The sequence below is a fragment of the Pristiophorus japonicus genome, chromosome 23 (assembly GCF_044704955.1).
Source record: "Pristiophorus japonicus isolate sPriJap1 chromosome 23, sPriJap1.hap1, whole genome shotgun sequence".
Classification (NCBI taxonomy): domain Eukaryota; kingdom Metazoa; phylum Chordata; class Chondrichthyes; family Pristiophoridae; genus Pristiophorus; species Pristiophorus japonicus.
In genome coordinates this window covers 44,059,496-44,185,759 of record NC_091999.1, presented here as the reverse complement: position 1 = coordinate 44,185,759, position 126,264 = coordinate 44,059,496, and the positions used below count along the sequence as shown (strand labels likewise).

The 126,264-nt window shown below is 45.0% G+C and overlaps 1 protein-coding gene and 12 non-coding genes across 15 annotated transcripts; all 13 read left to right on the top strand.

The window, feature by feature from the left end:
• Positions 1 to 21,134: 21,134 nt before the first annotated feature.
• LOC139235360 (zinc finger protein 239-like) lies at positions 21,135 to 29,869 on the top strand. Of its 3 annotated transcripts, none has more exons than XM_070866504.1 (2): positions 21,135 to 21,211; positions 29,212 to 29,869. In XM_070866504.1, exon 2 carries the CDS (start codon positions 29,270 to 29,272, stop codon positions 29,756 to 29,758), a length of 489 nt encoding a protein of 162 aa, XP_070722605.1. In that variant the 5' UTR covers positions 21,135 to 21,211; positions 29,212 to 29,269; the 3' UTR covers positions 29,759 to 29,869. The 3 variants fall into 3 exon arrangements, 2 of the variants coding, with proteins under 2 accessions (XP_070722605.1, XP_070722607.1); XR_011588467.1 differs by lacking the exon at positions 29,212 to 29,869 and adding an exon at positions 22,997 to 23,060 and having other exon boundaries at positions 21,164 to 21,211; XM_070866506.1 differs by lacking the exon at positions 21,135 to 21,211 and adding an exon at positions 21,327 to 21,391.
• Positions 29,870 to 35,115: 5,246 nt separating this feature from the next.
• Positions 35,116 to 35,187, top strand: trnad-guc (transfer RNA aspartic acid (anticodon GUC)). The gene has a single exon. It is a non-coding gene; the product is annotated as a tRNA-Asp (tRNA).
• Positions 35,188 to 37,047: 1,860 nt separating this feature from the next.
• On the top strand, positions 37,048 to 37,119 carry trnan-guu (transfer RNA asparagine (anticodon GUU)). The gene has a single exon. It is a non-coding gene; the product is annotated as a tRNA-Asn (tRNA).
• Positions 37,120 to 39,280: 2,161 nt separating this feature from the next.
• On the top strand, positions 39,281 to 39,361 carry trnas-aga (transfer RNA serine (anticodon AGA)). The gene has a single exon. It is a non-coding gene; the product is annotated as a tRNA-Ser (tRNA).
• A 1,557-nt stretch (positions 39,362 to 40,918) lies between these two features.
• trnad-guc (transfer RNA aspartic acid (anticodon GUC)) lies at positions 40,919 to 40,990 on the top strand. The gene has a single exon. It is a non-coding gene; the product is annotated as a tRNA-Asp (tRNA).
• Positions 40,991 to 41,209: 219 nt separating this feature from the next.
• On the top strand, positions 41,210 to 41,290 carry trnas-aga (transfer RNA serine (anticodon AGA)). The gene has a single exon. It is a non-coding gene; the product is annotated as a tRNA-Ser (tRNA).
• A 1,850-nt stretch (positions 41,291 to 43,140) lies between these two features.
• trnas-aga (transfer RNA serine (anticodon AGA)) lies at positions 43,141 to 43,221 on the top strand. The gene has a single exon. It is a non-coding gene; the product is annotated as a tRNA-Ser (tRNA).
• A 1,563-nt stretch (positions 43,222 to 44,784) lies between these two features.
• On the top strand, positions 44,785 to 44,856 carry trnan-guu (transfer RNA asparagine (anticodon GUU)). The gene has a single exon. It is a non-coding gene; the product is annotated as a tRNA-Asn (tRNA).
• A 1,870-nt stretch (positions 44,857 to 46,726) lies between these two features.
• On the top strand, positions 46,727 to 46,798 carry trnad-guc (transfer RNA aspartic acid (anticodon GUC)). Its single transcript has one exon. It is a non-coding gene; the product is annotated as a tRNA-Asp (tRNA).
• A 219-nt stretch (positions 46,799 to 47,017) lies between these two features.
• On the top strand, positions 47,018 to 47,098 carry trnas-aga (transfer RNA serine (anticodon AGA)). Its single transcript has one exon. It is a non-coding gene; the product is annotated as a tRNA-Ser (tRNA).
• A 1,863-nt stretch (positions 47,099 to 48,961) lies between these two features.
• Positions 48,962 to 49,042, top strand: trnas-gga (transfer RNA serine (anticodon GGA)). Its single transcript has one exon. It is a non-coding gene; the product is annotated as a tRNA-Ser (tRNA).
• Positions 49,043 to 64,383: 15,341 nt separating this feature from the next.
• trnal-uaa (transfer RNA leucine (anticodon UAA)) lies at positions 64,384 to 64,466 on the top strand. Its single transcript has one exon. It is a non-coding gene; the product is annotated as a tRNA-Leu (tRNA).
• Positions 64,467 to 73,264: 8,798 nt separating this feature from the next.
• Positions 73,265 to 73,348, top strand: trnal-uaa (transfer RNA leucine (anticodon UAA)). The gene has a single exon. It is a non-coding gene; the product is annotated as a tRNA-Leu (tRNA).
• The last annotated feature ends 52,916 nt before the right edge of the window (positions 73,349 to 126,264 follow it).

The window sequence follows — 126,264 nt, the reverse complement described above, 5'->3', positions numbered from 1 at the left end:
CACTGACTCTGGCTTTGTTCAGTTCTGCACTCACTGGTTCCCCTCCCCTGAAAGCACTGACTCTGGCTTTGTTTAGTTCTGCACTCACTGGTTCCCCTCCCCTGAAAGCACTGACTCTAGCTTTGTTCAGTTCTATAATCACTGGTTCCCCTCTCGCTCCTGAAAAATTGACTCTGTCTGGTTTCAGTTCTGCACTCACTGGTTAACATACGATATAGGAGCAGCAGTAGGCCATGCGGCCCCTCGAACTTGCTCCGCCATTTAATACGATCGTGGCTGATCCGATCATGGACTCAAATCCCATTCCCTGCCCGCTCCCCATTACCCCTTATCGTTTGAGAAAGTGTCTATTTCTGTCTTAAATTTATACAATGTCTCAGCTTCCACTGCTCTCTGAGGCAGTGAATTCCACACATCCACAACCCTCAGAAGAAATTTCTCCTCATCTCAGTTTTAAACGGGGGCCCCTTATTCTAAGATTATGCCCTCAAGTTCTAGTCTCCGCAATCAGTGAAACATCCTCTCTGCATCCACCTTGTCACGCCCCCTCATAATCTTATATATTTCAATATGATCACTTTTCTATCTTCTGAATTCCAATGAGTAGAGGCCCAACATATTCAACCTTTCCTCATAAGTCAACCCCCTCATCTCCAGAATCAACTTTGTGAACCTTCTCTGAACTGCCTCCAAAGCAAGTACATCCTTTCGTAAATACAAAAACCAAAATTGTACACAGTATTCCAAGTGTGGCCTCACCAATACCCTGTACAACTGTAGCAAGACTTCCATCCACTTTGTAATAAAGGCCAAGATTCCATTGGCCTTCCTGATCACTTGCTGTACCTGCATACTGATCTTTTGTGTTTCATGCACAAGTCCCCCCAGGTCCCGCTGTACAGTAGCACTTGGTAATCTTTCTCCATTTAAATAATAACTTCTGTGATTTTTTTTCTGCCAAAGTGCATGACCTCACACTTTCCAACATTATACTCCATCTGCCAAATTTTTGCCAACTCACGTAGCCTGTCAATGTCGTTTTGCAGATTTTGTGTGTCCTCCTCACACATTGCATTTCCTCCCATCTTTGTATCATCAGCAAACTTGGCTACACTACACTCGGTCCCTTCTTCCAAGTTGTTAATATAGATTGTAAATAGTCGGGGTCCCAGCACTGAACCCTGCAGCAACCCACTAGTTACTGATTGCCAAACTGAGAATGAACCATTTATCCCAACTCAATATTTCCTTACAAGTCAACCCTCTCATCTCCGGAATCAACCTCATGAACCTTCTTCTCAACTGCCTCTCCTTTCCTCCCCTGAAGATGCTGAATCTGACTGGTTTCAGTTCTGCACTCACTGGTTCCCCTCCCTCCCCTCTGTCCCCGCCCCTGAAGGTGCTGTCTCGGGCTGGAATCAGTTCTACACTCACTGATTCCCCTCTCATTCCTTGAAGATGCCGACACTGGCTGGGTCCAGTTCTACACTCACTGGTTCCCCTCCCCTGAAGGTATTGACTCTGCCTGGGTTCAGTTCTGCACTCACTGGTTCCCCTCCCCTGAAGGTACTGACTCTGCCTGGGTTCAGTTCTGCACTCACTGGTTCCCCTCCCCTGATGGTGCTGACTCTGCCTGGGATCAGTTGTCTACTCAATGGTTCCCCTCCCTCCCATCTGCCCCGTCCCTTAAGGCGCTAACTCTGGCTGTGTTCAATTCCACACTCACTGTTTCCGCTCCCTCCCCTCTCCAGCAGGCAGAGTTCAGGGAGTGAGGAGAGAGATTAAAAAGCAGGACCTCAAAGGTAGTAATCTCCGGATTCCTCCCAATGTCACGAGCTAGTGACTACAGAAACAGGAGGATAGAGCAGATGAATGCCTGGCAGGAGAGATGGTGCAGGCGGGAGGGAGTTAGTTTCCTGAGGCACTGGGACCTCTTCTGGGGGAGGTGGGACATGGACAAACCAGACGGGTTGCACCTTAAAAGAGCCGGGACCAATATCCTCGTGGCGGGGGGGTTTGCTAGTGCTGTTGTGGAGAGTTTAAAACTAGCTTGGCAGGGGGATGGGTACCTGAAAATAGAGTCAGTAGGGAGGGGAGTAAAGCTGGAATTAGGAAGCAAAAAGAAAGAAAGTGAGTTTGGAGGAGAGAGGAAACAAGCAGGAAAAAAGTGTAAAAAAACAAGGCACTTTGTCTAAATGCACGTAGCATTTGTAACAAAATAGATGAGTTGACGGCACAAAGATACAAATGGGTATGATCTGATAGGCATTAGAGAGACATGGTTGCAAGGTGACCAGGACTGGGAATTAAATATTCAGCAGTACTGGACAATCCGGAAGGACAGACAGAAAGGAAAAGGAGGTGGAGTAGCTCTATTGATGAAGGATGGAATCACTGCAATAGTAAGAAACGATATTGGCTCAAATGATAAGGATGTTGAAACAGTTTGGGTGGAGATAAGGAACAATAAGCGGAAAAAGTCACTGGTGGGCGTAGTCTATAGGCCCCCTAACAATAGCTACTCTGTTGGTCAGCGCATAAACCAGGAAATAGTGGGGGCTTGTAAAAAGGGAACAGCAATAATCATGGGTGATTTTAACCTCCATATTGATTGGACAAACCAAATTGGTCAGGGTAGCCTTGAGGAGGAGTTCATAGAGTGCATAAGTGATGGGTTCCTTCAGCAGTATGTAACGGAACCAACCAGGGGGCAGGCTATCTTAGATCTGGTCCTGTGTAATGAGACAGGATTAATAAACAATCTCCTAGTAAAGGATTCCCTTGGAATGAGTGATCACAGCATGATCTGAATTTGAAATTCAGATGGTGGGTGAGAAAGTTGGATCTCTAACCAGCGTACTAATCTTAAATAAAGGAGACTATGTAGGTATAAGGGCAGAGTTGGGTAAAGTGGACTGGGAAAATAGATTAAAGTGTAGGACGGTTGATGAACAGTGGTGTACATTTAAGGAGATATTGCACAACTCTCAAGAAAAATATTTTCCACTGAGGAGGAAAGGATGTAAAAGAAAAGATAGCCAGCCATGGCTAACTAAAGAAATAAAGGACGGTATCCAATTAAAAACAAGGGCATACAAAGTGGTCAAAACTAGTGGGAGGACAGAAGACTGTGAAGCTTTTAAAAGCCAGCAAAGAATGACTAAAAAAAATGATTAAGAAAGGGAAGATAGACTATGAAAGTAAACTAGCACAAAATATAAAAACAGATAGCAAGAGTTTCTATAGGTATATAAAAAGGAAAAGAGTGGCTAAAGTAAATGTTGGTCCCTGAGAGGACGAGATCAGGGAATTAGTAATGGGGAACATGGAGATGGCAGAAACACTGAACAGATATATTCTATCGGTCTTTACGGCCGAGGACACTAACAATATCCCAACAGTGGACAGTCAAGGGGCTACAGGGGGGAGGAACTTAACACAATCACTAAGAAGGTGGTACTCAGTAAGATAATGGGACTAAAGATGGATAAATCCCCTGGACCTGATGGCTTGCATCCTCGGGTCTTAATAGAAGTCGCAGCAGGGACAGTGGATGCATTGGTTGTAATTTACCAACATTCCCTGGATTCTGGGGAGGTCCCAGCGATTGGAAAACTGCAAATGTAATGCACTTATTTAAAAAAAGAGGCAGAAAAAAAGCAGGAAACTATAGACCAGTTAGCCTAACTTCTGTGGTTGGGAAAATGTTGGAGTCCATTATTAAAGAAGCAGTAGCAGGATATTTGGAAAAGCAAAATTCGGTCAGGCAGAGTCAGCATGGGTTTATGAAGGGGAAGGCATGTTTGACAAATTTGCTGGAATTCTTTGAGGATGCAACAAACAGGGTGGATAAAGGGGAACCAGTGAGTGTGGTGTATTTGGATTTCCAGAAGACATTTGACAAGGTGCCACGTAAAAGGTTACTGCACAAGATAAAAGTTCACAGGGTTGGGGGTAATATATCAGCAAGGATAGAGGATTGGCTAACTAACAGAAAACAGAGAGTTGGATAAATGGTTCATTCTCTGGTTGGCAACCAGTAACTAGTGGGTTACTGCAGGGATCAGTGCTGGGACCCCAACTATTCACATTCTATATTAAAGGACTTGGAAGAAGGGACTGAATGTAATGTTGCCGAGTTTGCTGACGATACAAAGGATGGGAGGAAAAGCAATATGTGAGTACACATAAAATCTGCAAAAGGACATAGACAGGCTGAGTGAATGGGAAAAAATTTGGCAGATGGAGTATAATATTAGAAAGTGTGAGGTCATGCACTTTGGCAGAAAAAAAATCAAAGAGCAAGTTATTATTTAAATGGAGAAAGATTGCAAAGTGCTGCAGTACAGCGGGACCTGGGGGTACTTGTGCATGAAACACAAAAGGACAGTATACAGGTACAGCAAGTGATCAGGAAGGCGAACGGAATCTTGGCCTTCCTGATCCATGTTCATGAAAGGATATACTTGCTTCGGAAGCAGTTCAGAGAAGGTTTCGGGGATGAGGGGGATGACTTATGAGGAAAGGTTGAGTAGTTTGGGCCTCTACCCATTGGAATTCAGAAGAATGAGAGATGATCTTATCAAAATGTATACGATTATGAGGAGGTGTGACAAGGTGGATGCAGAGAGGATGTTTCCACTGATGGGGGAAGACTCGAACTAGAGGGCAGAATCTTAGAATAAGGGGCCACCCATTTAAAACTGAGATGAGGAGGAATGTCTTCTCTCAAAGGGTTGTAAATCTGTGGAATTTGCTGCCTCAGAGAGCTGTGGAAGTTGGGTCATAGAAACATAGAAAATAGTTGCAGGAGTGGGCCATTCAATGTTTTTGTGACTGGAAGGCTGTTTCCAGTGGGGTTCTGCAGGGCTCAGTGCTGGGTCCCTTGTTTTTTGTGGTATATATCAATGACTTGGACTTCACTGTTGGGGTATGATTAAGAAGCTTGAAGGTGACACTAAAATAGGCTATGTCGTTGAGAATTGAGAAGAAAACTGCACACTGCAGGAAGATATCAATGTACTGGTCAGGTGGGCAGTAAAGTGGCAAATGGAATTTAATCCGGATAAGTGTGAGGTAATACATTTGGGGAGGTCTAACAAGGCAAGGGAATACACATTAAATGGTACGACACTGAAAATTGTAGAGGAACAAAGGGACCTTGGAGTGTAGGTCCACAGATCCCTGAAAGTGGCAGGCCAGGTAGATAAGGTGGTTAAGAAGGCATATGGAATACTCGCCTTTATTAGTCGAGGCATGGAATACAAGAGCTAGGAGGTTATGCTTGAACTGGTTAGGCCGCAGTTGGAATACTGTGTGCAGTTCTGGTCACCACATTACAGGAAAGATGTGATTGTACTGGAAAGGGTACAGAGGAGATTTACAAGAAAGTTGCCTGGACTGGAGAATTTTGGCTATGAGGAAAGATTGGAGATGCAGAGTCCATTTTCTTTGGATCAGAGGACACTGAGGGGATACCTGATGAAAGTGTATTAAATTATGAGGGGCCTGGGTAGAGTGGATAGGAAGGACCTGTTTCCCTTGGCAGAGTGGTCAACAACTGGGGGCATAGATTTAAAGTAATTGGTTTAGAGGAGATACAAAGGGAATTTTCTTCACCTAGAGGTTTGTGGGGGTCTGGAACTCACTGCCTGAAAGGGTGATAGAGGCAGAAACACTCAGCACATTTGAAAAATACTTGGATGTGCACTTCAAGTGTCATCACCTACAGGGCTACGGACCGAGAGCTGGAGTGGGATTAGGCTGGATAGCTGTTTGTCAGCCGGCACGGACACGGTGGGCTGAAATGGTCTCCTGCCATGATGTAAATTTCGATGATTTTATGATTAATGATCTAGATGAAGGGACCGAGTGTAATGTATCCAAATTTGCTTAGGATACAAAACTAGGTGGGACAGTAAGCTGTGAGAACACAAGAGTCTGCAAGATATATATATATATATATATATATATAGACTATGTGAATGGGCAGTAAGGTGGCAGATGGAGTATAATGTAGGGAAATGTGAGGTTATTCACTTTGGTAGGGACAACAGAAGAATAGAGTATCTTTTAAATTATGAGAAACTTTTAAACATTGGTGTTTAGAGAGATTTGGGGTGTCCTTGTGCAAGATACACAGAAAGTGAGCATGCAGGTACGCAAGCAATAAGGAAGGGAAATGGTTTGTCCTTTATTGCAAGGGTTTGGAGTATAAGAGTAAGGAGGTCTTGCTACAATTGTACAGGGCCTTGGTGAGACCACACCTGGAGTACTGGGCACAGTTTTGTTCTCCTTATCTAAGGACGGAAACACTTGCCTTGGAGACGGTGCAACAAAGGTTCACAAGATTGATTCCTGGGATGAGTGGGCTGTCTGATGATGAGATAGTGTGTAGAATGGGCCTATACACTCTCGAGTTTAGAATAATGAGAGGTGATCTCATTGAAGCATACAAGGTTCTGAAAGGGATTGACAGGTTAGATGCTGAGAGGTTGATTCCCCTGGCTGGACTGTCTAGAACTAGGGGGCACAGTCTCAGGATAAGGGGTAGGCCATTTAAGACAGAGATGAGGAGGAATTTCTTCACTCAGAGGGTTGTGAATCTTTGACATTCTCTCCCCCAGAGGGCTGTGGATGCTCAGTCTATTCAAGGTTGAGATAGATAGACTTTTGTATATTAAAGGAATCAAGGGATCTGGAGATCAGGCGGGAAAGTGGAGTTGAGGGCGATGATCAGCCATGATCTTATTCAATGGCCGTGCAGGCTCGAGGGACATTATGGCCTCCTCCTGCCGCTATTTCTTATGTTGATATCCAGGGGACTGTAGATTTATTAGTCCCAACCTTTTTCTTTAAGGTAACATACTTCCTCTAAACCCTCATTATCTCCTCCTTGAATGCCTCCCACTGCTCTGAGACTGATTTAACTTCAACATAAGAACATAAGATTTCAGAGCAGGAGTATGCCATTCGGCCCCTCGAGCCCGCTCTGCCATTCAATGGGATCATGGCTGATCTTCTACCTCAACTCCACTTTCCTGCACTATTCCATATCCCTTGATTCCCTTAATTTACAAAAATCTATCGATCTCTGTCTTAAATATGCTCAAAGACAGAGCCTGCGGAAACCTCTGGGGTAGAGAATTACAAAGATTAATGAGTGAATAAGTTTCTGCTCATCTCAGTCCTAAATGGCCAACCCCTTATTTTGAGACTGTGACCCCTGGTTCTAGACTCCTCAGCCAGAGGAAACATCCTCCCTTCATCCATCCTGTCACGCCTTGTAAGAATTTTGTCTGTTTCAATGGGATCATCTCTCATTCTTCTAAACTCTAGAGAATACATGCCTAGTCTACTCAATCTTTCCTCATAGGACAATCCTCCCACCCCAGTAATTCAGTTTGGTGAACCTTCGTTGCCATCCTCAACGGCAAGTACATCCTTCCTTAGGTAAGCAGCCAAAACTGTACACAATACTCCAGCTGCAGTCTCACCAGGGCCCTATATAATTGCAGTAAGACGTCTTTACTCCTGTACTCAAATCCTCTTGTAATAAAGGCCAACATACCATTTGCTTTCTTCGTTGCTTGCTGTACCTGCATATTAACTTTCAGTGATTCGTGTACAAGGACACCAAGGTCCCTCTGAACACCAACGTTTCCCAATCTCTCACCATTTCAAATAGCTGTTTCCAGTCCACTTTGGCTAAATCACATCTCAGCTTAGTAAAATTGGCTTTTCCCCAATTGAGAACTTTTATTCCTGGTCTGTCTTTGTCCTTTTCCATAACTACCCTAAATCTAACTGAATTATGATCACTCGCACCAAAATGCTGTCCCATCGATAACCCTTCAACCTGCTCAGCTTCAGTCCCGAATACTAAGTCCAGAACTTCCTCCTCTCTTGTTGGGCTTGCTACGTACTGGCTAAAAAGTTGTGCTGGTTGCTGACCCCTCTGCGAAGGGAAATAGGTCCTTCCTATCCACTCTATCTAGGCCCCTCATAATTTTATACGCCTCATTAAGATCTCCCCTCAGCCTCCTTTGTTCCAAAGAAATCAAACTGTTAAGAGGGTTGATGTCTGGAGGAGATTACAGAGATAGGGAAGGGTGAGACCCTGGAGAGAGTTGAACAAGAGAATGCGTATGTTAAAGGCTGATGCCACCAGCCATCTCGCCCAGCACAGAATGCAACTCACTACCAACAGGAAGTATGTTACTTTAACTACTACGAATGCATAATGCGGGGAAATCAATCTCTGTCCCTTTAACTAACAGCGTCATGGAAAGAGGGAAATGAATGACCTTTAAACACCTGATTAACTTGGCACTGAAGTGTCTGAAACTCAAAATAGCAGCTCCAGGAAAACAGAATACTGACTAATGTTACATTGTTTTGTCAACAAAAGAAATCTCGATTTAACTTTTAAAAGATAAAAGACAGGCTGACTCAGGATCCACCCCTCAAGCACCACGATTGGTTGCAGAACACGCTGCTCTCTGGGCCCTCCGGCCTCTCTTCCTGTTGGTTCCCAGGGCAATCAATCACTACTCGCCAACATTACACTGCCAGATTAAGTTGAGGGGCTTGGAGGAAGAAATAAAACAAGACCGTGAACCTGAGTGAAGAAATAAAATTAGAGAAGCATGATGATATAAACAAGGATAGACAATATAAACTGAAGGGTACAATCCGAAAGGGGATGCATGAACAGTGAGACCTGCGGGTATATGTGGACAAATCACTGAAGGTGGCAGGACATGTTGGGAAAGCAGTTAAAAAAGCTTACAGGTAGCTGGGCATCACAGGAGTACAAAAGCAAGGAGGTTATGATGAACCCTTGTAAAACACTGGTTCGGCCTCAACTGGAGCATTGTGTCCAATTCTGGGCACCGCACATTAGGATGTGAAGGCCTTAGAGAGGGTGCACAAAAGATTGACAAGAATGATTCACGAGATGAGGGACTTCAGTTCCGTGGATTGACTGGAGAAGCTGGGGTTGTTCCTCTTGGAGCAGAGAAGGTTGAGAGGAGAATTGATAGAAGTGTTCAAAATCATGAGGGGTGTGGACAGAGTAGATAGAGAGATACTGTTCCCACTGGCAGAAGGGTAGAGAATCAGAGGAGATGGATTTAAGGTGAATGGCAAAAGAACAAAAGGTGACATCAGAAAATCTATTTTACGCAGCGAGTGGTTAGGATCCGGAAAGCACGGCCTGAAAGGGTGGTGGAGGAAGACTCAATCACAGCATTCAAAAAAAAAAGTTGGACAAGTATCTGAAAGAAAACATTTGCAGGACTGGGGGAAAGGGCGGGCAGTGGGACGAGCTGGGAGTAGGAAAGGGTTTGACGGGCCGAATGGCCTTCCGTGCTGTAACCATTCTCTGATTGTGTGAGCAGAACCACTCTGTTCCCTGACTCAATCTAAAGCCTTCCTGATTGTGAGCATCTCTGTTAAACCTGCCCTGCACCTTCACTGCTCCAAGGAGAACCACCCCAGATGCTGCAGCCATCATCTTATTGAATGGCAGCAGGCTCGAGGAGCCAAAGGGCCGACTCATCTCCTATTTCTGATGTTCTCATATGTTCATGTCACTGGTCCCCATCCTGCACCTGCTCCCTGCAGTAAGATGGCCGCCGCGCATGCTCCCTGCCCTGCAGCGGGACAATGGAAAGTATTGTGACATCGAGGAAGCCCCGCCCCCCCGTGGCGGGTGGCCCCGTGCTGCCCAAAGATGGCGGCCAAACTCCCGGCAAACCCCGACAGTAACCAAGGTCCGTCCCCGCCCGAAGGTGCCCCACAGCCGCCACCCGCCGACTCGGCGGCAAATCTCACCGCCCGCACGTGTCCGTGAGAAGGTGAGTCCTCAGGGAGGCTGAGCGCGCTGCCCGGGCTGCTCATCCATCCTCCGCGTGGGGCAAAACATCGTCCGTCCGCAGCTAATCTCCCACAATAGGCTGGCCCCGCGCCTGCGCACAACTCCGCCTCACCTGGGCCCCGAGCTCAAAGGCTGCGAGCGGAGCCCACCAACAAACCCCCCAACCGCCCGCCCGCAACACTCAGCCCGCAGCCAATGGCGAGGCGGCGCGGGGCACCAGCCCACCCAGCGTGCTGCTCCGCACCAATCAGTGGCGGGGGGGCGGGGCCGCGGCACCAATCAATCACTGGTCCCTGAAGGTGCTGACTCTGGCTGGGTTCAGTTCTACACTCACTGGTTCCCCTCCCCTGAAGGTACTGACTCTGGCTGGATTCAGTTCTACACTCACTGGTTCCCCTCCCCTGAAGGTACTGACTCTGGCTGGGTTCAGTTCTACACTCACTGGTTCCCCTCCCCTGAAGGTACTGACTCTGGCTGGGTTCAGTTCTACACTCACTGGTTCCCCTCCCCTGAAGGTACTGACTCTGGCTGGATTCAGTTCTACACTCACTGGTTCCCCTCCCCTGAAGGTACTGACTCTGGCTGGGTTCAGTTCTACACTCACTGGTTCCCCTCCGCTGACGGCACTGACTCTGGCTGGGTTCAGTTCTACACTCACTGGTTCCCCTCCCCTGAAGGTACTGACTCTGGCTGGGTTCAGTTCTACACTCACTGGTTCCCCTCCCTTGAAGGTGCTGACTCTGGCTGGGTTCAGTTCTGCACTCACTGGTTCTCCTCCCCTGAAGGTACTGACTCTGGCTGGGTTCAGTTCTACACTCACTGGTTCTCCTCCCCTGAAGGTACTGACTCTGGCTGAGTTCAGTTCTGCACTCACTGGTTCTCCTCCCCTGAAGGTACTGACTCTGGCTGGGTTCAGTTCTACACTCACTGGTTCCCCTCCCCTGAAGGTACTGACTCTGGCTGGGTTCAGTTCTACACTCACTGGTTCCCCTCCCCTGAAGGTACTGACTCTGGCTGGGTTCAGTTGCAGACACTGACATCACTTTGTGCCTGCACCAAGATGGCCGCGCATGCGCGGTGCTACTCACTGAATCAAAATGGAGGAACGCGGAACCTGCCTTCCTCTACGAAGATGGCCGCCGTTATCCTGGGCCTGTGACGGGAGAAAGCCCCGAAGCTGCAACCGCCGATATTCCGGTTATTATTCCGGGCTTGCGGCGGACACCGGTTGTTTGTGAAGACTCCCCACCTCCCCGCTGGTCCCTTACTCCGCTCTGTCCCGCTGAAAAGTACACTTCTGAGGAGCCTTCTCAAAACATGTCTTCTCCGCCATTACAAGCCTCGCGCATGCTCCAAACACAGCCAGGGCCCGCGCCTGCGCACTGAGCTCCTGTAGTCTGGGTGCGGCACTTTCTTCTCCGCGGGGCACGCTGGGTACATAAGACCATGTCAAATCGGTGCAGGAGTGGGCCAGATACTGCACGGTTATATACAGAGTAAAGCTCCCTCTGTACTGTCCTAAACAATCCCAGGGCAGGTACAGCACGGGTTAGTTACAATTTAAAGCTTGCTGTACGCTGACTCATCAAACACTCCCAGGGCAGGTACAGTACATATTAAATACACAGTAAGGATCCAGCTACACTGTCCCACCAGGTATTCCCAGGGCATTTACAGCACGGGTTAGATACAGAATAAAGCTCACTCTGCACTGTCCCAAGAAACAATCCTAGGGCAGGTACAGCACAAGTATTTTGTTGTTAATCTGTAAATAAAAAGCCCCCTGATTAAAGGGGGGAGGAGACACAAATAAACCAATTAAACTTTGGACGGTAAACTTAAATCAAATTAACAGTTGGTTGCTGGAGGCGATGATGCACTCCAGTCCGTCTGGTGCTGATCTCTTGCAGAAGGCCGCAAGCGTACTGGTGGCAGGTACAGCACATGTTAGATAGAGAGTAAAGCTCCCTCTACAGTGACCTATCAAACACTCCCAGGGCAGGTACAGCAGGGGTTAGATACAGAGTGAAGCTCCCTCTGCACTGTCCCATCAAACACTCCCAGTGCAAGCACAGCATGGGTTAGATACAGAGTGAATCTCCCTCTACACTGTCCCATCAAACACTCACAGGGCAAGTACAGCATAATTTAGATGCAGGGTAAATGTCTTTCTAAACAGGCAATCCAAAATTGCACAGGACAGGCACAACACAGGTTAGGTACACATCATCATCATTATAGGCAGTCCTTCGAAATCGAGGAAGAGTTGCTTACACTCGAAAGGTGAGTTCTTAGGTGACTAAATAGTCGAATACGGGAATTACAGTCTCGGTCACAGGTAGGACAGCCAGTCGTTGAAAGAAAGGGTGGGTGGGACTGGTTTGCCGCATGCTCCTCTGCTTGGTTTCTGCATGCGCTCAGCGATGAGACTTCAGGTGCTCAGCACCCTCCCCGGATGCATTTCCTCTACTTCGAGTGGACTTTGGCCAGGGACTCCCAGGTATCAGTGGGGATGTTGCATTTTATCAAGGAAGCTTTGACGGTGCACTTGAAATGGTTCGTCTGCCCACCTTGAGCTCGCTTGCCATGTAGAAGTTCTGAGATGAGCGCTTGCTTTGGGAGTCTTGTGTGAACCATGTGAACAATGTGGCAAGCCAGATTAGGAAAAGGGGAGGTGTAACGAGACCTGGGTGTCATGGTACATCAGTCATTGAAGGTTGGCATGCAGGTACAGCAGGCGGTTCAGAAAGCAAATGGCATGTTTGCCTTCATAGTGAGGGGATTTGAGTACAGGGACAGGGAGGTGTTGCTACAGTTGTACAGGGCCTTGGTGAGGCCAAACCTGGAGTATTGTGTACAGTTTTGGCCTCCTAACTTGAGGAAGGACATTATTGCTATTGAGGGAGTGCAGCGAAGGTTCACCAGACTGATTCCCGGGATGGCGGGACTGACATATCAAGAAAGACTGGATCAACTGGGCTTGTATTCACTGGAGTTCAGAAGAATGAGAGGGGATCTCATAGAAACGTTTAAAATTCTGATGGGTTTAGACAGGTTAGATGCAGGAAGAATGTTCCAATGTTGGGGAAGTCCAGAACCAGGGGTCACAGTCGAAGGATAAGGGGTAAGCTATTTAGGACCGAGATGAGGAGAAACTTCTTCACCCAGAGAGTGCTGAACCTGGGGAATTCTCTACACAGAAAGTTGTTGAGGCCAATTCACTAAATATATTCAAAAAGGAATTAGATGAAGTCCTTACTACTAGGAGGATCAAAGGGTATGGCGCGAAAGCAGGAATGGGGTACTGAAGTTGCATGTTCTGCCATTAACTCATTGAATGGCGGTGCAGGCTAGAAGGGTCGAATGCGCTACTTCTGCACCTATTTTCTATGTTTCTATGTTTCTATGTGTGTCCCTGGAGATGGAGCATGCGGTATCCACGAGAGATGGGCACCGCAGAGACTGGAGTGCATCATTTCAAGAGGGAACTGAATTTTAATTTTAATAAATTTGATTTGATTTGACAAAGCTTCCCTTAATGTTGAATTGTTAAGTTTTGTTTTTGGTGCCCTCAAAAATAATAAAGAGGCACTTTAATGAAAGTTTCTGGAGTGTGAAGCCCCTCCCCACTTTAATCAGGGGACACTTGATTATTGTTTTACTTAAAATAGTTGTGAACAATGTGGCCCACCCAATGGAACTGGTCGAGTGTGGTCAGTGCTTTGATGCTGGTGATGTTGGTCTGATCGAGGAAACACCAGGACTGGTTTAATGAGAATGACGAGGAGATCCAAGAGCTAATTGTTAGCAAGCACAGGGCATTTCTGAACCTAAAACAACAACCCAACTCGGGAGCAGCAAAGCAGCATTACAGACGGCTTAAGGCCGAGGTCCAAGAAAAAACCTGTGACCTAAAGCATAGATGGTGGGTCGAGAAATCACAGGAGGTTCAGCAGCTGGCCGACAGCCATGATGTGTGACGAGTCTTCATCGCAGTCAAGGCCACCTATGGCCCAAGCACCCAAGGCCCCACCCCACTGCTGGCCATGAATGGGGAAACACTCATCAAGGACACTGAGGCAGTCAGGACCCGCTGGAAGGAGCACTTCGAAGATCTCTTTAACTGAGACTCTGCCTTTGACTCGAGTGTCCTCGATTCCAACCCACAGCATGCTACCCGCCAACATCTCCGCAAAACCCCAGCCCTGCACGAGATAGAAAAGGCCATCCACCAGCTCAAGAACAACAAGGCAATGGGAGCGGATGAAATCCCCACTGAGGCACGAAAGTATACCAGAGAGGCAATATTGGCAAAAATGCATGACCTCATCTCTCTCATCTGGAAGGAGGAGAGCATGCCTGGAGATCTCAGAGATGCAGTAATCTTTAACAAAGGGGACAAGTCCGATTGCGGCAATTACAGATGGATCGCCCTGTTATCAGCCACTGGGAAAGCCATCACTAGAATCCTCCCAAACCGTCTTCTCCCTGTGGCTGAGGAACTCCTCCCGGAGTCACAGTGTGGTTTTCGTCCACTACGGTGTATGACGGACATGAGTAGGTATACAGTAAGGATCTCAATACGCTGTCCCATCAGACACTTGCAGGGAAGGTACAGCATGGGTTAGATACAGAGTAAAGCCCCCTCCACAGTGTCTCATCAAACATTCCCAGAGCAAGTACAACATGGGTTAAAGAAAGATGATACAGCTCCCTCTATACTGTTCCATCAGTCATTCCCAGGGCAAGTACAGCACAAGTTGGATACAGACTACATCTCCATCTAACTTGTCCAGTCATTCCAGGGCAGATATAGCATCGGATAGATATAGAGAAAATCTCCCTCTGCACTGTTCTGCCAGACATTGCAAGGGTAGGTACATCATAGGTTAAATACAGAGTAAAGCTCCGTCTACACTGTCCCATCAACCGTTCGCAGGGCAGGTACCACCAAGCTCATGGTCTACAGGATTGTAGTAATACCCGCCCTCCTGTATGGCTCAGAGGCATGGACCATGTACAGTAGACGCTCAAGTCACTGGAGATATATCACCACCAATGTCTCTGCAAGAACCTGCAAATCCCCTGGGAGGACTGGCACACCAACATCAGCGTCCTTGTCCAGGCTAACGTTCCCAGCATTGAAGCACTGACCACACTCGATTAACTCCACTGGGCAGGCCACATAGTTCACATGCCAGACACAAGACTCCCAAACCAAGTGCTCTATGTGGAGCTCCTTCATGGCAAATGAGCTAAAGGTGGGCAGCGGAAACGTTACAAGGACACCCTCAAAGCCTCCCTGATAAAGTGCGACATCCCCACTGACAACTGGGATTCCCTGGCCAAAGACCACCTTAATTCGAGAAAGTGCATCCGGGAAGTTGCTGAGCCCTTCGAGTCTCAATGCCGAGAGCATGCAGAAATCAAGCGCAGGCAGCGGAAAGAGCATGTGGCGAACCAATCACACCCACCCCTTCCCTCAATGATTATCTGTCCCACCTGTGACAGAGTCTGTGGCTCTCATATTGGACTGTTTAGACATCAAATAACTCACTTCAGGAGTGGAAGCAAGTCTTCCTCGATTCCGAGGGACTGCCTTTGATGATGATGATGATGAGGAGGAGGACAAGTCAGGTTAGATGCAGAGTAAAGCTCCCTCTACACAGTCTCACCAGACATTCCCAGGTAGGCACAGCATGGGTTATTAAAGGTTAAGTCTCCTTCTAGCCTGTCCCAAACACTCACAGGGTAGGTACAGCATAGGTTAGATACAGAGTTAATCTCCCTCTACGCTGTCCCATCAAACACTCACACAACAGGCACAGCACGGGTCAGTCAGTGAGTAAAGCTCCCCATAGATTGCTCCATCAAACACTCTCATTGCAGGTACAGCACGGGTTAGATACAGAGTAAAACTCCCGCTAGTCTCATTAAACATTCCCAGGGCAGGAACAACACGGGTTAGATACTGAGTAAAGCTCACTCTACACTGTCCCATCAAGCACTCAGAGGGAAGATACAGCACAGGTTAGATAAGAGAGAAAAGCTTGCTCTGCACTATCCCATCAAGAACTGCCAGGGCAGGTACTGCACAGGTTAGACAGCAAGGTTTAGGCTGGGTTTTCCAGAACTTGGGGCCTGGGCAACAGAAGGCACAGCCACCAATTATAATCAGGGATGCTCAGGAAGACATATATCTCATGGGTGAGCGGGTGTCAGTGGTGGTTGTGGGGCTGGAGGAATTTACAGAGCTAGGGAGGGGCAAGGTCACGGAGGCATTTGAAAATAAGTATAAGAATTTTGAAATCAAGGCGTTGCTCAACTAGAAGCCAATGTAGGTCAGTGAGCACTGGGGTAATGGGTGAGCTGGACTTGGTGCGAGTTAGGGCATGGGCAGCCGAATTTTGGATTAACACTAGTTTATGTAGAGTAGAATGTGGGAAAAGTGCATTGGAATAGTCAAGTCCAGAAGTCACACAGGCATGGATGAGGGCTTCAGAAGTGGATGAGCTGAGGCAAGAGCGGGGACGGATGATGTTACAGAGGTGGAAATAGGCAGTCTTAATTATGCTGTTGTTATCTGATCAAATAACCTATTTCAGGGTTAAGTATGAAACCAAGGTTGCGAACAGTCTGGTTCAGGCTCACACAGAAGTTGGGGAGAGGGATGGAGTTTGTCACTCGGGAACGGAGTGTGTGGCAATGACAATTACAAATATCAGAATATTTCACAGGCTATCACGTGCAAAATGCATGGATGAGTTTTTAAAATCCAATCGGTTCCAAAAATGGGTTACAGAAAGTAACAGATTTCAAACATTATGCAAGATGGTTCAATAAAGGGGTGGTTCAAAGGATTTCAGCTGAGTTTAAGGTGAGACACTGCAGTTAAGTCTACAACAACCACAACCCATGTACTCAAATGGAACAAGTTTGGGGTTTGATAGAAGGCGAACTATGTGAGAAGTGATATAAGTTAGATTAATAAAAAGCACTAAAATGGAAGAGTCAGTAACAGAACATCAATTAGTCTCCTCTGATCATGGAGGAATCAAATATTCGACACAATGTGTCTGAAACAAAGATAATGTATTCAACATTTATAAACAATATTAATCTCCAGCTCAGGTATAGGGGTTATTAAGATCATCAGAAACAAACATGAGGTGCCAGAATGAACATGGTTCAGTGCCCAAAGCAATCACAGTAAATCCTGTTCGAGTCACAAATGCAGCCTTTTTGCTCAGCTCATTTAAAACTGAGATGAGGAGGAATTTCTTCTCTCAGAGTGTTGTAAATCTGTGGAATTCTCTGCCTCAGAGAGCGGTGGAGGCTGGGTCATTGAATATATTTAAGGAAGAAATAGCCAGATTTTTGAGCGATAAGGGAGTAAAGTGTTCCAGGGAGTGGGCAGGGAATCATAGAAACATAGAAACATAGAAAATAGGTGCAGGAGTAGGCCATTCGGCGCTTAGAGCCTGCACCACCATTCAAGAAGATCATGGCTGATCATTCCCTCAGTACCCCTTTCCTGCTTTCTCTCCATACCCCTTGATCACCTTACCGTAACGGACACATCCAACTCCCTCTTGAATATATCCAATGAACTGGCATCAACAACTCTCTGCGGCAGGGAATTCCACAGGTTAACAACTCTCTGAGTGAAGAAGTTTCTCCTCATCTCAGTCCTAAATGATCTACCCCTTATCCTAAGACTGTGTCCCCTTGTTCTGGACTCCCCCAACATCGGGAACATTCTTCCCGCATCTAACTTGTCCAGTCCCGTCAGAATCTTATATGTTTCTATGAGATCCCCTCTCATCTTTCTAAACTCCAATGTATAAATTCCCAGTTGATCCAGTCTCTCCTCACATGTCAGTCCAGCCATCCCGGGAATCAGTCTGGTGCAGATTCAATAGTAACTTTCAAAAGGGAATTGGATATATACTTGAAATGGAAAAAATTGCAAGGCTATGGGGGGAAAGGGCAGGGTCGTGGGACTAATTTGGACAGCTCTTTCAAAGAGCCGGCACGTGATTGGCTGAATGGCCTCCTTCTGTGCTGTAAAATTTAATGAAATTTAAGTTGATGACCTAATGGTAGCATGTTAAAGTCCTTGGCTTTCCCTACAGATCAGTAACACTATCCTTGCAATAAAATGCAATGAGACACTGAAATGATCTTTTAAACAGAAGCAGCTTGGCACCTGTACCAACACTTCGGTACCTGTAACTCGACACAAACACAGATCACAAACATTCTACTGGGATAGTATGAGCTTGCTTATTTTGCATGTTACTTCTTCAGCCTTGCATCCCTACACATTTCAGGGCAATTAGGTCCTCTTGCTGAGAGCTGAAACCTATCTGAAAAAATTAATACATTATTTCGATGAGATCTGCAGCATCAAATGGTCAAAGAGTGTTGATGAACCTTTGGCCACTGGAGACAAGAATAAGACTTTTTTTTTCAACACAGGGTTAAGTTGGACAATTCCTTTCCAGGACACTGCTCAGCTGTCTACCTGCATCGAGGTGCCATTGAGTGGTTGGTTGTACATCAGTAGACTAGTATCGTCATAATCAGAGCTCGATTTTTTTTGATAGATTTCCTTTTCGTTATTGACTCTTTGAACTAGTCGACATATCCACGTGGGAACATTTGGCTAACAACTCATTTGGGGAAAACATAATAAATTAATCCAAGTGCCCCCCAATCTGGGGGACACTCCAAACACTTTTCACGTGCCCTTTTTTTTTGTGATTTTTGTGGGGGTTTTTTGTTGGTTTTTTTTGGGTAGTAAAACGATAATTTACAAGTGCCCCCTATAAAAGGGGAGGGGGACACTAAAACCCAGCAATTAAAACAAAGTAAACTTTAAAAAATATAAAATCAAATTAAAATTTGGTTGCCGGGGGTGACAATGCACTCCAGTCCCTCCGGTGCCCACCTCTCGCGGAAGGCCATGAGCGTACCAGTGGACACCATGTGCTCCATCTCCAGGGACACCGTGGCCCAGATGTAAGCACGGAAGAGAGGCAGGCAGTCAGGCTGATCGACCCCCTCGAACGCCCGCTGCCTGGACCGGCTGATGGCACCCTTGGCAGTGCCCAGGAGCAGTCCTACAAGTAGGCCTTCGGACCTACCCGCTCCCCTCCGCACAGGGTGCCCACAGATCAGGAGTGTGGGACTGAAGTGCAGCCACAAATTGAGGAACAGCTCATTTAAATAATGGAACAGGGGCTGCAACCTCGTATATTCACTTAAAACGTGGAACACAGTCTCTTCCAGACCGCAGAAATTGTAGGCGGTCTGGGAGCCCATGAACCGACTTAAAAATTTATTGCACGGGCCTGCTCCGTGCACCACCCTCCAGGCCAAGTTCCCGATAAATAGCGGGAGGACTCCTGCGTAGAGTGCACTCCATCGGGGACCCCCGCCTCCTCCGGATGGCAAGATGGTACGCCATGGCGTGTCCGGATGGCAGACAAGGATGGCAAGGTTGAGAGTGTGCAGGAGCAGCCCGTACAGGAAACCCCACCGCGCGGAACTGAAAGGCACGGAGGGGATTTCCTTGAGGTGGCTCAAGTTGTGAGGCACCGGCTCCCGAGGGAGGTTCCGGGGTTTGGCGCCGATGAGGAATTCCGTCCAGATGGGGGTCAGTTTGGACGGGATCACCCCACGTGCTTGAGCCTCCTCGACACACCTAACAGAGTCAGGGCCCAGAGCTGCTTTTAGCGACTTGATGGCATCAGCCACGCAGTGGACGTCGGCCGAATTTAGGCGCCATGCCAGCATGTCTGGCGCCATCCAGCCTGCTCCTCCACCATCCAGCAGGTCCCTGACCATGGTCACCTCGCCAGCCACAGCCCTCTCGTCCAACTGCCACCTAAAACCTTGATCGTGGAAGTCCGGATTCCTGAGCAGCGGCTCCTGCAGGACAGCCGCCACTCCAGCTGGTGGAGAGCTGCACTTGGTGGAGACTTTGTTCCAACATTTGGCTAACAAGTCTGAAAAAAAAATGCCATCTGACTCAATCCTGACATTGGATCCTATTTTCCTTAAATTTACAAGGCAATTTCTTCACTGTCCTGCCCTGTCCCCTCAAGGTGCTAACTCGTGCTGGGGACAGTTTGACAGCACATGGATGCCGTATGCGACTTTCCCAAGTGGCAATCCTTCAGTAAATGTCCGAAAGGAACTTGACCAGGGGTATCACAACCGAGTCCAAATTTGACAAGTTTTCTTGCAAGTAGGGATCAGTGGATCTGGCCGAAATTCTAGTTTCCTGAGTCCAGGGGCACCGAAACCAACTGTATCTCCAAACTGCTGTCTGAGACCAGCTAGCTCTGCAGAAAGCAATGATTGAACCTGGGACTATCTCGCCTCTTGGGCTCAGCTGCACACTAGCTATACCAACTACACCATCAGTGGAAACAAATAAGATAACTGTTAGAAGTAGTGAGGTACTGATGTCTGATTCTGTAATCTGTACAGCGAGCCACCAGGTCTATTCTTGAGCACCCTTCTGCGCTCAAAGAAATGTCAACATTTTGCTTGAGTAACTCATTGATTGTTCTGTCTCACGCTTCAGAATAGCAGCTTAGAAGTCTGGTGTGGCTTTATGGTTTACATGGGTCCAGGCTTTGGCCTGGAGAAGGTTCTGTCTGTTAAATGTCGACCCATACAATTGGACTGAAATTGCTGTCCAATCATGGTTGAACAACTCTCAAATTGCTTTGCTCTTAGACCTAAATCGACAATCAGCATGTGACTGAATGATACCTGCCAGCAGCAATTCCACACCCATAGATTGGAGCGTTGCATTATTCTGCCCAGTGGTCAGAACATCTGTGCGAGTTCAGAAGCCCATAATAGTCAGAATACTGCAGGATGTATTTCCACAAGGAACAGAACGGAGAGAAACGACAGTTCCTTCACAACTAACAGATGATACTTCTAGTCTTCAAACCTGAGCTTCCTAAAAAGTAGAGCTGAGTCTATGATCAGATCAGCCATGACCTTATTGAATGGGGAGCAGGCTCGGGGTTCTGGGTGGCCCACTCCTGGTCCTATTTCTCATGGTCATATGTACCCAGCATGCCCCGCGGGGGAGAATGTGCTGCACCCAGACTACAGGAGCTCAGTGCGCAGGCGCGGGCCTGGCTGTGTCTGGAGCATGCGCGGTGTGTGTAATGGCGGAGGAGACATGTTTTGGACAGGCTCCACAGAAGTGTCCTTTTCAGCGGGACGGAGCGGAGTAATGGACCAGCAGGGAGCCGGGGAGGCTTCATAAACAACCGGTGTCCGCTGCAAGCCCGGAAGTGGGTGAGTTCAGGCAAGCAGGGGTGGCAGATGCTGCTTTGTCTTGTTTTTGCTATCTGTGCTGACACTAGAGCAGCTGATAAGGAGTGCGAGAGTAGGAGACAGAGGCCCAGAGACCAGCCCAACCAGTTGCAGACAAAGATAGAGGGTTTGAAATCGAGAGGTGACGTCGCAGCCAAGCTGGTAAGTGGTTGGCTGTTCGACTGGTAAGTATAACTCTTTTAGACTGACTTTTAGATTGGTTTAATTGGCAGCCAACCAATAAGTAGCTGTTTGGTGTTTAAGTAAATTTTAGTAAGTAAATTAATTTAAGGGTTAAGTCATGGCAGCAGAGCTCGGACATGTGTCATGCTCCTCCTGTGTTACGTGGGAAGTCAGGGACGCTTCCAGTGTCCCTGACTACTATGTGTGTGGGAAGTGTGTCCAACTGCAGCTCCTGACCGACCGCATGACGGCACTGGGAAAAAGAGTGGGAGAGCTATAGTGATAGGGGACTCTACTGTAAAGGGAATAGATAGGAGTTTCTGCGGACGCAACCGAGACTCCAGGATGGTATGTTGCCTCCCTGGTGCAAGGGTCAAGGATGTCTCGGAGCGGCTGCTGAGCATTCTGGAGAGGGAGGGTGAACAGCCAGTTGTCGTGGTACATGTAGGTACCAACGATATAGGTAAGAAGCGGGAAGAGGTCCTACAAGCTGAATTTAGGGAGCTAGGAGTTAAATTAAAATGTAGAACCTCAAAGGTAGTAATCTCTGGATTGCTACCAGTGCCACGTGCTAATCAGAGTAGAGGGAGCAGGGTAGTTAGAATAAATACGTGGCTTGAGCAGTGGTGCAAGAGGGAGGGATTCAAATTCCTGGGACATTGGAAACAGTTCTGGGGGAAGTGGGACCTGAGCTGCAAGGAGGATGCTATCAGGCTGCAGATTGACTTGGATAGGTTAGGTGAGTGGGCAAATGCATGACAGATGAAATATAATGTGGATTAATGTGAGGTTATCCACTTTGGTGGTAAAAACAGAGAGACAGACTATTATCTGAATGGTGACAGATTAGGAAACGGGGAGGTGCAACGAGACCTGGGTGTCATGGTACATCAGTCATTGACGGTTGGCATGCAGATACAGGAGGCGGTTAAGAAATCAAACGGCATGTTGGCCTTCATAGCGTGGGGATTTGAGTACAAGGGCAGGGAGGTATCAGTACAGTTGTACAGAGCTTTGTTGAGGCCACACCTGGGGTATTGTGTACAGTTTTGGTCTCCTAACTTGAGGAACGACATTCTTGCTATAGAGGGAGTGCAGCGAAGGTTCACCAGACTGATTCCTGGGATGGTGAGACTGACATATCAAGAAAGACAGGATCAACTGGGCTTGCATTCACTGGAGTTCAGAAGAATGAGAGGGGTTCTGATGGTTTTCGACAGGTTAGATGCAGGAAGAATGTTCCCAGAACCAGGGATCAGAGTTTAAGGATAAGGTGTAAGCCATTTAGGATCGAGATGAGGAGAAACCTCTTCACCCAGAGAGTGGTGAACCTGTGGAATTCGCTACCACAGAAAGTTGTTGAGGTCAATTCACTAAATATATTCAAAAAGGAGTTAGATGTAGTCCTTACTACTAGGGGGATCAAGGGGTATGGCGAGAAAGCAGGAATGGGTTACTGAAGTTGCATGTTCAGCCATGAACTCATTGAATGGCGGTGCAGGCTCGAAGGGCCGAATGACCTACTCCTGCCCTATTTTCTATGTTTCTATGTTTCTATAATAACCGGAATATCGGCGGTTACAGCTTCGAGGCTTTCTCCCGGTCACAGGCCCAAGGTAACAGCGGCCATCTTGGTACAGGAAGCATGTTCAGCGTTCCACCATCTTGATGCAGTTAGTAGCAGAGTGCATGCGCGACCATCTTGGTGCTGGAATGTCCGTGTCTGGAACTGAACCCAGCCAGAGTCAGCACCTTCAGGGCAGGGGCACCAGTGAGTGCAGAACTGAACCCAACCAGAATCAGGACCTTCAGGGCAGGGGCACCAGTGAGTGCAGAACTGAACCCAACCAGAATCAGGACCTTCAGGGCAGGGGCACCAGTGAGTGCAGAACTGAACCCAACCAGAGTCAGGACCTTCAGGGGAGGGGAACAAGTGAGTGTAGAACTGAACCCAGCCAGAGTCAGGACCTTCAGGGGAGGGGAACCAGTGAGTGTAGAACTGAACCCAGCCACAGTCAGCACCTTCAGGGGAGAGGAACCAGTGAGTGTAGAACTGAGCCCAGCCAGAGTCATTGCCTTCAGGGGAGGGGAACCAGTGAGTGTAGAACTGAGCCCAGCCAGAGTCAGTGCCTTCAGGGGAGGGGAACCAGTGAGTGTAGAACTAGACCCAGCCACAGTTAGCACCATTATTGGAGGAGAGGGAGAGGAAACCAGTGATTGTAGAACTGGACTCGGCCAGAGTCAGCACCATCAAGGGGGGAGGGGAGCCAGTGAGTGTCGAACTGTACGCAGCTAGAATTGGTGGGGAAAATTGGGAGTGGAGGTGAAGCAGTCTATAACATAAGAATATAAGAAATAGGAGCAGGAGTAGGCCATTTGGCCCCTCGAGCCTGCTCCCCATTCAATAAGATCATGGCTGATCTGATCATGGACTCGACTCCACATCCGTGCCCGCTCCCCATAACCCTTTACTCCCTTATCGCTGAAAATGTGTCTCTCTCCACCTTAAATATATTCAAAGACCCAGCTAGCACAGCTCTTTGGGGCAGCTAATTCCATGGATTTACAACCCTCAGAGAAGAAATCTCAGTTTTAAATGGGCGGCTCTTTATTCTGAGACTATTTCCGCTAATTTTAGTTTCCCCTATGAATGGAAATATCCCCTCTGCATCCAGCTTGGCGAGCCACATCATTATCATTAAGTTTCAATAAGATCACCTCTCATTCTTCTGAACTCCAATGTGTAGAAGCTAAACCTACTCAACCTATGCTCAGAAATCAAACCCCTCATCTCTGGAATCAACCTAGTGAACTTTCTCTGAACAGCCTCCAATGTAAGTATATCCTTCCTTACATACGGAGACCAAAACTGTACGCAGTACTCCAGGTGTGGCCTCGCCATTACTCTGTACAGTTGTAGCAGGACTTCTCTGCTTTTATACTCTATCCCCCTTGCAATAAAGGCCAACATTCCATTTGCCTTCCTGATTATTTGCTGTACCTGCATGCTAACTTTTTGTGTTTCATGCACAAGACACCCAAGTCTCTCTGTAATGCAGCTCTTTGCAATTTTTCTCCATTTAAATTATAATTTGCGTTTCTATTATTTACTAAAGTGGATGACCTCACATTTTCCCACATTATACTTCATCTGCCAAATGTTTGCCCTCTGACTAAACTTGTCTGTATCCCTTTGCAGATTTTTTGTGTCTTCCACACAATTCTTGTAACAACTGCAAACTCGGTCCCTTCATCCAAATCATTAATATGGATTGTAAATAGTTGAGGACCGAGCGCCAATCCCTGCGGCACCCCACTAGTCATGTTTGCCAACTGGAAAATGACCCATTTATCCCGACCCTCTGTTTTCTGTTAGTTAGCCAATCCCCTCTCCACGTTAATATATTACCCCCAACCCAGTGAGCTTTTATATTGTGCAGTAACCTCTTAGGTGGCACCTTATCGAATGCCTTCTGGAAATCCAAATACATCACATCCACTGCTTACCCCTTATCCACCCTGCTCGTTACATCCTCAAAGAACTCCAGCGAATTTGTAAACTTGATTTCCCTTTCATAAAACCATGTTGAATCTGCTTGAATGAATGTTGCTTTTCCAAATGTCCTGCTACTGCTTCCTTAATAATGGACTCCAGCATTTTCCCAACGACAGAAGTTAGGCTACCTGGTATATGGTTTCCTGCTTTTTGTCTGCCTCCTTTTTCAAAGCGGCAAATTACATTTGCGCTTTCCAATCTGTTGGGACCGCACTAGAATCCAGGGAATTTTGGTAGATTGCAACCAATGCTTCCACTATCTCTGCAGCCACTTCTCTTAAGACCCTAGGATGCAAGCCATCAGGTTCAGGGGACTGTTCTGCCTTTAGTCCCATTATTTTACCTAATACTACATGATTAGTGATTGTATTACGTAACTCCCTACCTATAGCCCCTCGCTTATCCACTGCTGGGATGTTTTTAGTGTCTTCTACCATGAAGGACTCTTACTGTATTCTGTATTCTGTGCTAGCTTACTTTCATAATCTATCTTCCCTCTCAATCATTTTTTTAGTCGTTTTCTGCTGGCTTTTAAAAATGTCATAAACCTCTGGCCTCCCACTAGTCTTGGCCACACCGTATGCCTTTGTTTTCAATTTGATTCCTCCCTTATTTCCTTAGTTAGCCACGGATGATTATCCCTTCTCTTAGTCTCTCCTTCTCATTGGGATATATTTTTGTTGCAGGTAATGAAATATCTCCTTAAATGTCTGCCACTGCTCATCAACCGTCCCATTCTTTAATCTATTTTCCCAGTCCACTTTAGCCAACTCTGCCCTCATACCTCTGCAGTCTCCTTTATTTAAACTTAGGACCCTTGTTTGAGAACCAACTTTCTCACCCTCCAGCTGAATTTGAAATTCAACCATATTATGGTCACTTATTCCAAGAGGATCTTTAAGTACGAGATCATTTATTAATCCTGCCTCATTACACAGTACTAGATCTAAGATAGCCTGCTCCCTGGTTGGTTCCACAACGTACTGTTCAAGGAATCTATCCCGGATACACTCTATGGACTCCTCCTCAAGGCTACCCTGGCCAATTTGCTTTGTCCAATCAATATGAAGTTTAAAATCACCCATAAATATTGCCGTTCCTTTATTACAAGCCTCCATTATTTCTTGATTTATACTCCGTCCAACAGTGTAGCTACTTTTCGGGGGCCTATAGACTCTGCCCACCAGTGACTTTCCCTTTATTATTCCTCATCTCCAGCCAAACTGATTCAATATCTTGATCCTCTGAGCAAATATCGTTTCTCACTAACGCACTGATCTAATTCTTTATTAACAGAACTATCCCACCTCCTTTTTTTTCTGTCTGTCCTTCCGAATTGTCAAATATCCTTGAATATTTAGTTCCCAGTCCTGGTCACCTTGCAACCACGTCTCTGTAATGGGTATCAGATCATACCCATTTGTATCTATTTGTGCCGTCAACTCATCTATTTTGTTACGAGTGTTATGTGCATTTAGACAAAGAACTTTTAAATTTGTTTTTTTACCTGTTTTTCCTGCTTTTTTCTTCTGTCCTTCAAACTCACTTTCTACATTTTTGCTTTCTAATTCCAGATTCACTTCCCTACCGACTGAATCTATTCTCAGGTTCCCATTCCCCTGCCAAGCTAGTTTAAACTCTCCCCAACAGCACTGGCAAACCCCCCCCCCCCGGACGAGGATATTGGTCCCGGCTCTGTTGAGGTGCAACCCGTCTGGCTTGTACAGGTCCCACCTCCCTCCAGAAGCGGTCCCAATGCATCAGGAATCTAAAGCCCTCACTCCTGCACCATCTCTCTAGCCAGGCATTCATCTGCTCTATCCTCCTATTTCTGTACTCACTAGTTCATGGCACCAGGAGTAATTTTAAATATTACCTTAGACCATGTCACTGTTTATAATTACACATGACCCTGTCTCGGTTTATATTACATTCGACCCTGCCTCTGTTTATATTACACTAGACCCTGTCCCTGTTTATATTACACTAGACAGTGTCACTGCTTATAAATAGAAGTATAGAGTACAAATGCATGGATATTATGATGAACCTGTACAAAACACTGGTTCGGCCTCAACTGGAGTATTATGCCCAATTGTGTGCAACACACTTTGGGAATAATGTGAAGGCCTTGGAGAGGGTGCAGAAAAGATTTACGAGAATGATTCCAAGGATGAGGGACTTCAGTTACCTGGACAACTGGAGCAGCTGAGGTTGCAAGGGGGATAGAGTATAAAAGCAGAGAAGTCCTGCTACAACGGTACAGGGTTTTGATGAGGCCACACCTGGAGTACTGCGTACAGTTTTGGTCTCTGTGTATTTAAGGAAGGATATACTTTCATTGGAGGCAGCTCAGAGAAGGTTCACTAGGTTGATTCCTGACATGAGGGGGTTGACTTATGAAGAAAGACTGAGTAGCTTGCGCCTATACTCATTCGAGTTCAGAAGACTGAGAGGTGATATAATTGAAACATATAAGATATTGAGGGGGCTTGACAAGGTGCATTCAGAGAGGATATTTCCACTCATAGGGGAATCTAGAGCTAGGGGGCATAGTTTCAGAATAAGGGGTTGCCCATTTAAAACTGAGATGAGGGGGAATTTCTTCTCTCAGGGTTCTAATTCTGTGGCATTCTTTGCCCCAGAGAGCTGTGGAGACCGGATCATTGAATATATTTAAGGCGAAGATAGATAGATTTTTTAGCGATTATGGGAGTAAATGTTTATGGGGAGCGGGCGGGGAAGTGGAGCTGAGTCCATGATTAGATCAGCCATGATTTTATTGAATGACGGAGCAGGCTTGAGGGGCAAATGGCCGACTCCCATTCTTATTTCTTATGTTCCCCTTAGAGCAGGGAAGATTGAGCGGAGATTTGATAGAGATGTTCAAAATCATGAGTGGTCTTGCCAGAATAGATCGTGAGATACTGTTCCCATTGGCAGAAGGGTCGAGAACCAGAGGACACAAATTTGAGGTGATTGGCAAAAGAAACAAAGGCGACACAAGAAAAAACCTTTTTGCGTAGCGAGTGTTTAATATCTGGATTGCACGGCCTGAAAGGGTGGTGGAGGCAGACTCAATCACGGCTTTCAAAAGGGAGTTGGATAAGTACCTGAAAGAAAAACATTTGCAGGGCTGTGGGGTAAGGGTGGGGGAGTGGGACTAGCTGAGGTGCTCTTGCAGAGAGCTGGCACGGGCTCGACGGGCCGAATGGTCTTGTTCCGTGCTGTAACCATTCTCTGATTCTATGGTTCTAACTCTCTCAGCATAAGCCTCCATTCCCTTCTCCCTCATATTCTGATCTTCAGTGCATCGATACTGGAAACACAGAGAGACCAATCCAGAGCCGCTCTGTATCAGGGTGGGTGCTGGATACGGAAGTCGCTCCCTGGCCTCCTGTGTGGGTCGGTTTGTTGCATCAGTTTGAGCTGGATTGGAGAGGGGGAGAAGCTGCTGGGTTTAACCCCCAGTACCTCTGGGCCCAGTCGGGACCAACAATTTCCGATGAGAGACTGTCAACGGCGGTGGGTTCTAGGGGAGATTAGGTTGTGAAACAGACACTGCCCGCACAAGGTAGAAGCGTATTGTTTTAGGAACAAGTATTTCTACAGAGGCTTTCAATATACAGATTTGTTTGAATCCATTCTTAGGATGTTGGTGTCGCTCGTAGGGCCAGAATATATTTCCAATTTCCATTTGCCCCTTGACAAGGTGATGGTGGGCCTTCTCGAACCGCTGCAGTCCGTGTAGTGAAGGCCCTCCCACAATGCTGTTAGGTGAGGAGTTCCAGGATTTTTACCCAGTGACGATGTAGGAACGGCGATATATGCCCAAGTCAGGATGGTGTGAGACTTGGAGGGGAACTTGGAGGTGATGGATTTCCATGCACCTGCAGCCCTGGTCCATCTGGGTGGGAGAGGTTGTGGGTTTGGGAGGTTCTGCCAAAGTTCTGGTCGAGTTACAGATGTTTATATTCCCTCCCCTTCGCCCTGCCCACCTCTCCCTCCTCCCATAGAGGCCAGAGTCTTGTGTAGGCCCAGACCGGGTGGTGGGTTCCCTTCCCTGAAGGACATTGGTGATCAGTTGGGTTATTATGACAATCCGGCAGCTTTCATGGTCACTTTTTCTGTTGGCGGCCGCACAAATAGCCAGGTTCATTCAGCTCAATTTCAGAACCTGCCTTTGTGTTTTTATGTGTTCTCTCTCACCCACCCTTTTTTCTGTTTGAAACTCACTTTACAGGTTATTAAAAGGAGAAGATTTGTCGACCAGAGGCTCAAACCAAACATCACATTAAGATATGACGGAGTCACTCGATTCATCGGGAATGGAATATCATCGGCCTTTGACCATGGAAGCAAAAAGCACTGTTCACAGTGGGGAGAAATGGTACACGTGCTCTGCATGTGGACAAGGCTTCAGCCGATCAGCCAACCTGGAGAGACACAAGTGCAGTCATACTGGGGAGAAACTGTGTAAATATGGGGACTGTGGGAAATGTTTCAAGCTGGAAACACATTGGCGAGTTCACACTGGGGAGAGGCCATTCAGCTGGTCCGATTGTGGGAAGGGATTCACTTGGTCAGCCGACCTGCTGATACACCAGCGAGTTCACACTGGAGAGAGGCCGTTCACCAGCTCCGAGTGTGGGGAGGGATTCACTCAGCCATCCAACCTGCTGATACACCAGCGAGTTCACTCTGGGGAGCGGCCATTCACCTGCTCTGAGTGTGGGAGGGGATTCACTCAGTCATCCACCGTGATGAAACACCAGAGAGTTCACAAGTGACTGCAGGGTTGGGATTCTGCTGTTATTGCTGCTGTTAATCACATCCCGACTGAACCATGTTCATTCTGACAGTTGAGGTTTGTTTCTGCTGAAGCTAATAACTCCTGTAACTTGACTGGAGATTAATATTTGCGATATAGACAAATAAATTAGTGTTGTTTTCAACATATTGCTGTGGATTTTTGTCTTTACCACCCGAGTGTTTAGCATCACCTGGCTGGAGCTCAGTGAGGACAATCTGGGGAGGATTGTATGGGGGGAGAACTTCAGCATGGGCACAGTCCTTCAGGGTCACACTGAGAGGGGCAAACGGCACTTTGGTCTTTCTCATCACACTTCACTGTCAGCAAAGTCACCGCGTGGGGTAATCTTGATGGTGTAAGGTGCGGATGATATCCACCAAGTGTGTTTAAAGAGATGGGATGGGTGCTCTGTTAGCCCCTTGCCCATATCTCCAACAGCTCAGTAGAATCATGGGTTGTTCCCTGAGATTGGAAGGTAGCACATGTCGTTCCCATTTTTCAAATTGGTCACAAGTCAGAGCTCGGGAACTGAAGGCCCATCAACGTGACCTCGATCACCGGGAAGGTGCTTGAAGGGATCCTGAGAGATGCTGTTTTCCATCATGGGGAAAGTGAAGGGGCCATTACAGATACTGAACACGGATTCTGGTAAACATGGTCACGTCTTACACACTATCTTCAGTTTGTAAAGAAGTTGTTAGGTTGGTGGATGGGGGAATCTGGTTGACATTGTCTACCTCAAGGTGTCAAACTCATTTTCTATGGTGGGCCTGATCCAATATCCTGGCACTTGGCATAGGCCACATTCAGAAAAGCTATTAAAATAGGAATAAATGAAATAAACTACATCGGAATTTACATTTAGATTTGATTTACTGCCTCTGCTCCCGATCTCTGGCACCTCTTAGCTTGAGCATTCATGAACTGACCCTGCTCAAACCATAACCACAAGGATATCGGTGCATGGTTCTGCCTGTAACCACAAGGCTGTGTCACTGCCACACACACATACCGTTTCCTTGTTTCACATCTCCATACAAACACCATCACCCCACACATCCCCTTTCTACACAATTGCAGCAGACATGAGCAAGGACATGAGGCTTATTAAAAGACACATTTCATTACAGCAAAGGTTACACTGGGAGACATGTTCAGTTATCTTCCATTACAGGCAAAATGCCGGGCAAACCAGCAGCACACTGGCACCTGAGCAGTGTCTCATCGGCCTACAGGCTTTTCTTAAATATATTTTCTGCCTGGATATAAACTTAAACCAGCTTTGCAGACGTGATGCTCTATTCACACATAGAAGGTGAGAGAGGTGCAGTGGGGAACATACTAAGTCCAGTAGCTGAAAGTGATTCACAGACTGGATTTTGTGTTTAGTGATCCCGGGCGTGTTACCAATACCAGCAAAGATGAAGCCCATGGAATAAAACGGACAGTGGATACTGTCTCACTGTAAGCGATTCAGAATGAGAAGCTTTAACAACAGCTGATGTTTCACAAAGGGAGACCTCACCAGACCAAAGGACATTGGAGGCGTTTAATGGGCTGTTTGTGTCACTGGGCTCCAGGAGGCTATTTGTGACAGAAGGAAAGCTGCTCACAGCAAACAAAGTTTACCTGCCAGTCCAGGCCCACTCTGACCCCCACCTTCTCTCTATCACTATTGATGGACACTGCTGCAGTAATTGCTCCTTTGACTTTTCCTCTCTTCTCCCTCCTTCACCCTTAATACACGACCCAACACAATCTCCCTCCCCCGACATCCTCACTGTGCTGGAGTCCACGCCAGTCTCCCCATCTGCTCCTTGTTCTCTCCCTGGATTCTGAAACTACAGTCTGCATCCCAAGGTACTTAAGGAAGTGGCCCGAGAAATAGTGGATGCATTGCTCATCATTTTCCAACAGTCTATCGACTCGGTATCAGTTCCAATGAACTGGAGGGTAGCTAATGTAACACCACTTTTTAAAAAAGTGGGGAGAGGAAAACGGGTAATTATAGACTGGTTAGCCTGACATCGGTCGTGGGGAAAATGTTGGAATCAATTATTAAAGATGAAATCGCAGCGCATTTGGAAAGCAGTAACGGGATCGGTCCAAGTCAGCATGGATTTATGAAAGGGAAATCATGCTTGACAAATCTTCGAGAATTGTTTGAGGATGTAAGTAGTCGAGTGGACAAGGGTGAACCAGTGGATGTGGTGTATTTGGACTTTCAAAAGTTTTTTGACAAGGTCCCACACAAGAGATTGGTGTGCAAAATTAAAGCACATGGTATTAGGGTTAAAGTATGGATGTGGATAGAGAACTGGCTGGCAGACAGGAAGCATAAAGTCTGGATAAACGGGTACTTTTCAGAATGGCAGGCAGTTACTCGTGAGGTGCCGCATGGCTCAGTGCTGGGAACCCAGCTATTTACAATATACATCAATGATTTAGATGAAGGAATGGAGTGTAATATCTCCAACTTTGCAGATGATACTAAGCTGGATCGCGGTGTGAGCTGTGAGGAGGATGCTAAGAGGCTGCAGGGTGACTTGGACAGGCAAATGCATGGCAGATGAAGTATAATGTGGATAAATGTGAGGTTATCCACTTGATGGCTAAAACATGAAGACAGAATATTATCTGAGTGGCGACAGATTAAGAAAAGGGGAGTTGCAATCGGACAAGGGTGTCATGGTACATCAGTCATTGCAAGTTGGCTTGCAGGTACAGCAGGTGGTGAAAAAGGCAAATGGTATGTTGGCCTTCATTGCAAGCGGATTTGAGTATAGAAGCAGGGAGGTCTTACTGCAGTTGTGCAGGGCCTTCGTGAGGCCTCACCTGGAATATTGTGCTCAGTTTTGGTCTCTTAATCTGAAGAAGGACATTCTTGCTATTGAGGGAGTGCAGCAAAGTTTCACGTGACTGATTACCGGGACGGCAGGACTGACCTATGATGAGAGACTCGATCGACTGGGCCTGTATTCACTGGAGTTTAGAAGAATGAGAGGGGATCTCATAGAAATATATAAGATTCTGACGGCACTGGACAGGTTCGATGCAGGAAGAATGTTCCCGATGTTGAGAAAGTCCAGAACCAGGGGACATAGTCTAAGGATAAGAGGTAAGCCATTTAGGACCGAGATGAGGAGAGACTTCTTCACTCAAAGTTGTTAACCTGTGGAATTCTCTGCCGCAGAGAGTTGTTGATGCCAGTTCGTTACATATATTCAAGAGTGAGTTAGATATGGCCCTTACCTCTAAAGGGATCAAGTGGTATGGAGAGAAAGCAGGAAAGAGGTACTGAGGTGAATGATCAGCCATGATCTTATTGAATGGTGGTGCAGGCTCGAAGGGCCGAATGGCCTACTCCTGCACCTAGTTTCTATGTTTCTATATTTCTAACTAACTCTTCCCCCTCCTGAAGTCTACAGGCTCTAAAACTGAAGCTTGGTGGCCCTCAGTCCCTACTCCTTGATTTACATCCCCTTCTCTCCTCCTCTTTCCCCCTTGGTTGTGTTCCACACTCTGGGCCTTGGGCCTTCCCTGGGGATTCTCAGTATGAACAGGGTGTGTGTGTTGAGACAGGATGTCCCAGCTCTCCACCTTTAAAGGGACAAGGAGAGGACCAGCTTGGCTGAATGGCCCTGCTTAGTGACATCACTGCAGCGCCGAGCAACCACCCTCCCTGAGCCCTGCTCATTATGGGCTGGGTTGAGCTCAGTGCTATCACAGGAAGGGCAACAGGAGCAGGATTCGAGCCGTGTGGAGCCCAGTATTAATGGGGAGAGGTACAGGATCAATTTATACCTTATTGAGTGAGAAATGTCAGTGTCCCAGACACTCCCTGTCCCTCAGTATCTGTGTCGAGGAGCGACCAGTGGGTTCAATCTGTATCTAACCCATGCTGTGCCCGACTGGAGAGTGTTTGAAGCTGGCATGAGGTGCTCAGCTCAATGAACACAACATTTTACCCAAAGATGATCAGATAAACCCATCAGCTTCTCCCCTGGACACAGGCCCTGAAGGACCGGGAGTGCCTCTAATAATTTAGCTGGTGCCCTTGATTAAATTTAAGCACCTCACATCTCTTTTTAAAAATTTGTTCAGGGGATGTGTGTCTCGTCTCTCATCTCTCATTCTTCTAAACGCTGGAGAATATAGGCCTAGTCTACTCAATCTCACATAGGACAATCCCCCCATCCCAGCAATCAGTCTGGTGAATCTTCATTGCACTCCCTCTATAGCAAGTTTATCTTTCCTTCGCTAAGGAGACCAAAACTGCACACAGTACTCCAGGGCCCTGTATAATTGCAGTAAGACGTAAATACTCAAATCCTCTTTTAATAAAGGCCAATAATCCTATTGATTTCTTAATTGCTTGCTGCACCTGCATATTAATTTTCAGCGATTTGTGTACAAGAACACCCACGTCCCTCTGAACAGAATGTTTCCCAAACTCTCACCATTTAAAAAAAATACTCTGCCTTTCTATTTTTACTAAAAGTGTCTAACTTAATATTTCTTCACATTATATTTTATTTGCCATGTTCTTGCCCACTCACTGAGCCTGTACATATCCGTTTGAAACCTCTTTTCATCCTCCTCACACTTACATCCCCAATTAGCTTTGTAGCCTCAGCAGACTTCGATATATGACATTTGGTCCCCTCATCCAAATTATTGATATAGATTGTGAATAGCTGGGGCCCAAGCACCGATCCTTGCAGCACCCCACCAATTACAGCCTGCCAACCCGAAAATCACCCGTTTATTCCTACTCTCTGTTTTCTGTCAATTAACCAATCCTTAATCCTTGCTCGTATAATAATCTCTTGTGAGGCACCTCATCGAATGCCTTCTGTAAATCTAAATACATGTCTGTTCCAATGGGATTCTCACAGCCTCTTTGTCTGTCAGGCTCTCTCTTTCCCATCATTTCGGTCTGTCCATGTCTTTGCCTGTCTCTGTTAGTCCCTGCCTGTAAGCTGAAAAGTATTTCCATCATTTTCTGTTTTAGTCTCTATCGCTCTCTCTCTATCTGTCTCTCTCCTTATCACTCTGTTTATCATTGTCTTTCTCTCACTCTTTCCCTCTCTCTCTTAATAGATCACACACACACATCTCTGTATATGTATATATTTGAGTCTTTTTCTCACTCAGTCTGCCTCTCCTTCTCAGTCTCACACTTTCTGTCTCTCGTTGTCTCTATCTCGCTGTCTGTCTCTCCCTGTTTGTCGCTTTGTCTCTGTCTCTCAATGTGTCTGTTGACTTCTCCTGGTGTCCAGTTCTGTTCACAGTGACTCGATTCCTGCTCTGACAGAACTGGAACCCGTCAGTTCCTCGTTAGTATAGTGGTGAGTATCCCCGCCTGTCACGCGGGAGACCGGGGTTCAATTCCCCGACGGGGAGGCAGTTGTTTCAAGATTTCAAATTTTACTTCTGTTTCTTGGAAGAGATGCATATTAAAAAGTTCCAGAGCAATATGGAACTGTAATAATACAGGTAGATGAGATTGCCTCGTCCACATTTTTCGCAAACGGATAATTTTTCAGAAGTCTTTGGCCGTCTGCTGCACAGACATGGATGACTGAGTTTTTTCTGAGTGATGTTTAAAAAGGCAGCGACGCAGTAGTCGTGGCCGAGTGGTTAAGGCGATGGACTAAAATCCATTGGGTTATCCCGCATAGGTTCGAATCCTGCCGACTACCATTCTCAGCATTTTTCATTCCATTTCACAATTTAACCGGTTCTCTGCCAAACTGATCCTGAGATCGATGGAATAACGTCCCACACCTTTCAACTTTGACATTTTCTTATCATTTTTATTAATCTGCAATATTCACGATACATCCGTTTCAAAAATCGCAAACATCAGTCAAAGTTGCGACAGTGATTCAGCCTATCTATCCCTCGAGATGTCTGAGGCATCTGTGCATGCCTGTTGGGCGTGCAAATTTTTGGTTATGTGTGTGTGTGTCTCTGTGTCTGTCTATCTCTTTGTATGTCTCTGTGTATGTGCAACTGTCTGTGGAAATCATCACTATGAATTTGGTATGTCCTGGAAATTATAAAAATGACTTGGGGAAAATAATACGGTTGTGAACTTTTGTATCGGCTTTGGTTCAGTGGCCGCATTCTCGACTGAATCGGGAGTTTGTCTGTTCAAGTCGCACTCCTGAGACTTGAGCATATCATCTTGGCTAACACTCAAGTGCAGCACTTGGGGAATTTTGCAATGTTGAAGCTGTTGACTTTCGGATGAAATGTTAAATTGAAGCTCCGCCTGCACCCTCGGGTGGATATGAAAGTTCCCAGAGCATTACTCGAAAAAGAATAGGAGAGTTGCCCCCGTGTCAATATTACTAAAAATGTTCGTAAATGCTCACTGAAAGCCGATGTGCATGTGTTTGTATGTGGGGTTGGGGTTGAAGCCCAGATTCTCACAGATACAGAATCCAGGTTCTCACAGGACCAGAATAGCCGAGTGGTTGAGGCGTTGGCCTTAAAACTCAATGGGTTTGTCCCGCGTGGGTTCGTCCCCCACTCCTGGTATCTCTTTAATTTAACACGGATTTCCTCCCATTCTGATCAGTGAGACCGGATTTTCATCGGTTGAATCAGCAATTTTGTGTAACAATGTGACACTCTGAACCGATAATGAAATTGTGAAATGTATCTGTGTCGCTCGGTTTGTGCCTCTCTCTCTCTCTTCAGAGAGTTTTGTATGTTTGAATCTTTGTCTCACTCTGTCTGTCCCTGTTTCTCTGTTTGTCTTTGTCTCTCAATCCGTCTCTTTCTCACGGTGCCATGTCTGGTCCAATGGGATTCTGTCAGACTCTTTGTCTGACTGGCTCTCTCTTTCCATCATTTCGGTCTGTCCATGTCTTTGCCTGTCTCTGTTAGTCCCTGCCTGTAAGCTGAGAAGTATTTCCATCATTTTCTGTTTTAGTCTCTATCGCTCTCTCTCTATCTGTCTCTCTCCTTGTCACTGTCTTTATCATGGTCTTTCTCTCACTCTTTCCCTCTCTCTCTTAATAGATCACATACACACATCTCTGTATATGTATATATTTGAGTCTTTTTCTCACTCAGTCTGCCTCTCCTTCTCAGTCTCACACTTTCTGTCTCTCGTTGTCTCTATCTCGCTGTCTGTCTCTCCCTGTTTGTCGGTTTGTCTCTGTTTCTCAATGTGTCTGTCGACTTCTCCTGGTGTCCAGTTCTGTTCACAGTGACTCGATTCCTGCTCTGACAGAACTGGTACCCGTCAGTTCCTCGTTAGTATAGTGGTGAGTATCCCCGCCTGTTACGCGGGAGACCGGGGTTCAATTCCCCGACGGGGAGGCAGTTGTTTCAAAATGTCGAATTTTACTTCTGTTTCTTGGAAGAGATGCATATTAAAAAGTTCCAGAGCAATATGGAACTGTAAAAATACAGGTGGATGAGATTGCCTCGTCCAGATTTATAGCAAACGGAGAATTTTTCAGGAGTCTTTGACCGTCTGCTACACAGAGATGGATGACTGAGTTTTTTCTGTGTAAAGTTTAAAAAGGCAGCGACACAGTAGTCGTGGCTGAGTGGTTAAGACGATGGACTAGAAATCCCTTGGGTTATCCCGTGCAGTTTCGAATCCTGCCGACTACGATTCTCAGCATTTTTCATTCCATTTCACAATTTAACCGGTTCTCTGCCAAACTGATCCTGAGATAGATGGAATAACGTCCCACACCTTTCAACTTTGACATTTTTTTCTCATTTTTATTAATCTGCAATATTCACGATACATCCGTTTCAAAAATCGCAAACATCAGTCAAAGTTGCGACAGTGATTCAGCCTGTCTATCCCTCGAGATGTCTGAGGCATCTGTGCATGCCCGTTGGTGCGTGCAAATTTTTGGTTATGTGTGTGTGGGTCTCTGTGTCTGTCTATCTATTTATATGTCTCTGTGTATGTGCAACTGTCACTGGAAATCATCACCATGAATTTGATATCTCCTGGAACTTATAAAAACGACTTGGGGAAAATAATAAGGTTGTGAACTTTTGTATCAGCTTTGGTTCAGTGGCCGCATTCTCGGCTGAATCGGGAGTTTGTCTGTTCAAGTCGCACTCCTGATACTTGAGCATATCATCTTGGCTAACACTCAATTGCAGCACTTGGGGAATTTTGTAATGTTGAAGCTGTTGACTTTCGGATGAAATGTTAAATTGAAGCTCCGTCTGCACCCTCGGGTGGATATGAAAGTTCCCAGTGCATCACTCGAAAAAGAATAGGAGAGTTGCCCCCGTGTCAATATTACTAAAAATGTTCGTAAATGCTCACTGAAAGCCGATGTGCATGTGTTTGTATGTGGGGTTGGGGTTGAAGCCCAGATTCTCACAGAGACAGAATCCAGGTTCTCACAGGACCAGAATAGCCGAGTGGTTGAGGCGTTGGCCTTAAAACTCAATGAGTTTGTCCCGCGTGGGTTCGTCCCCCACTCCTGGTGTCTCTTTAATTTAACACGGATTTCCTCCCATTCTGATCAGTGAGACCGGATTTTCATCGGTTGAATCAGCAATTTTCTGTAACAATGTGGCACTCTGAACCGATAATGAAATGTATCTGTGTCGCTCGGTTTCTGCCTCTCTCTCTCTCTCTTCAGAGAGTTTTGTATGTTTGAGTCTTTGTCTCTCTCAGTCTGATTCACTCTGTCTGTCCCTGTTTCTCTGTTTGTCTTTGTCTCTCAATCTGTCTCTTTCTCACGGTGCCACGTCTGGTCCAATGGGATTCTGTCAGACTCTTTTCTGACTGGCTCTCTCTTTCCCATCATTTCGGTTTGTCCATGTCTTTGCTTGTCTCTGTTAGTCCCTGCCTGTAAGCTGAGAAGTATGTCCATCATTTTCTGTTTTAGTCTCTATCGCTCTCTCTCTATCTGTCTCTCTCCTTGTCACTGTCTTTATCATTGTCTTTCTCTCACTCTTTCCCTCTCTCTCTTAATAGATCACACACACACATCTCTGTATATGTATATATTTGAGTATTTTTCTCACTCAGTCTGCCTCTCCTTCTCAGTCTCACACTTTCTGTCTCTCGTTGTCTCTATCTCGCTGTCTGTCTCTCCCTGTTTGTCGGTTTGTCTCTGTCTCTCAATGTGTCTGTCGACTTCTCCTGGTGTCCAGTTCTGTTCACAGTGACTCGATTCCTGCTCTGACAGAACTGGTACCCGTCAGTTGCTCGTTAGTATAGTGGTGAGTATCCCCGCCTGTCACGCAGGAGACCAGGGTTCAATTCCCCGACGGGGAGGCAGTTGTTTCAAGATTTCAAATTTTACTTCTGTTTCTTGGAAGAGATGCATATTAAAAAGTTCCAGAGCAATATGGAACTGTAATAATACAGGTAGATGAGATTGCCTCGTCCAGATTTTTAGGAAACGGAGAATTTTTCAGGAGTCTTTGGCCGTCTGCTACACAGAGATGGATGACTGAGTTTTTTCTGAGTAAAGTTTAAAAAGGCAGCGACACAGTAGTCGTGGCCGAGTGGTTAAGGCGATGGAATAGAAATCCATTGGGTTATCCCGCGCAGGTTCGAATCCTGCCGACTACGATTCTCAGCATTTTTCATTCCATTTCACAATTTAACCGGTTCTCTGCCAAACTGATCCTGAGATAGATGGAATAACGTCCCACACCTTTCAACTTTGACATTTTTTTCTCATTTTTATTAATCTGCAATATTCACGATACATCCGTTTCAAAAATCGCAAACATCAGTCAAAGTTGCGACAGTGATTCAGCCTGTCTATCCCTCGAGATGTCTGAGGCATCTGTGCATGCCCGTTGGTGCGTGCAAATTTTTGGTTATGTGTGTGTGGGTCTCTGTGTCTGTCTATCTATTTATATGTCTCTGTGTATGAGCAACTGTCACTGGAAATCATCACTATGAATTTGGTATGTCCTGGAACTTATAAAAACGACTTGGGGAAAATAATAAAGTTGTGAACTTTTGTATCGGCTTTGGTTCTCGACTGAATCGGGAGTTTGTCTGTTCAAGTCGCACTCCTGAGACTTGAGCATATCATCTTGGCTAACATTCAAGTGCAGCACTTGGGGAATTTTGCAATGTTGAAGCTGTTGACTTTCGGATGAAATGTTAAATTGAAGCTCCGTCTGCACCCTCGGGTGGATATGAAAGTTCCCAGTGCATCACTCGAAAAAGAATAGGAGAGTTGCCCCCGTGTCAATATTACTAAAAATGTTCGTAAATGCTCACTGAAAGCCGATGTGCATGTGTTTGGATGTGGGGTTGGGGTTGAAGCCCAGATTCGCACAGAGACAGAATCCAGGTTCTCACAGGACCAGAATTGCCGAGTGGTTGAGGCGTTGGACTTAAAACTCAATGGGTTTGTCCCGCGTGGGTTCGTCCCCCACTCCTGGTGTCTCTTTAATTTAAAACGGATTTCCTCTCATTCTGATCAGTGAGACCGGATTTTCATCGGTTGAATCAGCAATTTTCTGTAACAATGTGGCACTCTGAACCGATAATGAAATGTATCTGTGTCGCTCGGTTTCTGCCTCTCTCTCTCTCTCTTCAGAGAGTTTTGTATGTTTGAGTCTTTGTCTCTCTCAGTCTGATTCACTCTGTCTGTCCCTGTTCCTCTGTTTGTCTTTGTCTCTCAATCTGTTTCTTTCTCACGGTGCCACGTCTGGTCCAATGGGATTCTGTCAGTCTCTTTTCTGACTGGCTCTCTCTTTCCCATCATTTCGGTTTGTCCATGTCTTTGCTTGTCTCTGTTAGTCCCTGCCTGTAAGCTGAGAAGTATTTCCATCATTTTCTGTTTTAGTCTCTATCGCTCTCTCTCTATCTGTCTCTCTCCTTGTCACTGTCTTTATCATTGTCTTTCTCTCACTCTTTCCCTCTCTCTCTTAATAGATCACACACATACATCTCTGTATATGTATATATTTGAGTCTTTTTCTCACTCAGTCTGCCTCTCCTTCTCAGTCTCACACTTTCTGTCTCTCGTTGTCTCTATCTCGCTGTCTGTCTGTCCCTGTTTGTCGGTTTGTCTCTGTTTCTCAATGTGTCTGTCGACTTCTCCTGGTGTCCAGTTAAGTTCACAGTGACTCGATTCCTGCTCTGACAGAGCTGGTACCCGTCAGTTCCTCGTTAGTATAGTGGTGAGTATCCCCGCCTGTCACGTGGGAGACCGGGGTTCAATTCCCCGACGGGGAGGCAGTTGTTTCAAGATGTCGTATTTTACTTCTGTTTCTTGGAAGAGATGCATATTAAAAAGTTCCAGAGCAATATGGAACTGTAAAAATACAGGTAGATGAGATTGCCTCGTCCAGATTTTTAGCAAACGGAGAATTTTTCAGGAGTCTTTGGCCGTCTGCTACACAGAGATGGATGACTGAGTTTTTTCTGAGTAAAGTTTAAAAAGGCAGCGACACAGTAGTCATGGCCGAGTGGTTAAGGCGATGGACTAGAAATCCATTGGGTTATCCCGCGCAGGTTCGAATCCTGCCGACTACGATTCTCAGCATTTTTCATTCCATTTCACAATTTAACCGGTTCTCTGCCAAACTGATCCTGAGATAGATGGAATAACGTCCCACACCTTTCAACTTTGACATTTTTTTCTCATTTTTATTAATCTGCAATATTCACGATACATCCGTTTCAAAAATCGCAAACATCAGTCAAAGTTGCGACAGTGATTCAGCCTGTCTATCCCTCGAGATGTCTGAGGCATCTGTGCATGCCCGTTGGTGCGTGCAAATTTTTGGTTATGTGTGTGTGGGTCTCTGTGTCTGTCTATCTATTTATATGTCTCTGTGTATGAGCAACTGTCACTGGAAATCATCACTATGAATTTGGTATGTCCTGGAACTTATAAAAACGACTTGGGGAAAATAATAAAGTTGTGAACTTTTGTATCGGCTTTGGTTCTCGACTGAATCGGGAGTTTGTCTGTTCAAGTCGCACTCCTGAGACTTGAGCATATCATCTTGGCTAACATTCAAGTGCAGCACTTGGGGAATTTTGCAATGTTGAAGCTGTTGACTTTCGGATGAAATGTTAAATTGAAGCTCCGTCTGCACCCTCGGGTGGATATGAAAGTTCCCAGAGCATTACTCGAAAAAGAACAGGAGAGTTGCCCCCGTGTCAATATTACTAAAAATGTTCGTAAATGCTCACTAAAAGCCGATGTGCATGTGTTTGTATGTGGGGTTGGGGTTGAAGCCCAGATTCTCACAGAGACAGAATCCAGGTTCTCACAGGACCTGAATAGCCGAGTGGTTGAGGCGTTGGACTTAAAACTCAATGAGTTTGTCCCGCGTGGGTTCGTCCCCCACTCCTGGTGTCTCTTTAATTTAACACGGATTTCCTCCCATTCTGATCAGTGAGACCGGATTTTCATCGGTTGAATCAGCAATTCTCTGTAACAATGTGGCACTCTGAACCGATAATGAAATGTATCTGTGTCGCTCGGTTTCTGCCTCTCTCTCTCTCTCTTCAGAGAGTTTTGTGTGTTTGAGTCTTTGACTCTCTCAGTCTGACTCACTCTGTCTGTCCCTGTTTCTCTGTTTGTCTTTGTCTCTCAATCTGTCTCTTTCTCACGGTGCCACGTCTGGTCCAATGGGATTCTGTCAGACTCTTTGTCTGACTGGCTCTCTCTTTCCCATCATTTCGGTCTGTCAATGTCTTTGCTTGTCTCTGTTAGTCCCTGCCTGTAAGCTGAGAAGTATTTCCATCATTTACTGTTTTAGTCTCTATCGCTCTCTCTCTATCTGTCTCTCTCCTTGTCACTGACTTTATCATTGTCTTTCTCTCACTCTTTCCCTCTCTCTCTTAATAGATCACACACACACATCTCTGTATATGTATATATTTGAGTATTTTTCTCACTCAGTCTGCCTCTCCTTCTCAGTCTCACACTTTGTGTCTCTGGTTGTCTCTATCTCGCTGTCTGTCTCTCCCTGTTTGTCGGTTTGTCTCTGTCTCTCAATGTGTCTGTCGACTTCTCCTGGTGTCCAGTTCTGTTCACAGTGACTCGATTCCTGCTCTGACAGAGCTGGTACCCGTCAGTTCCTCGTTAGTATAGTGGTGAGTATCCCCGCCTGTCACGCTGGAGACCGGGGTTCAATTTCCCCGACGGGGAGGTAGTTGTTTCAAGATGTCGAATTTTACTTCTGTTTCTTGGAAGAGATGCAGATTAAAAAGTTCCAGAGCAATATGGAATTGTAAAAATACAGGTAGATGAGATTGCCTCGTCCAGATTTTTAGCAAACGGAGAATTTTTCAGGAGTCTTTGGCCGTCTGCTGCACAGAGATGGATGACTGAGTTTTTTCTGAGTAAAGTTTAAAAAGGCAGCGACACAGTAGTCGTGGCCGAGTGGTTAAGGCGATGGACTAGAAATCCATTGGGTTATCCCGCGCAGGTTCGAATCCTGCCGACTACGATTCTCAGCATTTTTCATTCCATTTCACAATTTAACCGGTTCTCTGCCAAACTGATCCTGAGATAGATGGAATAACGTCCCACACCTTTCAGCTTTGACATTTTTTTCTCATTTTTATTAATCTGCAATATTCACGATACATCCGTTTCAAAAATCGCAAACATCAGTCAAAGTTGCGAAAGTGATTCAGCCTGTCTATCCCTCGAGATGTCTGAGGCATCTGTGCATGCCTGTTGGTGCGTGCAAATTTTTGGTTATGTGTGTGTGGGTCTCTGTGTCTGTCTATCTATTTATATGTCTCTGTGTATGTGCAACTGTCTGTGGAAATCATCACTATGAATTTGGTATGTCCTGGAAATTATAAAAATGACTTGGGGAAAATAATACGGTTGTGAACTTTTGTATCGGCTTTGGTTCAGTGGCCGCATTCTCGACTGAATCGGGAAGTTGTCTGTTCAAGTCGCACTCCTGAGACTTGAGCATATCATCTTGGCTAACACTCAAGTGCAGCACTTGGGGAATTTTGCAATGTTGAAGCTGTTGACTTTCGGATGAAATGTTAAATTGAAGCTCCGCCTGCACCCTCGGGTGGATATGAAAGTTCCCAGAGCATTACTCGAAAAAGAATAGGAGAGTTGCCCCCGTGTCAATATTACTAAAAATGTTCGTAAATGCTCACTGAAAGCCGATGTGCATGTGTTTGTATGTGGGGTTGGGGTTGAAGCCCAGATTCTCACAGATACAGAATCCAGGTTCTCACAGGACCAGAATAGCCGAGTGGTTGAGGCGTTGGCCTTAAAACTCAATGGGTTTGTCCCGCGTGGGTTCGTCCCCCACTCCTGGTGTCTCTTTAATTTAACACGGATTTCCTCCCATTCTGATCAGTGAGACCGGATTTCCATCGGTTGAATCAGCAATTTTGTGTAACAATGTGACACTCTGAACCGATAATGAAATTGTGAAATGTATCTGTGTCGCTCGGTTTGTGCCTCTCTCTCTCTCTTCAGAGAGTTTTGTATGTTTGAATCTTTGTCTCACTCTGTCTGTCCCTGTTTCTCTGTTTGTCTTTGTCTCTCAATCCGTCTCTTTCTCACGGTGCCATGTCTGGTCCAATGGGATTCTGTCAGACTCTTTGTCTGACTGGCTCTCTCTTTCCCATCATTTCGGTCTGTCCATGTCTTTGCTTGTCTCTGTTAGTCCCTGCCTGTAAGCTGAGAAGTATTTCCATCATTTTCTGTTTTAGTCTCTATCGCTCTCTCTCTATCTGTCTCTCTCCTTGTCACTGTCTTTATCATTGTCTTTCTCTCACTCTTTCCCTCTCTCTCTTAATAGATCACATACACACATCTCTGTATATGTATATATTTGAGTCTTTTTCTCACTCAGTCTGCCTCTCCTTCTCAGTCTCACACTTTCTGTCTCTCGTTGTCTCGATCTCGCTGTCTGTCTCCCCCTGTTTGTCGGTTTGTCTCTGTTTCTCAATGTGTCTGTCGACTTCTCCTGGTGTCCAGTTCTGTTCACAGTGACTCGATTCCTGCTCTGACAAAACTGGTACCCGTCAGTTCCTCGTTAGTATAGTGGTGAGTATCCCCGCCTGTTACGCGGGAGACTGGGGTTCAATTCCCCGACGGGGAGGCAGTTGTTTCAAGATGTCGAATTTTACTTCTGTTTCTTGGAAGAGATGCATATTAAAAAGTTCCAGAGCAATATGGAACTGTAAAAATACAGGTGGATGAGATTGCCTCGTCCAGATTTATAGCAAACGGAGAATTTTTCAGGAGTCTTTGACCGTCTGCTACACAGAGATGGATGACTGAGTTTTTTCTGTGTAAAGTTTAAAAAGGCAGCGACACAGTAGTCGTGGCTGAGTGGTTAAGACGATGGACTAGAAATCCCTTGGGTTATCCCGTGCAGTTTCGAATCCTGCCGACTACGATTCTCAGCATTTTTCATTCCATTTCACAATTTAACCGGTTCTCTGCCAAACTGATCCTGAGATAGATGGAATAACGTCCCACACCTTTCAACTTTGACATTTTTTTCTCATTTTTATTAATCTGCAATATTCACGATACATCCGTTTCAAAAATCGCAAACATCAGTCAAAGTTGCGACAGTGATTCAGCCTGTCTATCCCTCGAGATGTCTGAGGGATCTGTGCATGCCCGTTGGTGCGTGCAAATTTTTGGTTATGTGTGTGTGGGTCTCTGTGTCTGTCTATCTATTTATATGTCTCTGTGTATGTGCAACTGTCACTGGAAATCATCACCATGAATTTGATATCTCCTGGAACTTATAAAAACGACTTGGGGAAAATAATAAGGTTGTGAACTTTTGTATCAGCTTTGGTTCAGTGGCCGCATTCTCGGCTGAATCGGGAGTTTGTCTGTTCAAGTCGCACTCCTGATACTTGAGCATATCATCTTGGCTAACACTCAAGTGCAGCACTTGGGGAATTTTGTAATGTTGAAGCTGTTGACTTTCGGATGAAATGTTAAATTGAAGCTCCGTCTGCACCCTCGGGTGGATATGAAAGTTCCCAGTGCATCACTCGAAAAAGAATAGGAGAGTTGCCCCCGTGTCAATATTACTAAAAATGTTCGTAAATGCTCACTGAAAGCCGATGTGCATGTGTTTGGATGTGGGGTTGGGGTTGAAGCCCAGATTCGCACAGAGACAGAATCCAGGTTCTCACAGGACCAGAATTGCCGAGTGGTTGAGGCGTTGGACTTAAAACTCAATGGGTTTGTCCCGCGTGGGTTCGTCCCCCACTCCTGGTGTCTCTTTAATTTAAAACGGATTTCCTCTCATTCTGATCAGTGAGACCGGATTTTCATCGGTTGAATCAGCAATTTTCTGTAACAATGTGGCACTCTGAACCGATAATGAAATGTATCTGTGTCGCTCGGTTTCTGCCTCTCTCTCTCTCTCTTCAGAGAGTTTTGTATGTTTGAGTCTTTGTCTCTCTCAGTCTGATTCACTCTGTCTGTCCCTGTTTCTCTGTTTGTCTTTGTCTCTCAATCTGTTTCTTTCTCACGGTGCCACGTCTGGTCCAATGGGATTCTGTCAGACTCTTTTCTGACTGGCTCTCTCTTTCCCATCATTTCGGTTTGTCCATGTCTTTGCTTGTCTCTGTTAGTCCCTGCCTGTAAGCTGAGAAGTATTTCCATCATTTTCTGTTTTAGTCTCTATCGCTCTCTCTCTATCTGTCTCTCTCCTTGTCACTGTCTTTATCATTGTCTTTCTCTCACTCTTTCCCTCTCTCTCTTAATAGATCACACACATACATCTCTGTATATGTATATATTTGAGTCTTTTTCTCACTCAGTCTGCCTCTCCTTCTCAGTCTCACACTTTCTGTCTCTCGTTGTCTCTATCTCGCTGTCTGTCTGTCCCTGTTTGTCGGTTTGTCTCTGTTTCTCAATGTGTCTGTCGACTTCTCCTGGTGTCCAGTTAAGTTCACAGTGACTCGATTCCTGCTCTGACAGAGCTGGTACCCGTCAGTTCCTCGTTAGTATAGTGGTGCGTATCCCCGCCTGTCACGCGGGAGACCGGGGTTCAATTCCCCGACGGGGAGGCAGTTGTTTCAAGATGTCGTATTTTACTTCTGTTTCTTGGAAGAGATGCATATTAAAAAGTTCCAGAGCAATATGGAACTGTAAAAATACAGGTAGATGAGATTGCCTCGTCCAGATTTTTAGCAAACGGAGAATTTTTCAGGAGTCTTTGGCCGTCTGCTACACAGAGATGGATGACTGAGTTTTTTCTGAGTAAAGTTTAAAAAAGCAGCGACACAGTAGTCGTGGCCGAGTGGTTAAGGCGATGGACTAGAAATCCATTGGGTTATCCCGCGCAGGTTCGAATCCTGCCGACTACGATTCTCAGCATTTTTCATTCCATTTCACAATTTAACCGGTTCTCTGCCAAACTGATCCTGAGATAGATGGAATAACGTCCCACACCTTTCAGCTTTGACATTTTTTTCTCATTTTTATTAATCTGCAATATTCACGATACATCCGTTTCAAAAATCGCAAACATCAGTCAAAGTTGCGAAAGTGATTCAGCCTGTCTATCCCTCGAGATGTCTGAGGCATCTGTGCATGCCGGTTGGTGCGTGCAAATTTTTGGTTATGTGTGTGTGGGTCTCTGTGTCTGTCTATCTATTTATATGTCTCTGTGTATGTGCAACTGTCTGTGGAAATCATCACCATGAATTTGGTATGTCCTGGAACTTATAAAAACGACTTGGGGAAAATAATACGGTTGTGAACTTTTGTATCGGCTTTGGTTCAGTGGCCGCATTCTCGACTGAATCGGGAGTTTGTCTGTTCAAGTCGCACTCCTGAGACTTGAGCATATCATCTTGGCTAACATTCAAGTGCAGCACTTGGGGAATTTTGCAATGTTGAAGCTGTTGACTTTCGGATGAAATGTTAAATTGAAGCTCCGTCTGCACCCTCGGGTGGATATGAAAGTTCCCAGAGGATTACTCGAAAAAGAATAGGAGAGTTGCCCCCGTGTCAATATAACTAAAAATGTTCGTAAATGCTCACTGAAAGCCGATGTGCATGTGTTTGGATGTGGGGTTGGGGTTGAAGCCCAGATTCTCACAGAGACAGAATCCAGGTTCTCACAGGACCAGAATAGCCGAGTGGTTGAGGCGTTGGCCTTAAAACTCAATGGGTTTGTCCCGCGTGGGTTCGTCCCCCACTCCTGGTGTCTCTTTAATTTAACACGGATTTCCTCCCATTCTGAAAAGTGAGACCGGATTTTCATCGGTTGAATCAGCAATTTTCTGTAACAATGTGGCACTCTGAACCGATAATGAAATGTATCTGTGTCGCTCGGTTTCTGCCTCTCTCTCTCTCTCTTCAGAGAGTTTTGTATGTTTGAGTCTTTGAATCTCTCAGTCTGACTCACTCAGTCTGTCCCTGTTTCTCTGTTTGTCTTTGTCTCTCAATCTGTCTCTTTCTCACGGTGCCACGTCTGGTCCAATGGGATTCTGTCAGACTCTTTGTCTGACTGGCTCTCTCTTTCCCATCATTTCGGTCTGTCCATGTCTTTGCTTGTCTCTGTTAGTCCCTGCCTGTAAGCTGAGAAGTATTTCCATCATTTTCTGTTTTAGTCTCTATCGCTCTCTCTCTATCTGTCTCTCTCCTTGTCACTGACTTTATCATTGTCTTTCTCTCACTCTTTCCCTCTCTCTCTTAATAGATCACACACACACATCTCTGTATATGTATATATTTGAGTCTTTTTCTCACTCAGTCTGCCTCTCCTTCTCAGTCTCACACTTTGTGTCTCTCGTTGTCTCTATCTCGCTGTCTGTCTCTCCCTGTTTGTCGGTTTGTCTCTGTCTCTCAATGTGTCTGTCGACTTCTCCTGGTGTCCAGTTCTGTTCATAGTGACTCGATTCCTGCTCTGACAGAGCTGGTACCCGTCAGTTCCTCGTTAGTATAGTGGTGAGTATCCCCGCCTGTCACGCTGGAGACCGGGGTTCAATTTCCCCGATGGGGAGGTAGTTGTTTCAAGATGTCGAATTTTACTTCTGTTTCTTGGAAGAGATGCATATTAAAATGTTCCAGAGTAATATGGAACTGTAAAAATACAGGTAGATGAGATTGCCTCGTCCAGATTTTTTGTAAACGGAGAATTTTTCAGGAGTCTTTGGCCGTCTGCTACACAGAGATGGATGACTGAGTTTTTTCTGAGTAAAGTTTAAAAAGGCAGCGACGCAGTAGTCGTGGCCGAGTGGTTAAGGTGATGGACTGGAAATCCATTGTGTTATCCCGCGCAGGTTCGAATCCTGCCGACTACGATTCTCAGCATTTTTCATTCCATTTCACAATTTAACCGTTTCTCTGCCAAACTGATCCTGAGATAGATGGAATAACGTCCCACACCTTTCAACTTTGACATTTTTTTCTCATTTTTATAAATCTGCAATATTCACGATACATCCGTTTCAAAAATCGCAAACATCAGTCAAAGTTGCGACAGTGATTCAGCCTATCTATCCCTCGAGATGTCTGAGGCATCTGTGCATGCCCGTTGGTGCGTGCAAATTTTTGGTTATGTATGTGTGGGTCTCTGTGTCTGTCTATCTATTTATATGTCTCTGTGTATGTGCAACTGTCTGTGGAAATCATCACTATGAATTTGGTATGTCCTGGAACTTATAAAAACGACTTGGGGAAAATAATACGGTTGTGAACCTTTGTATCGGCTTTGGTTCAGTAGCCGCATTCTCGACTGAATCGGGAGTTTGTCTGTTCAAGTCGCACTCCTGAGACTTGAGCATATCATCTTGGCTAACATTCAAGTGCAGCACTTGGGGAATTTTGCAATGTTGAAGCTGTTGACTTTCGGATGAAATGTTAAATTGAAGCTCCGTCTGCACCCTCGGGTGGATATGAAAGTTCCCAGGTTATTACTCGAAAAGGAATCGGATAGTTGCCCCTGTGTCAATATTGCGAAAAATTTTCGTAAATGCTCACTGAAAGCCGATGTGTCTGTGTTTTTATGTGGCGTTGGGGTTGAAGCCCAGATGCTCACAGAGACAGAATGTAGGGTCCCACCGGACCAGAATAGCCGAGTGGTTAAGACGTTGGCCGTAAAATTCAATGTTTATTTTTCCCCGTGGGTTCGTACCCCACTCCTGGTACCTCTTTAATTTAACACGGATTTCCTCCCTTTCCAATCAGTGATACCGGATTTTCATCGGTTGAATCAGCAATTTTATGTAAATATGTGACACTCTCAACCGATAATGAAATGAAATTGTGAAATATATCTGTGTCGCTCGGTTTCTGCCTCTCTCTCTCTCTTCAGAGAGCTGTGTATGTGTTTGTATGTTTGAGTCTTTGTCTCTCTCAGTCTGACTCACTCTGTCTGTTCCTGTTTCTCTGTTTGTCTGTCTCTCAATCTGTCTCTTTCTCACGTTGCCCACGTCTGTTCCAATGGGATTCTCTCAGACTCTTTGTCTGACTGGCTCTCTCTTTCCCATCATTTCGGTCTGTCCATGTCTTTGCCTGTCTCTGTTAGTCCCTGCCTCTAACCTGAGAAGTATTTCCATCATTTTCTGATTTAGTCTCTATCGCTCTCTTTCTCTGCTGCACAGAGATGGATGACTGAGTTTTATCTGAGTAACATTTAATGATGCAGCGAGCCAGTAGTCGTGGCCGAGTGGGTTATACAATGGACAACAAATCTATCGGGGTTTCTCTGAGCAGGTTTGAATCCTGCCTACTTTGTTTCACAGCATATTTCATTCTATTTCGCAATTTAACCACGTTACTGCAAAACTGATTCTGAGATAGATAGAGCAACGTCCCACATCTTTCGACGCAGCCGCTTTTTTCTTTCTTTCATTAATTTGCAGTATTCACGATACATGCGGATAGAAAAATGCAAAAGGCAGCCAAGGTAGCGACAATCACACTGCCTGTCTATCCATCTATTTGTCTAAGGCAACCTGTGTATATCTTGATCTGGGTGTCATGGTACATCAGTCATTGAAAGTTGCATGCAGGTGCAGCAGGTGGTGAAGAAGGCAAATGGCATGTTCGCCTTCATAGCTAGGGGATTTGAGTATAGGAGCAGGGAGGTCTTACTGCAGTTGTACAGGGCCTTGGTGAGGCCACACCTGGAATATTGTGTTCAGTTTTGGTCCCCGAATCTGAGCAAGGAAGTCCTTGCTATTGAGGGAGCACAGCGAAGGTTCACCAGCATGATTCCCGGTATGGCAGGATTTACATATGAGGAGAGACTGGATCAACTGGGCTGGTATCCACTAGAGTTTAGAAGAATGAGAGGGGATCACACAGAAACATATAAAATTCTGACGAGATTGGACAGCTTAGACGCTGAAAGAATGTTCTCGTTGCTAGGGATTATGAGACGAAGGATTACAGTCTAAGAGTAAGGAGTAAGCCATCTAGGACCGAAATGAGGAGAAACTTCTTCACTCAGAGAGTGGTTAACCTGTGACATTTTCTACCGCAGAAAGTCGTTGAGGCCAGTTCGTTAGATATATTCAAAAGGGAGTTAGATATGGCCCTTACGGCTAAAGCGATCAAGGGGTATGGAGAGAAAGCAGGAAAGGGGTACTGAGGTTGAATGATGAGCCATGATCGAAGGGCCGAATGGCATATTCCTGCACCTAATTTCTATGTCTCTATGTTTCTATGTTGATGCGTGCAAAGTTTTGGTTATTGTGTGTGCGTGTGTCTGTGTATGTCTATCTGTATGTATGTCTCTGTGTATGTGCAACTGTCTGTGGAAATCATCACCATGAATTTGGTACGTCCTGGAAGTTTAAAAAAAACTTCGGGAAAATAATACGGTTGTGAACTTTGGTATCGGTTTTGGTACAGTGGCTCTATTCTCGACTGAATCAGGAGGTTGGTGTGTAAGTCCCACTCCTGAGACTTGAACACATCATCTTGGATGACACTCAAATGCACTATTTGGGGAATGTTGCATTGTTGAAGCTGTTGACCATCGGCTGAAATTTTAAATTGAAGCTCCATCTGCACCCTCGGGTGGATGTGAAAGTTCCCAGAGCCTTAGTCGAAAAATAATAGGAGAGTTGCGCCCGTGTCAATATTACGAAAAATGTTCGTGAATGCTCACTGAAATCCAATGTCTCTGTGTGTCGCTGTGGGGGTGGAGCTGAAGCCAAGATTCTCACAGAGGCAGAGTCCAACCACTGACAGAATCAGGATCAGGATGGCCGAGTGGTACAGGCGTTGGACGTAAAATGTAATGGATTTATACCCGCGGGGCTGCAAACCCCACTCCTGGTAATTCCTTAATTAAACAGAGATTTTTCCCATCCTGCTCAGTGATACCTGATTTTCATCTGCTGAATCTCCAATTTTCTGTAACTATGTGACACTCTGAGTCGATAATGAAATGAAATTGTGAAATGTATCTGTGTCGCTCTCTCTCTTTAGAGAGTTGTGTATGTGTTTGTGTGTTTGAGTCTTTGTCTCTCTCAGTCTGACCCACTCTGTCTGTCCCTGTTTCACTGTTTGTCTCTGTCTCTCAATCTGTCTCTTTCTCACGGTGTCCAGTCCTGTTGCAATGGGATTCTCTCAGACTCTCTGTCTGACTGTCTCTCTCTGTCCCATTATCTCTGTCTGTCCATGTCTTTGCCTGTCTCTGTTAGTCGCTGTCTCTAACCTGATAAGTATTTCCATTATTTTCTGTTTTTGTCTCTATGTCTCTCTCTCTATCTGTCTTTCTCTCTACCTGTCGCCCTCTTTGTCTCTCACTTTGTCCCTGTCCTTTTCTCTGGTTCTCAATGTGTCTGTCACTTTCTCACTGTGTCCAGTGCTGTTCGAATGGAATTCTCTCAGTCTCTCTATCTGACTGTCTCACTCTTTCCCATCATCTCTGTCTGTCTATGTTTCTGCCTATCTGTCTCTCTTTGCCTGTCGCTGGTAATTCCTGTCTCTAACCTGCTGAGTATTTCCATCATTTTCTGTTTATATCTTTGCCTCTCTCTCGATCTGTCGCTCTCTCTCTATCTGTCTCTCTCCTTGTCACTGTCTTTATCACTGTCTTTCTTTCACTCTTTCCCTCTCTCTCTTTATTGATCACACACACACATCTCTGTATATGGAGGTGTTTGAGTCTTTTTCTCAGAGTCTGCCTGACTTTTCAGTCTCACCCTTTCTGTCTCTCGTTGTCTCTCTCTCTCGCTATCTGTCTCTCCCTGTTTGTCTCTGTCTCTCAATGTGTCTGTCGACTTCTGATCACAGCTCGATAACTGCTCTGATGCAACCCGTACCCTCGTCCGTATAGTGGTGAGTATCCGCGCCTGTTACATTGGAGAACCGGGTTCAATTCCCCAACAGAAAAGCAGCTTTTTCAAAATGTCGAATTTTACTTCTGTTTCTTGGTATAGATTCATATTAAAAAGTTTCAGAGCAATTTAAACAGTAAAGATACAGCAAGAGGAGATTGCCTCTTCCAGATTTTTTGCAAACGGAGACTTTTTCAGGATTCTGTGGCCGTCTGCTGCACAGAGATGGATGACTGAGTTTTTTCTGAGTAACATTTAAAGTGCCAGAGACGCAGTAGTTGTGGCCGAGTGGTTAACGCGATGGTCTAGCAATCCTTTGGGTTTTCCCTGCGAATGAAGAATTCTGCCGGCTACGATTCTCAGCATTTTTCATTCCATTTTACAATTTAACCAGGTTTTTGCAAAACGGATCCTGAGAAAGGCGGAAGAACGTCGAACACCTTTCAACACTGACATCTATTTCTCATTTTTATGCAATATCTCAATATCTGCAATATTCAAGATATATACGGATAGAAAATCGCAAAAATCAGCCAAAGTAGCGACAGTGATTCAGCCTGTCTATCCCTCTAGATGTATAAGGCATCTGTGCATGTCCCTTGGTGCATGTATATTTTTGGTTATGTGTGTGTGTGTGTGTGTCTGTGTCTGTCTATCTGTATATATGTCTCTGTGTATGTGCAACTGTCTGCGGAAATCATCACCATGAATTTGGTACGTCCTGGAACTTTTAAAAAAGTGTTGGGGAAAATAATACGATTGTGAACTTTGATATCGGCTTTGGTTCAGTGGCAGCATCCTCGACTGAAAAACGAAAAAGCAAGACAAAGTAGTGACAGTGACCCTGCCTGTCTATCCATCTATTTGTCGAAGGCAACCTGTGTATATCTTAATCTGGGTGCCATGGTACATCAATCATTGATTGTTGGTATGCAGGTGCAGAAGGCGGTAAAGAAGGCAAATGGCATGTTCGCCTTCATAGTGAGGGGATTTGAGTATCGGAGCAGGGATGTCTTACTGCAGTTGTACAGGGCCTTGGTGAGGCCACACCTGGAATATTGTGTTCAGTTTTGGTCTCCAAATCTGAGGAAGGACGTCCTTGCTATTGAGGGAGTACAGCTAAGGTTCACCAGCATGATTCCCGGAATGGCAGGACTGACATATGAGGAGAGACTGGATCAACTGGGCTGGTATCCACTGGAGTTTAGAAGAATGAGAGGGGATCTCATCGAAACATATAAAATTCTGACGAGATTGGACAGCTTAGAGGCTGCTGGAAGAATGTTCCCCTTGATGGGGTGTTCGAGACCAAGGATCATAGTCTAAGAATTAGGTGTAAACCATTTAGGACCAAGATGAGGAGAAACTTCTTCACTCAGAGAGTGGTTAACCTGTGAAATTTTCTACCGCAGAATGTCGTTGAGGCCAGTTCGTTAGATATATTCAAAAGGCCCCTTAATGCTAAAGGGATCAAGGTGTATGGAGAGAAAGCAGGAAAAGGGTACTGAGGTTGAATGATGAGCCATGATCTTATTGAATGGTGGTGCAGGCTCGAAGGGCCGAATGGCATATTCCTGCATCAAATTTCTATGTTTCTATGTTTCTATGTTGATGCGTGTATATTTTTGGTTATTGTGTGTGCGTGTGTCTGTGTATGTCTATCTGTATGTATGTCTCTGTGTATGTGCAACTGCCTGTGGAAATCATCACCATGAATTTGGTACGTCCTGGAACTTATAAAAAAGACTTGGGGAAAATAATACGGTTGCGAACTTTTGTATCGGCTTTGGTTCAGTGGCAGCATTAGCGACTGAATTGGGAGTTTGTATGCTCAAGTCGCACTCCTGAGACGTGATCATATCATCTTGGCTAACACTCAAGTGCAGCACTTGGGGAATTTTGCAATGTTGAAGCTGTTGACTTTCGGATGAAATGTTAAATTGAAGCTCCGTCTGCACCCTCGGGTGGATATGAAAGTTCCCAGGTCATTACTCGAAAAAGAATCGGATAGTTGCCCCCGTGTCAATATTGCGATAAATGTTCGTAAATGCTCACTGAAAGCCGATGTGTATGTGTTTGTATGTGGCGTTGGGGTTGAAGCCCAGATGCTCACAGAGACAGAATGTAGGGTCCCACCGGGCCAGAATAGCCGAGTGGTTGAGGCGTTGGCCGTAAAATTCAATGTTTTTTTTTCCCCGTGGGTTCGTACCCCACTCCTGGTACCTCTTTAATTTAACACGGATTTCCTCCCTTTCCAATCAGTGATACCGGATTTTCATCGGTTGAATCAGCAATTTTATGTAAATATGTGACACTCTCAACCGATAATGAAATGAAATTGTGAAATATATCTGTGTCGCTCGGTTTCTGCCTCTCTCTCTCTCTTCAGAGAGCTGTGTATGTGTTTGTATGTTTGAGTCTTTGTCTGTCTCAGTCTGACTCACTCTGTCTGTTCCTGTTTCTCTGTTTGTCTCTGTCTCTCAATCTGTCTCTTTCTCACGTTGCCCACGTCTGTTCCAATGGGATTCTCTCAGACTCTTTTTCTGACTGGCTCTCTCTTTCCCATCATTTCGGTCTGTCCATGTCTTTGCCTGCCTCTGTTAGTCCCTGCCTGTAAGCTGAGAAGTATTTCCATCATTTTCTGTTTTAGTCTCTATCGCTCTCTTTCTCTGCCTGTTTTTCTCCTTGTCACTGACTGTATCATTGTTTTTCTCTCACTCTTACCTCTCTCTCTTAATAGATCACACATACACACATCTCTGTATATGTGTGTGTTTGTGTCTTTTATCACTCAGTCTGCCTCTCCTTCTCAGTCTTACACTTTCTGTCTCTCGTTGTTTCTATCTCGCTGTCTGTCTCTCCCTGTTTGTCGGTTTGTCTCTGTCTCGCAATGTGTCTGTCGACTTCTCATGGTGTCCAGTTCTTTTCACAGCTCGATACCTCCTCTGATAGAACTCATGCTCGTTAGTATAGTGGTGAGTATCCCCGCCTGTTCCGCCGGAGACCGTGGTTCTGCTTCCCGACGCGGTGGCAGCATTTACAAAATGCAGAATTTTACTTCTGTTTCTTGGTGTTGATTCATATTAAAAAGTTCCAGTGCAATATAGAACAGTACAAATACAGTAAGAGGAGATTGCCTCTTCCAGATTTTTAGCAAACGGAGACTTTTTCCGGATTCCATGGCCGTCTGCTGCACAGAGATGGATGACCAAGTTTTATCTGAGTAACATTTAATGATGCAGCGAGCCAGTAGTCGTGGCCGAGTGGGTTATACAATGGACAACAAATCTATCGGGGTTTCTCTGAGCAGGTTTGAATCCTGCCTACTTTGTTTCACAGCATATTTCATTCTATTTCGCAATTTAACCACGTTACTGCAAAATTGATTCTGAGATAGATAGAGCAACGTCCCACATCTTTCGATGCAGCCGCTTTTTTCTTTCTTTCAATAATTTGGAGTATTCACGATACATGCGGATAGAAAAACGCAAAAGGCAGCCACAGTAGCGACAATCACACTGCCTGTCTATCCATCTATTTGTCTACGGCAACCTGTGTATATCTTGATCTGGGTGTCATGGTACATCAGTCATTGAAAGTTGCATGCAGGTGCAGCAGGTGGTAAAGAAGGCAAATGGCATGTTCGCCTTCATAGCTAGGGGATTTGAGTATAGGAGCGGAGAGGTCTTACTGCAGTTGTACAGGGACTTGGTGAGGCCACACCTGGAATATTGTGTTCAGTTTTGGTCCCCGAATCTGAGCAAGGAAGTCCTTGCTATTGAGGGAGCTCAGCGAAGGTTCACCAGCATGATTCCCGGGATGGCAGGATTTACATATGAGGAGAGACTGGATCAACTGGGCTGGTATCCACTGGAGTTTAGAAGAATGAGAGGCGATCACACAGCAACATATAAAATTCTGACGAGATTGGACAGCTTAGACGCTGAAAGAATGTTCTCGTTGCTAGGGAGTATGAGACGAAGGATTACAGTCTAAGAGTAAGGAGTAAGCCATCTAAGACCGAGATGAGGAGAAACTTCTTCACTCAGAGAGTGGTTAACCTGTGACATTTTCTACGGCAGAAAGTCGTTGAGGCCAGTTCGTTAGATATATTCAAAAGGGAGTTAGATATGGCCCTTACGGCTAAAGCGATCAAGGGGTATGGAGAGAAAGCAGGAAAGGGGTACTGAGGTTGAATGATGAGCCATGATCGAAGGGCCGAATGGCATATTCCTGCACCTAATTTCTATGTCTCTATGTTTCTATGTTGATGCGTGCAAAGTTTTGGTTATTGTGTGTGCGTGTGTCTGTGTATGTCTATCTGTATGTATGTCTCTGTGTATGTGCAACTGTCTGTGGAAATCATCACCATGAATTTAGTACGTCCTGGAACTTTAAAAAAAACTTCGGGAAAATAATACGGTTGTGAACTTTGGTATCGGTTTTGGTACAGTGGCTCCATTCTCGACTGAATCAGGAGGTTGTGTGTGTAAGTCCCACTCCTGAGACTTGAACTTATCATTTTGGATGACACTCAAATGCACTATTTGGGGAATGTTGCATTGTTGAAGCTGTTGACCATCGGCTGAAATTTTAAATTGAAGCTCCATCTGCACCCTCGGGTGGATGTGAAAGTTCCCAGAGTCTTAGTCGAAAAATAATAGGAGAGCTGCGCCCGTGTCAATATTACGAAAAATGTTCGTGAATGCTCACTGAAATCCAATGTCTCTGTGTGTCGCTGTGGGGGTGGAGCTGAAGCCAAGATTCTCACAGAGGCAGAGTCCAACCACTGACAGAATCAGGATCAGGATGGCCGAGTGGTACAGGCGTTGGACGTAAAATGTAATGGATTTATACCCGCGGGGCTGCAAACCCCACTCCTGGTAATTCCTTAATTAAACAGAGATTTTTCCCATCCTGCTCAGTGATACCTGATTTTCATCTGCTGAATCTCCAATTTTCTGTAACTATGTGACACTCTGAGTCGATAATGAAATGAAATTGTGAAATGTATCTGTGTCGCTCTCTCTCTTTAGAGAGTTGTGTATGTGTTTGTGTGTTTGAGTCTTTGTCTCTCTCAGTCTGACCCACTCTGTCTGTCCCTGTTTCGCTGTTTGTCTCTGTCTCTCAATCTGTCTCTTTCTCACGGTGTCCAGTCCTGTTGCAATGGGATTCTCTCAGACTCTCTGTCTGACTGTCTCTCTCTGTCCCATTATCTCTGTCTGTCCATGTCTTTGCCTGTCTCTGTTAGTCGCTGTCTCTAACCTGATAAGTATTTCCATTATTTTCTGTTTTTGTCTCTATGTCTCTCTCTCTCTATCTGTCTTTCTCTCTACCTGTCGCCCTCTTTGTCTCTCACTTTGTCCCTGTCCTTTTCTCTGGTTCTCAATGTGTCTGTCACTTTCTCACGGTGTCCAGTGCTGTTCGAATGGAATTCTCTCAGTCTCTCTGTCTGACTGTCCCACACTTTCCCATCATCTCTGTCTGTCTATGTTTCTGCCTATCTGTCTCTCTTTGCCTGTCGCTGGTAATTCCTGTCTCTAACCTGCTGAGTATTTCCATCATTTTCTGTTTATATCTTTGCCTCTCTCTCGATCTGTCGCTCTCTCTCTATCTGTCTCTCTCCTTGTCACTGTCTTTATCACTGTCTTTCTTTCACTCTTTCCCTCTCTCTCTTTATTGATCACACACACACATCTCTGTATATGGAGGTGTTTGAGTCTTTTTCTCAGAGTCTGCCTGACTTTTCAGTCTCACCCTTTTTGTCTCTCGTTGTCTCTCTCTCTCGCTATCTATCTCTCCCTGTTTGTCTCTGTCTCTCAATGTGTCTGTCGACATCTGATCACAGCTCGATAACTGCTCTGATGCAACCCGTACCCTCGTCCGTATAGTGGTGAATATCCCCACCTGTTACATTGGAGAACCGGGTTCAATTCCCCAACAGAAAAGCAGCTTTTTCAAAATGTCGAATTTTACTTCTGTTTCTTGGTATAGATTCATATTAAAAAGTTTCAGAGCAATTTCGAACAGTAAAGATACAGCAAGAGGAGATTGCCTCTTCCAGATTTTTTGCAAACGGAGACTTTTTCAGGATTCTGTGGCCGTCTGCTGCACAGAGATGGATGACTGAGTTTTTTCTGAGTAACATTTAAAGTGCCAGAGACGCAGTAGTTGTGGCCGAGTGGTTAACGCGATGGTCTAGCATTCCTTTGGGTTTTCCCTGCGAATGAAGAATTCTGCCGGCTACGATTCTCAGCATTTTTCATTCCATTTTACAATTTAACCAGGTTTTTGCAAAACTGATCCTGAGAAAGGCGGAAGAACGTCGAACACCTTTCAACACTGACATCTATTTCTCATTTTTATGCAATATCTCAATATCTGCAATATTCAAGATATATACGGATAGAAAATCGCAAAAATCAGCCAAAGTAGCGACAGTGATTCAGCCTGTCTATCCCTCTAGATGTATAAGGCATCTGTGCATGTCCCTTGGTGCATGTATATTTTTGGTTATGTGTGTGTGTGTGTGTGTCTGTGTCTGTCTATCTGTATATATGTCTCTGTGTATGTGCAACTGTCTGCGGAAATCATCACCATGAATTTGGTACGTCCTGGAACTTTTAAAAAAGTGTTGGGGAAAATAATACGATTGTGAACTTTGATATCGGCTTTGGTTCAGTGGCAGCATCCTCGACTGAAAAACGAAAAAGCAAGACAAAGTAGTGACAGTGACCCTGCCTGTCTATCCATCTATTTGTCGAAGGCAACCTTTGTATATCTTAATCTGGGTGCCATGGTATATCAATCATTGATTGTTGGTATGCAGGTGCAGAAGGCGGTAAAGAAGGCAAATGGCATGTTCGCCTTCATAGTGAGGGGATTTGAGTATCGGAGCAGGGATGTCTTACTGCAGTTGTACAGGGCCTTGGTGAGGCCACACCTGGAATATTGTGTTCAGTTTTGGTCTCCAAATCTGAGGAAGGACGTCCTTGCTATTGAGGGAGTACAGCTAAGGTTCACCAGCATGATTCCCGGAATGGCAGGACTGACATATGAGGAGAGACTGGATCAACTGGGCTGGTATCCACTGGAGTTTAGAAGAATGAGAGGGGATCTCATAGAAACATATAAAATTCTGACGAGATTGGACAGCTTAGAGGCTGGAAGAATGTTCCCCTTGATGGGGTGTTCGAGACCAAGGATCATAGTCTAAGAATAAGGTGTAAATCATTTAGGACCGAGATGAGGAGAAACTTCTTCACTCAGAGAGTGGTTAACCTGTGAAATTTTCTACCGCAGAATGTCGTTGAGGCCAGTTCGTTAGATATATTCAAAAGGGCCCTTACGGCTAAAGGGATCAAGGGGTATGGAGAGAGAGCAGGAAAGGGGTACTGAGGTTGAATGATGAGCCATGATCTTATTGAATGGTGGTGCAGGCTCGAAGGGCCGAATGGCATATTCCTGCATCAAATTTCTATGTTTCTATGTTTCTATGTTGATGAGTGTATATTTTTGGTTATTGTGCGAGCGTGTGTCTGTGTATGTCTATCTGTATGTATGTCTCTGTGTATGTGCAACTGTCTGTGGAAATCATCACCATGAATTTGGTACGTCCTGGAACTTTTAAAAAAACTTGGGGAAAATAATACGGTTGTGATCTTTGAGATCGGTTTTGGTTCAGTGGCTCCATTCTCGACTGAATCAGGAGGTTGTGTGTGTAAGTCCCACTCCTGAAACTAGAACACATCATCTTGGCTGACACTCAAATGCAGTACTTGGGGAATGTTGCATTGTTGAAGCCGTTGACCATCGGTTGAAATTTTAAATTGAAGCTCCATTTGCACCCTCGGGTGGATGTGAACGTTTCCAGAGCCTTATTCGGAAAAGAATAGGAGAGTTGCGCCCGTGTCAATATTAAGAAATATGTTCGTAAATGCTGCCTGCAATCCTGTGTGTCTGTGTGTCGCTGTGGGGGTGGAGCTGAAGCCTAGATTCTCACAGGCAGAGTCCAACCACTGACAGAATCAGGACCAGGATGGCCGAGTGGTAAAGGCGTTGGATTTAAGATGTAATGGGTTTATACCCGCGTGGGTTTGAACCCCAGTCCTTGTAATTCCTTAATTAAACGTAGATATTTCCCATCTTGCTCAGTGATACCCGATTCTCATCTGCTGAATCTGCAATTTTCTGTAACGATATGACACTCTGAGCCGATAATGAAATGAAATTGCGAAACGTATCTGTGTCGCTCGGTCTCTGCCACTCTCTCTCTTTCGAGAGCTGTGTTTGTGTGTTTGAGTCTTTGTCTCTCTCATTCTGACACTCTCTGTCTGACTGTCTCTCTCTTTCCCATTATCTCTGTCTGTCCATGTCTTTGCCTGTCTCTGTTAGTCCCTGACTCTAACCTGATAAGTATTTCCATTATTTGATGTTTTTGTCTCTATGTCTCTCTCTCTCTATCTGTCTTGCTCTCTATCTGTCGCCCTCTTTGTCTCTCTCTTTGTCCCTGTCCTTTTCTCTGTCATTCCATCGCTATTTGCCTCCCTCTCTTTATGGCGCACGCAAATACATCTCTGTGTATGTATGTGTTTGAGTCTTTTTCTCATTCAGTCTGATCATCCCTTTCAGACTCAAACTTTATGTCTCTCTTTGTCTCTATCTCACTGTCTGTCTCTCCCTGTTTCCCTGTTTGCCTCTGGTTCTCAATGTGTCTGTCTATTGCTCACGGTGTCCAGTTCTGTTCGAATGGGATTCTCACAATCTCTCTGTCTGACTGTCTCACTCTTTCCCATCATCTCTGTCTGTCTATGTTTCTGCCTGTCTGTCTCTCTTTGCCTGTCGCTGGTAGTTCCTGTCTCTAACCTGCTGAGTATTTCCATAATTTTCTGTTGAAATCTTTGTCTCTCTCTCTATCTGTCGCTCTCTCTATCTGTCTCTCACCTTGTCACTGTCTTTATCACTGTCTTTCTCTCACTCTTCCCCTCTCTTTTTATAGATCACACTTACACATCTCTGTATATGTAGGTGTTTGAGTCTTTTTCTCGCTGTCTCTGACTGACTTTTCAGTCTCACCCTTTCTGTCTCTCGTTGTCTCTCTCTCGCTGTCTGTCTATCCCTGTTTGTCGGTTTGTGTCTGTCTATCAATGTGTCTGTCGACCTCTGTTCGCAGCTTGATTACTGCTCTGACGCAACACGTTCCTTCGTCCATATAGCGATGATTGTGCCCCCCTGTTACGCGGGAGCACCGGATTCAATTCCCCGATGGCAAAGCAGCTTTTTCAAAATGTCGAATTTTTCTTCTGTTTCTTGGTATAGATTCATATTAAAAAGTTCCAGAGCAATATGGAACAATAAAAATACAGCAAGAGGAGATTGCCTCTTCCAGACTTTTTGCAACGGAGACTTTTTCAGGATTCTGTGGCCGTCTGCTGCACACAGATGGATGACTGAGTTTTTTCTGAGTAACATTTAAAGTGCCAGAGAGGCAGTAGATGTTGTCTAGTGGTTAAAGCGATGGTTTCGAAATCGATGGGTTTTCTGCGCGTAGGTTCGAATCCTGCCGACTACAATTCAAAGCATTTTTAATTACATTTTACAATTTAACCAGGTTTTTGCAAAACTGATCCTAAGATAGGCGGAATAACGTCCCACACATTTCAACACTGACATCTATTTCTCATTTTTATTAAAATCTGCAATATTCATGTTACATACGGATAGAAAAACGCAATAATCAGCCAAAGTAGCGACAGTGATTCAGCCTGTCTATCCCTCTATATGTCAAAGGCATGTCTGTTGGTGCATATATATTTTTGGTTAAGTGTGTGGGTGTGTGTGTCTCTGAGTATGTCTATCTGTATATATGTCTCTGTGTATGTGCAACTGTCTGTGCAAATCATCACCATGAATTTGGTATGTGCTGGAACTTTTTAAAAAGTCTTGGGGAAAATAATACGGTTGTGAACTTTGGTATCGGCTTTGGTTCAGTGGCAGTATCGTCGACTGAAAAACGCAAAAGACAGCCAAAGTTGCAACAGTGAAACTGGCTGTCTATCCATCTATTTGTCTAAGGCAATCTTTGTATATCTTGATCTGGGTTTCATGATACATCAGTCATTGATTGTTGGTATGCAGGTGCAGCAGGCGGTGAAGAAGGCAAATGGCATGTTCCCCTTCATAGGTAGGGGATTTGAGTATAGGAGCAGGGAGGTCTTACTGCAGTTGTATAGGGCCTCCATGAGGCCACACCTGGAACATTGTGTTCAGTTTTGGTCTCCGAAACTGAGGAAGGACATCCTTGCTATTGAGGGAGTACAGCGAAGGATCACCAGCTTGATTCCCTGGGATGGCAGGACTGACATATGAGGAGAGACTGGATCAACTGGGCTGGTATCCACTGGAGTTTAGAAGAATGAGAGGAGATTTCAAAGAAACATATAAAATTCTGACGAGATTGGACAGCTTAGAGGCTGGATGAATGTTCTCGCTGCTGGGGAGTTCGGGACCAAGGATCACAGTCTTTGAGTAAGGGGTAAACCATTTCGAAACGAGCTGAGGAGAAACGTTTTCACTCAGAGAGTGGTTAACCTGTGAAATTTTCGACTGCAGAAAGTCGTTGAGGCCAGTTCGTTAGATATATTCAAAAGAGAGTTAGATATTGTCCTTACGGCGAAAGGGATGAAGGGGTATGGAGAGCAAGCAGGAAAGGGGTACTGAGGTTGAATGATCAGCCATGATGTTATTGAATGGTGGTGCAGGCTCTAAGGGACGAATGGCATATTCCTGCACCTAATTTCTATGTTTCTATGTTGATGCGTGTATATTTTTGGTTATTTTATGTGTGTGTGTGTCTGTGTATGTCTACCTGTATGTATGTCTCTGTGTATGTGCAACTGTCTGTGGAAATCCATCACCATGAATTTGGTACGTCCTGGAACTTTTTAAAAAACTTGGGGAAAATAATACGGATGTGAACTTTGGTATCGGTTTTGGTTCAGTGGCTCCATTCTCGACTGAATCAGGAGGTTGTGTGTGTAAGTCCCACTCCTGAGTCTTGAACCCATCATCTTGGATGACACTCAAATGCAGTATTTGGGGAATTTTGCATTGTTGAAGCTGTTGACCATGGGCTGAAATTTTAAATTGAAGCTCCATGTGCACCCTCGGGTGGATGTGAAAGTAGCCAGAGCATCACTCGAAAAAGAATAGGAGAGTTGCGCCCGTGTCAATATTGAGAAAAATGTTCGTAAATGCTCCCTGAAATCCGATGTGTCTGTGTGTCTGTGGGGGTGGAGCTGAAGCCCAGATTCTCAGAGAGGCAGAGTCCAACCTCTGACAGGATCAGGACCAGGATGGCCGAGTGGTGAAGGCGTTGGACTTAAGATCTAATGGGTTTATACCCGCGTGGGTTCGAACCCCACTCCTGGTAATTCCTTAATTAAACAGAGATTTTTCCCACCCTGCTCAGTGATACCCAAATTTCATCTGCAAAATCTCCAATTTTCTGTAACTATGTGACACTCTGCGCCGATAATGAAATGTCTCTGCCGCTCTCTCTCTTTGGAGAGCTGTGTATGTATTTCAGTCTTTGGCTCTCTCTAACCCTCTCTGTCTGTCCCTGCTTCTCTGTTTGTCGCTGTCTCTCAATCAGTCTCTTTCTCACGGTGTCTCGTTCTGTTGCAATGGTATTCGCTCAGACTCTCTGTCTGACTGCCTCTCTCTGTCCCATTATCTCTGTCTGTCCATGTCCTTGCCTGTCTCTGTTAGTCTCTGTCTCTAACCTGATGAGTATTTCCATTATTTTCTGTTTTTGTCTCTCTGTCGCTCTCTCTATCTGTCTTTTTCTCTATCTGTCTCCCTCTTTTTCTCTCTCTTTGTCCCTGTCCTTTCCTCTGTCATTCCATCACTATTTTGCCCCCTCTCTTTCTGGAGCACGCAAATACATCTCTGTGTATGTATGTGTTTGAGTCTTTTTCTCATTCAGTCTGATCCTCCCTTTCAGTCTCAAACTTTCTGTTTCTCTTTGTCTCTATCTCACTGTCTGTCTCTCCCTGTTTCCCTGTTTGTCTCTGGTTCTGAATGTGTCTGTCACTTTCTCACGGTGTCCAGTTCTGTTCGAATAGGATTCACTCAGTCTCTCTGTCTGACTGTCTCACTCTTTCCCATCATCTCTGTCTGTCTATGTTTCTGCCGATCTGTCTCTCTTTGCCTGTCGCTGGTAGTTCCTACCTCTAACCTGCTGAGTATTTCCATATTTTCTGTTTATATATTTGTCTCTCTCTCTATCTGTCGCTCTCTCTCTATCTGTCTCTCTCCTTGTCACTGTCTTTATCACTGTCTTTCTCTCACTCTTTCCCTCTCTCTCTTTATAGATCACACACACACATCTCTGTATATGTAGGTGTTTGAGTCTTATTCTCACTCAGTCTGCCTCACTTTTCAGTCTCACCCTTTCTGTCTCTCGTTGTCTCTCTCTCTCGCTGGCTGTCTATCCCCTTTTGTTGGTTTGTCTCTATCGATCACTGTGTCTGTCGACTTCTGTTGACAGCAAGATTACTGCTCTAAGGCAACCTCGTCCGTATAGTGGTGATTATCCCCGCTTGTTATGTGGGAGAACCGCGTTCAATTCCCTGACGGCGCAGCAGTTTTTTCAAAATGTCGAATTTTACTTCTGTTTCTTGGTATAGATTTTATTAAAAAGTTCCAGAGCAATATAGAACAGTAAAAATACAGCAAGATGAGATTGCCTCTTCCAGATTTTTTGCAAACGGTGACTTTTTCAGGATTCTGTGGCCGTCTGCTGCACAGAGATGGACGACTGAGTTTTTTCTGAGTAACATTTAAAATGCCAGAGACGCAGTAATTGTGGCAGAGTGGTTAAAGCGATGGACTAGAAATACTTTGGATTTTCTGCGCGTAGGATAGAATCCTGCTGACTACGATTCTCAGCATTTTTCATTCCATTTTACAATTTAACCAGGTTTTGGCAAAACTGATCCTGAGATAGATGGAATAACGTCCCACACCTTTCAACACTGATATTTTTTTCACATTTTCATTAGTCTGCAATATTCACGATACATACGGATAGAAAAATGCAAAAATCACCCAAAGTAGTGACTCAGCCTGTCCATCCCTCGATATGTCTCAGGCATCTGTGTGTGTCCGTTGGTGCATGTATATTTCTGGTTATGTGTGTGTGTGTCTCTGTGACTGTCTCTCTGTATATATGTCTCTGTGTGTGTGCAACTGTCTGTGGAAATCATCACCATGAATTTGGTATGTCCTGGAACTTTTTCAAAAGACTTGGGGAAAACAATACGGTTGTGAACTTTTGTATCGGCTTTGGTTCAGTGGCAGCACTCTCGACGGAAAAACGCTAAAGCCAGCCAAAGTAGCGACAGTGACCCTGCCTGTCTATCCGTCTATTTGTCTAAGGCACTCTGTGTATATCTTGATCTGCGTGTCATGGTACATCTGTCATTGAAAGTGGGCATGCAGGTGCAGCAGGCGGTGAAGAAGCAAATGGCATGTTCGCCTTCATAGCTAGAGGATTTGAATATAGTAGCAGGGAGGTCTTCCTGCAGTTGTATAGTGCCTTGGTGAAGCAACACGTTAAATATTTTGTTAGTTTTGGTCTCCAAATCTGAGGAAGGATGTTCTTGCTATTGAAGGAGCACAGCGAGGGTTCACCAGCTTGATTCCAGGGATGGCAGGACTGACATATGATGAGAGACTGGATCAACTCTGCTAGTATCCACTGGAGATTAGAAGAATGAGAGGGGATCTCATGGAAACATATAACATTCTGACGAGATTGGACAAGTGAGAGGCAGGAAGAATGTTTCTGTTGCTGGGAAGTTGGAGAACCAGGGTCACAGTCTAAGAATAAGGGGTAAGCCATTTAGGACCGAGATGAGGAGAAACGTCTTCACTCATAGAGTGGTTAACCTGTGGAATTCTCTACCGCAGAAAGTTGTTGAAGCCAGTTCGTTAGATATATTCAAGATGGAGTGAGATATGGCCCTTACGGCTCAAGGAATCAAGGGGTATGGAGAGAAAGCAGGATATGGATACTGAGGTTGAATGATCAGCCATGATCTTATTGAATGGTGGTGCAGGCTCGAAGGGCCGAACAGCCTACTCCTGCAACTAATTTCTATGTTTCTATGTTGATGCGTGTATATTTTTGGTTATTTTATGTGTGTGTGTGTCTGTGTATGTCTATCTGTATGTATGTCTCTGTGTATGCGCAACTGTCTATGGAAATCATCACCAAGAATTTGGTATGTCCTGGAACTTTTTTAAAAACTTGGGGAAAATAATACGGTTGTGATCTTTGGTATTGGCTTTTTTCAGTGGCTCCATTCAGAAGCTCGTGTGTGTAAGTCCCTCTCCTGAGACTTGAGCGCATCATCATGGCTGACAATCAAATGCAGTACTTGGGGAACTTTGCATTGTTGAAGCTGTTGACCATCGGATGAAATGTGAAATTGAAGCTCCGCCTGCACCCTCGGGTGGATGTGAAAGGTCCCAGAGCATTACTCGAAAAAGAATAGGAGTGTTGCCCCCGTGTCAATATCACAAAAAATATTCGGAAATGCTCCCTGAAACCCTCTGTGTATGTGTGTGTCTGTGGGGTTCGAGTTGAAGCCCAAATTTTGACAGAGACAAAACCTGTTTCTGCCAGGACCAGGATGGCCGAGTTGTTAAGGTGTTGGACTTAAGATCCAATGGAATTATAACTGTGCGGGTTCGACTCCCACGCCTGGTAATTGCTTAATTAAACAGAGACTACTTCCCATGCTGCTTAGTGATACCCGATTTTCATCTGTTGCATTTGCATGTTTCGGTGACACTCTAAGCAGATCATGAAATGTATCTGTGTCGCTCAGTCTCTGCTTCTCTCTCTCTCTCTTGAGAGAGCTGTGTATGTGTTTGAGTCTTTGTCTCTCGAAGTCTGCCTCTGTCTCTTTCTCACTGTGTCCAGTTCTGTTCCAAAGGGATTCTGTCTGACCGTCTCTCTCTTTCCCATCATCTCTGTCCATGTCTTCACCTGTCTGTGTTGGTCCCTGTCTCTAACCTGATGAGTCATTCCATCATTTTTTGTTTTTGTTTCTATGTCTCTCTCTATCTGTCTTTCTCTCCATCTGTCTCCCTTTTTGTCTCTGTCTTTCTCTTGTCATTCCATCACTATTTGCCTCCCTCTCTTTATGGAGCACGCAAACACATCTCTGTGTATGTAAGTATTTGAGTCTTTGTCTCACTCAGTCTGACCCTCCCTCTCAGTCTAAAACTTTCTGTCTCTCTCTGTCTCTATCTCGCTGTCTGTCTCTCCTTGTTTCCATGTTTGTCTCTGTCTCTCAATGTGTCTGTCTCTTTCTCACGGTGTCCAGTTCTGTTCGAATGGGATTCTCTCAATCTCTCTGGGTGAATGTCTCTCTCTTTTCCATCATCTCTGTCTGTCTATGCCTCTGCCTGTCTGTATCTCTTTGCCTGTCGCTGTTAATTCCTGTCTCTAACCTGCTGAGTATTTCCATCATTGTCTGTTTATATCTTTGTCTCTCTCTCTATCTGTCGCTCTCTCTCTATCTGTCTCTCTCCTTGTCACTGTCATTAACACTGTCTTTGTCTCACTCTTTCCCTCTCTCTCTTTATAGAGCACACACACATATCTCGGTATATGTATGTGTTTGAGTCTTTTTCTCACTGCGTCTGCCTCTCCTTCTGAGTCTCACACTTTCTGTCTCTCGTTGTCTCTATCTCGTTGTCTGTCTCTCCCTGTTTGTCGGTTTGTCTCTGTCTCTCAATGTGTCTCTCTACTTCTCATGGAGTCCAGTTCTCTTCACAGCTCGATTCCTGTTCTGACCAAACCCACATTCGTTGGTATAGTGCTTAGTATCCCGGCCTGTTATGCAGAAGACAGGGTTTCAATTCCCCACCGGGCAGGAAGCTTTTTCAAAATGCAGGATTTTACTTCTGTTTCTTGGTATAGGTTCATGTTAAAAAGTTCCAGTGCAATGCAGAACAGTAAAAATACAGGAAGAGGAGATTTTTTCAGAATTCTGTGTCATCTGCTGCAGAGAGGTGGATGACTGAGTTTTATCTGAGTAACATTTGAAGAAATAACGAGTCAGTAGTCGTGGACAAGAGGTTACAGCGATGGACTAGAAAATCCATCGTATTTTCCCTGTGCCGGTCGTATCCTGCCGACGACGATTCTCAGCATTTTACATTCCATTTCACAACTTCACCAGGTCTCTGCAAAACTCATCCTGAGATAGGCGGAATAAAGTCCCACACCTTTCAAAACTGACATTTTTTAAATCATTTTTATTAAACTGCAATATTCACGATACTAAAGTATAGAAAAACGCAAAAATCAGCCAAAGTTGCGACAGTGATTTTGCCTGTCCATCCCTCTATATGTCTAAGACATCTGTGCATGTCGGTTGGTGCGAGTATATTTTTGCTTATGTGTGTGCGTGTCCGAGTCTATCTATCTGTATGTATATATATCTGTGTATGTGTAACTGTCTGTATAGATCATCATCATGAATTTGGTATGTAATGGAACTTTTTAAAAAGACTTGAGGAAAATAATACGGTTGTAAACTTTGGTACGGCTTTGGTTCAGTGGCGTTATTCTCGACTGAATCAGGACTTTGTGTGTTTAAGTCCCACTCCTGAGACTTGAGCAGATAATCTTGGCAGACACTCAAGTGCAGTACTTGGGGAATTTTGCATTGTTGAAGCTGTTGACTTTCGGAAGAAATGTTAAATTAAAGCTCTGTCTGCACCCTCGGGTGGATCACAGCATTACTCGAAAAAGAATAGGAGAGTTGCCCCAGTCTCAAAATTACTAAAAAATTTCCTAAATGCTCACTGAAACCCGATGTGTATGTGTGTGTCTGTGGGGTGGAGTTGAAGCCCAGATTCTCAGAAACTGAAGCGAAACACTGGAAGGACCAGGATGGCCGTGTGGTTAAGGCGTTGGCCTTATAATTCACTGATATTTTCCCACGAGAGTTCGTACCCCACTCCTCGAACCTCTTTAATTTATCATTGATTTCCTCCCATGCTGATCAGTGACACCTGATGTTCATCTGTTGAATCAACAATTTTCTGTAACTCTGTGACACTGAGCCGATCATGAAATGAACTTGTGAAATGTATCTGTGTATCTCAGTCTCTGCCTTTCTGTCTTTAGAGAGCTGTGCATGTTTTTGTGTGCTTGAGTCTGAGTCTGCCTCTCTCTGACTCACTCTGTCTGTCCCTGTTTCTCTGTTTGTCTCTGTCTCTCAATCTGTCTCTTTCTCACGGTGCCCACGTCTGTTCCAATGGGATTCTCTCAGACGCTCTGTCTGACTGTCTCTCTCTTTCCCATCATCTCTGCCCATGTCTTTGCCTGTCTCACTTTGTCCCTGTCTCTAACCTGATGAGTATTTTAATCATTTTCTGTTTTAGAAACACAGAAACATCGAAAATAGCTGCAGGATTAGGCCATTAGGCCCTTCGAGACTGCGCCGCCATTCAATATGTTCATGGCTGATCAATCCTTTAGTTCCCCTTTCCTGCTTTCTCCCCATATCCCTTCACCCCCTTATCCGTAAGGGCCATATCGAACTCCCTCTTGAATATATCCAATAAACTGGCATCAACAACTCTCTGCGGCAGGGAATTCCACAGGTCAACAACTCTCTGAGTGAAGAAGTTTCTCCTCATCTCAGTCCTAAATGCCCTACCCCTTATCCTTAGACGATGTCCCCTGGTTCTGGACTTCCCCAACATGGAGAACATTCTTCCCGCATCTAACCTGTGCAGTCCCGTCAGAATCTTATATATTTCTATGAGATCCCCTCTCAGCATTCTAAACGCCAGTGAATAAAGGCCCAGTTGATCCAATCTCTCCTCATATGACAGTCCTGCCATCCCTTGAATCAGTCTGTTGACAATATCAGACCGAGTCAGCATGGATTTATGAAAGGGAAATCATGCTTGATGAATCTTCTGGAATTTATTGAGGATGTAACGAGTAGAGTGGACAAGGGAGAACCAGTGGATGTAGTCAAGAGATTGGTGCACAAAGTCCAAGCGCATGGTATTGGGATTAATGCACTGACGTGAATAGAGAACTGTTTGGCCACTGGTTTGCTGCACTCCCTCAATAGCAAGAACGTCCTTCCTCAGACTAGGAGACCAAAACTGAACACAATATACCAGGTCTGGCCTCACTAAGGCCTTGTACAACTGCAGTAAGGTCTCCCTGCTCCTATATTCAAATCTCTTAGCTATGAAGGCCAGCATACCATTTGCCTTCTTTACTGCCTGCTGTACCTGCATGCCCACTTTCAGTGACTGATGAACCATGACACCCATGTCTCGTTGCACCTCCCCTTTTTCTAGTCTGCCGACATTCAGATAATATTCTGCCTTCGTGTTTTTGCCCCCAAAATGGATAACCTCACATTTATCCAGATTATACTGCATCTGCCATATATTTTCCCACTCACCTAATCTGTCCAAGTCACCCTGCAGCCTCTTAGCATCCTCCTCACAGCTCGCACCGCCACCCAGTTTAGTGTCATCTGCAAACTTGGAGATATTACACTCTATTCCTTCAAACAAATCGTTAATGTTGATTGTAAAGAGCTGGGGTCCCAGCACTGAGCCCTGTGGCACCCCACTAGTAACTGCCTGCCATTCTGAAAAGGACCTGTTTATCCCGATTCTCTGCTTCCTGTCTGCCAACCAGTTCTCTATCCACGTCAGTACATTAATCCCAATACCATGCACTTTGATTTTGTGCACCAATCTCTTGTGCGGGACCTTGTCAAAAGCCTATTGAAAGTCCAAATACACCACATCCACTGGTTCTCCCTTGTCCACTCTACTCGTTACATCCTCAAAAAATTCCAGAAGAGTCGTCAAGCATGATTTCCCTTTCATAAATATATGCTGACTCGGTCCGATCCTGTCACTGCTTTCCAAATGGGCTGCTATTTCATCCTTAATGATTGATTCCAACATTTTCCCCACTATTGATGTCAGGCTAACCGGTCTATAATTACCCGGTTTCTGTCTCCCTCCTTTTTAAAAGAGTGCCGTCACATTAGCTACCTTCCAGTCCATAGGAACTGATCCAGAATCGATAGATTATTGGAAAATGATCACCAATGCATCCACTATTTCTAGGGCCACTTCCTTAAGTACTCTGGGATGCAGACTATCAGGACCCAGGGATTTATCGGCCTTTATTCCCATCAATTTCCATAACACAATTTCCCGCCAATAAGGATATCTTTCAGTTCCTCATTCTCACTAGACTCACAGTCCCCGAGTACATTTGGAAGGTTTTCTGTGTCTTCCTTTGTATGGACAGAACCGAATTATTGTCTCTATCTCTCTCTATATCTGTCTTTCTCTCTATCTGTCTCCCTCTTTGTCTCTCTCTTTGTCACTTTATTTGTCACTGTCTTTCTCTCACTCTTTCCCTCTCTCTTTTTATAGAGCACACACACACACACCTCTGTATATGTGTGTGTTTGAGTCTTTTTCTCACTCAGTCTGCCTCTCCTTCTCAGTCTCATACTTTCTGTCTCACGTTGTTTCTATCTCGCCCTGTTTGTCGGTTTGTCTCTGTCTCTCAATGTGCCTGTCGACTTCTCATGGTGTCCATTTCTGTTCACAGCTCGATTCCTGCACTGACAAAATAAATACCCGTCAGTTCCTCGTTAGTGTAGTAGTTAGTATCCCTCCCTGTCACGCGCGAGGTCGGGGTTCAATTCCCCGACGAGGATGAAGCTTTTTCAAAATGTTGAATATTACTTTGATGTGTCCTGGAACTTTATAAAAAGACTTGGGGAAAGTAATACGGATGTGAGCTTTGGTTCAGTGGCAGCATTCTCGACTGAATCAGGAGGCTGTGTGTGTAAGTCCTACTCCTGAGACTTGAGCATATAATCTTGGCTGACACTCAAATGCAGTATTTGGGGAATTTTGCATTGTTGAAGCTGTTGACTTTTGGATAAAATGTTAAATTGAAGCTCCGTCTGCACCATCGGGTGGATGTGAAAGTTCCCAGAGCTTTGCTCAAAAAATAATAGGAGAGTTGCCCCTGTGTCAATATTATGATAAATATTTGAAAATGCTCATTGAAAACCTATGTCTGTGAGAGTGGATCTGCAGCCCAGATTCTCACAGAGACAAAATCCGAATGCTGACAAAACCAGGATGGCCGAGTGGTTTAGGCGTTGGACATAAAATCCAATGGGTGAATAGCTGCGTGGGTTCGATACCCCACTCCTGGTAAATCTTTAAATTCAAAGCGATTTCCTCCCATCCTGCTCAGTTATATCCGAATGTATTCTGTTGAATCTGTCCATGTCGATAATTTTATAACATTCTCAACTGACAAAGAAATGGGATTATGCAATGTTTCTGTGCCTCTCACTCTCTGTCTTAAGAGAGCTCTTTATGTGTTTGTATTTGAGTCTGACTCACTCTGTCTGAGGAAGTCCAAGCTGAATTTAGGGAGCTGGGAGCTAAATTAACAAATAGGACCTCAAAGGTAGCAATTTCAGGATAGCTACCACTGCCACCTGCTAGTCAGAGTAGGAATCGCAGGATAGCTCAGATGAATGTGTGGTGCAGAAGGGAGGGGTTCAATTTCCTGGGACATTGGAACCGGTTCTGGGGGAGCTGGGTCCAGTGAAAACCGGACGCTCTGCACCTGGGCAGAAGCAATGTCCACAGGGGAGAGTTTGCTCGTGTTGTTGGGGAGGGGTTCAACTAATATGGCAGTGGGATGCGAACCTATGCAGGGAGACAGAGGGAAGTAAAATGGGGGCTGAAAAGTAAAAGTGGAGGGCAGAGAAACCCAAGGCAAAAATCAAAAAGGGCCACATTGCAGCCAAATTCTAAAGGGACAAAGTGTGTTAAGATAACAAGCCTGAAGGCACTGTGCCTAGATGCGAGGAGTATTCGTAATAAGGTGGACAAATTAACTGCACAGGCAGCAATTAATGAATATGATGTATTGGCATCACGGAGAAATGGCTCCAGGGTGACGAAGGCTGGGAATGCAACATCCAGGGATATTCACCATTCAGGAAGGATAGACAGAAAGGAAAAGGAGGTGGGGTGGCATTGTTGGTTGAAGAGGAAATTAACGCAATAGTAAGGAAGGACATTCGCGTGGATTCTGTGTGGTTTGAGCTGCGGAATATCAAAGGGAAGAAAACGCTAGTGGGAGTTGTGTATCACCAAGCAATCGTAGTGAGTTTGGGGACAGCATCAAACAAGAAAGTAGGGATGTGTGCAATATAGGTACAGAAGTTATCATGGTCGACTTTAATCTACATATAGATTGGGTTAACCAAACTGGTAGCAATACGGTGGAGGAGGACTTGCTGGAGTGTGTTCGGGATGGTTTACTCGACCAATATGTCGAGGAACCATCTGGAGGGCTGGCCATCCTAGACTGCTTGATGTGTAATGAGAATGGACTAATTATCAATCTTGTTGTGCGAGGCCCCTTGGGGAAGAGTAACCATAATAAGGGAGAATTCTTTGTTAAGGTGGAGAGTGAAACAATTAATTCTGAGACTGGGGTGTTGAACTTATGGAAAGGTAACTTCGATGGTATGAGACATGAATTGGCTAGAATAGACTGGGAAATGATACTTAAAGGGTTGACTGCAGATAGGCAATGGAAAACATTTAAAATCTCATGGATGATCTTCAACAATTGGACATCCCTGTCTGGAGTAAAAAATAAAACGGGAAAGGTGGCTCAACCGTGACTAACAAGGTAAATTAAGGATAGTGTTAAATCCAAGGAAGAGGCATATAAATTGGTCAGAAAAAGCATCAACCTGAGGACGGGGAGAAATTTAGAATTCAGCAGAGGAGGACAAAGCGTTTAATTCGGAGGAGGAAAATAGTGTATGAGAGGAAGCTTGCTGGGAAGAAAAAAACTTCTATAGATATGTGAAGAGAAAAAGATAAGTGAAGGCAAACGTAGGTCCCTTGCAGTCAGATCCAGGTGAATTTATAATGGGGAACAAAGAAATGGTAGACCAGTTGAACATATATTTTGGCTCTGCATTCACGAAGGAAGACACGCATAACCTTCTGGAAATAGTACGTGACCGAGGGGCTAGTGAGAAGGAGGAACTGAAGGAAATCCTTTTTTGTGGGAAATTATGTTCGGAAAATTGATGGGACTAAAAGCCGATAAATCCCCTGGACCTGATGAAGCATCCCAGAATACTTAAGGAAGTGGCCCTAGAAATAGTGGATGCATTGGTGATCATTTTCTAACAGTCCATCGACTCTAGATCAGTTCGTATGGACTGGAGGGTAGCGAATGTAACACCACATTTTGAAAAAGGAGAGAGAGAGAAAACGGGTAATTACAGACCAGTTAGCCTGACATCAGTGGTGAGGAAAATGTTGGAATCAATTATTAAAGATGAAATAGCAGCACATTTGGAAAGCACGAACAGGATCGGTCCAAATCAGCATGGATTTATGAAAGGGAAATCATGCTTGACAAATTGTTTAGAATTTTGTGAGGATGTAACTAGCAGAGCGGACAAGGGAGAACCAGTGGATGTGGTGTAGTGGGACTTACAAAAGACTTTTGACAAGGTCCCACACAAGAGGTTGGTGTGCAAAATCAAAGCACATGGCATTGGAGGTAATGTATTGATGTGGATAGAGAACTGCTTGACAGAGTCGGGATAAACGGGTCCTTTTCACATTGGCAGGCAGTGACTAGTTGGGTGCCGCAGGGCTCAGTGCTGGGACCCCATCAATTTACAATATACATCAATGACTTAGATGAAGGAATTGCGTATAATATCTCCGATTTTGCAGATGACATTATGCTGGATGGCGGTGTGATATGTGAGGAGGATGCTAAGAGGCTGCAGGGTGACTTGGACAGGTTAGGTGAGTGGGCAATTGCGTGGCAGATGTCGTGTAATAACGATAAATGTGAGCTTATGCACTTTGGTGGCAAAAACACGAAGGCAGAATATTATCTGAATGGCGGCAGATTAGGAAAAGAGGAAGTGCAACGAGATCCGGGTGTCATGGTACATCAGTCATTGAACGTTGACATGCAGCTGCAGCAGACAGAAAGAAGGCAAATAGCATGTTGGCCCCATATCTTGGGGATTTGAATATAGCAGCAGAGCGGTCTTGCTGCAGCTGTACTGGGCCTTGGTGAGGCCTCACCTGGAATACTGTATTCAGTTTTGTTCTAATCTGAGGAAGGACTTTCTTGCTATTGAGGGAGTGCAGCGAAGGTTCACCTGATTGATGTCCGGAATGGCAGGACTCATATATGAGGAGAGATAGGATCGACTGGGTCTGTATTCACTGGAGTTTAGAAGAATGAGAGGGGTCCTCAGAAACATAAAATTCTGATGGGACTGGGCAGGTTAGATGCAGGAAGAATGTTCCCGATGTTGGGGGAGTCCAGAGCCAGTGGTCACAGTCTGAGGACAAGGGATAAGCCATTTAGGACCGAGATGAGGTGAAACTTCTTCACTCAGAGAGTTGTGAACCTGTGGAATTCTCTTCCGCAGAACGTTGTTGATGCCAGTTCATTAGATATATTCAAGAGAGAGTTGGATATGGTAAAGGGATCAAGGGGTGTGGAGCGAAAGCAGGAAAGGGGTACTGAGGTGAATGATCAACCATGATCTTATTGAATGTTGGTGCAGGTTTGAAGGGGCGAATGGCCTATTCCTGCAACCTTTTTCTATGTTTCTATGTTTCAGGGTGCATGCATCTAATGGCCCAATGTGCTGTGCCATTTCTTTCAACTAGGTACTATTTATTGAACCTGTAACTCGCCCGCTTTGTATCTGATCCATATTGTGTCTCACCTGACCAATCATCCATCTCCCATAGGCATGACATGTGTCTCTTTTCCTGTCCTCGGCATCGTCCTCTCAATTCCTGCTTATTTTGCTCGTTAATTGTTCGTGCATGGCCTTCCAATATGGATACACCCTCTAGCATTTTTTTTTGATGTTTTAGATCCTAACTCTGAAGATTCTATCGCAATCCTGGCTTGTTTCCTGATTAGTACCTCCGTTGTTCCCCTCAAATTATCTACACCTGCCTGGATCGCCTGTATATCTGGTGCATCTACTAGAAATGTCCCTGTAAAGTTAATATGTCATTTGCTATAGATCTCCTCTGTCCTCCTTCTTTGTGTCTCAGCTTCTTGTGTTACTCCCTTGCTCCTGATGTGTCACTAGCTATTCTCAGGATTGTGTCTAGCAATCGTGTTTACAACGCTTTAGTCATGTGGCTATTTTTTTCTGGCAGGTATAGGGCTGATTAATTTATGCTCACGGGTAAAATTTCATGCTGCACATTGTCAAATAACAACATTACTTCTGTTCCAGGTTTAACTACCACGCAATTTCCCAAGGTTAATTCCCCTGGTTTACAATATTCAGGTAACATTTTTTACACACTTATCTTGTGGCTTGAAGACAAACTTTCCTGACACTTAGATGCCGCCCCCTAGAGGCTGCTTTACGTAGTTGCTGTACCCTCCGCTGTGGTTAAATGCTTCTGGGCCCCCTTGGGGCGGCCTTGTAGCTTGTCCTTGTAGAATCTGAATGACGGTGATGATCACGTTTATATTCTGTTGATAAAACTCATCCTGGATATTCCAGGTTTTAGTTCGAGTCTTACCCTTTCCATTTAACCGGATTTTCCTTTCACTTGCCACTGTATTGGTTCTGCAATTGCTGTGGTTAGGCACAACATTCCTACAATAGCCAAAGAACCCCAGTACCTTACAAACCCCTCAGACTGGTTTTGGTTGGGGCATAATCCTAATGTCCTCCTTCCTGTCATTGGACATGGTCCGAGTTCCTTGGGATATTTCGTGTATCAGGTACTGTACCACAGCTTGTCCGATTTGTGCTTTTTTGGGATTTACTTTCAATCCTGCTTTCCGTTATCTCAAATGTATTTTTCATAACTAGAACAGAGCCTAGCACATAGGCTTTGATAGCTGCTTTCCGTTATCTCAAATGTTCCAGTTTCAAAGTTATTACGTCTCACTTTCTTTGGTTCTTCAACCACCATGTCTGAAGTCACAAGTTCAACTTATATTTTCATTTGTTCCAAACTGCTAAATCCTGCCGTTATAACTTTTAATTTTTTTCAAAATTCCTTTACACTTTCGTAGATAGCTCTCCACTTGCCCAGGAGTTTGATCTGATCCCTGAAGGTATTTCTATATTGTTTCCAAACATTATAGTTTTATTTATTTTTTTCTTAAGAGGTCAGATTTAAATTTTTATTTTAAATGTATCTCATTTTGTTTTGTATTTTCTTAAACAGTGGTACCTGAAATCTTCACAACAAAATTAACTCTTCACTGCTTCCATCCTAATTTCTGCTCCCCTTTTGTAGTATTTGTATTTATTGTTGGATTATGAAATATCAAACATGGTGATAATTTTTTTTAATCAGACTTATCATTTATGCTTATAGTGATTCACAGATCACAGAATGCAAAGTACTTTTTTATAATTACGTGCCTAACTTCTGTTTTAGAAGCTGAACATCAAAAACTCTAATCTTTTGCGCTGTAACTTCAATTTTGTGATACATTATCTCATAAATTTCATCTTTTTAAGCTTCAGCTTCTGACTCAGTATGTTTACTTTTATTAAAAGTCTTCCAAACGCAAGATTTTCCAATGCAACCAAAATGTTTATCAAGGAGAATCACCTGAAATATCTCAAAATCCCAATTCAAATATTGTATTGCCTATCTTTTAATTACAAATATTTTTACTGAGCTAGAAGCTTTCGCATCAAGATTTTACACAAAGGAATATGGGGGCGTACTTCCCCAGCCCTCAGCCTTGAGACACCCATGCAGGCTCCTTTTTTTAAGGCATTACAATTTCCCTTCTCCGTTCTTTATCTCATTCCTAGACTTAATTTATTGTCTTTCAAACAAATCTAATCAATGATTACATATTTTCTTTTGACAAGTGAGCGTGTCAAAATTAAAAAAAAAACAACAGGACCACGAATCTTTTATCTTTTGCTCAACAAACCTATCATTTGTGCATTTCCTCGCTCCATAATATGTCATCTGAATAAATCCACACCTCGGTTTCTAACTTAAAATGTAATTCAATTCTAGGTTCACACTTTCTTAAAACTTCCCTCATACAGGACAACACTGCAAAGGGTTAAAAAAAAATCACTCTGTCTGAAAAAGTGGGTGGGGCCAAAACAACAGACAGCTCCACCACTTTCTGAAGCAGGCTTTCATACACCTGAAAAATTCATTAATTCCCACCTCAGATATTCCGCAGTCAAAAATCACACAAGCACTTTCATTCAAAGACAGACATTCACAAAAGTCTCTCTTCATTCAACAAAGCTTATTGTTTGGCCCTCTCTATTTTTGGATCCATACTTCATTTAAGATAGTCACTAACAGTTTTTGTTATGGACTTCCGAAAAATATCTACTAAGCAAGCCTTCGGGCCCCCAATCAATCCTTTATTTTCCTCGGCTCCTAATCATAACCCTGTTAGTGTGGGATACAAATTTGGGTCAAATTCCTCTGTCCATTCCCTTCTGTCATCTATATCTATTTTTATACTTACATCCTGTTCTTTTTTGTCACTTTCTCTGTCCATCTCATCTTCGGGTATCTTTCTATTCATCTTTCCGGCTGTTAAAATTATCTTTTTTCCTTCATCATATCCTGCCTTAACCATCTTTTAACCTTTTCAGATTTATCTCTCAGAAACTCTTCTGGTAGTTTATACCTCAGCCCTCCAAGGGCCTCGGCAGATTCCTTTGCCATTTCTAACACCGGGGCTTTTTCCCCAGTTCCCGTTTTACCATCTTTACTTAAGTGGAACTATTTACACCGAGGCTTTTTACCTAGTGCTGTTTTTCCGCCTTTACTTTTGCGGAACTATTTACACCGAGGCTTTTTACCTAGTGCTGTTTTTCCGCCTTTACTTATGCGGAACTATTTACACCGAGGCTTTTCCCCCGATATCCCGTATACATATTTATTCGACCGACACTTACAGTATTTACTTATAGTGTCCTGACGCACCCCTCAACTGGATTTACTGGCTGCATGGACGCTACCTCAGATTCGTTGGATCTGGTTACTTTGGGACGAGAATTTCTCCAGGTAATTCTCTACTCACTTGTTGTTAGTTTGGTTTGGCTTTTTGAGTCTAATCTGACCGTCCAGTAGATCCTGCTGACTCTGCCAAGTTGTTAGCGTTAACTTCAAACCACCACTCGGAGTCCGTTAGCCTTAAAGTAAATCCAGTTTTTATTAATAAAAGATACAAGCCGGCATGGGAGCTATCCTTGAAGGAATGCTCAGAGAAACTGCCAGAGACATCTTATTGTATACAGTTTCAGATTATAGCATTATGTAATGACACAAGTTACAATTAATACGTGCTGATTGATCAATACATGATTATCTGGTACATTGCTTCCTCTAATCTGGCCTCTATATGCTTTAATTGGTAATTCAGGTTACATGTTGTTATGATTCTTTTTATTTAACTTGTATCTTGTATAGAATTCAAATTCTATGTTATCTGTGTCTGTGCCCAACTCCCTAGGCCTTTGGTCTATGAATTGGAACATCTGACCCTCTGCGGAAGGCATCCCACACATGCTTCCCACAGACTGAAAAACAGGCTGTGGGATCCATTTTAAAATTGTGTTAATTGCATTTTAAAACATCCCAATTATTATTATTAATTGTAATTACGATTTGTGATCTGCACTTTCAGTCTATTATGGGGTATCTTATTGAAGGCCTCTGGAAATTTAGATAAATTACATCTACTACATTATGTTAGTTTACGCTATCTGTTACCTCTTCGAAAAATTCAAAGAATTTGTTCAATTCAAGACTTTCCCTTTTATAATCCATGCTGACTATTCATGTTTGGTTTTTAGTTGTTCTTCCACTTTCTCCTTTAGTAGGGAATCCATTATTTTTCCTCCCAACGACGTTAAGTAGACTGGACTATAGTTCCTCAGACACGTTCTACCTCACTTCTTAAAAATAGATATTACATTAGGTATCTGCCAATCCTCCGGCACTGCACCTTATTCTAATGAAGTATTAAATATGTTTATTAATGCCTCTGCTATCTCTTCCCTTGATGTAATTCGTCCAAAGTCGGCATTTTATCCATTTTCGGTTTGATTACTTTATATAATATTTTCCTCTTGTGATTTTAAATGCAGTTATTTCATTTCTAATATCATCCGATGTCATGTCCACCTGTGTTGTCTCCCTGATAAATACTGATGCAAAGTAATTGTTTAATATTTCTACCTATCTCTGCCTGTGAACAACTTTCTGAGCCACGTACATTGGTATGTATTGTGGCTGTGCTCCACGCAATCTTTATCCTTATCGTGAAAGGTAATGAGTATATAGTACCTGTTGGACAGGAGCTGTGTCTCATTCTCAGCCTCTCCTCAGTTCTCGCTACACGGCACCCAATCAGCCACGGACTTTCCTGAACCTGCTCCTTTCTGTGGGATGTGACTGTTTTCTGGATTAAATCACTTATCCTGAGTGTTTCAGAGAGTGTCGAACTCGCACTCCAGCCCAATTACCCTGAGCCAGAGACAGTAAAGCATCGACATTTCCTGCAGATGTGGGAATGTGGGACAGATTTGATGTCCACAAACTCACACACATTACAGTCTCGACTCATTGCCTGCCCTGCCATCTTTAGTTATTTTTTATAAGTTTATTTGCTTATTTACACACTGAATTAATTTAACTACTTAATTTTTATTCAAATGTTTTATTATAATGATATTAATTAATTAGTTTATATAGTTGAATTATTAATTTAATAAAGTATTGTTATTGCTCCCAGGTCTTAGTTTAGACTAAGCTTCGAGAAAAAAGGTAATACTCACCAAACGTTCATCTACCTACTGTATTTTGGAGGCCAAAGCAGTACCCTTCAACCAGTGTTATTATACCAACTTTCACCAAATTCCGTTTAATATCACTGTGCAGATCACACTGTGAATCAGCAGTTAGTCTTTAGTTTTATACCTTTGGAGCCACACACAAGTTACAAGTGCTGTCTCAGCTCCATGCCCATTTCTCGCAGTAATTAGCACATATTTAAGACTAACACTTACAGCTGACTGATAGTTAACTACCACTAACAGGCAGTTTCTGCTAACTTCTGTTTTTAAAGTTCTAAGATCAATTCAAAACGTTAAACTAAATTTCCCTTCTTACAGCTAATACTCAGCCAGACTAACCCCGGACTTACCACTGAATCTCACCTTTCTCTACGTTCCCAAGTTTACCACTCTCTTTGTGAAGTCCGTTTCGGATCATGACGTAATGATGGAGTAAAGTCTGGCATGCTCTGCTGGGCCGAAAGGGTCGGGGTGGGGAAGATCGCTCTGTAAATTTGCAGTCCACAGGCAGACGGGCTGCTAACTTCCAGCACCCCCAGGGAAACCTCAGGGGAACCGCCTCAGACCAGTTTGCAGCCGCGAGCACCGAATGGCCTATTTCTGTGCTGCAGACATTAAGTAACTCGATGTAAGATGATGTGTGAAAGATATGGGATGTCTGAAATGCGACTCTGGGTCAACCACAGACCAGGGCGTGGTCAGAAGGGCAGGTCTGTGATGTCACAATGCTCAGGCACAGTGTCATGCAAGTTTCCTCGCTTTATTACATCACACATACTGCAATAACTAGCAACAAAGCTCGTTACCACCCTCCCTGAACACTGCATATTATGGGCTATGTTGAGCTCGGAGATTTTACAGAGAGTGAGGAGGAGCTGAGTTTAATGTGTGTCGAGTGTGTGCGGGGAACACTTCATCCTGCAGATCACCGCATTGTTCAGGCAAACTTACAAAGGAACGTTGCAATGGTGAATGTTACTGGGATATACTCCGTCTGCAGGAGAACCTTTAATCCCAAAGGTAGATTATCTGAAACAAGGATACGTCGCTATCAGCAGGCGCTGGGGCTGCTCAGGTTAAACCCCACTGGGTGAAAAACACAAGGAGCCTGCAAAGGGATGAAAGCACTGACCTTTGAGCCTTTGAAACCTTCTCTCCCTGGCTGTTGTTTGGTCCCAGGCCATTTCCCCCCAACGTTCCCTGGGAGTGCTGGGGACTGAGCGGCCCTTCCACCCGAGGACTGTGCAGTAACAGAGCCACCTTCCCCGAGCTGCTCCCTTTGGGTAAACACATCTAACACGAGCCTGGCAGTCGGGAGCTTAAAAAATCCGTCCCAGGCCGCACCAAACGTCTTAGCGGGGATAAAACCTGCAGGAGTCCAGCGGGACTGATCTCCGTGGACTTCCCCACCTCTATCATTTTTGTTAGTCGCTGAAGCCGGGCGGTGAATGATGAAAACAGGCCTCACTGTGTGTGTATCAGAGAAATGAGGGGATTGGGCAGAATACACGCCCAACACATTGTTTGATTCTTATTATTTAATGCATTTAAGAATAACAGTAAAGGGATATTTCACCACATTCTTCAACTCCTCTCTGAATTTCGTCTGGGTCACGGCATAAATACATGTCTTGGTGCAGCAACTCAGGAGCTGAAGCATAAATCCCATTTCCTGCACATATTCAGGTAGATATAGAGGAATAAGTTTTAACAAATACAATCGTTTAACCACAGAATACAACAGAAACATTGCCCATAACAAAATAAAATTGCCGGATATAACAAAGAGTAAAATGATGGATTTCCTTCGCTTCTCCATCTCTGGGTCACTGGGGCTCTCCCCACTGCTGTGGGCCCGGAGTCTCCTACGGGCTCTGCTCGACACTAAAACGTGTCTGACAGTTAAAGCATTGAGCAGAAGGATCAGAACAAATGGAATAAATGGTGTTATAATATAATGAAGGAATTCAATTACTGCCCATGATAGTGACTCAGAGACTTCCAGTCCAACAAAACAAAACCAGGGACGATTGGAAATATAATACACACCTCCATACATAAAGTACCAGAAAGTGTTCTTTACACAGAACAGCGCAGTCAATGTTGCCACAGCCACAGTCGCCGTTTTCTCGGTGCAATATTTGGTTTTGAGGTTCTGACAACAAATGGCTACACATCGATCAAAGGTAAAAGCAACTGTGAACCAGACGGAACAGTCTGTGACTGCGTAAAGCAGGATGGCATGGATATTACACACTTTAATCTTCCACATGAACTCAAACGCGGTCCAATAACGAATAGGAATCTGCCTGGATATCAGGTCGAGTATAACGACCAGTAGATCTGCCGCTGCCATTGCCACCAGGTAACGGCTGACACACTTGGAGAGACCGCACCTTCCTCGAGATAGGATCATTATCGTCACTAAGTTCACTGCAAGAAAGAGAAAAACAGGGAATTTATATTTCAGATTGAGAGTAACAACAGCTGTCTCAAAGAATTTTGTGTGAAATGTGTCAGGATTAAATGAACCATCCAATGGGACGTGTGGTGTTTGGGTCAGGACTGATGAAATCATCGGATGGGACGTGTGCTGTTTGGGTCAGGACTGATTACACCAGCGGATGCGACGTGTGATGTTTGGCACAGGTACTGAAAGTACCAATATATGGGACGTGTGGGTGTCGGGACAAGGACTGAATGTACCAATGGATTGAAAGTGTGGGTTTTGGCTCTGGACTGAATGTACCAGTGGATGGGATGTTTGGGTGTTGTGACAGGAAGTGAGTGAAGCGGTGGATGTGATGTGAGGGTGCTGGGTCATGACTGAAGAATTAATGTTTTGGACTTTTGCCGGTGGGTAAAGCTCAGAATGAGACTCTGATATCACGCCATATCCAAGTCAGAGGAAGCAATAATTCAGCACAAGAAGCCGCGAGTTTGTGTACAGCCTGCGTCCATTGAGGGGAATAGAGTCATTGTCCAGGGATGGGAATGTAGTATGTGGACAGCGAGGGGAATGGAATCTGTGTCCAGGGAGGAGAATGGAGTTGTGGGCCAGGGGATGGAATGGAGTTTGTCGCCAAGGAAAGGAATGGAGTTCGTGACAGGGAGGGGAATGGAGTCTGTGGCCAAGGTGGCGAATGCAATCTGTGGCCAGAGAGGGGAATGGAGTCTTTGGCGAGGTTACTGCAGTTGTGTTGAAGGCTGAAGAAGATGAATTGAATTGTGTTATGTGTCGAAATCGGAACCTTTACAACCATTGTATTGAAAGTACACGTTCCAACAATATTGAAAATAATCTTTAAAGAAGGGACTGTCACTTTACAATAGACTGATGATGACCCATGTTATATGATGTCACAGAAGATTTTCGAACGTGTCTGTTTACAGCTGGAACCGTGTCAACCAGCTGCCTGTCACCTGGTATGAGAACGTTACAGACTTCCAGTTGACAGAAAGAGTTTGAGACTGGAAATTTCAATATATATCACAATATAGTGCTACATTTTGAATAGTTGCTATCTTGCGGCCCACACCGAGATCTCCTGAACTGTGGCTGAACAAGGGAAATAAATCAATTCAAACACAACTGAATAAACATTTTACTGGAAGACGTATTACAGTTTTAACCCTGTCCTGACCATCTGGAATTAGTGACTGTGAGGCAGAGCGGGAGGTGGTGGAAATTACGACAACTGTCTATAGCTGAATCATTAGTGAATAATGTCTCATATCTCAGTGTATTTGTGAAGGATCTCTCAACGCTGATTTCCACAGATCAGTGTCATTAACAATAACCAGCGGTCTTTGCAACATTTGTTACCTCTGAACACATATTTATTATCCAACACTGGGCATCAGTGCAGCAAGCTGACTGCAAGCTGTTCAATAATATAATCGTTCACTAACATATCTTATGTCAATAACATAAAATTTCTGTCAAATCCTGTAAACCACTATCACTGGAAGCAAGTTGTGGAAACAACACACTATTTATTGAACTGGGAGCAGCGAGTCAGCAAATGATCGAACATTACATGACAGAAACTTCTGTGCATTGCCAGGCACAGAACAAGAGATTTAGTTTGTGAAAACAACATACTGTTCATTGAACTGGGATCAGCGAATCAGCAAATGATCAAACATTACATGACAGAAACTTCCATGCATAGCCAGACACAGAACAAGAGGTTTAAATTGTGGAAACAACATACTGTTCATTGAACTGGGAGCAGCGAATTAACAAATGATCAAACATTACATGACAGAAACTTCTTTGCATTGCCAGACACAGAACAAGAGGTTTAAATTGAATACAATTAATAACGAGAACTAAAGGACAAGGACAAAAAATACAGTGAAACATGGGTTACATAATTAATTGCAGATGAAGGACTCACCAGGAACACCAACAGCAGCGAGGAGCGGGTAATAAATACGTTCTACATTGAAAAATGCCCACAAGATCCAAAGCTCACTTGGAATCTCCCAGAACATGATTTGACTTTCTGTGAGCTCCAATTAACACTGTTCATTTTAGACAACAACTTCAGTCAAACGTTGCTGTACAGACTGAAAAAAAATCCCTATTTATAGCCTGAAGGAACTCTCCAGTGAGACAATTAAACTGCACACTGAAGGATATTAATCACATCACTGAATAAACAAGTTGTCCGAACCTTTTCTTTGCATCACTTTCAATTGCAAAATATCTTAAAAGCAACGTGGCTTTCAGATCAAATAACTTTATCCAAAACCAAGCACTTTTGGTAAAAGCAGAAATAGTTAATTCCACAGAATCACAGCATGCATGTGAAGGGAGCAGCTTCATTTAGGCAGTTTCTATTATTGCTGAGATGTAAAATAACTCTGTAATTTCAGATTTTCAATTCACTTCTCGGGGTAACACAAGTGAAATAAAACAAATGGAAGTATAGATTTCTAAGTGAAGGTCAGTAACATACATGGGGACTGACAGTACAGTGCTAAGTAAGGATACATTGGCACTGATAATACAATGGTCAGTAAAGATATATGACGACTGATCACACAATGGTCAGTAAAGATACATGAGGACTGATAATACAATGGTCAGTAAGGGTACATGGGGACAGATAATACAGTGGTCAGTAAGGGTACATGAGGACTGATAATACAATTGTCAGTAAGGGTACATGGGGACAGTTAATACAATGGTTAGTAAGGGGACATGGGGCAGATCATATATTGGTCAGTAATGGTTCATGGGGACAGATAATATAGTGGTCAGTAAGGGCACATGGGGATGTGAATGTTTCAAAATGTATAGATACATTGAAGTTGAGAACGTGGGAATTGTATAGGGACAGTATAAGCTAACAAGGAATTCATGGTGGAATAGCCATGACATCTCAGACTCGAGACTGCGAAATGTTACAACACTAACACATATTGAAACAAAACCCACAGCTTGCAGAAAAACCTCAAGGTCTTATTAAATCATGTTATTAACCTGAAACATTAACAGAAGGTCTTTGTTTAAAATCAGACCATACTTCGGTCGGCTTATGAGTGGACAAAGGGAAAGAGGGATCAAAAGGGATAGGCTGGAGTAGGATGTCACTCTAGCCCTATCTTGTTATCTTTTGCCGAAAATGTATAACCGTCGTCCCTTTACAATGTAACGTCACTTTGTCCAGAGGAAGTGGGTGCGTTCTATCAGAGTTGCATTCCTTCTGTCTGATAAGTCCCCAATCGGGATTTGCTTTTTAAATAAAAGCTTGCTTTGTTTAAAGCACAAACGGTATTCGTTTCAGTAATGTTGCTGAACCAGATTGAGAGAAAATAATCTATATTTACATTTGGTGTCAGAAGTGGGATCTCAACGGACGACTGCCGAAAACTTGCGAATTAAGAGCCAGACTAGCCTTGGACGAGACGAGGGGAAAGTGGTCACTGGAGTGAGTATGATTTCAATACTGCTCCAGTTTCCCCCGGTTTCAAAAGTCTGAGGAAAGTTTAGCCACTCGCTGGTTCTCAGGTAGTGTCTGAACGAGATCCAGGACAATCTGGTGAATACCTTTCAAACTTAGAATAGGTCAGTATTGCGCGGTGATGCAAACCAAGCGGCGACTTGGAAAGATAGGTTCGAATAGGTAAGTCTTGCGCGGTGACGCAAACCAAGCGGCGACTTGGAAAGCTGCCTGGGTTCGAGGCCCAGAGCCTGCCTGGGTTCGAGGCCCAGTGTCTGTGTGGGTTCGAGGCCCAAGTAGATCTGTGCGGCGACACGGAAAGTAGGGATAGTTAGAGCTAGATAGGGATAGATGATCAATCATGGATCCAAAAATTAATAAGAAAGAAAAGAGACTCTTGTGAACGTTTGTTTTAAATGAGAAATGCTTGTGTGATTTTTACTGGTAAAAAAAAAGCCGGGGAGTTGTGGTTTGTTTTAGCTCCACCCACTTTTTCAAACAGAATGAAAGTTTTTTTTAACCCTTCGTAGTGTTGTCCTGTATGTGGGAAGTTTAAGAGTGTGAACCTTATTGAATTACAAAGTTTGAATCGGGATTTTGAGATATTCAGAGAAGGCACAGAAAATACTGAGATGGATTCAAAAGGATTCAAAAAATAAAATAACACGACCTTGAGGCTGGAACAATTGAGATAACGAAAAGCAGTCCACAGCCTACGTGACAGACTTCCCTCTAGTTATGGAAAAGACAAAAAAAAAGTAACGTACTAAATAGGTGCTGAAAGAAAAAAAAATGTTCTGAGATTTTAAATGATGAGAAAAATTCCACTGCAGTCTAAAAAAAATCACTCCTGTGGAGTTGGCAGAAAAACTCCTTTAAATTAGGGCTTTCATTGACAGAAGGAGGACATATTAAAAACCGTAGACGTCTTAAAGAAAGAGTGCACGCACGGGAAACGTACTCAGAGTTCCACTGGGACCTCTGAGAAATGTATCGATACACTACGTAGTTAAAATGGTTGGCTTTGCATTGACCGAGGCTGAGGACAAAATTGAATTTCAGTAAACAAATGTATGGTCTCGTTTTAAATCAATTAAAAAATATATCTTTGGCAAGTACTTGAATTGGAGTTTAATTAAATGCTGCCTTTCCTGATGAAAATATTTTTTTTTCTCAGATGGTTACGTGAAGTCACATAATGACATCAGGTCTTCTTACAAACCTGTAAAGGAGTTAACCCTTTCCATTGACAGCCGTTTCACACTGAACATTATCAATTTGGATTTCTTAATAGAAAAAAGACTCCCCTAACAGAGGAATGGTGCGATAGTCAGAATAAAAATAAAAACAGAACTAGCTTATGTAATAATACTTACCTGATACAATAAAGAAATAGATACTCAAACAAAACAAATTGAAGAGTTAAAAGGCTAAGATAAATAAGCTGAAAGGGATCCACAAACCCAACTTAACCCTGACCACCGATTTCACGGAGTGATCTCGACATGCATATAATGCAGAATCAAGGGTCCTGTGAGCCCTGGTAAAGCAAACCCTGAGCCCAACTGAGCATGCCCGATTTCTAACTCACCTAGGACGCGCTACTCATGATGCATTGGTGGTTGCTCACCCAAACGATGTCCAGGATCGCCTAAACGCTATCGTTAATGCTCTCAGCACGACTCTTCAGAAGCCCATCAGTATGGCCGCAGTATTAGAAACTAAACCCAAACGACAAAAAACTGCCGATGAATTCATGGAAAGATTTATTGAAATATACAGAAGTCAATCAGGAGATAATGCCTTCAGGGCAGGAGAGGATTCTCCTCAATTCTGCGCTATCCTACTTCAGTGCCTGCCCTATTCGGTTGCTCAGGCTCTCCGGACAAATAATTGGGCAGATAACAGTAAAGCCCAGATGGAAAGGGCGGTTAAATATTATTGGCAGGAAAAGAAAGGAGAGGGGGGAGGTATGCCCCCAACCCGGGTCAAGACTGAATACGTGACTAGAAAGGAAGAGCCGCCTCAGGTGGAAGGACAAAAACCCGACCCAAGGGGATACCAGCTGGAACCGCAGTAATGCACGCAGGATTGGGTGGATAAACAGGGATACAGTTATACTAAACACCCAAATGGCCCGGGCCCTGCTAATTACGGACCGCCCTACTGTCCCCGGCCTGGTATGGGAAGAGGTTGGGGCTGGGAAAGACAAGATGGATGCGTTATTTGTGGGCAAGAAGGACATTGGAATAGAAATTGTCCCTCCCGTCAGCACGAAAAAGGAAGAGGAGGAAGAGGAGGGGGGCAAGGGGGGAGAGGACAGCGATCTTACACTAACTTCTCCCAGAACAACACCTTTGGTCAACCATCCCGCGATTCGTGTTGACTACGTAGCTTGATTGTGCAGGGACCCTCCCTGGATGACGAACCGATGATATTGTTAAAAATTCGGAATGAGTGGCAACCCTTCTTGATAGATACGGGAGCCTTCATGTCTTCTGTACAATCAAAGCTTAAACTCCCCGCCTTCACTGAAACACAGGGACTGTCAGGATTCCTGGGACAAGTCTCTATATTCCCAGTGTCAGAACCGGTTAAAATGGGTTACCAGGAAGAATCGGTGGAACATTGATTTGTTTTCACAACCAATCTGGACTGTAATTTTATGGCTAGAGACCTCCTCTGCAAATTCCAGTTGCATTTGGAGTGTGGAGATGATGGGATTATTGTAAAACAGGGAACGCTTAAGCGGCAGTATTATACCACTAGAACCCCTCAGTGGTGGTCTCTGGCACCCTATCACGTGACCCTAGCATAAGATCCCAGTGGAAAGAATCAGGACCTGCAGAACTTTTATCAGGATCACGAAGGGGAAGTGAAGCAAATTCTATTAAGGGCTAGAGTGATTGGACCGGAAGGGAAGGCAGATTTTTTGGAAATGGACAGCCCCCAATGGTGGCAACACATATTACTCGTGAAGTATTACCTCCCCACCACGCTAAAGATTTGGGAGTTATGGTGCGCCAGGCTATAGACGAGGCTGACCCTACCAGCCGGGATATGCAAATTGTAAAACATGGCCGAACAGTCCAATTCCACGGGGACCCCGAGAAATATCTTAACGACTCTGCAGCATCATACTGTCTCTGACATACCTGACTATGTGGATCCTCATGTGTGGGCAGAGGACCCCTCCCAAGTGGGTTATACTCGCATTGATCCGACTGAGATCCCAGTGCAGGGCAATGTGGACTGGCCCTTATCCGACAGTACCCACTGAAATCACAGGCAATACCGAGTATCCACCGTGCTTTGGAGGCTAGCCCAGTCGAACCAATTTGCCAGTTTCCAGTCCCTAGCACGGCTAAACAAATGCGACAGTGATTGGGGATGATCAATTACTGCAGATCCTGGATCCCTAACGTTGCCCTGATGACTAAGCACCTCACCCCGTATACAAATAAGTAAGGCAGCTTTGAAATAGAAACCGCAGACGTCCAAGCCTTTAAGGAACTAAAAACAGCCCTGCTGCAAGCTCCGGCTTTGGGCCGGCCCCTCTATGACCGGCTCTTTCAACTGAATTGTACAATTCTGAAAGACTGTGCTACCGTTGTCTTAACACCTCTCACTCCGTAGCTGCCCTACTGGGCCAAACTGCAGACTCAACACCTTACCATGGCCAGGCAAAGCAGATATGAGATCTACTTACTAAACAATCCTAACTGACCTTTCGGCACTGTACTTCCATTAATCCGGCCTGTTTTCTTACTGAGCCACCCCAAGATGAGGAAGAACCCAGGCTTGATTGTTTATCTTTAATTCAAGAGGCCACATCAGTCAGGGAAGATTTAGTTGATGTACCAATGGAAGATCCAGACTGTATTATGTATGTTGACGGAAGATCTTCTATTAATCCAGAAGGCACACAAATCTCAGGATACGCCACAGTAAACCAGGAGAATCAGGTCTTGGAATCTGTCGCTTTTGAAACCGCCTATTCTGCCCAACAAGCTGAACTATTCGCCCTCACCCGAGCCAGTATCTTGGCCAAAGACATCAAAGTCAATATCTATACCGACTCTAGGTATGCCTTTGGGGTGGCCCATGATTTCGGACAATTATGGAAAAATAGAGGATTCCTAACCTCACAGGGGAATGAGATATCCCATAAGCAACTAGTATCTGATTTGTTGCAAGTCCTCATGCTCCCCAAGCACATTGCCGTTGTTAAATGTACCGCCCACACTACCGGAAAATCCCCGGTTGATATAGGGAACCACTGTGCTGACAAAGAGGCTAAACAGGCCTCTCGTGACCAACAGATGGTAGTGCCCAAAATGATGAGTCAGACTAAAAAAATCCTGCGAAGGATAAGTTAGCCTCGGAAAAACCAATGCCAACCATCCAAGATGTTATAAAAGCACAGGAGGACGCTCCTGAAAAAGATAAACTGTTGTGGAAATATTATGGATGTACTTATGACAATGTTTCTAAACTCTGGACTCCTCCCGCGGAACAGACTTGCATGTCTGACGAGTTGGCTCTATGGGTTATTGAATGTATGCATTTTGCTACTCATTGTGGAGCAAGGACCATGAGTGATACACTTTGGGCTACTTGGTGGCACACTAGACTCCAGGCGCTCACCCAGAACATCAGTAGTCGTTGCCTGGTTTGCCAGCAACATAATCCAGGGAAGGGAGTCCCCTGTGATTGGGGTAAAACGCCCCTACCCGAAGGGCCCTTTGAGACATTTCAGTTGGACTACATTGAGTTGCAAAAAGTTCAGTGTTACAAATATCTGTTAGTAATAGCAGATGTGTTTAGCAGATGGATTGTAGCCTACCCTACCCTGGACAATAAGGCTCAAACTGTTGTTAAGGTGTTAATGAGGGAAATTGTTCCTAGATATGGTATCTCAGCTCGACTGATGACCACCTATGTTCTTTCTCTGACTCAGGCTCTGCGACTAGCTCACAACCAGGTTCAAGATGCTCACCTCGACCTCCCAGTTTTGCCCGAATTGTCCCTCCTGGCACCAGGGAAGTGTGGATTCGGAAGGGATTAGAGCCACAATGTGGGGGGCCTTTTCAAGTGTTACTCACTACCCCCACTGCAGCCAAGGTTGAGGGGAAAAGTGCCTGGGTTCACCTGCACCACTGCAAGCTCACCACCCTCTAACGAACCTATTTTACTGGTTATTATAACTCCTGTTTCTGTTCCAGACTTCCTCTTCTCCATAGCTGAACAAGGCCGTTGGCATCCTAATTGGAACGTGGACCAGTTTGAACTTTTACCCGTAGTGATAGATAGCCAGCTACACCGACGGTGACCTGAGAAGAGAAACGGGAAAACTGAACTCTTTTAATCAGCAAAATAATTGGACTATTTATCTGAATCCTGAGCCATAAGATGAAACTGTGTCTGTATGCCACAGTCTGTATAATAGTCTTGATATATGACAGTTTCGGCGCATGGGAGGGGAGACAGAGACGAGAGCTCCATGTAAACACCTTTTTGTACATGTGTTATGTTTATGTGCAAAATGGGAACTTTTCTAGATGTTGGGTGTGTTCACATTCCCTATACATTCCAAAGGGGGAGTTCCTTTGCGCCCCGTTCCACTAACCCTAACTGAGACTGTCAGATGGATTCAGAGCTAAACTATCACGAGAGGAGGGGGGCCAATACAATACTGCTGAAGCTCTGGAGGGCATCACAGCTGAAATGGTAGCAATAAGGACCGTAGCATTACAAAACCGAATGGCCCTCGATTACCTGTTAACTGAGAAAGGGGGAACGTGTGCCCTGATAGGGTCTGAATGTTGCACTTACATTCCTGATAGTTCAGAAAACATAACCAATCTCGCTGATCACATAAGAAGGGAGGTGAAGAAGTTATCCACACCAGCAGAAGGATCTAGCTGGTTTGATTGACTATCAGATGGATCTTGGAGATCCTATCTATTGTTGGTTGTCTTAACCTTTGTTGTAAAGTAATGATGGCAAGGTTAGCAAACCCTCTTGTGGTCAAGGGGACCCGAGTTATGATCCAACGAAGTAAAGAACTACTCGACAATAACAACAATATGGATCAGGAAAGAGTGCGCGAACGGCTGAATGCGATACTCCTGGAATAGTCACCAGGTTTATCATGGAATGATAAAAGGGGGGAATGTTAATGTTTAAAAATGTATAGAGACATTGAAGTTGAGAACGTGGGAATTGTATAGGGACAGTATAAGCTAACAAAGAATTCATGGTGGAATAGCCATGACATCTCAGACTCGAGATTGCGAAATGTTACAACACTAACACATATTGAAACAAAACCCACAGCTTGCAGATAAACCTCAAGGTCTTATTAAATCATGTTATTAACCTTAAAAATTAACAGAAGGTCTTTGTCTAAAATCAGACCATACTTAGGTCGGCTTATGAGTGGACAAAGGGAAAGAGGGATCAAAAGGGATAGGCTGGAGTAGGATGTCACTCTAGCCCTATCTTGTTATCTTTTGCCAAAGATGTATAACCGTCGTCCCTTTACAATGTAACGTCACTTTGTCCATAGGAAGTGGGTGCGTTCTATCAGAGTTGCATTCCTTCTGTCTGATAAGTCCCCGATCGGGATTTGCTTTTTAAATAAAAGCTTGCTTTGTTTAAAGCACAAACGGTATTCGCTTCAGTAATGTTGCTGAACCAGATTGAGAGAAAAGAATCTACATTTACATTTGGTGTCAGAAGTGGGATCTCAACGGACGACTGCAGAAAACTTGCGAATTAAGAGCCAGACTAGCCTTGGACGAGACGAGGGGAAAGTGGCCACTGGAGTGAGTATGATTTCAATACTGTCCCAGATTCCCCCGGTTTCAAAAGTCTGAGGAAAGTTTAGCCACTCGCTGGTTCTCAGGTAGTGTCTGAACGAGATCCAGGACAATCTGGTGAATACCTTTCAAACTTAGAATAGGTAAGTATTGCGCGGTGACGCAAACCAAGCGGCGACTTGGAAAGCTGCCTAGGTTCGAGGCCCAGAGCCTGCCTGGGTTCGAGGCCCAGTGTCTGTGTGGGTTCAAGGCCCAAGTAGATCCGTGCGGCGACACGGAAAGTAGGGATAGTTAGAGCTAGATAGGGATAGATGATCAATCATGGATCCAAAAATTAATAAGAAAGAAAAGATACTCTTGTGAACGTTTGTTTTAAATGAGAAACGCTTGTGTGATTTTTACTGGTAAAAAAAAAGCCGGGGAGTTGTGGTTTGTTTTAGCTCCACCCACTTTTTCAAACAGAATGAAAGTTTTTTTTAACCCTTCGTAGTGTTGTCCTGTATGTGGGAAGTTTAAGAGTGTGAACCTTATTGAATTACAAAGTTTGAATCGGGATTTTGAGATATTCAGAGAAGGCACAGAAAATACTGAGATGGATTCAAAAGGATTCAAAAAATAAAATAACACGACCTTGAGGCTGGAACAATTGAGATAACGAAAAGCAGTCCACAGCCTACGTGACAGACTTCCCTCTAGTTACGGAAAAGACAAAAAAAAAGTAACGTACTAAATAGGTGCTGAAAGAAAAAAAAATGTTCTGAGATTTTAAATGATGAGAAAAATTCCACTGCAGTCTAAAAAAAAATCACTCCTGTGGAGTTGGCAGAAAAACTCCATTAAATTAGGACTTTCATTGACAGAAGGAGGACATATTAAAAACCGTAGACGTCTTAAAGAAAGATTGTACGCACGAGAAACGTACTCAGAGTTCCACTGGGACTTCTGAGAAATGTATCGATACACTACTGAGTTACAATGGTTGGCTTTGCATTGACCGAGGCTGATGACAAAATTGAATTTCAGTAAACAAATGTGTGGTCTCGTTTTAAATCAATTAAAAATATATCTTTGGCAAGTACTTGAATTGGAGTTTAATCAAATGCTGCCTTTCCTGATGAAAAGATTTTTTTTCTCTCAGATGGTTACGTGAAGTCACATAATGACATCAGGTCTTCTTACAAACCTGTAAAGGAGTTAACCCTTTCCATTGACAGCCGTTTCACACTGAACATTATCAATTTGGATTTCTTAATAGAAAAAAGACTCCCCTAACAGAGGAATGGTGCGATAGTCAGAATAAAAATAAAAACAGAACTAGCTTATGTAATAATACTTGCCTGATACAATAAAGAAATAGATACTCAAACAAAACAAATTGAAGAGTTAAAAGGCTAAGATAAATAAGCTGAAAGGGATCCACAAACCCATCACCCCTGTGCTCGCTGACTTACGTTTGCTTCTGATTAAGTAGTCAATGGGTGGGCCTGAGTCAGTGGGTGAGGGTCTTGCTGCGGGCCTCGGTTAGGTTGTGTGTGGGGAGGTCTCTGTTAGGTTGTGTGAGGGGGGTCTCGGTGAGGTTGTGTGAGGGGGTCTCTGTTAGGTTGTGTGTGGGGGGTCTCTGTTAGGTTGTGTGTGGGGAGGTCTCAGTTAGGTTGTGAGGGGGGTCTCGGTGAGGTTGTGTGTGGGGAGGTCTCTGTGAGGTTGTGTGGGGGGTCTCAGTTAGGTTGTGTGTGGAGGGTGGTCTCTACTTTTTGTGGCTTTTAGGGATCGAGTAGTCAGGTCAATTCATTGTTATTTTTGGGCCTAGTGCCAATTAAAACCTCGGCCTGGATTTAACATGCGGCTGAGGGGGCAGGTTGGAGCGGAGATCTTGTTGTTCCCAGGAAAGGGATTATTAGATTCAGGAAGAATGTTCCCAATGTTGGGGAAGTCCGGAACCAGGGCTTACAGTCTAAGGATAAGGAGTAAGCCATTTAGTACCGAGATGAGGAGAAACTTCTTCACCCAGAGAGTGGTGAATTTGTGGAATTCTCTACCACAGGAAGTTGTTGAGGCCAATTCACTAAATATATTCAAAAAGGAATTAGATGTGAGAAAGCAGGAAGGGGGTACTGAAGTTGCATGTTCAGCCATGAACTCATTGAATGGTGGTGCAGGCTCGAAGGGCCGAATGGCCTACTCCTGCACCTATTTTCGATGTTTCTATGTTTCTATGTCTCCGGATTTTTAAAGCGGTTGATTTTAAGTTGGTGTTACCTTCTTTTGGGAAGATGAATTTATGTACTTTGATGTGCTGATTTTTATTTTTAAGATTTTAAATGTTATTTGTTGTTTTATGTTATTTATTTTAGCAATGACTGTTTTTGGATGAGGGTTGTTTTAATGAGTAATTCAGTTGTAGGATGGGGAAGGAGGGATTATGTCCTTTTAATTGTTAATGGTCTTAGCGGGTTGATCAGGGTCCTTGCCGCGTTGGAGGACAGCGTGGGGGGAAGGGACAGGGATAATTTAGGAAGCACTTTTTCCTTTGATTGTTTTTAAATTTATTTTCTTAAATCTTGTGTGTCATCGTCACAGGCGGTCCCTGGGAATCGAGGAAGACTTGCTTCCACTCTAAAAGTATGTCCTCAGGTGACTGAACAATCGAGGATCGGCAAGATCCTACAAATCCTCTCGGAGGACAGATGCACCAACGTTATCGTCCTCGACCAGGCCAACATCCCCAGCATTGAAGCACTGACCACGCTTGATCAGCTCCGCTGGGTAGGCCACATTGGCGTGCGCCAGACACGAGACTCCCAAAGCAAGCACTCCACTTGGATCTCCTTCACGGCAAACGAGCCAAAGGTGGGCAGAGGAAACGTTACAAGGACATCCTCAAAGCTTCCCTGATAAAGTGCAACATCCCCACCGAAACCTGGGAATCCCTGGCCAAAGACTGCTCTAAGTGGGAGAAGTGCATCCGGAGGGCGCTGAGCACCTCGAGTCCCATCGCCGAGAGCATGCAGAAATCAAGTGCAGGCAGCAGAAAGAACGTGCGGCAAACCTGTCCCACCCACCCTTTCCTGCAACGACTCTTTGTCCCACCTGTGACAGAGACTGAGGTTCTCGTATTGGACTGTTCAGCCACCGAAGAACTCGTTTTACGAGTGGAAGCAAGTCTTCCTCAATTCCGAGGGACTGCCGATGATGAGCATTCCAATACGAGAATTACAGTCTCTGTCACAGGTGGGACAGACAGTCATTGAAGGTAAGGGAGGGTGGGACTGGTTTGCCACATGCTCCTTCCACTGTCTGCGCTTGATTTCTGCATGCTCTCGGCGATGAGACTCGAGGTGACACTCGAGGTGTGGGTGTACGTAGCGGTTCGATGGCAATAGTTTTCTGTTCGTAGCGGTTCGATGGCAATAGTTTTCTGTTGGGTAGGGTGGGGGCGGGAAGGGGGGGGAGCAGAGTAATCACAGTCCCGCAGCAAACACTTATCCTACTAGCTCTAAATGGCAGTACAATTCGAGCTGATACGGAGAACATGTTTCGTTGAGAACGAAGGGAAATGAGAGATCGGCTTTTTTTTAAAAAAAGAAAAAGACCGGCACGGTGGGTTGGAAGTGTGGAGAGAGTGAGGAAGAAGTCTCCCAAGGGTGGGGGGAGAAAAGTAAGGTGGGGTTTTTGGGGCAGGGGGATTTGTACTCACTTCACGATCGGTCATCTAGGTGGCTGATTATAGTCCATAGGCCTAATGTTTCACCCTTAATGGGGCTTCACCAGAGGCCAGGAAAAGCAAAGGTGTGTGTGTGGGGGGGGCGGGGGGGTGGCTCAAGGGTCAGAGGGTATCAGTGAAAAACTTACAGGGGGAGGTTATGGAGGGTTTAGAGCTCCCTACCTTCCACCAGGTCAGTCAGAACAAGAAGGGCTAGGAGATGGGAAAGAAACGATTTAAACCTCCTCCCTCTCAGTGATGAGGTGTTAATTGTTTGATTTGTCTGGTGTTATGGATCTTGTTTATACTCTGGTGTGTTGTCTCTGTGTGCTCATTGGTCCTCCCTGTTTGTTAGGTACAAATGTGGAGCTCCCCCCTCTTTTTGTTAGTGTTTGTGGGTAGTGTGTGATGCCTCCCCTGGTTCAATGTCCATGGTTTGGGGTTGGGATTCTTTTTGTGGGGGTCGAATGTTTTGGTTTACTGACAGTTTGTTTGTTTCTTTTAACTCTTTTATCCCACTTTCCCCTTCCTTCTGGTAAATTTTTGTTGTTTTCATTTTAATAAATTTAAAAAAAAATTAAATTTGTGGATTTCTTTTTGGTTTTGTTGTAGCTTGGGGGTTAGTTTTGTTATGTTTTTGTTCTTACCATTTTCATTCAATCCAGTGCTTTGTTTTATTCCCGGTTTGGTTCCCTGCACCGTCTGTTGTCCCTGATTGTTGTGCATCCTTCTGGTTCCTGGTCTGCTCGGGGGAGGGCGGCTTTGGCCTCTTTTTACACACATTTCTGTTTTGTTCCTGTTTCCTTGAGGAGGAGGGAAGGGCTAGGGGTTGATTTCGGGGCATTTAGAGTTAGGTCTTGAGGTTAGGGTCTGCATTAATATGTTTTAGGTTAGGGTTCAGTCTTGGGGGTCTAGGGTCTGGGGTTAGGATTGGGTTTGAGAGCTGTGGTGCGGGCTGTGCAGTTTTCTGTTAGGGTTCGGGATCCATAGTTAGGGTTGGGGCTTTGGCTGTTATGTTTTATGTTCGGTTTAAATTTTAGGGGGGTTAGGGTCCTGGGTTAGGGGCTGGGGTCTGTGTTTACAAGTTTTGGGTTTAGGTTTATGAGGGTTAGGGTCTGGAGTTCGGATTAGTTATTGTCATTGTTTTAAATTATTTTAATTAAGAGTATGATTCTTTCTATTCTGGTTTCTTCTTTTTGGTAAACTGCATTCTCTGTTAAGGTTTGGGACTAGTTTTAGGGTTTCTTGTTAAAGTCTGGGAACTAGGATTGGGTTTCGGGTTTATGGCTGAGGCCCAGGTGTTAGGCTATTCTGTCACAGGGCCGCCCGTCACTGCGCACAATTTGCACACAGCAAGCACCCGCACACAGCAACGTGGTTGAGGGATAAATATTGGCCAGGACACCATGGATAACTCCCCTGCTCTTGATAGAATTAGTGTCATGAAATCTTTTACAGCCACCAGAGAGCAGATGGAGCCTCGGTTTAACCTCTCATCAACAGTGCAGCACTCCCTCAGCACTGCACTGCAGTGTCAGCCTACAGCTTTTGTGCTCAAGTCCCTGGAGTGGGATTTGAACCCACAACCTTCTGACTCCGAGGTGAGAGTGCTACCCACTGAGTCACAGCTGACCCCACTGCTAAGGGAAATAGGTCCTTGCTCTCCACTCTATCTCGGCCCGTCATCATTTTATACATCTCAATAAGGTCTCTCCTCTAAATCTTCTTCCAATTACATTAAATCTATGCCCCCCAGTTATTGACCGCTCGGCTAAGGGAAATAGGTCCTTCCTATCCACACTATCCAGGCCGCTCATCATTTTATACATCTCAATGCGGTCTCAACTCAAAGTCCTCTTTTCCTTAGAAAACAACCCCAGCCTATTCAAACTTTCCTCAGAGCTAAAATTCTCCAGTCCAGGTAACACTCTCGTGGTTAATGCTGGGTAGTTGCCCCGCCATTGTAAGGCCATAGCAGTGAATAGAACAGGACTTACTGTGATTGCATTGGGCACTGAACCATGTTCATTCTGGCAGTTATTATTTGTTTCTGATGATCTCAATACCCCCTGTACCTGAGCTGGAGACTAATATCCTGTATACATATTGAATAAATCAGCTTTGTTTCAAACACAGTGTCAAATGTTTGAATTCTCCATGATCAGAGGAGATTAATTGATGTTGTTACCCCACTGCTGGCAAAGAACGGGGAAACACTCATCAAGGACACCGAGGCAGTCAGGGCCCGCTAGAAGGAGCACTTCGAAGATCTACTCAATTGAGACTCTGTCTTTGAGTCAAGTGTTCTCGACTCCATCCTGCAGCAGCTACCCTAGTAAAACGCCAACACTGCACAATGTAGAAAAAGCCATAAGACAGCTTCAGAACAACAAGACTACGGGAGCAGAAGGAATCCTGGCTGAGGCACTGAAGTATGGCGGAGAGGTACTACTGATGCGAATACAGGACCTCATCTCTCTCTCATCTGGAGGGAGGAGAGCAAGCTGGGAGATCTCAGAGATGCAATGATCGTGACCATCTTTAGCAAAGGAGACAAGTCCGACTGGTAACTACAGAGATATCTCCCTGCTATTAGCCACTGGGAAAGTCGTCGCTTGAGTCCTTTTCAAACTGTCTTCACCCTGTGGTTAAGGAGCTCCGCCCAGAGTCACAGTGCGGATTTCGTCCTGTATGGGGCATAACAGACATGATTTTTGCAGCGGGACAGCTGCAGGGAAAATGCAGGGCACAGCACCAGGTATTATACATGGCCTTCCTCGACCTTACAAAGGCCTTTGACACTATTAACCGCGAGGGTCTATGGATCGTCCTCCTTCATTTCGGATGCCCCCAAAAGTTCGTCACCATCTTCCGCCTGCTCCACGACGACATGCAGACCATGATCCTTACCAACGGATCCAGCACAGACCCAATCCAAGTTCGGACCCGGGTCAAACAGGGCTGCGTCATCAACCCAACCCTCTTCTCAATCTTCCTCGCTGCCATGCTCTACCTCACAGTCAACAAGCTCCCCGCTGGAGTAGAACTGAACTACAGAACCAGTGTGAACCTGTTCAACCTTCTCCGCCTCCAGGCCAGGTCCAAGACCACCCCAACCTCTGTCGTCGAGCTACAGTACACGGATGACGCCTGCGTCTGCGCGCATACAGAGGCTGAACTCCAGGACATAATCGACGTATTTACTGAGGCGTACGAAAGCATCGGCCTTACACTAAACATCCGTCAGACAAAAGGTCTCCCACCAGCCTTTTCCCGCCACACAGCACTGCCCCCCAGTCATCAAGATCCACGGCGCGGCCCTGGACAATGTGGACCATTTCCCATACCTCGGGAGCCTCTTATCAACAAGAGCAGACATTGGCGACGAGATTCAACACCGCCTCCAGTGCGCCAGTACAGCCTTCGGCCGCCTGAGGAAAAGTGTTCGAAGACCAGGCCCTCAAAACTGCCACCAAGCTCATGGTCTACAGGGCTGTAGTAATATCTGCCCTCCTGTATGGCTCAGAGACGTGGACCATGTACAGTCGACACCTCAAGTCGCTGGAGAAATACCATCAATGATGCCTCCGCAAGATCCAACAAATCCCCTGGGAGGACAGACGCACCAACATCAGCGTCCTCGACCAGGCTAACATACCCAGCATTGAAGCACTAACCACACTCGACCAGCTCCGCTGGGCGGGCCACATCATTTGCATGCCAGACACGAGACTCCCAAAGCGCTCTACTCGGAACTCCTTCACGGCAAACGAGCCAAAGGTGGGCAGAGGAAACGGTACAGGGACACGGTCAAAGCCTCCCTGAAAAAGTGCAACATCCCCACTGACAGCTGGGAGTCCCTGGGCAAAGACCACCCTCAGTGAAGGAAGTGCATCCGGGAGGGCGCTGAGCACCTCGCATCTCATCGCCGAGAGCATGCAGAAATCAAGTGCAGGCAGCAGAAAGAGCAGAGGGCAAACCTGTCCCACCCACCCTTTCCCGCAACGACTATCTGTCCTACCTGTGACAGGGACTGTGGTTCTCATATTGGACTGTTCAACCACCTAAGGACTCATTATAGGAGTGGAAGCAAGTTTTCCTCGATTCCAAGGGACTGCCTTTGATGATGACTGACTGTTCCATTTTAGGGCTTTTTCTTACCCTAACTGATATCACTTCTCACCAAGTTCGCCTTGTAACATATAAAACCCTAAACTTGCTCCGTTTGAGTACATGACTTGTGGTTGTAGTAGACTTAACTGCAGTGTCTCACTCTAAACTCAGCTGAAATCCTTTGAACCTCCCCTTTATTGAACTGTCTTGCATAAGATGTGAAAATCTGTTATTGCTGTATTAGTTAACCCGTTTTTGGAACTGATTTAATTTAAAAACTCATGCGCACATTTTGCATATGATAGCCTGTGAAATATTCAGATATTTGTAATTGTCATTGTCACAAACTCCGTTCCCGAGCCACTGACTCCATCCCTCTCTCCAACTTCTGTCTGAGACTGAACCAGACTATTCGCAACCTTGGTGTCATATTTGACTCTGAAATGAGTTTTTGACCAAGATCTGCAGCATAACTAAGACTGCCTATTTCCACCTCTAACATCGCTCGTCTCCACTCTTGCCTCAGCTCATCCACTGCTGAAGCCCACATCCATGCCTTTGTTACCTCTGGACTTGACTATTCCAATGCACGTCTCCCACATTCTACCCGACATAAACTAGAGTTGATCCAAAACTCGGCGGACCATGTCCTAACTCGCACCAAGTCTCGCTCACCCAACCCCCCTGTGCTCGCTGACCTACATTTGCTTCTGGTTAAGCAACGCCATGAATTCACAATTCTCATCTTTATTTTCAAATCCCTCCATGACCTCGCCCCTCCCTAGCTCTGTAATCTCCTCCAGCCCCATAACAGCCCACCCCCGCCCCCAAGATATCCGTGCTCATCTAATTCTGTCTGCCTGAGCATCACTGATTATAATTGTTCAACCACTGATGGCTGTGCCTTCTGTTGCCTGAACCACAAGTTCTGGAACTCCCAGCCTAAATCTTTCTGTCTAACCCGTGCTGTATCTTCCCTCGGAGTGTTTGATGGGACAGTGTAGAGTGAGCTTTACTCTGTATCTAACCCGTACTGTGCCGGTTGTGGGAATGTTTAAAAACATAAGAACATAAGAAATAGGAGCAGGAGTAGGCCATTTGGCCCCTCGAACCTGCTCCGCCATTCAATAAGTTCATGGCTGAACTCATCATAGATCCAGCCCCACTTCCCTGCACGTTCCCCATAACCCTTTACTTCCTTATCGCTCAAAAATCTGTCTATCTCCACCTTAAGTATATTCAATGACCCAGCCTCCAGAGCTCCCTGGGGCAGAGAATTCCACAGATTTATGACCCCCTGAGAGAAAACATTTCTCCTCATCTCAGTTTTAAATGGCGGTCCCTGAGGTAAGACAGAAAGGAGATGAGGAAAAGTGGAGGGCAGAGAAACCCAAGGCAAAGAACAAAAAGGAGCATTGTACAGCAAAATTCTAAAAGGACAGAGGGTGTTAAAAAAACAAGCCTAAAGGCTTTGTGTCTTAATGCAAGGAGTATCCGCAATAAGGTGGACAAATTAACTGTGCAAATAGATGTTAACAAATATGATGTGATTGGGATTACGGAGACGTGGCTCCAGGATGATCAGGGTTGGGAACTCAACATCCAGGGGTATTCAACATTCAGGAAGGATAGAATAAAAGGAAAAGGAGGTGGAGTAGCATTGCTGGTTAAGGAGGAGATTAAGGCAATAGTTAGGAAGGACATTAGCTTGGATGATGTGGAATCTATATGGGTAGAGCTGCAGAACACCAAAGGGCAAAAAACGTTAGTGGGAGTTGTGTACAGACCTCCAAACAGTAGTAGTGATGTTCGGGAGGGCATCAAACAGGAAATTAGGGGTGCATACAATAAAGGTGCAGCAGATATAATGGGTGACTTTAATATGCACATAGATTGGGCTAGCCAAACTGGAAGCAATACGGTGGAGGAGGATTTCCTGGAGTGCATAAGGGATGGTTTTTTAGACCAATATGTCGAGGAACCAACTAGGGGGGAGGCCATCTTAGACTGGGTGTTGTGTAATGAGAGAGGATTAATTAGCAATCTCGTTGTGCGAGGCCCCTTGGGGAAGAGTGACCATAATATGGTGGAATTCTGCATTAGGATGGAGAATGAAACAGTTAATTCAGAGACCATGGTCCAGAACTTAAAGAAGGGTAACTTTGAAGGTATGAGGCGTGAATTGGCTGGGATGGATTGGCGAATGATACTTAAGGGGTTGACTGTGGATGGTCAATGGCAGACATTTAGAGACCGCATGAATGAAGTACAACAATTGTACATTCCTGTCTGGCATAGAAATAAAAAAGGGAAGGTGGCTCAACCGTGGCTATCAAGGGAAATCAGGGATAGTATTAAAGCCAAGGAAGTGGCATACAAATTGGCCAGAAATAGCAGCGAACCCGGGGACTGGGAGAAATTTAGAACTCAGCAGAGGAGGACAAAGGGTTTGATTAGGGCAGGGAAAATGGAGTCCGAGAAGAAGCTTGCAGGGAACATTCAGACGGATTGCAAAACTTTCTATAGATATGTAAAGAGAAAAAGGTTAGTAAAGACAAACGTAGGTCCCCTGCAGTCAGAATCAGGGGAAGTCATAACGGGGAACAAAGAAATGGCGGACCAATTGAACAAGTACTTTGGTTCGGTATTCACAAAGGAGGAGACAAACAACCTTCCGGTTATAAAAGGGGTCGTGGGGTCTAGTAATGAGGAGGAACTGAGGGAAATCCTTATTAGCCGGGAAATTGTGTTGGGGAAATTGATGGGATTGAAGGCCGATAAATCCCCAGGGCCTGATGGACTGCATCCCAGAGTACTTAAGGAGGTGGCCTTGGAAATAGTGGATGCATTGACAGTCATTTTCCAACATTCCATTGACTCTGGATCAGTTCCTATGGAGTGGAGGGTAGCCAATGTAACCCCACTTTTTAAAAAAGGAGGGAGAGAGAAAACAGGGAATTACAGACCGGTCAGCCTGACATCGGTAGTGGGTAAAATGATGGAATCAATTATTAAGGATGTCATAGCAGTGCATTTGGAAAGAGGTGACATGATAGGTCCAAGTCAGCATGGATTTGTGAAAGGGAAATCATGCTTGACAAATCTTCTGGAATTTTTTGAGGATGTTTCCAGTAGAGTGGACAAGGGAGAACCAGTTGATGTGGTATATTTGGACTTTCAGAAGGCATTTGACAAGGTCCCACACAAGAGATTGATGTGCAAAGTTAGAGCACATGGGATTGGGGGTAGTGTGCTGACGTGGATTGAGAACTGGTTGTCAGACAGGAAGCAATGAGTAGGAGTAAATGGGTATTTTTCAGAATGGCAGGCAGTGACTAGTGGGGTACCGCAAGGTTCTGTGCTGGGGCCCCAGCTGTTTACACTGTGCATTAATAATTTAGATGAGGGGATTAAATGTAGTATCTCCAAATTTGCGGATGACACTAAGTTGGGTGGCAGTGTGAGCTGCGAGGAGGATGCTGTGAGGCTGCAGAGCGACTTGGATAGGTTAGGTGAGTGGGCAAATGCATGGCAGGTGAAGTAGAATGTGGATAAATGTGAGGTTATCCACTTTGGTGGTAAAAACAGAGAGACAGGCTATTATCTGAATGGTGACAGATTAGGAAAAGGGAAGGTGCAACGAGACCTGGGTGTCATGGTACATCAGTCATTGAAGGTTGGCATGCAGGTACAGCAGGCGGTTAAGAAAGCAAATGGCATGTTGGCCTTCATAGCGAGGGGATTTGAGTACAGGGGCAGGGAGGTTTTGCTACAGTTGTACTGGGCATTGGTGAGGCCACACCTGGAGTATTGTGTACAGTTTTGGTCTCCTAACCTGAGGAAGGACATCCTTGCTATTGAGGGAGTGCAGCGAAGGTTCACCAGACTGATTCCCGGGATGGCGGGACTGACCGATCAAGAAAGACTGGATCAACTGGGCTTGTATTTACTGGAGTTCAGAAGAATGAGAAGGGACCTCATAGAAACATTTAAAATTCTGATGGGGTTAGACAGGTTAGATGCAGGAAGAATGTTGGGGAAGTCCAGAACCAGAGGTCACAGTCTAAGGATAAGGGGTAAGCCATTTAGGACCGAGATGCGGAGGAACTTCTTCACCCAGAAAGTGGTGAACCTGTGGAATTCTCTACCACAGAAAGTTGTTGAGGCCAATTCACTAAATATATTCAAAAAGGAGTTAGATGTGGCCCTTACTACTAAGGGGATCAAGGGGTATGGCGAGAAAGCAGGAATGGGGTACTGAAGTTGAATGTTCAGCCATGAACTCATTGAATGGCGGTGCAGACTAGAAGGGCCGAATGGCCTACTCCTGCACCTATTTTCTATGTTTCTAAGACTATGTCCCCTAATTTTAGTTTCTCCTATGAGTGGAAATATCCTCTCTGCATCCACCTTGTCGAGCCCCTTCATTATCTGATAAGTTTAAATAAGATCACCTCTCATTGTTCTGAACTCCAATGGGTAGAGGCCCAACCTGCTCAAACTATCCTCATAAGTCAACCCCCTCATCTCCAGAATCAACCTCGTGAACCTTCTCTGAACAGCCTCCAATGCAAGTATATCCTTCCTTAAATACGGAGACCAAAACTGTACGCAGTACTCCAGGTGTGGCCTCACCAATACCCTGTACAGTTGTAGCAGGACTTCTCTCCTTTTATACTCCATCCCCCTTGCAATAAAGGCTAACATTCCATTTGCCTTCCTGATCACTTGTTGCACCTGTATATTAACTTTGTGTGTTTCCTGCACAAGGGCCCCCAGGTCCCTCTGTATTGCAGCACTTTGCAATTTTTCTCCATTTAAATTATAATGTGCTTTCCTATTTTTTCTGCCAAAGTGGATAACCTCACATTTTCCCACATTATACTGCATCGGCCAAATTTTTGCCCACTCACTCAGTCTGTCTATATCACTTTGCAGATTTTTTGTGTCCTCCTCACAACTTGCTTTCCCATCCATCTTTGTATCATCAGCAAACTTAGCTACATTACACTTTGTCCCTTCATCCAAGATCCAAGTCATTGATATAGATTGTAAAATAGTTGAGGCCCCAACACCAATCCCTGAGGCAACCCACTAGTTACTGTTTGCCAACCGGAAAATTACCCGACTCTCTGTTTTCTATTGGTTAGCCAACCTCTATCCATGCTATCCACCCTGACCCCGTGAACTTTTATCTTGTGCAGTAACCTTTTATGTGGCAGCTTATCGAATGCCTTTTGGAAATCTAAATACACCACATCCCCCTTAACCACTCTGTTCGTTACATGCTCAAAGAACTCCAGAAAATTTGTCAAACATGATTTCCCTTTCATAAAACCATGCTGAATCTGCTTGATTGAATCACAGATGGTTATCCCTTCTCTTACAGTCTTTCCTTCTCATTGGAATATATTTTTGTTGCGAGTTATGAAATACCTCCTTAAATGTCTGCCGGTGCTCATCAACTGTCCCACACTTTAATCTATTTTCCCAGTCCACTTTACCCAACTCTGCCCTCGAACCTTTGTAGTTTGCTTTCTTTAGGCTTAGGTTTGAGGTCTAACTTTCTCACTGTCCAACTGAATTTGAAATTCTACCATGCTATTGTCACTCATTCCTAGAGGATCCTTTACCAGGAGATCATTTATTAATTCTGTCTCATTACACAGTACTAGATCTAAGATAGCCTGCTCCCTGGCTGGTTCTGCAACATACTGTTCAAGGAAACTATCCCGGATACACTCTATGAAATCTTCCTCAAGGCTACCCTGGCCAATTTTCTTTGTCCAATCAATATGAAGGTTAAAATCACCCATAATTATTGCCGTTCCTTTTTTACAATCCTCCATTATTTCTTGATTTATACTCCGTCCAACAGTGTAGCGACTGTTTAGGGGGCCTATAGACTACGCCCACCAGCCACTTATTATTCCTTATCTCCACCCAAACTGATTCAACATCTTGATCCTCTGAGCCAATATCGTTTCTTACTAACGCACTGATCTCATCCTTTATTAACAGTGGTACCCAACACCATTTTCCTTTCTGTCTGTCCTTTTGAATTGTCAAATATCCCTGAATATTTAGTTCCTAGTCCTGGTCACCTTGCAACCACGTCTCTGTAATGGTTATCAGATCATACCCATTTGTATCTATTTGTGCTGTGAACTCATCTATTTTGTTACAAATGCTGCTTGCATTCAGATTTTTTTAAACCATTTTTTCCTGCTTTGACCCCACTTTCTGATTCACCTTTATGATTTTACATTCTGTTCCTTCCTGTCATGCTCTGGTTTCCATTTCCCCCAGTGCTACCCTGCCCTATTGCCTTCTCTTTATTCTTTGACTTTTTTAATTTTTGCTCACCGGAACCCCTCCCTCACTAATTAGTTTTATTCTCACTCTGTAGACAGAGGGTGAAGAACTGAACCCAACCAGAGCAGAGGGAGGAGAAAACTGGGCATGGAGGACAGAAATGTTGGAGATGGTGAGATGGGTTTGGATTTCAGCTCAGGGAGGAGGGAGAGTGTGTGGAATGGGGATTTACCGCTTTTGGGAACAACAGAGGAAAGAATGTTCCATAGAAACTGGAATTGGCTGTCCTCAATTTCTATCCTGCACTTCCAGTGCTGACTTTTCACAGGATATTAGATGAGGAGGATCTGTAGACGGGAAACTCGAACCAATCATGATATCAAGATCTGATAGTCACTCGAATCATCAGGACCTGAATATCATCAGCCTGACAAAGTAGGTGAAATATTTTCCTGTTCTGTCTGTGGGAAAAGATTTCAAATATCAGTGTGACTGGAAAAGCACTGAGACACACACACCCGAGTGAGTGTTCCAGTGCACTGCCTGTGGAAAGAGCTTTAACCAGTTACACCGACTGAAAAAACATTGCACCATTCATAGCAGGGAGAAACCGTACATGTTTTATGTGTGGACGAGGCTTCACTGATCGTCCAATCTGCAGAGACACAATGATACCTGCACCACAGAGAAGCTGTGGAAATGTGGGAACTGTGAGAAGGGATTCAATTACACGTCCCTGTTGGAAACTCATCGACGCAGAGGTCATTCACCTGCTCCGAGTGTGGGAAAGGGGTTCACTCAGTCATCCGACCTCACTGAACACAAGTGAGTTCACACTGGGGAGAGACCTTTTGCCTGTTCCGTGTGTGGGACGGGATTCACTCCTTCATCCCAGCTCACTGCACACCAACTTGTTCACACCAATAAGAGACCGTTTAAATGTTCTGACTGTGAGATGAGCTTTAATAGGAGAAAGTATCTGATACATCATCAATGCACTCACACTGGGGAGAGGCCATTCACCTGCCCTGAGTGTGGGAAGGGATTCACTTAGTCGTCCAGCCTGCTGACACACCAGTGAGTTCACAACGGACTGCAGCGTTGGAATCTGCTGTTATTTTTGCTGTTTATCACATCCTGGACTGAACCATGTTCACTCTGACAGTTGGGGATTGTTGCTGCTGATGTAATAATCCCTATAACTGGGCTGGACTTTAATATTCTGGATATCATAGAATGGGTACAGCGCAGAAAGAGGCCGCTCAGCCTGTCGAGCCTGTGCTTTTTAAATGTGATGAGGGTTTCTGCCTTGACCACCATTTCAGGCAGTGAGTTCCAGACCACCAGCACCCTCTGGGTGAACATTTGTTTCTGTTTTACTCTGAATCTGATCAATGCTGTAGCTGCCCTGGCGGTGTTCAATGGGACAGGGCAGAGGGAGCTATTTGCTGTACCTAACCCATGCTGTATCTGCATTGGGACTGTTCACAGGAACAGTGTAGAGGGAGCTTTACTCTGTACCTAAACCGTGCTGTATCTGCATTGGGACTGTTCACAGGGATAGTGTAGAGGGAGCTTTACTCTGTACCTAAACCGTGCTGTATCTGCATTGGGACTGTTCACAGGAACAGTGTAGAGGGAGCTTTACTCTGTATCTAACCCGTGCTGTATCTGCATTGGGACTGTTCACAGGGATAGTGTAGAGGGAGCTTTACTCTGTATCTAACCCGTGCTGTATCTGCATTGGGACTGTTCACAGGGATAGTGTAGAGGGAGCTTTACTCTGTACCTAACCCATGCTGTATCTGCATTGGGACTGTTCACAGGAACAGTGTAGAGGGAGCTTTACTCTGTATCTAACCCGTGCTGTATCTGCATTGGGACTGTTCACAGGGATAGTGTAGAGGGAGCTTTACTCTGTATCTAACCCATGCTGTATCTGCATTGGGACTGTTCACAGGGATAGTGTAGAGGGAGCTTTACTCTGTATCTAACCCATGCTGTATCTGCATTGGGACTGTTCACAGGGATAGTGTAGAGGGAGCTTTACTCTGTATCTAACCCATGCTGTATCTGCATTGGGACTGTTCACAGGGATAGTGTAGAGGGAGCTTTACTCTGTATCTAACCCATGCTGTATCTGCATTGGGACTGTTCACAGGAACAGTGTAGAGGGAGCTTTACTCTGTATCTAACCCATGCTGTATCTGCATTGGGACTGTTCACAGGGATAGTGTAGAGGGAGCTTTACTCTGTATCTAACCCATGCTGTATCTGCATTGGGACTGTTCACAGGGATAGTGTAGAGGGAGCTTTACTCTGTATCTAACCCATGCTGTATCTGCATTGGGACTGTTCACAGGGATAGTGTAGAGGGAGCTTTACTCTGTATCTAACCCATGCTGTATCTGCATTGGGACTGTTCACAGGGATAGTGTAGAGGGAGCTTTACTCTGTATCTAACCCATGCTGTATCTGCATTGGGACTGTTCACAGGGATAGTGTAGAGGGAGCTTTACTCTGTATCTAACCCATGCTGTATCTGCATTGGGACTGTTCACAGGGATAGTGTAGAGGGAGCTTTACTCTGTATCTAACCCATGCTGTATCTGCATTGGGACTGTTCACAGGAACAGTGTAGAGGGAGCTTTACTCTGTATCTAACCCATGCTGTATCTGCATTGGGACTGTTCACAGGGATAGTGTAGAGGGAGCTTTACTCTGTACCTAACCCATGCTGTATCTGCATTGGGACTGTTCACAGGAACAGTGTAGAGGGAGCTTTACTCTGTACCTAAACCGTGCTGTATCTGCATTGGGACTGTTCACAGGAACAGTGTAGAGGGAGCTTTACTCTGTATCTAACCCATGCTGTATCTGCATTGGGACTGTTCACAGGGATAGTGTAGAGGGAGCTTTACTCTATACCTAACCCATGCTGTATCTGCATTGGGACTGTTCACAGGGATAGTGTAGAGGGAGCTTTACTCTGTACCTAAACCGTGCTGTATCTGCATTGGGACTGTTCACAGGAACAGTGTAGAGGGAGCTTTACTCTGTACCTAAACCGTGCTGTATCTGCATTGGGACTGTTCACAGGGATAGTGTAGAGGGAGCTTTACTCTGTATCTAACCCATGCTGTTATCTGCATTGGGACTGTTCACAGGGATAGTGTAGAGGGAGCTTTACTCTGTATCTAACCCATGCTGTATCTGCATTGGGACTGATCACAGGGATAGTGTAGAGGGAGCTTTACTCTGTACCTAACCCATGCTGTATCTGCATTGGGACTGATCACAGGGATAGTGTAGAGGGAGCTTTACTCTATACCTAACCCATGCTGTATCTGCATTGGGACTGTTCACAGGGATAGTGTAGAGGGAGCTTTACTCTATATCTAACCCATGCTGTATCTGCATTGGGACTGATCACAGGGATAGTGTAGAGGGAGCTTTACTCTGTATCTAACCCATGCTGTACCTCAATCATAGAAATTTACAGCGTGGAACGAGTCCATTTTGGCCCCCCGTGTCCGAGCCAGCCAACAAAGAGCTATCCAGCTCTCGGTCCGTGGCCCTGTACATTACGGCACTTCAGGTGCATATCCAAGTATTTTAAATGTGGTGAGGGTTTCTGCCTCTACCACCCTTTCATGCAGTGAGTTCCAGATCTGCACCACCCTCTGCATGAAGAAATTTACCCTCATATCTCCTCCAAACCTCCCCCAATACTATAAATCTATGCCCCCTGGTTATTGAACCCTCAGCTAAGAAATTAGGTCCTTCCTATCCACTCAATCTATGCCCCTCATAATTTTATACAGCTCAATTAAATCTCCCCTCAGCCCCAGTGTATCCAACCTTTCCTCATAGCTATACGTTTCCAGTCCAGGCAACATCCTCGTAAATCTCCTCTGTACCCTGTCTGGTGCAATCACATCATTCCTGTTATGTGGTGATCAGAACTGCATGCAGTACTCCAGCTGTGACCTAACTAGTGTTTCCGTCGGTGATTGGGCCTCAACGGCCGCCCGTCCCGCTTACCCACAAGGCCCCACGTGGTTTCCATGGCGACCCGGGCCCAGCGCGCAGACGCAGCAGGGTTCGGATTGTTGGCGAGGTTTGAGCCTCTGAGCATGTGCAGCGCCCAGTGCCTTCCCCCTGTGTTTAAAGCGACATTGTCTCTGTGATCCTGTGATTCATAGCATGAGAAATAGGATCAGGTCAGACTGTCCCTGGAGCCTGCCCCACCATTCGATAAGATCATCGCTGAACTTCAAAACCCACTCCACTTTCCCATCCTATCCCCATGGAGTAGATGTAATTTATCTAGATTTCCAAAGGCCTGCAATAAGGTGCCACATAATAGACTATGACTAAGTTCAGGGGATGCGCAGTCAGGGGACAAGTAGCAGAATGGATAGCTGGCTGGCTGCATGACAGAAAGCAGAGAGATGGGGTAAAGGGTGGTGGAGGCTCAGAGGCAGGAAGTGAACGGTAATGGTCGATGGGTGTTTGTGTGACTGGAAGGCTGTTTCCAGTGTGGTTCCGCAGGGCTCGGTACTAGGTCCTTTGCTTTTGGTGGTATTTATCTATGTTTTAGACTTGAATGTAGGGGGTATGATTAAGAAGTTTGCAGAGGATAGAACATTTGGCCGTGTGGTTGATGAAGAAGAAAGCTGTCGACTGCAGGAAGATATCAATGGACTGATCAGGTGCACAGAACAGTGGCAAATGGAAGTCAGTCTGGAGACGGGAGAGGTAATGCATTTGGGGAGGGCTAACAAGGCAAGGGAATACACATTAAATGGTAGGACACTGAGAAGTGTAGAGGAACAAAGGGACCTTGGAGTACATGTCCACAGATCCCTGAAGGTAGCAGACCAGGTAGATAAGGTGGTTAAGTGTCAGCTGTGGCTCAGTGGTTAGCACAATCGTCTCTGAGTCAGAAGGTTGTGGGTTTAAGTGTGGAGGGGAGGGGTTATTGGTGGTGACTGAGGAGTGGGCCAGGGTGTCGCAGAGGGAGTGGTCCTTCAGAATGCTGGGAGGGGAGGGGACGATGTGCTTGGTGGTAGGACCCATGCTGGAGATATCAGGGGTGGGGTGAAAGGTGAGCACAAGGGGAACCCTCTCATGGTTCTGGGAGGGAGGGGCGGGGATGAGAGCAGAAGTGCGGGAAATGGAACGGACACGGTTGAGGGCCACGTCAACCACGGTAGAGGGGAATTCTCGGTTGAGGAAAAAGACATGTCGGAAGCACTCGTATGGAAGGTGGCATTGTGAGAACAGATGCAGCAGAGATGTTGAAACTGGGAGAATGGAGTAGAGTCCTTACAGGAAGCAGGGTGAGAGTCAGTGGTATTATAGTGGATACTGTTCGATAGCCCGGACCCAGATATGGAAACAGGGAAATTGAGGAAGGGAAGGGAAGAGTCAGAGATGGAACATATGAAGGTGAGGGAAGGGTGGAAATTGGAAGCAAAGAGAATAAAATTGTCTCGTTCAGGGCGAGAGCAGGAAAGGACATCAATAGAGTCATCAATGTACCGGAAAGACAGGTGAGGGAGGGGACATATTGGAAGCTGTAGTATTGTAGGTGGGTGAACCCACACCTTCCCTCTTGTACTCTAATCCCAGAATCCCATCTGAACCCATCTGGCTGGGGGAAATGGTCAAGGTTCACAACTCAGTATTCTTTTATAATAATTACAACAGAAAATGCTGGAAGTCTCAGCAGGTCAGACAGCATCTGTGGAGAGAAACAGAATCAGTTCTGACCAAGGGTCACAGACCCAAAACGTTAAATCTTTCTCTCCACAGATGCTGCCTGACCTGCTGAGACTTCCAGCATTTTCTGTTTTTATTCGAGATTGCAGCATCCGTGGTATTTTTCTTTTGTATCAGTATTCTGTTAACTGTTTATTGTATTGCAGATAGCAAACGTCAATCCACTGTTCCCTATAACTTCACACAGTGCTCACATACACTGGTCCCTATAAACACAGTGCTCACGTACACTGTTCCCTATAAACACAGTGCTCACATACACTGTTCCCTATAACTTCACACAGTGCTCACATACACTGTTCCCTATAAACACAGTGCTCACATACACTGTTCCCTATAACTTCACACAGTGCTCACGTACACTGTTCCCTATAAACACACAGTGCTCACATACACTGGTCCCTATAAACACAGTGCTCACATACACTGTTCCCTATAAACACAGTGCTCACATACACTGGTCCCTATAAACACAGTGCTCACATACACTGTTCCCTATAAACACAGTGCTCACATACACTGTTCCCTATAAACAGTGCTCACATACACTGTTCCATATAAACACAATGCTCACATACACTGGTCCCTATAAACGCAGTGCTCACATACACTGTTCCCTATAAACACAATGCTCACATACACTGTTCCCTATAAACACAGTGCTCACATACACTGTTCCCTATAAACACAGTGCTCACATACACTGTTCCCTATAAACACAGTGCACACATACACTGTTCCCTATAAACACAGTGCTCACATACACTGTTCCCGATAAACACAATGCTCACATACACTGTTCCCTATAAACACAGTGCTCACATACACTGTTCCCTATAAACACAGTGCTCACATACACTGTTCCCTATAAACACAGTGCACACATACACTGTTCCCTATAAACACAATGCACACATACACTGTTCCCTATAAACACAGTGCTCACATACACTGTTCCCTATAAACACAGTGCCCACATACACTGTTCCCTCTAAACAGTGTGCACACATACACTGTTCCCTATAAACACACAGTGCTCACATAAACTGTTCCTTATAACTTCGCAATGTGCTCACATACACTCTTCATAAGAACATAAGAGATAGGAGCAGGTGTCGGCCATTTGGCCCCTCAAGCCTGCTCCGCAATTCAATAAGATCATGGTTGATCTCATCTTGGCCTCAACTCCACTTTGCTGCCCGCTCCCCATAACCCTCGACTCCCTTGTCGCTCAAAAATCTGTCTAACTCCACCTTAAGTATATTCAGTGACCCAGCCTCCATAGCTCTCTGGGGCAGAGAATTCAAAATGTTCATGATCCTCTGAAAGAAGAAATTCCTTCTTATCTGTTTAAAATGGGCAACCACTTATTATAAAACTATGTCCCCTGGTTCTAGATTCCCCCACGATGGAAAACATCCTCTGTGCATCTGCCCTGTCAAGCCCACTCAGAATCTTATACGTTTCAATAAGATCACCTAATTTTTTAAACTCCAATGAGTCCAGGCCTAACCTGCTCAAACTTTCCTCAGAAGACAAGCCCTTCATCCCAGGAATCAATCTCGTGAACCTTCTCTGTATTGCCTCCAGTGCAACTATATCCCTTATTAAATAGGAGACCAAAACTGTACGCAGTACTCCAGGTGTGGCCTCACCATTACCCGGTACAGTTGTAGCACGACTTCTCTGCTTTTATACTCCATCCCCTTGCTCTCCTCGGTACTCATCCACGGCAAACGAGCCAAAGGTGGGCAGAGGAAACGTTACAAAGCCTCCCTGATAAACTGCGACATGCCCACTGACACCTGAGAGTCCTTGACCATCGACTGCCCTAAGTGGAGGAAGTGCATTCGGGAGGGCTCTGAGCTCCTCGAGTAACGTTGCCGAGAGCATGCGAAAGTCACGCGCAAACAGCGGAAAAAGCGTGCAGAACACCAGGCTCCCTGCCCACCCTTTCCCTCAAAGACTATCTGTCCGACCTGTGACAGAGACTGTGGTTCTCATATTGGACTCTACAGCCACCTAACAACTCATGCTAAGAGTGGAAGCAAGTCTTCCTCGATTCCGATGGACTGCCTATGATGAAAGGCCAACATTCCATTTCCCTTTAACTTCAAACACCACTCACTCAGGCGATCATTCGGAGAGGCGTGTTTCCATCTGTACAGGGGCTCAAATCTGTCCGCAGTTCCCTTGTAAGATGGCCAGTTTTTATAATACAAAGATCATACCCCTGACAATTGACTCAACCCTCCCCCTTTGATTGTACCATCTTAATCCTGTCTATCTCTGCTAATCTATAGAGTACTTGATTTAATCACTTCTCCATCCTGGGTCAGTGAATAGTCCATCATCACACAAAGGGGTTTTGATGGGAAAACGTTCCGGTTTGAAGGTTGCAGAATGTTTTTTTTCTCCAGCAACAATTTCAAAATGAACATATCCAAAGGATCCAGACTGGCTGGAGCCCTGGTCATTACCTGTGCTGTTGATTTGCAAGCCTTGTTAACAGCCTGACCACAGAAGGTCAATGGACTGGACAGTCCTGTTGAATTTAAACACACACATGTCATTGTGTGATCTGATTACTCCAACTACTTCCTTGCTTAGCATATTCATGGTCAATCAATCGTGTCTGCATTCGGTTCATCTCAGAAACTTGTTCATTTAAAATTTCAACATTTCATTTAAAATTCCCGTTGGTTCCTCGAAGCTTTGGTCAATTTACAAAACAGCCTTTACTGTACGGCCACTTAACCCTTTAATGTCGGTTCCCTTTAAGTTAAGTGCACTCTTGCTGCAGGACTGGCTACAGTAGGGAAGGTTGCATTGTCAGAATATTGACAGAGACAGAGAAACTGGGAGAATGGAATAGAGTCCTTGCAGGAAGCAGGGTGAGAGGAAGTCTAGTCCCGGCAGCTGTGGGAGTTAGTGGGCTTATCGTGAATGTTTGACGACAGCCTATCCCAGAAATGGAAACAGAGAAGTTGCGGAAGGGAAGAGTCAGAGATAGACCGTGTGAAGGTGAGGGAAGGGTGGAAATTGCACGCAAAGAGAATGGCATTTTCTATTTCTGGGCGAGAGCAGGAAATGGCACCAATTCAGTCATCAACGTACCGGAAAAAGAGCTGAGGGAGGGGACCCAAGTAGGACTGGAACATCGAATGTTCGACATATCTGACAAGAGGTGCTCTGACTGATAAAATGTCCCATTCCCCAGCACCTCGATGAGCAGAAAGGTTCACCTACAGAAGGTAACACAAACCCGTCAGCTTCTCCCTGACACAGATACTGAGGGACAGCAAGTGTCCGGGACACTGACCTTTCTCACTCAATAAGGTATAAATTGATCATGTACCTCTCCCCATTAATCCTGGGCTCCACATGGCTCGAATCCTGCTCCTGTTTCCCTTCCTGTAACAGCACTGAGCTCAACCCAGCCCATAATGAGCAGGGCTCAGGGAGGGTGGTTGCTAGGCACTGCAGTGATGTCATAAAGCAGGGCCATTCAGCCCAGCTGGTCCTCTCCTTGTCCCTTTAAAGGTGGAGAGCTGGGACATCCTGTCTCAACACACATCCCCCTGTTCATACTGAGAATCCCTGGGGAAGGCCCAAGGCCCAGAGTGTGGAACACAACCAAGGGGGAAAGAGGAGGAGAGCTGGTGCAGTGTGGGAGATGAGGGAGGAGGGAAGATCAGACAAGGGGCTTTGAGTGGTGGGTCCAGCAGTGAAACTGAACCAAATCAAAGGGAACAAATAAAGATCCAATCCAAGGGAACATGCAACGGGACAAAGCGGAGAAACCACAACTGGTCCAAAAGTGGGAACAATCTCCCCAAGGGACCGGTCCAGACAGTTAGAAACTCCTCCTGCTGACTGTGTGCCTGCAGGACTCGGCTTCACTCCAGTGTTTAAAGGCACAGAGCGTGGCCTCACACCCAGGGGTCAATGTGAGAGAATTCCAGGTCGTGAGGACATACCCAGAAATACCCCAGAGCACTGAAAGCCCACTGGGCCCTAGCACATGCTCAGGAAATCCCCGGGGAAGGGCAAATTGAAAACCAGCTTGATGCTCCATTCACACATGGAAGGTGAACGGCCTCTCCCCAATGTGAACTTGTTGGTGTGTATGGAGGTTGGGTGACCGAGTGAATCCCTTCCCACACACGGAGCAGTTGAACGGCCTCTCCCCGGTGTGCCTGTAGCAATGAGTTTCCATCAGGGACGGGTAATTGAATCCTTTCTCAGTCATCACATTTCCACGGTTTCTCCATGGTGGGGGTGTCCTTGTGTCTCTCCAGATTGGACCATCAGGTCCACACACACAACACGTTTACAGATCCTCCGCGCTGTGAATGGTGCAATGGTTTTTTCAGGCTGTGTAACTGGTTAAAGCTCTTTCCACAGGCAGTGCACTGGAACACTCACTCAGGGCAACAATATTGGCAAAAAAGATTGTAGAACAGCAATAGGAAACATTTAAAATGGTGTTCAAGAGTGCAGGAACAATATATTCTGCTAAAAGGAAAGAACAAACTAAATACTAATGAGACTCCGTGGATGAATAAAACCATAAGGGAACAATTGAGGGTAAGGAAAGAGGCAGACATTAAGTACATAAACAGCAGGAGCCTGCATGATAAGGGAAAACACACAAGAAATAGAAGCAGGATGAAGCCTGCTCCGCCATTCAATAAGATCATGGCCGTTCTGATCTTGGTATCAACTCCATTTCCCTGCCCGCTCTCCATAACCCTGGACTCCCTTATCGTTCACATATCTGTCTATCTCCCCTTTAAATATATTCAATGACCCAGCCTCCACAGCTCTCTGGGGTAGAGAAGTCCACAGATTCATGACCCTCTGAGAAGTAATTCCTCTCATTTCCATTTTAAATGGGCGACCCCTTATTCTGAAACTATGCCTCCCAGTTCTAGATTCCCTCAAGAGGAAACATCCTCTCTGTATCAACCCTGGCAAGCCCCCTCAGAATCTTATACATTTCAATAAGATCACCTCTCATTCTTATCAACTCGAATGAGTATAGGCCCAACCTGCTCAACCTTTCTTCATAAGACAACCCCTTCATCTCAGGCATCAACCTCGTGAGCATTCTCTGAACTGCCTCCAATGCAAGTATATCCCTTCTTAAATAAGGAGGCCAAAACTGTACACAGAACGCCAGGTGTAGTCACACCAATGCCCTGTACAGTTGTAGCAGGACTTCCCTACTTTTATACTCCATTCCCCTTGCAAAAGGTCAACATTCCATTTGCCTTCCTAACTACTTGCTGTACCTGCATGCTAACTTTTTGTGTTTCATGTACATGAACCCTCAGATCCCTCTGTAATCTCTCCCCATTTAAATAATCAAATGCTTTTTTATTTTTCCTACCAAGTGCATAACCTCACATTTTTCCACATTATATTTCATCTGCCAAATTTTTGCCTACTGAGCCTGTCTATATCTTTTTGCAGTGTCAAACTTGATTTCCCTTTGATAAAACCATGCTGACTCTGCTTGACTGCAATATCATTTTCCAAATGTCCTGCTACTACTTCCTTAATAATGGACTCCAGTATTTTCCCAAGGACAGATGTTGGACTAACTGGTCTATAGTTTCCTGCTTTCTGTCACACTCCTTTCTGAAATAGGAGTGTTACATTTGCGGTTTTCCAGTCCGCTGGGACCTCTCCAGAATCCAGGGAATTTTGGTGGATTACAACCAATACATAAATTATCTCTGTAGAATTCTCTCCTGATACAATACGATTAGGAGCAATGTCAAAAAAACAATTAGGAAGGCAAAGAGGAAGCATGAAATTAAATAGTCAAGGAACATAAAACAAAATAGCATAGTCTTTTACAGGCACATCAATAAAAAGGACGGTTGGAATGGCAATAGGGCCATTAAGGGATAGACAGGATAATATCACAGGTAACGATAGAGAGATGGCAGAAATATTAAATGATCATTTTGCCTCAGTATTTACCAGGGATATAGAACAGGTGGACATGACGTTGGATGATGAGATTAGTAATGAGTTAAGTGCATTTAAAATAAAAAGGAGGGGACACAATAAATAAACAAATCAACTCAAAGAAGTTAAAACCCCTGGTCCAGATGGATTGCATCCACGCATTTTTAAAGAATCAAGGGAAGAGATAGCAGAGGCATAACTACACATAGTTAATCATTTGTAATAATAATAATGTGTCAGAGGAGTGGCAGGTAGCTAATGCAATACTTATATTTACAAAGGGGGACAGAACATGTCCAGGGAATTAAAGACTAGTCAGCTTAACATCGGTGGTAGGAAAATAATGGAATCCCTACTAAAGGAGAAAATAGAATATCTCTAAATCAAAAATATAATAACGAATAGTGAGCATGGATACCAAAAGGGAAATTCTTGCTTGACCATCCTGATTGAATTTTTTGAAGAGGTAACAGAGTGAGTAGACAATGGTAATGCAGTGGATGTAATTTATCTAGATTTTCAAAAGGCCTTCGATAAGGTACCCCACAATAGACTGATGAACAAGGTCAGAGAATGCAGAGTCAGGAGACAAGTAACAGAATGGATCGCTAGCTGGCTTCAAGACAGAACGCAGGGAGTAGGGGTAAAGGGTAGCTATTCACAGTAGCAGAAGATGGGTAGTGGTGTTCCACAAGGATCAGTACTGGGACTACTGTTGTTTATAATTTATATCAATGATTTAGACTTTAAAATCAAAAACACAATTTCTAAATTTGCAGCTGACACCAAAGTGGGGTGTGGGGTGGTTAGTCAATACTGAGGAGGACTGCAACAAATTACAGGAGGACTCGATAAACTTGCAGAATGGTCAGATAAATGTTATATGAAGTTTAACACAGATAAATGTGAGGTATTACACTTTGGTTGGAAGAATGGGGAGGTCACTTATTACTGGGAGGGTGCGAGTCTGGGTGGGACAGAGAAACAAAGGGATCTTGGAGTGCAAATACACAAATCACTAAAAGTGGCACCACAGGTTAGCAAGGCTGTAAAAAAGCAAACCAAGCATTCGGGTTTATTTCTAGAGCGATAGAATTGAAAAGTAGGGAAGTAATACTACACCTGTATCGAACCTCGGTTAGACCACACTTGGAGTAATACAGAGAGTTCTAGTCGCTATATTGTAAAAAGGATATAGAGGCACTGGAGAGGGTGCAAAGGTTTACAAGGATGATACCTGAAATGTGAGGGCATACACATCAGGAAAGGATGAACAAGCTGGGTCTTGAAAAAAGGCTGAGTGGTGAACTAATGTCCAGTGTGCCAAAGGACCTTTCCAGAGAGCCGACAAGTTGCCTATGAAGACCATGTGCAGTTCCATTTTATGGAGGCCAACTGAAGGGCAAACAACAAACCAGTTTGAGTTCTACGTTATAAAGGTAGTAACCATATCCAGTCTGAATTTTAATTATTTCTTTACATAGAAACATAGAAAATAGGTGCAGGAATAGGTCATTCAGCCCTTCGAGCCTGCACCACCATTCAATAAGATCATGGCTGATCATTCCCTCAGTACCCCTTTCCTGCTTTCTCTCCATACCCCTAGATCCCGTTAACCATAAGGGCCATATCGAACTGCCTCTTGAATATATCCAATGAACTGGCATTAAAAACTCTCTGCAACAGGGAATTCCACAGGTTAACAACTCTCTGAATGAAGAAGTTTCTCCTCATCTCAGTCCTAAATGGCCTACATCTTATCCTAACACTGTGTCCCCTGGTTTTGGACTTCCCCAACATCAGGAACATTCTACCCGCATCTAACCTGTCCCGTCCCTCAGAATCTTATATGTTTCTATGAGATCCCCTCTCATCCTTCCAAACTCCAATGTATAAAGGCCCAGTTGATCCAGTCTCTCCTCATATGTCAGTCCTGCCATCCCGGGAATCAATCTGGTGAACCTTCACTGCACTCCCTCAATAGCAAGAATGTCCTTCTGCTGATTAGGAGACCAAAACTGAATACAATATTCCAGGTGAGGTCTCACCAAGGCCCTGTACAACTGCAGTAAGACCTCCCTGATCCTATATTCAAATCCCCTCGTTATGAAAGCCAACATACTATTTGCCTTTAAAAGTATGGAAGGTTTTGACAGAGTGGATACAGAGATAATGTTTCCACTTGTGGGGAAGTGCAAAACTAGAGGCCATCAATATAAGATAGTCACCAAGAAATCCAATGGGGATTTCAGAAGAAACTTCTTTACCCAGAGAGTGGTGAGAATGTGGAACTCGCTGCCACAAGGAGTGGTTGAAGTGAATAGTATCGATGCATTTAAGGGGAAGTTGGACAAGCATATGAGGGAGAAGGGAATAGAGGGTTATGCTGATAGATTTGGATGAGGAAATAGGGGAGGAGGCTCGAGTGGAGCATAAACACCGGCATGGCCTGGTTGGGCCGAATGGTCTGTTTCTGTGCCGTATATCCGGTGTAATCCTGTGTAATATGCAGGTCTTGATGAATGGAGTGATTCTGTCAGATCTTGATATGATGTTTGGTTTGAGTTTCCCGTCTGCAAATCCTCCCCTTCTAATATCCTTTAAAATGAGTTTACAAATGGCATCACTAAGTACAGGACAGTAATTCAGAACAGACAATTCTAGTTTCAGTGGAACATTTTTCCCTCTTTAGTTCTTCCAAAGCTGTAAATCACTGTCCCACACACTCGCGCTCCTGACTGGGTTCAGTTCTGCCCGAACTGGTTCCTCTCCCTCCCCTGGAGGTGCTGACTCTGGCTGGCTTCGTTTCTACACTCACTGGTTCCCCTCCCCTGAAGGTACTGACTCTGGCTGGGTTCGGTTCTACACTCACTGGTTCCCCTCCCCTGAAGGTGCTGACTCTGGCTGGGTTCAGTTCTACACTCACTGGTTCCCCTCCCCTGAAGGTACTGACTCTGGCTGGGTTCGGTTCTACACTCACTGGTTCCCCTCCCCTGAAGGTACTGACTCTGGCTGGGTTCAGTTCTACACTCACTGGTTCCCCTCCCCTGAAGGTACTGACTCTGGCTGGGTTCAGTTCTACACTCACTGGTTCCCCTCCCCTGAAGGTACTGACTCTGGCTGGGTTCAGTTCTACACTCACTGGTTCCCCTCCCCTGAAGGTACTGACTCTGGTTGGGTTCAGTTCTACACTCACTGGTTCCCCTCCCCTGAAGGTGCTGACCATGGCTGGGTTCAGTTCTGCACTCACTGGTCCCCCTCCCCTGACGGTGCTGACTCTGGCTGGGTTCAGTTCTACACTCACTGGTTCCCCTCCCCTGAAGGTGCTGACTCTGGCTGGGTTCAGCTTTACACTCACTGGTTCTCCTCCCCTGAAGGTACTGACTCTGGCTGGGTTCAGTTCTACACTCACTGGTTCCCCTCCCCTGAAGGTACTGATTCTGGCTGGGTTCAGTTCTACACTCACTGGTTCCCCTCCCCTGAAGGTGCTGAATCTGGCTAGGTTCAGTTCTACCACTGTTGGGTTCTCCATTAGAAGAGATAAGGTCAGTGACGGTCTGAGAATTGATAGTGTGGTGTTCAGTCATGGGGTCATGGTACAGGGGAGGCAGGAGGAGTTGTGTCTCTTCAAGGAAAGCGATAATCATCCCAGCAATCGTGTTTTGCAAATTGACATGAAGTGAGCAGCTGAAGATACTAATATAACACTCTGTGCCTTTGTATTGTGGTTATGTTGACTTTTAGCCTGTGTGTGAAATAGGTAAGAATGATTCTTTACAGATGCTCCGTGAACAGTTTCCATTTCCCCATCATTTATAAATGCTGCTTCTAACCCGTGCTGCGCGTGCCCTGGCAATTATGCTGCACCTGCCCCACGAGTCTTTGTGGGGACAGTGTAGAGCAGGGGCATCAAACTCAAACTGATAGCGGGCTGGTTTAGATTCAAATACACCTCCCACGGGCCGGAGTATTACAGAGGGGACGGGGTTGTAGTGCTGGAGGAGGTTACAGAGATTGGGAAGGGTGTAGGGGCTGCAGGAGGTTACAGAGATAGGGAGGGGTGTAAGGGCTAGAGAAGGTTACAGAGATAGGGAGGGATGTAGGAGCTGGAGGTTACGGAAATATGGAGGGGTGTAGGGCTGGAGGAGGTTAGAGATGGGGAGCGGTGTAGGGGCTGGAGCAGGTTACAGAGATAGGGAGGAGTGTCGGCATTGGAGCAGGTTACAGAGATAGGGAGGGGTGTAGGGGCTGGAGGAGGTTACAGAGATATGGAGGAGGTTACAGAGATAGGGAGGTGTGTAGATTGGAGGAGGTTAGAGATAGGGAGGGTTGCAGGGACTGGAGAAGGTTACAGGGAGGGGTGTAGGAGCTGGAGGAGGTTACAGAGGTAATGAAGCCTGTAGTGGGTGGAGGTTACAGAGATAGGGAGGGGTGTAGGAGCTAGAGGAGGTTACAGAGATAGGGAGGGTTGTAGGGCTGGAGGTCACACAGGTAGGGAGGTTGTAGGGCTGGAGGTTACAAAGATAGGGAGGGAAGTCGGGGCTGGAGGAGGTAACGGAGATGGGGAGGGGTGTACGGGCTGGAGGTCAGAGAGATAGTGAGGGGAACAGGGGCTGGAGGAGATTACAGAGATAGGGAGGGGTGTAGGACAGGAGGTTACAGAGATAGGGAGCGATGTAGGGTCTTCAGGAGGTTACAGCGATAGGGAGCGGTGTAGGGGCTGGAGGAGGTACAGAAATAGGGAGGGGTGTAGGGCTGGAGGTTACAGAGATAGGGCTGGAGGTTACAGAGATAGGGATAGGTGTGGGGGCTGGGGGAGGTTAGAGATATGGAGGGTTGTAGGAGCTGCAGAAGGTTACAGAGTTAGGGAGGTGCGTAGGGGCTGGAGGTACAGAGATGGGGAGGCATGTAGGGCTGGAGGTTACAGAGATGGGGAGGGGTGTCGGGGCTGGAGGAGGCTGCAGAGATAGGGAGGAAGTTACAGAGATAGGGAGGTGTGTAGGGCTGGAGGAGGTGACACAGATAGGGAGAGGTATAGGGGCTTGAGGAGGTTAGCGATGGAGAGGGTTGCAGGGGCTGGAGAAGGTTACAGGGATGGGTGTAGGAGCTGGAGGAGGTTACAGAGATAGTGAGGCCTGTAATGGCTGGAGATTACAGAGATGTGGAGGGGTGTAGGAGCTGGAGGCTACAGAGGTAGGGAGGGTTTGAGGGGCTGGAGAAGGTGAGAGAGATAGGGAGGTGTGTAGGAGCTGGAGGAGGTTACAGAAATAGGGAGAAGTGTAGGGCTGGAGGAGGGTACAGAGAGAGGGAGGGTTGTAGGGCTGGAGGTTACAGAGGTAGGAAGGGGTGTAGGGGCTGGAGGAGGTTAGAGATAGGGAGGCTTGCAGGGGTTGGAGCACGTTACAGAGTTAAGGAGGGTTGTTGGTCTTGGAGGAGGTTACAGAGATTGGGAGGGGTGTAGGGCTTGAGGGGGTTCCAGAGCGGGAGGGTAGTAGTGCTGGAGGAGGTCACAGAGATAGGGAGGATGTCGGGACTGGAGGAGGTT

Excerpts from the sequence above, each read along its gene's own strand:
- LOC139235360 (XM_070866504.1), top strand. The coding sequence starts at position 29,270 with ATGACGGAGTCACTCGATTCATCGGGAATGGAATATCATCGGCCTTTG.